A 144,179-nucleotide genomic window follows, 5' to 3' on the forward strand; every position below is an offset into this window, starting at 1 on the left:
CACCTTAAACCTATGCCCTCTAGTTTTAGACTTCCCCACCTTTGGGAAAAGATGTTGCCTATCTAGTTGATCTATGCCCCTCATTATTTTATAGACCTCCATAAGGTCACGCCTAAGCCTTCTACACACCAGGGAAAAATCATAGAAATCATAGAAACCCTACAGTGCAGAAAGAGGCCATTTGGCCCATCAAGTCTGCACCGACCACGATCCCACCCAGGCCCTATCCCCATATATTTACCCGTTAATCCCTCTAACCTACGCATCCCGGGACACTACGGAGCAATTTAGCATGGCCAATTAACCTAACCCGCACATTTTTGGACTGTGGGAGGAAACCGGAGCACCCGGAGGAAACCCACGCAGACACAGGAAGAATGTGCAAACTCCACACAGACAGTGACCCAAGCTGGGAATCGAACCCAGGTCCCTGGAGCTGTGAAGCAGCAGTGCAAACCACTGTGTTACCGTGCCGCCCGTATGTCCCAGTCTATCCAGCCTCTCCTTATAACTCAAACCATCAAGTCCCAGTAGCATCCTAGAAAATCTTTTCTGCACTCTTTCTAGTTTACTAATATCCTTTCTATAATAGGGTGACCAGAACTCTACACAGTATTCCAAGTCTGGCCTTACCAATGTCTTGCACAACTTCAACAAGATGTCCCAACTCTTGTAATCAATGTTCTGACCAATGAAACTAAGCATGCCAAATGCCTTCTTCACCATCCTGTCCACCTGTGACTCCACTTACAAGGAGCTATAAACCTGTACTCCTAGATCTTTGTTCTAAAGCTCTCCCCAATGCCCTACCATTAACGAAGTCTTGCCCCGATTTGACCTACCAAAATGCATCAGCTTACAATTATCTAAATTAAACTCCATCTGCCATTCATTGGCCCACTGATCCAATTGATCAAGATCCTGTTGCAATCCTAAATAACCTTCTTCACTGTCCACTATGCCACCAATCTTGGTGTAATCTGCAAACTTACTAACCATACCTCCTAAATTCTCATCTAAACCCTTAATATGAATAACAAATAACAGTGAACCCAGCACCGATCTCTGAGGCACACCGCTGGCCTCCAGTTTGAAAAATAATCCTCGACAACCACCCTCTGTCATCTGTCATCAAGACAATTTTGTATCCAATTGGCTACCTCACCCATGATCCCGTGAGATTTAACCTTATTCAACAACCATGCGGTACCTTGTCAAAGGCCTTGCTAAAGTCCATGTAGACAACGTCAATTGCACTGCCCATCATCTACCTTCTTTGTTACCCCTTCAAAAAACTCAATCAAATTCATGAGACATGATTTTCCACTCACAAATCCATGCTGACTGTCCCAATCGGTCCTTGCCTCTCTAAATGCTTGTAGATCCTGTCTCTCAGAATACCTTCTAACAACTTACCCACTACAGATGTTAGGCTCATTGGCCTGTATTTCCCAGACTTTTCCCTGCAGCCCTTCTTAACAAAGGCACAACATTTGCTACCCTCCAATCTCCAATTTGAGCAGCACCAGGAGATAAATAATTCATTGATAGATTTACTTATCAGGATATATGTACGTAAGTCATTGAAGATGATAGAAAATGTTGAGAGAGCAGTTAGTAAAGCAGCTTTGACAAAGGGTCATCTGGACTCGACTGTCAGCTCTTTTCTCTCCTCGCAGATGCAGCCAGACCCGCTGAGATTTTCCAACATTTTCTCTTTTGGTGACATATAGCATCTTAGGTTTTATGAACAAGAACGTTGAGTACAAGAATAAGGAGATCATGTTGAACTTGTATAAGACACAAGTTAGACCTCATCTGGAGACTGTGTCCAGTTCTGGGCGCCACACTTGAGGAAGGATGTGAAGACATTGGAGAGAGCACAGAGGAGATTCACAAGAATGATTCCAAGGATAAAGAATCATAGGATCATACAGCGCAGAAGAGGCCCTTCGGCCCATCGAGTCCGCACCGACACATTAGAAACACCTGAACTCCCACCAAATCCCATTTGCCAGCGCTTGGCCCATAGCCCTGAATGTTATGGAGTGCCAAGAATTCATCCATATACTTTTTAAAGGATGGGAGGCAACCCGCCTCTACTACCCTCCCAGGCAGCACATTCCAGACCGTTGCCACCCTTTGGGTATAAAATTTTTCCTCACATCCCCCCTAAACCTCCTGCCCCTCACCTTTATCTTATGTCCCCTTGTGACTGACCCTTCAGCGAAGGGGAACAGCTGCTCCTTATCCATTCTGTCCATGTCCCTCATAATCTTGTACACCTCGATTAGGCCATTCCTCAGTCTTCTCTGCTCCAATGAAAACAACTGAAGCCTACGCAACCTTTCTTCATAACTTAAATTTTCCATCCCAGGCAACATCCTGGTGAATCTCCTCTGCACCCTCTCCAGTGCAGTCACATTCTTCCGATAATGTGGTGACCAGAACTGCACACAGTACTCCAGCTGTGGCCTCACCAAAGCTCTATACAACTCCAACATGACTTCCCTGCTTTTGTTATCTATGCCTCGATTGATAAAGGCAAGTGACCCATTTGTCTTTTCACCACCGTACTCACATGCCCTTCCTCCTTCAGAGATCTGTGGACAAACACGCCAAGGTCCCTTTGTTCCACAGAACTTTCTAGTGTCCTACCATTCATTGAGTACTTTGTCAAATTACTCCTTCCAAAGTGTATCACCTCACATTTTTCAGGGTTAAATTCCATCTGCCACTTATCTGCCCATTTGACCATTCCATCTATATCTTCATGCAACTTAAGACACTCCACCTCACTGTTAACCACGTTTTCAATCTTTGTCTCATCCACAAACTTACTAATCCTACTCCCCACATAATCATCTATGTCATTTATATAAATAATAGGGGGCCCAACACAGGTCCCTGTGGTACGCCACTGGACACTGGCTTCCAGTCATAAAAGCATCTTTTTGTCATCACCCTCTGTCTCCTACAACTGAGCCAATTTTAAATCCACTTTATCAAATTACCCCATATCCCGTGTGAATTTATCTTCTTTACAAGTCTCCCATGTGGGACCTTATCATATAAACTACATCGACAGCACTCCCCTCATCTACACACCTGGTCACCTCCTCAAAAAAGTCAATCAAATTTGTAGGCATGACCTCCCTCTGATGACACCATGCTGACTACCCCTGAGAGAGCTTTGCCTCTCCAAGTGGAGATAGATTCTCTCCTTCAGAAGTTTCTCCAATAGTTCCCCTACCACTGATGTGAGACTCACTGGTCTGTAGTTCCCTGGTTTATCTCTACAACTCTTCTTAAATGTAAGAACCACATTAGCTGTTCTCCAGTCGTCAGGCACCTCGGTCGTGGCCAGAGAGGAATTGAAAATTTGGGTCAGAGCCCCTGCAATCTCCTCCTTTGCCTCCCACAGCAACTTAGGGCACAATTCACCTGGAACTGGAGATTTATCTACTTTTAAGGCTGCCAAAACCTTCAATACCTTGTCCTTCCCTATGTTGATTTGCTCAAGAATTTCACAGTTTCTCCCCCTGAATTCCATACCATTGTCCTCATTCTCTTGGGTGAAGACGAATGTGAAGTATTCATTCAACTCTATCAATATCCATCCATAGATTGCCCCTTTGGTCCCTAATGGGTCCTACACTTTCCCTGGTTATCCTCTTCCCATTGATATACTTATAGAATATCCTGGGATTTTCTCTACTTTTACCAGCCAGAGCTCTCTCATATCCCCTCTTTGCATTTGTAATTGCTTTCTTCAGCTCCAGTCTGCACTTTCTATACTTCACTAATGCCTCCACTGATTTACTTCCCTTGTACTTTTAAAAACCTTTCCTTTCTTTCTCATTGTATCCTGAATATCCCTGGTCATCCATGATTCTCTGGGCTTGTTATTCCTACCTATCACCCTAGAGGGAACATGCTGGGCTTGCACCCTCCCCATTTCCTTTTTGAATGCCCCCTACTGCTCTTCTATAGATTTTCCCGTTAGTAGCTGTTACCAGTCTACTTTGGCCAGATCCTGTCTTATTTTACTAAAATCTGCTCTCCCCCAATCCAAAACTTTTTTTTTGCAGCTTGTCTATTTCCTTGTACATAACAAGCTTAAATTGTACCATGTTGTGATTGCTCTCACTAAAATGCTCCCCTGCCACCACCTCAACTACCTGTCTGGCTTCATTCCCCAGAATTAGGTCTAGCATAATACCTTTCCTTGTTGGACCCTCCACATAATGGTTTAGAAAGTTCTGTTGTACACATTTCAAGAAATCTACTCCATCCTAGCCTTTAACACTATGTATATCCCAGTTAATGTTGGGAAAGTTGAAATCTCCTAATACAATAACCCGATTGTTATTGTTTTTACACACCCCTCCAAACTGAGCACATATTTGCTCCTAAGTATCCCTCTGACTACCTGGGGGTCTATAATAAACACCTAACAATGTGGCTGCCTCTTTTTTATTCCTAAACTCTACCCACAAAGCTTCATTTGATGCCCCCTCCAAGATATCATCTCTCCTTACTGCAGTTACTGACTCCTTATCTCATAATGCAATGCCTCCTCTCTTTTACCTCCTCCCCTGTCTCACCTGAAGATTCTACATCCTAAGAACATAAGAACATAAGAAATAGGAGCAGAAGTAGGCCATCGAGCCCCTCGAGCCTGCCCCGCCATTCAATAAGATCATGGCTGATCTGATAGTGGTTTAGTTCCACTTACCCGCCCGCTCCCCATAACCCTTAATTCCCTTATTGATCAGAAATCAATCTACCTGTGACTTGAACATATTTAACGAGGTAGCCTCCACTACTTCAATGGGCAGAGAATTCCAGAGATTCACTACCCTCTGAGAAAAGAAGTTCCTCCTCAACTCTGTCCTAAACTGACTCCCCCTTATTTTGAGGCCGTGTCCTCTAGTTCTTGTTTCCTTTCTAAGTGGAAAGAATCTCTCTGCCTCTACCCTGTCTAGCCCCTTCATTATCTTATATGTCTCTATGAGATCTCCCCTCAGCCTTCTAAACTCCAACGAGTACAGGCCCAATCTACTCAATCTCTCCTCATAAGCTAACCCCCTCATCTCCGGTATCAACCTGGTGAACTTTCTCTGTACTCCCTCCAAGGCCAATACATTCTTCCGTAAATAAGGGGACCAAAATTGCACACAGTACTCCAGTTGTGGCCTCACCAGTACCTTGTACAATTGCAGCAAGACCTCCCTGCTTTTATGCTCCATCCCCATCACGATAAAGACCAACATTCCATTTGCCTTCTTGGTCACCTGCAAACTGAGCTTTTGCGATTCATGCACAAGGACCCCCAGGTCCCTCTGCACAGTAGCATGTTGTAATTTTTCACCATTTAAATAGTAGTCCATTTTACTATTATTACTTCCAAAGTGGATAACCTCACACTTGTCAACGTTATACTCCATCTGCCAGATCCTCGCCCACTCACTTAGCCGATCCAAATCTCTCTGCAGACTTTCCACATCCTCCACGCAATTCGCTTTCCCACTCATCTTTGTATCATCCACAAACTTTGTTACCCTACACTCGATCCCCTCCTCCAGATCATCTATGTATATGGTAAACAGTTGAGGCCCCAGCACCGATCCCTGCGGCATGCCACTAGTCACCACTGCCAACCAGAAAAGCACCCAATTTTCCAACTCTCTGCTTCCTGTTAGATAGCCAATCCCCAATCCACGCTAACACTTTACCCCCAACTCCGTGTACCTTAATCTTCTGCAGCAACCTTTTGTGAGGCACCTTATCGAACGCCTTCTGGAAATCCAAAAACACCACACCACCGGTTCCCCTCTGTCAACCGCACTCGTTACATCTTCATAAAAATCCAGTAAATTCGTCAAACACGACTTTCCCTTCATGAATCCACGCTGCGTCTGCTTGATCGAACCATTTTTTTCCTGGTGTCCTGCTATTTCTTCTTTAATGATGGATTCCAGCAATTTCCCAACTACGGACGTTAAGCTAACCGGCCTATAGTTACCCGCCTTTTGTCTACCTCCTTTTTTAAACAGTGGCGTCACATTAGCTGTTTTCCAATTAGCCGGCACTTCCCCAGAGTCCAGCGAATTTTGATAAATTACAACCAACGCATCCGCTATTACTTCTGCCATTTCTTTCAGTATCCTGGGATGCATTCCATCCGGGCCCGGGGACTTGTCTACCTTTAGTCCCATTAGCCTACCAAGCACTACCTCTTTAGTAATAGTAATCGTTTTAAGGACCTCACTCCCTACAGTCCTGGAATGTTGAGTTGCCAATCGTGTCCTTCCTTCAACCATGTCTGTGATAACTACTATGTCACACTTCCACATGTCAGTCATTGTCCTCAACTCATCTATTTTGCCCGCAATACTCCTGGCGTTAAAGTAGAGGCTATCCAGTCTGGCCTTACTCCCTTGAAACTTAATACAGCTGCACTCCCTCTGACTTGTTTGTTTTGCTGTATGATTCTGTGCCTTTATTCTGCTAACAGTCTGTTTTGCCCCCCCCCCCCCCCCCCCCCCTCCCCACACCCCCCTGCTGAATAGTTTAAACTCCTCCCAACAGCATCAGCAAAATGTCCTGCAAGGATGTTAGTTCCATTCTGGTTCAGATGTAGACTGTCCCGCTTGTACACGTCCTACCTTCCCCAGAAATGGTCCCAGTGATCCAGAAATCTAAAACCCTCCCTCCTGCACCAACTCTTAAGCCATGCATTCATCTGCACCATTCTCCTTTTTCTGTGCTCGCTAGCACGTGGCACTAGGAGTAATCCTGAGATTTTAGTCTACTGCCTAGCTCCCTGAATTCTTGATGCAAGACCTCATCCCTCTTTCTATCTCTGTCATTGGTACCAACATGTACCATGACTTCTGCCGTATCACCCTTCCCCTTCAGAATGTCCGACAACCATCCCGGACCCGAGTACCAGGGGTGCAACATACCACCCTAGAGTCACATTGACGGCCACAATTGCACCTATCTGTACCCCTGACTATAGAATCCCCTATTACTATTGCCCTTCCTCTCTTCCAGCCAACCCCCACCCTCCCCCACACCGCCCCACCCTCCTCTACAGACAGGCTGTTTGTGGTGCCAGAAGCTTGGCTCTGTCTGCACTCCCTGGAGGAACCAGCGCCCTCATCAGACCCCATAATGGAGTACTGAGTTGTGAGCGAGACTTCCAGTGGACCCATGAGCTACCTGCCTGTTTCTCCTGGATTGCCTGGTGGTCACCCATTCCCTTCCTTCCCCAGGTCTCTTCAGCTGTGCTGTGATCACCTCTCTCAACGTGCTATCCACAATGTTCTCAGACTCGTGGATGCTCCACAGTGTTCCCAGCCACCACTCCAGCTCCAAAACTCGAACTTCCAAAAGCTCGACACACTTCCTGCACACGTGCTGGCCCCGGGCACTGGAAATGTACCTGGCTTCCCACAAAGAGCAAGAAGAGCAAACCACAGCTTCGAGCTCTCCTGCCATGACTAAACCGTTTAAGTTTAAAAACCACTCCTTGACATCAGTTCTTCCTCTTCCAACTTTTTAGTAGATGTGACTGCGCTGACTTCTCCCAGAACAGTAGCTATGAGGATAGATTGGAGAAATTGGGACTATTTTCCTTGGAGAAAAGATGATGAAGAGGAGAATTGAGAGAGATATTCAACATCCTGATGGATATGGGCAGGGCAAATAGTGAGAAACTGTTCCCACTCGAGGGCATCTAGAACTAGAGGACACAGACAAAATATTTGGCAAAAGGAGTAAAAGTGAAGTATGGAAAACATTTTTCACCCACAGGGTGGTTGGAGTTTGGAACAAACTTCCTGAGAGGGAGGTGGAGGCATGTTTGATCGAGATTTTCAAAAAGGAATTGGATTGCTATCTGAAAAGAAAAAATGTTCAAGATTATGGAGATAAAACAGGGGATTGGGATTGGGGAAAATGCTCTTTCAGAAAGCCAGTGCAGATTTGATGGGCCAAATGGCCTCCTTCTGCACTGTAAAGGTTCAATGACTCTATGATTAAAATTGAGTTCAATGACACCTTGCAACACAGCATAGAAAGGTTTTGCATTTCTGCCCGGAAATACAATGGCTGGGATTTTCCAGATCCCACAGTGATTTCTGCCGCAGTAAAGGCTGCTCGCCATTAGATCTTCCAGTCCCACTGAAGTCTGTGGCCATATGCATTGCTCAGCAGCCAGGCTGCTGGTCGACTTCAGCAGGACTGGAAAATCCCGTGGGTGGGGGGAGGTGGGGGGTGAGGGGAGAAGGGGTGAATACCACCCATTGAGTTATTTCATTTGAAATCTAAGCTCTGCTGTCCTGCACATCCAGTCATGAATGGTGGTGGACAATTAAACAACTCACTGGAAGAAGAAGCTCCACAAATATCCCCATCCTCAATGATGGGGTAGCCCAGCACATCAGTGCAAAAGATAAGTCTGAACCATTCACAACAATTTTAGCCAGAAACATAGAAACGAGGAGCTGGAGTAGGCCATTAGGCCCTTTGAGTCTCCTCCGCTATTCAATATGATCATGGCTAATTCTCTACCTCAATGCCATATTCCCACTTTCTCCCCATATCCCTTGATGGCATTAAAATTTAAAAATGTATCTATCTCTTTCTTGAATACATTCAGTGACTTGGCCCCCACAGCCTTCTGTGGTAGAGAATTCCACAGGTTCACTACCCTTTGAGTGAAGCAGTTTTTCCTCATCTCAGTCCTAAATGGTCTACCCCATATCCCGTGTCTCCTAGTTCTTGATCCCCCAACCAGGGAAAACATCCTCCCTGCATCTAATCTATCCAGCCCTGTTAGAGTTTTATATGTTTCAATCAGATCTCCTCTCATCCTTCTAACTCCAGTGAATACAGGCCCAGTCGAACTAACCTCTCCTCATAGGACAGTCCCACCAACCCTATCAGCCTAGTGAACCTCTGCTGCACTCTGTCTATGGCAAGTAAATCCTTCTTAGGTAGGGGGATCAAAACTGCACACAATACTCCAGATGTGATCTGACTAAAGCCCTGTATAACTGCAGTAAGACATCTCTACTTCTGAACTCAATTCTTTTTGCACTGAAGGCCAAAGACCATTTACCTTCTGAAATGCCTGTTGCACCAGCCTCTCCACTTTCTTTGATTGGGGTACAAGGACACCAAGATCCCTTTATACATCCATTCTTCCCAACATATTACCATTTAAATTATTTAAATATTACTCCTCCTTTCTGTTTTTCACACCAAAGTGCACAACTTCACATTTAGCCACTTATATTGCATCTGCCATGTGTTTGTCCAATCACTCATCTTGTCTAAATCACCTTGAAGCCTCCTTGCATCCTCCTCATAATTCCAGTCAGTTTTGTGTCATCAGAAAACTTGGAAATGTTGGTTCCCTCATTCAGGTTATTTACATAGAACAGTACAGTATAGGAACAGGCCCTTTGGCCCACAATGTTGTACCGAACATGACGCCAAATAAACTAATCCCTTCTACTTGCCCTTGGTCCATACCCCTCTATTCCTTGCATGTTCACGTAATTATCTAAAACCCCTTTAAAAGCCTCTATCGTATCTGCCTGTACCATCACCATCCCTGGCAGCGCATTCCAGACACCTACCACTCTCTGTGTAAAAAACTTGCCCCTCACATCTCCTTTGAACTTTCCCCCTCTCATCTTAAGTGCATGCTCCCTAGTATTAGACATTTCAACTCTGGGAAAAAGATTCTGACTGTCAACCCTATCTATGCCTCCCAATTTTATAGACTTCGATCAGGTCTCCCCTCAGCCTCTGCTGCTCAGAGAAAACAACCCTAATTTGTTCAGTCTTTCCTTATAGCTCATACTCTCTAATCCAGGCAGTATCCTGATAAACACGGCACGGTAGCACAGTGGTTAGCACTGCTGCTTCACAGCTCCAGGGTCCCGGGTTCGATTCCCGGCTCGGGTCACTGTCTGTGTGGAGTTTGCACATTCTCCTCGTGTCTGCGTGGGTTTCCTCCGGGTGCTCCGGTTTCCTCCCACAGTCCAAAGATGTGCGGGTTAGGTTGATTGGCCAGGTTAAAAATTGCCCCTTAGAGTCCTGAGATGCGTAGGTTAGAGGGATTAGTGGGTAAAATATGTGGGGGTAGGGCCTGGGTGGGATTGTGGTCGGTGCAGACTCGATGGGCCGAATGGCCTCCTTCTGCACTGTAGGGATTCTATGAAACCTCTTCTGCACTCTCCTATAATGTGGCGACCAGAATTGAACTCAATACTCTAAGTGCAGCCTAACCAAAGTTTTATAAAGCTGCAACATGACATCTTGACTCGAACTCAATGCCCCGACCAATAAAGGCAAGCATGCCATATGCCTTCTTTACCACCCTATCCACTTGTGTGGCCACTTTCACGGAGCCATGGACTTGAACTCCAACTTCCCTCTGTATATCAAAGCTGTTCAGGGTCCTGCCATTAACTGTATACTTACCCTTAACATTTGATCTCCCAAAGTGCAGCATCTCACACTTGCCCAGATTGAACTCCATCTGCCATTTTTCCGCCTATATCTGCAGCTTATCTATATCCCAATGTATCCTTTGACAACCTTCTACACTATCCACAACTCCATTCAAACTCCATCCATTGGAGACTCAGTGGATGCGGGTTTATTTAGACTTTCAGAAGCTTTTGACAAGGCCTCACATAACAGACTACTACGTAAAGTTAAAGCACATGGGATTACAGGTAATGTCTTGAGATGGATAGAAAACTGATTAGCAGATAGGAAGCAAAGAGTTGGCATAAACAGGTCATTTTCTGATTGGCAGTCAGTGACTAGTGGGGTTCCACAGGGATCTGTGCTAGGACCCCAACTGTTCAGATTACATATTAATGATTTGGAAGAGGAAACTGAATGTATTATCATCAAATTTGGCCCATATCCCTCTATACCCATCTTATCCATGTAACTGTCTAAATGCTTTTTAAAAGACAAAATTGTACCCGCCTCTACTACTACCTCTGGCAGCTTGTTCCAGACATTCACCACCCTCTGTGTGAAAAAATTGCACCTCTGGATACTTTTGTATCTCTCCCCTCTCACGTTACACCTATGCCCTCTAGTTTTAGACACCCCTACCTTTAGAAAAAGATATTGACTATCTAGCTGATCTATGCCCCTCATTATTTTATAGACCTCTATAAGATCACCCCTCAGCCTTCTACGCTCCAGAGAAAAAAGTCCTAGTCTATGCAGCCTCTCATTATAACTCAAACCATCAAGTCCCGGTAGCATCCTAGTAAATCTTTTCTGCACTCTTTCTAGTTTAATAATATCCTTTCTATAATAGGGTGACCAGAACTGTACAGTACTCTAAGTGTGGCCTTATCAATGTCCTGTACAACTTCAACAAGGCGTCCCAACATTCAATGTTCTGACCAATGAAACCAAGCATGCTGAATGCCTTCTTCACCACTCTGTCCACCTGTGACTCCACTTTCAAGGAGCTATGAACATGTATCCTAGATCTCTTTGTTCTGTAACTCTCTCCATTAACTGAGTAAGTCCTGCCCTGGTTCAATCTACCAAAATGTATCACCTCACATTTATCGAAATTAAACTCCATCTGCCATTCGTCAGCCCACTGGCCCAATTGATCAAGATCCCATTGCAATCCTGATGCGCGTTATCATACACGAGGCTTGATGCTCAGGAAATAAAGGCTTTTATTTGCTGTAACGAAGCAGCCAACAATTATATACACGATCCCAGACTGAGGGGTCCCAGCCAGAGCAGGGACCTTTATACCTCTCCCAGGAGGCGGAGCCCGACTGGGATGTACCACAACACTACAATACAAAGGTGTAACAACCCCACCCTAACCCCAACAGCAACAAGTAGCACAACCCATCCCTAACCCAACAGCAACATATGTATATACTTGTAGTACTGGCCAGACCCTGGTTCAGTACTATCCAGTGGGAACCAACGATGGTTCAACACATTCACCCCTCCTTTGAGAACAAAGGCCGGCGGGGTACAAAAAACAGAATAAAATGTCATCAGTCTATAAGTTCAGACGGTCAGGGGGACCGCACCGTCGTTGTGACTTCCTCAATACCGGCGATGACACCGGAGTAGGCACTTGCGGTGGCGTTCTCCCCAAGGCGACGTCCAGCTGTTCTTCCACGGACTCAGAGGCCGGTTGACCCTGAGGTACGGTAGTCCATGGAGTCCCGACACGCCCTGAAGTGGCAACCAACTTCTCCCTGTTGTAGGTCAGGCTCAGGCGAGATGCAGTGCGTAGGAAATTCAGGAGATTCGTGTCGTGGTCCTGCTGGTCATGGCCACAGATGGTGACATTATCCAGGTACGGGAAGGTAGCCTGCAGCCCGTTCTGGTCCACCATTCGGTCCATAGCACGCTGGAAGACCGAGACCCCATTGGTGACACCAAAGGGAACCCTGAGAAAGTGATACAAGCGACCATCCGCCTCAAAAGCCGTGTACTGTCGGTCCTTTGGGCGAATGGGGAGTTGGTGGTAGGCAGACTTGAGGTCTATGGTGGAGAACACCCGGTACTGTGCAATCTGATTGACCATATCAGATATGCGCGGGAGGGGATACGCATCCAGCTGCGTGTATTGATTAATGGTCTGACTATAGTCAATGACCATCCGGGGTTTGTTCCCGCTCTTGACCACCACGACCTGCGCCCTCCACAGACTAGCGCTGGGTTGTATGATCCTTTCTTTGAGGAGCCGCTGAACCTCAGATCGAATGAAGATCCAATCCTCAGCGCTGTAACGCCTACTTTTAGTCGCAATGGGCTTGCAGCCTGGCACAAGATTCTGGAACAGGGAGGGTGTGGTGATCTTCAGTGTCGAGAGGCTACAGGCGTTGGGCAATTTGGAGGCTGCTGTTCTCCCACTGACAGTGAAGGGAGTGGCCCACCGTACTGTAGGGTTACACTCCTCAAGTGGACCATGAAGTTTAGTCCGAGAAGTATTGGCGCGCAAAGGTACGGCAACACTAGGAGCTTGAAATGCTCGTAAACTGTGCCTTGCACCGTCAAAGTTACCACGCAACTCCCTAGCACGGTGACAGACCGGGACCTCGATGCCATAGAAATTGTCTGTTTGGCAGGTTGAATCCGGAGTCCACACCGCTTCACAGTGTCTGGGTGGATAAAGCTCTCAGTGCTCCCGCTGTCAAACAGACAATAAATCACATGGTCATTTACCTGGATGTTCATCATAGATTTGTCAAGTCTAAGAGGCTTGGCCTGGTCCAGGATGATCGACGCCACCGTTGGTTCATGAGCGCCACTGCAGGCAGCTGAAATCGACGAGGAGGACCCCTGCTGGTCGTTCGCGGTCGGTGCTGACCAACATGGCCGCTCCCATAGGTCGCACGTGGGTGATGGCGCCAAACTCAGCGACCCCTGGTGGTCACACACCTCCGACTCCGTCGACCGTAATGGCGTCGTCCTGGCCTCGCACGTGGACGAACCCCTCGATGATTTCGACGACGAAGAGCCGGGGTCTGAAGAATCGCAGGCCGCACTGCCGTTCCTAGATTTAGATCGGCACACTTTCGAATAGTGCCCCTTCTTACCGCAGGCAGAGCACAACACAGCCTTAGCGGGACACCGTTGCCGAGTATGCTTCGCTCCCCCACAGAAGTAACACCGCGGGCCGCCCTGAGCTGCTGCCGTCGTCTGGCCCGAGTGTGAGCACGCCATTACGCAGCATTTTGAACCCGAGGGACGAAGAGGGATTGGCGACTGCTCCTGCCATGTTGTCTCCACGTAGTCTTCAGGATACAATACTAGACTTTTGGAGGCCGTCTCCAGCATCTCCGCTAGCTCGATTGCCTGGGTAAGGTCAAGGTTACCTTTCTCCAGTAGTTTAAGTCGAATGTACGACGACCCGACTCCCGCCACAAACGCATCTCGGGCGAGGTCGTTCATACTCTGCTCAGCCGACACAGCTTTGCAGTTACAGCCCCTGGCTAGCTGTAGGAGCTCGTTCGCATATTCCTCCATCATTTCGCCAGACTGCCGTCGTCGAGTGGCTAAGAGGTAACGAGCGTGTATTTCATTGGGCGATTTGATATAACGCTTCTTCAGAAGCTCGAGGGCCTTTGTGTAATCGGTGGCCGCACGGATCGCGAGGTAGACAGTATCGCTTACCCTCGCATGGGGGACCCGGAGTCTGTCATCATCTGTGGTGACCGCTGCGGAGGCTGCCAGGTAGTCTTCGAAACACTTCAGCCAGTGGTCGAAGGTGTTAGAGGCGCCCACCGCACGTGGATCTAGGGTAAGGCGTTCCGGCTTCAGTATCTGCTCCATACTCTCTTTTTTGTTCTCCGACGAGAGTTTAACAACAGCAAATAAAATTGATGCGCGTTATCATACACGAGGCTTGATGTTCAGGAAATAAAGGCTTTTATTTGCTGTAACGAAGCAGCCAACAATTATATACATGATCCCAGACTGAGGGGTCCCAGCCAGAGCAGGGACCTTTATACCTCTCCCAGGAGGCGGAGCCCGACTGGGATGTACCACAACACTACAATACAAAGGTGTAACAACCCCACCCTAACCCCAACAGCAACAAGTAGCACAACCCATCCCTAACCCAACAGCAACATATGTACATACTTGTAGTACTGGCCAGACCCTGGCTCAGTACTATCCAGAGGGAACCAACGATGGTTCACCACAAATCTGAGATAATTTTCTTCACTGTCCACGATGCCACCAATCTTGGTGTCATCTGCAAACTTACTGACCATGCCTCCTATATTCTCATCCAAATCATTAAAATAAATGATAAATAACAGTGGACCCAGCATTGATCCCTGAGGCACATGGTTGGTCACAGGCCTCCAGTTTGAAAAACAACCCTCCATAACCACTCTCTGCCTTCTGTCATCAAGTCAATTTTGTATCCATTTAGCTACTTCACCCTGGATCCCATGAGATTTAACCTTATGCAACAACCTACCATGCAGTACCTTGTCAAAGGCCTTGCTAAAGTCCATGTAGACAACATCAACTGCACTGCCCTCATCTACCTTCTTGGTTACCCCTTCAAAAAACTCAATCAAATTTGTGAGACATGATTTTCCATTCACAAAGCCATGCTGACTGTCCCTAATCAGTCCTTGTGTCACTAAATGCCTGTAGATCCTGTCTCTCAAAATACCTTCCAACAACTTACCCACCACAGATGTGAAGCTCACTGGCCTGTAGTTCCCAGGCTTTTCCCTGCAGCCCTTTTTAAACAAAGGCACAGCATTTGCCACCCTCCAATCTTCAGGTACCTCACCCGTGACTATTGATAATTCAAATATCTCTGCCAGGGGACCCACAATTTCCTCCCTAATCTCCCTGTCCTGGGATACACTTCATCAGGTCCCGGGGATTTATCTACCTTGATGCGCTTTAAGACTTCCAGCACCTCTTTCACTGTAATATGTACACTCCTCAAGACATCACTATTTATTTCCCCAAGTTCCCTAACATCCATACTTTTTGCCCCCTTTCTGCCCTTCCGATTTCTCTCTTAACTCTACTCCTATACCCTTATACTCTTCAAGGGATTCACTTGATCCCAGCTGCTTATGCATGTCATATGCCTCCTTTTTCTTCTTAACCAGGGCCTCAAATCCTGAGTCATCCAGGGTTCCCTACTTCTATCAGCCTTGCCTTTCACTCTAAGAGGAATGTGCTTACCCTGAACCCTGGTTAACACACTTTTGAAAGCCTCCCACTTACCAGACGTCCCTTTGCCTTCCCACAGTCTTCCCCAATTAACTTTTGACAGTTCCTGCCTGATTGGCCTTGCCCCAATTTAGAATTTTAACTTTTGGGCCAGACCTATCATTCTCCATAGCTATCTTAAAACTAATGGAATTATGGTCACTGGTCCCAAAGTGATCCCTCACTTTGGTAGAGCAGGCTCGAAGGGCCAAATGGCCTACTCCTACTTCTAGTTTCTAGTTTCCACCTATCTTTGTGCCGTCTGCAAACTTACTAACCCACCCATCTACATTTTCATCCAAGTCCTTTATATATATCACAAACAGCAGAGGTCCCAGTACAGATCATAGAATCCCTACAGTGCAGAAGGAGGCCATTCGGCTCATCAAATCTGCACCGACAACAATCCCACCAAGCACTATCCCTGTAACCCCACGTATTTACCCTGCTAATCCCCCTGACATTAAGGAACAATTTACCATGGCCAATCAACCTAACCCACAGATCTTTGAAGTGTGGGACGAAACCAGAGCACCCGGAGGAAACCCCAATGTACTAAGTCTTGGGCCCTAAGCTCTGGAATTCTCTTCCTATCTCTCCACTTGTGTTTCCTCCGGGTGCTCCAGTTTCCTCCCGCGGTCCAAAGATCTGCGGGTTAGGTGGATTGGCCATGCTAAATTGCCCCTTAATGTCCCAAGATGCTTAGGTTAGATGGATTAGCCAAGGGAAATGCGTGCAGTTATGGGGATGGGGTGGGGCGAAAGCCTTAGTAAGATGCTCTAACAGAGATTCAGATGGGTTGAATGGTCTTTTCTGCACTGTAAGGATTCTATGGTTCTAATGTTGGCCTTTATCTACCGCTTGAAACTTTGACCCAGCTTTTGGTGATCTGCCCTAAAACCTCCCTCATATGAATCAGTGTCAAAGTGCGGCCCTTTAAGGCACAATATCACTGAAAATTGTAATTTTTGGAAGAAATATATTTAAAGAATCATTCACCATATTTGGGTTTTTCCAATGCCGTTTCCTCCAATTCCTCTGATTTTTCAACCACATTAAACTACAATTACCGATATTTATATATTAAAATTCAGCAAAGAAGTTAATGAAACTATTTTGTTATAAACTCGGCAACTTGCAGATGCAGGAATTCATGAGGGAAGCCTGCACTAACTGTACGTTGTACACCATGCAATGAATACTTCCCTCTTCAATAACATAATGTTAGTTAAACAAAACCTGAACTTATCTTGTGTGAGCAAACAATACAGTTAGACTTTAGACAGCTGTGTCAGGTTTTTATGCCACAGACCATCTGTTCGAAAATTCTCGGATCTGATCCTAAGTTAAATTGTGAAAGTCATCGGCGACACTGGAGGACACAATGATGATTATATTCTGGGATGGTTAAACTTGTCTCCTACTTGTCCAGTCACTTAACCTGCCTCTAATATAAACAGAAAAAGTTGGGAAAACTCAGCAGGTCTGGCAGTATCTGTGGAGAGAGAAACAGGGTTCACATTGAGTCCACATGATTGAAGAGTCAAATTAATGTAGAAACGTTTAGGACTGGACGACGGGCATCAGCAAAGATTCTGATCAGCAAATTCTCCTTCATTATTCATGGAGACATGTGTGAAAACATGAATAACATGGTAACAAATAATGTCGCTCAAAGTCCTGTCAGTAATGGACTCATAGAAAGAAATCATAGAAACCCTACAGTATAGAAAGAGGCCATTTGGCCCATCGAGTCTGTACTGACCACAATCCCACCCAGGCCCTACCCCCTATCCCTACATATTTACCCACTAATTCCTCTGAGCTGCACAGCTCAGGACACTAAGGGGCAATTTTTAGCATGGCCAATCAATCTAACCCGCACATCTTTAGACTGTGGGAGGAAACCGGAGCACCCGGAGGAAACCCACGCAGACACGAGGAGAATGTGCAGACTCCGCACAGACAGTGACCCAAGCCGGGAATCGAACCCAGGTCGCTGGAGCTGTGAAGCAGCAGTGCTAACCACTGTGCTACCGTGCCGCCCACTCTGCGAAAAGAATCTGTGATCGATAAAATGCTGCACAGAATGTGAGCTGATCATCCAGACTGCAAGTTGTTAGCTGCCCTGGCAATGGGCAGTTCATCCTATGAGCAGTTGATGGCAACTTGGCTGTTGATTGCTTCTTCACAGATGGATAAAGGCCGATTGAGGATGTGGTTAAAATGCTCTGCCCGTCTTTCTAGAATTCGAGCTTTGCTGTGTAAAATGTTGACCTGTCGGCACTGTGGATTGATGATAAACCAATTATTCAGCCAAATGTCTTCCATCTCTCTGGGTGGCATGGTGGCACAGTGGTTAGCACTGCTGCCTTACAGCTCCAGGGACCCAGGCCCAATTCCAGCCTTGGGTGACTGTGTGGAGTTTGCACTTTCTCCCCGTGTCTGTGTGGGTTTCCTCCGGGTGCTCCTCTTTCCTCCCACAGTCATATAATCATAGAATTCCTACAATGAAGAAGGAGGCCATTTGGCTCATCGAGCCTGCGCCGATAACAATCCCATACAGGGCCTATCCCTGTAATCCCACGTATTTACCCTGCTAATCCTCCTGACACTAAGGGGCAATTTAATATGGCCAATCAACCTAACCCATACATCTTTGCAAGTTAGATGGATTGGCCATGCTAAATTGCCCCTTAGTGTCCCAGGATGTGTAGGAGATAGGGTGGGGTAGAAGGCCTGGGTAGGATTCTCTGCCAGAGAGTCAGTGCAGGCTTGATGGACCACATGATCTCCACTGCACTGTCGGGATTCTATGAAATGCACTGGACAGTCCTGTGGATGTTTTGATGGTAAGAAGTTTAACAACACCAGGTGTGGCTTTTGCTACCAAATAAACCTGTTGGACTTTAACCTGGTGTTGTTAAACTTCTTACTGTGTTTACCCCAGTCCAACGCCGGCATCTCCACATCATGATGTTTTGGTGGGCATCGTGCTTGGACAGTGATGACTTCACATTGAGATTGTTGTTATTTGTAACCTCACATAGGTTAGCACTGCTGCTTCACAGCTCCAGGGTCCTGGGTTCGATTCCTGGCTCGGGTCACTGTCTGTGTGGAGTTTGCACATTCTCCTCGTGTCTGCGTGGGTTTCCTCCCACAGTCCAAAGATGTGCGGGTTAGGTTGATTGGCCAGGTTAAAAATTGCCCCTTAGAGTCCTGAGATGCGTAGGTTAGAGGGATTAGCGGGTAAATATGTTGGGGTAGGGCCTGGGTGGGATTGTGGTCGGTGCAGACTCGATGGGCCGAATGGCCTCCTTCTGCACTGTAGGGTTTCTATGATTCTATGAATTCTAGTCGCCACACAACCAGAAGGGTGTGGATGCTTTGGAGAGGGTACAGATGAGGTTTACCACGATGTTGCCTGGTCTGGAGGGTATTAGTGATGAGGAGAGGTTGGATAAACTTGGTTTGTTCTCACTGGAACAACGGAGGTTGAGGGGCGTCTTGATAGAAGTCTACAAGATTATGAGGGTCATGGACAGAGTGAATAGTCAGAAGCTTTTTTGCAGGGTGGAAGAGTCAATTACGAGGGGCAGAGGTTTCAGGTACGAGGGGCAAGGATTAAAGGAGATGTACGAGGCAAGTTTTTTTACACAGAGGGTGGTGGGTGCCTGGAACTCGCTGCCAAGGAGGTAGTGGAAACAAATACGATAGTGACTTCTAAGAGGCATCTTTAAAAATACACGAACAGGATGGGAATTGAGGGATATGGTCCCCGGAAGAGTAGGGGTTTTAGTTCAGTTGGGCAGCATGGTCAGTGCAGGCTTGGAGGGCTGAAGGGCCTGTTCCTGTGCTGTAACTTTCTTTGTTCTTTGTTCTTCCCAGTGCTGCCACGCTTATACATCGAGCATTACCGTGAAGCCCGGTGTGGGTGCTCATCACTCTGAAACAGCAAATGACAGAAAGAGTGGTCATGTTTTAAACTCCTGCACATCTTTACAACACAGGCCCACATCACCTGCTTGATCCTTTCTCCCAGTTATAAGATAGCAAGAAGTAAAGGATTCATTTGTGGGATGAATAAGTGAGGTTGAATCATAGAATCCTACAGTGTAGAAGGAGGCCATTCGGCCCATCGAGTCTGCACCAACCACAATCCCACTCAGGCTCTATTGCCTTAGCCTCACATATTTACTCTGCTAATCCCCTGACACTAGGGTCAATTTAGCATGGCCAGTCAACCTAACCCGCACATCTTTGGATTGTGGGAGGAAACCGGAGCTCCCAGAGGAAACCCAGGTAGACACAGAGAGAACGTGCAAACTCCACACAGACAGTCACTTGAAGCCAGAATTGAACCTGGGTCCCTGGCGTTGTGAGGCAGCAGTGCTAACCACTGTGTTGAATATTAATGTGAGTGGAACATGTTTGGGCTGTAAAGGTGGGGTTGATCTATATGTGAGAAAATGCAGAAACATGCTTTTTGGGGCTGGAAAAATGGAGATGTCTTATACACCAGGTTGACTTTATAGTAATCAGTCACACTGCTGATGTAATTAAAGTCAGTGGGTGGGATTTTCCATCTGTTTCCACCGGGATTCTGATCCCGCCAAAAGCGACCCACCACTCCGCACCCACTGTGGGTTCCCCGTTGGTGGATGATGCAAACAATGGGAAACCCCGTTGATGGCTGCAGGACTGGAAGATCCTGCCACCGGCCAATGGCAGGCTGCCTTTGCTGCAGCAGAGGATGTGGAAAATGCCACTCAATGTTTTTGCTTTGCTCGGGGACTCCATCTCCATGTGAGAGTCAGATGGTGATGCAGGTTAGCACAGTGCATTGCCAGCCGTGTCCCTTGTAATCAACTCCTCAGGGTCCTTCAGCTCAGCCATTTCTGGGCCAGTAGATCCCTCTCAACAATGGCCTCCTGCATGAATGTCCAGGCCTGGCCATTGCCATGTCTCTGTAGTCCATACATCTGAGCCCTCTTCCTCTGAGGCCCAATGGCCATTTTCCTCCCTCGCCTTCTCCTCTGATGATTTTGGGTCTTCCTGATATTTGGCCTCCTCAAGCCTCCCTCACCTTCATTGTGCGATGCTGTGCTGCATGCAACACACGATGACCATGCAGGAGACCCTCACGGGCGTGTATTTTAGGGCCTCACCAGAGTATTCGAAATCTAATCTTGAGCAGGATGCTGGTCCACTCCATTCAGGGCCCGGCTGTGCAAGGGGGCTTGGGTAGCAACAACACTGAGACTTAGTTTGTGCATTTTGTGGGTCTGTTAGAAGCCACCTCCTCAGAGGGGAGTCTCTTGTCTCCCAGAATCCAACCAAGTACCTGGCGGGGTGGTGAGGGGTCAAAGAGCAGAGGCAGGGTTGATTCTGAGGATAAAGGCACCTTGGCAGCTGTACAGACAGGCAGGAAGTTTCTCATATGGTCACGCATCAGCTGAATATTGGTGGAATAGTCAACCATCCTGTTTATAAAAGGTTTGTCCATGGTTACACGGGAGCACTCGATTCCACCTGGGTAAAGCTGCCTATCGAAGTGAAACCCATTTCTCTCTGTGCTTGGGAGGCAATGTCCATAGTAAGCTGATGAAGTCAGCAACGCTGGTGAAGAGGGCATGTTGATGCAATGGTGAACAGCCCTGGTGTCCCAACGTAGTCAGTAGCTAAGCCCTGGAAAAATCCTGAGGCAAATAAATGCAGAGCTGTGGTCACCGTCAGTCTGAGCAGCAGGGCCTGTCAGTGAATAGTTCCAGTTGAAACAACATCGTTAAAGGGGGGAGCAGATCTCCATTACCATCTTCCCAGAGAGTCACAGTCTCCTGTAGCGGCACATGTCCAGGTAGGTTAGCCCGTTGTGGAGGACCTGGTGCTCTAGATAAACCCAGGACCTTTCCCTTGGGCATTGGCTCCTGCGGTTTGCTCTCTCATTGTCCAGGGACCCTTTCTTATGTTGTAAGCTGCTGGCATTGCGCTGCCTCAATGGCCTGTAACTGTGAGGAACTGAACCCATCATCCAGTGATTCAGTGAGCCTGTTGGCAGCAGAGTTTTGTCCAGCTTGAGTTGTGACGGGGTTCGCCCCTGCCTCTCCCTCTGCAACTCCCTAGCTTCCTTGGTGTTTGCCCGCTCACTTTACTGCAAGGCTTTGTTTACTCACAATCTTTGACAAATTTTTCCACCCCTTTGAATAATCTCCCATGTTGTTCACCACATGGTGCTGTGGTCCAGGAAGCCTTCGGAAATGCGTCCAATCTTCTGAAACTCCTGAATGTCCTGTTCCTGCAATGGGCATAATGGCAGCAATGGTACTGATGCCCACTTCCACTCCCTTTCTTGCATTGGTGAAAATGGTCAGTGCCAGAAATAGGGGCTGAACATCCAAATCTATACCCTGGCTGCCATTTTCTTTTCCTGCTTAACTCTGTTTAATTGTGAATGGGTCCATGAAAATCTGACCCTTTGTGTTGTTTGTCCCATCAACGTCCTCTGCAGTACTTCAAAATGGGCGATTGACTATGCCCTCCTGGAGCCTCCTGGGCTATCCGTGCCCTGCCTCCTGTGCAGTCCTCTCGAGTGTCATATATAGATCCCTTCTATTTCCATACACAATGGAAATGACAGTGTCTCTTCATCTTCATTGTCTTCCTCTCCCTCCTCTGACTGGGAAGTCTCCAGTATCCAAAATAAAGAGGGTCAAGGATTGGGTTGTGATGAGAGGAAATAGTAGAAAAGTGTGCACTGGTACCCTCTGGAGCTTCTCAATCAGGGGAGCTGTGAGATGAGAGAGAAAGTGAGTTGAAAAGAAGAGTTAATGCTGATCTACTCATCATTGACCTCTCCGGCCCAGACAGTGACCACAGCCTAACCCTGGTGAGCACGGTCTCCCCATAGGAGTGACAACATGAAGGAGTGTTTGTGTTCCCCCAGTTTTTTGCTGCCACCTTCTTTGGTAATGGGTGAAGTGGGTGTAAAGAGTTGAGCAGTGGGTGAGTCTAATGGTAGGATCTCTGCTCAAAGATAAACTCCATCACCTTGGCAACACAGTTACATCGGGCAACACCTTCCTGCCTTGATGTCAGAGCAATAGTCCTGGCATTGAGCACCATTGCTGCCTACTGCCTCCTGCCCTCCTACATGGAGAATTGATGGGAAGGGGAGCCAGGATTGGAAGCACATTTGGCGGATGTACATTTTGTCCTCCATAGTCGTCCACTGCAACAGCCCTGACACAAAGCCATTTTGAATGAGGCCAGCTCAGGGTCAGATTAGGTGCCCAATGGGAAGCAGTGATAATCAATTTTGGTTAATTAGCATTAATTAAGGGACCTCAGTAAGGCCACATTCTCATACCAACTATGATTTCCAGTTGGCAATGCAGGAAGGCCACATCCAGGCCACACTGGTGGGCTCAGGGTGGGAATGATGGATTACATGAAGGACACCTCACCCCTTCCCCCAAGAGCAGTAATGGCAGATGTCTCATGGTAAGAAGTCTCACAACACCAGGTTAAAGTCCAACAGGTTTATTTGGCAGCTCAAGCTTTCGGAGTCATGATACAGATGTATCATGGCCAGACAGCTGCAGCTTTATCAAAAGTAAAACAAAATCACTTCCCCGGCCTTCTCCCTCTCTGTCTCCACCTCCACACCATCCACTCCCAACTTGACCAATGGGGCTGCCAGTCATACTGCTGGACAACCTCATTGTCAGGATTCCAAATGCTGTCTCTGATTGGTTGGTGAGCGAGCCCATTCCCTGGGTTTTAATTGGCTGAGGCTATGAAATTGGCAGAGGGGTGTGTCTGAGCATACCATGTGGAGATCGGACCTGGAATGAGTCCCCATGTGGACCGCTTCCTGACTCCTAATGAAAAAGCCACCCAAGGCATCTGCACATCCTTTCACATGTTGTATCCAGACCTCCAGCACATTATTAGGGCTTGCTGCTCTCATCTCTCACATGTACATACATTGTTCTAAGTGGATTCACTCTTCTGACTCCCACCAATTCTTCCATAATGCAGTAATTTAGGCTTCCTATAATGTCACTGGGCTGGTATTCCAGAAGCCCAGATTAATAGCCTGAGGGCATGGGTCCAAATGACAGCTGGTGGAATTTAATATTATCACAGAATCACAGAATCCCACAGTGCAGAGGAGGCCCTTCGGCCCATCGAGTCTGCACCAACACATGAAAGGCCCTTACCTGTCCACCTAATCTCACTTGCCAGCACTTGGCCCATAGCCTTGAATGTTACGGCATGCCAAGTACTCATCCAGGTATTTTTTAAAGGATGTGAGGCATCCCGCCTCCACCACCCTCCCAGGCAGTACATTCCAGACCGTCACCGTCCTCTGAGTAAAAAAGATTTTCCTCAAATCCCCCCTAAACCTTCCACCCCTCACTTTTAACTTGTGACTCATAACTGATCCTTCAACTAAGGGGAACAGCTGTTCCCTATCCACCCTGTCCATGCCCCTCATAATCTTGAACACCATAATCAGGTTGCCCCTCAGTCTTCTCTGCTCCAGAGAAAACAACCCAAGTCTATCCTACCTCTCTTTATAACTTAAATGTTCCATCCCAGGCAACAAACTGGTGAATCTCCTCTGCACCCCCTCTAGTGCATTCACGTCCTTCCTATAATGTGGCACCTGAACTGCACTCAGTACTCCAGCTGTGGCCTCACCAAAGTTCTATACAATTCCATCATGACCTCTCTGCTTTGGTAATCTATACCCCGATTGATAAAGGTGAGTGTGCCATATGCCTTTTTCACCACCCTATTAACCTGCCATTCCGCCTTCAGAGATATATGGATAAACACCCACGGTCCGTTTGTTCTTTGGAACTTCCCAGTGTCAGACTTTTCACAGTATACTTCCTTGTCAAATTACTCCTTCCAAAGTGCATCACCTCACACTTTTCAGGGTTAAATTCCATCTGCCTCCTATCTGCCCATTTGATCATCTCATCTACATCTTCCTGTAATCCAAGACACTCAACCACCCGGCCAATCTTTGTGTCATCGGCAAACTTACTGATCCTATCCCCCACAAAGTCATCTATGTCATTTATATAAATGACGAACAATAGGGGGCCCAGCACGGATCCCTGTGGTACACCACTGGTCATTGGCCTCCAGTCACTAAAGCAGCCATCTGTCACCACCCTGTGTCTCCTACCACTAAGCCAATTATGAATCCACCTTGTCAGATCATCCTGTATCCCATGTGCAATAGCCTTATTAATAAGTCTCCCATATGGGACTTTGTCAAAGACTTTGTTGAACTCTATGTAAACTACATCAACTGCACTACCCTCATCCACACACTTGGTTACATGCTCAAAAAATTCAATCAAATTTGTTAAGCATGACCTCCCTCTGACAAAATCATGCTGCTATCCCTGATCAAACCTTGCCTCTCCAAATGGAGATATATTCTCTCCTTCAGAATCTTCTCCAGTAGTTTCCCAACCACAAACGTGAGACTCACTGGTCTGTCGTTCCCTGGCTTGTCTCTACAACCTTTCTTAAATAGTGGGATCATCACATTATTCACAATATTAGTGAATATATCTGGAATTTAAAAAAAACAATCTTGGCAATGGTGTATACTTCAATCAATGCACAGATGACACCTGTTTCTATGTGTGCAATTGGATTATTTACACAAATTTTAAAATCATTCTTCAATCACAAAATGTCTGCACTCCTGCTCATACCTTAGCTTATAATAACTCCTGTGGTGTCAGTTTACTTTGTTCTGAGTTCGCACCCAGGCTTAACCAATCAAGCACAGTGAGTATAGATTAGTTATCAGACTCTCAAAATCAAACACCGCAGTAACCATAAGTCCACATTGTTTACTAATGCTTTCTGGGGAAAGAAATCTGCCTTCCTTAACTGCTCTAGCCTAGATGTAATCCAAATGCACAGCAATGTTGTTGACTTTGAAATGGCTTTGTAAAGCATTCAGGTAAGTCCAGTATTGTGGGATTCCCTGCAGCAGTTCAAGAAGGCTGCTCACCACTAGCTTCACAATATGGAACTCTGGTTAGTGGCTCTCAGAACCTGTGAATGAATTAAAGAAGTGTTATCCACTTACGTTGTCAGACGTTGCTGATGTATGTAGCTAATGGAAGCGCAGGCTGTAGCGAGCAATGATTTAAACCAGCAAGTAGCACCAATGAAAGAATGAATGAATACACTCAATGGGATCCCACTTCTGGGCCTTATCCAATTGAATCTCCATTGAGTCAGGGTTGTCAAAGAAAGGAAACAGTTTCAGCAGCAGAGAGGATCAGTTATACACACAGGTGGGTAATGTTTTGGATGAAAGTGGTCTTTGTGCTGGTACAAATATGGGTCCAAATTCCTTCTCTTAACCCTGAAAATACCAACAGACACAAGGCAGCGGCCAGGGTTAGGGGTGGACTCAAAAGAAAAATGCAATGGAGTGGCAATATAACTCATTTGCTATCTCTGAGTCACAACCTTGTGGGTTCAAGCCCCACTGAAGAACTTGAGAATGAATTAAGGCTGACACTCCCCAATACAGTACTGACAGAGTGCTACCATGTTGAAGGGTGAGACGTTAAACTGAAGCCCAGTCTAAGCTCATGTGTAAGAGTTTTAACAACACCAGGTTAAAGTCCAACAGGTTTATTTGGTAGCAAATGCCATTAGATTCGCATTCTAATCAGTATTCTGTAACTTGATTTTGTGTCTCTGTGTGCCTTGTTTGAGAGCAGATATCCACTCCATCTGACGAAGGAGCAGCGCTCTGAAAGCTAATGGCATTTGCTACCAAATAAGCCTGTTGGACTTTAACCTGGTGTTGTTAAAACTCTTACTGTGTTTACCCCAGTCCAACACCGGCATCTCCACATCACATCCTCATGTGGGCATAGAAGATCCCACGGAAATATTTTTAAGAAGAGTAGAGAGTTCTCCTTGATGAACAGAACAATATTTATCCTTCAATCAAGGTTAAAAAGCAGCTTATCAGGTCATTGTCATGTTATTGATTGTGGGAGGCATTAATTGGCTCTTGTGTGACCAAAATTACATTTGTAAATCTTCAATTTGATGTGGCATTTATCCAGAGTGACCCTTTGTTAGAAAGGGGCACTGAGCCAGAGTGACCCTTTGTTAGGAGGGGGTATTTATGAGGTAAACCCCTTGTCCTGAGTCCACGTAACTCCTAGGATCTTTGAGGGACCATTCCTCTGCAACCTGGCAGTAGCAGAGGGGTAAATGGCCACTGGACCTATCTCCTCCAGACCTCCTCGGGGCCCAAGGTGCCAGGCCAGGGTGCCGGGGGCAGTGCACTGTTTGCACTACCTAGGCGTATGGCCTGAAGGGAGGCTGAGTAGGAGGTCTGATGTGGAAGGGACCCTGAGTGGGGATCTGAGGAGGGGTTGGGTCAGGTAACCCTCATGCCTGCATGGTTTGGGGAGGGGGTACCTATTATTTGTAGGTGGAGGAGGGAGGGTGTTGCTCTTTGAGGGGTTGGTTGTGCTCCCCATGTCAGTGTTTTTTCATTTTTGCAGGGAGGAGGGTTCTGTTTCCGATTGTGGCGATCAGGGAGCCATTTAAAAATGGCGGCCTGGTCTCGGAACAGCGGGGCTGGCTGGCGGGTTGCTTGAAATGAGCTTGTTAACATCTTTCAGTGATTCCCAGTCAGACGCTGTCAGCACCAGCAGGAAACACTCTGGTTTGCCTGCTGATGTGGGCACTTAGTCCCAAAATGGCAGCCTTTGCCATTTGTTTTTTAGAAAATTCCACCCATTGGATCAATCTTTGGATTGAAATGTGCTTGAGGTGATGTTATAATTCTGAGAACTGTACATTGAAAGCTGACTGCAAGCCTTCCCCTCTCCAATTAGTGAGGTATTTGGAGAGTTTGTCCTTTTTTGTGATTGGCTGCACAGTGACCTTCCTGAGTCTGCATGTCATCGACCTTTGATCAGGCTAGTAACATACAGGCAACAAATAATTCCAGACTTTTCCGTGGATTAACTCATAGCTCCGTCTCCAAAAACTGTTTGGCAGCAGACATAAACTCACGAGATTCCTTTTTAATTGTTTTTTTAAAGATTTTCTCGTTGGAACAGTTATGGTTAACCTGAAGAAGCGAGTTGCTGTGATTACTGCGTTCGCTCTGTGCTGCTTCATTATCTTTCTGATACTGAACGTTAAAGATGTTTTTAACAATATAGTGGAAGACCAAATCAAAGAGGTAAGATTGAGCAGCACTCTCCAAGTTCACACTGCAAAGCAGTCGCTTTCACTGTCTACAATTAAGATGTTTTGCAGATTTATGCAAAGATAGTTCACGTAACGTGATATAAAATTGACAAAACATGTAACACCTCACGTTCCACTAACTTTGACCTGCTTCCTTAAGCAAATGATAATACGGTGGTCATGTCATGTAAACAATGTAGAGGGAGATGGGAGTGAGGTGGGAACATGAGGAGCTAGTATGTAGAAATCCGATGTGCTATCTCTCCCAGCATTGCCAGTGGCTGCTGTGCAGCGATGCCTTCACTGTAGGTGTGCAAAGGTGGCAATGGCATCTACTGTGTCTATCTGCTGTATCATGAACCACTTCCTCCTGAAAGAAAGAAGGGAGTGTGCTGTGAACTGGTTCAAGAATGTGGCGATTGTAGTATAGTGCGGAAGTTGATTAATAGTATGTCTCCAGTCGCAAGTAATAACAAAGGATTAGGAAGACAAATGGACTGGCAAATAGGGTGGCACAGTGGTTAGTACTGCTGGTTCGTGGTGCCAGGGACCAGTTTTGATTCTTGGGTGATTGTCTGTGTGGGTTTCCTCCGGGTGCCCCGGTTTCCTCCCACATTCCAAAGATGTGCAAGTTAGGTGGATTGGCCATGCTAAATCTGCAGAGTTACAGGGATAGGATGAGGAGGGTTGGTCTGAGTAAGATGCTCTTTCGGAGAGTCATAGAAATAGAATCATAGAAACCCTACAGTGCAGAAAGAGGCCATCTGGCCCATCGAGTCTGCACCGAATACAATCCCACCCATGCCCTACCCCCATATCCCTACACATTTACCCGCTAATCCCTCTAGCCTACGCATCTCAGGACATGAAGCAGCAATGTTAGCACGGCCAATCAACCTAACCTGCACATCTTTGGGCTGTGGGAGTGATGCGCTATCAATAAGGCGAAAGACTACTGGTGTGCCAATACAAGTGTAGGCTTTTATTCACAACAGAATCAGGAGCACATCCCAACAAATAATCGACCTGGACTGAACAAAGGGGGAGGAGACAGCCACCTTTATACTAGGTGCCGAGGGGAGGAACCAAACCGGAAGGGGATGTGTCCAGGTATGACAAACACACAACGGTGGTCCATATAGGACAAAGGCACAACTGAGGTCCACCACATTCACCCCGTCCTTTAAAAAAACAACACGGGGGTGAAACGGAAACAATATCACAAGTCCAGACGAACTGGTGGCTTGATCCGCCGTCGCGATCGTCGTAGTGCAGGTCGCAGAGTCGTCCGAGCAGGGAGCGATGTCGGCCCAGGCTCCATACAGTGAGCGTCGCGAGAAGGCGCCAGATGGTGTGAAGCGGACCGATCCGTCGTCCCGTCCAGTCATCGGGTACTGCGTGGCGACGGCTCCGGCGACTCAAGCGAGCTGTACATAGGGGCGAGAGGAGTGAGCAGTGGCCCTGGTGGCGTATGGGGAACAGAGGGAACCGGAGCTGGGGGGTGGGGGGCCGCAACAGGCTCTGGGCGCACTACATTGGAGACTGGGACTGAAGGAGCGAGAGGCGTAGCTGTCTCCGAGTGGACAACACCGGGAACAGTGGGGCGGAAGGACATGGTGGCCTCAGGGGCACCCGTGGGTGCCAAGTCACGGACAGAAACCGTGTCCTCCCGCCCATCAGGGTACGCTACATAAGCTTATTGAGGGTTAGTGTGGAGCAATTGAACCTCCTCGACCAAGGGATCTGCCTTACGGGTCCGGACATGCTTCCAAAGCAGAATGGGCCCCGGGGACATCAGCCAATCCGGGAGCGAAGTACCCGAAGAGGACTTCCTGGGAAACGAGAACATCCGCTCGTGAGGACTCGTATTGGTCGCTGTACACAAAAGTGACCTAATTAAATGTAATGCGTCCGGAAGGACGTCTTGCCAACGGCTGACTGGAAGGCCCCTAGACTGTAGCGCTAATAGAACGGCCTTCCAGACGGTTGCGTTCTCCCGCTCTACTTGACCATTTCCCCTGGGGTTATAGCTAGTGGTGTGGCTGGAGGCAATGCCTTTGGCGAGAAGGTACTGCTTCAGCTCGTCACTCATGAAAGAGGACCCACGGTCGCTATCGACATAGGATGGGAAGCCGAACAGGGTGAAGAGCGTGTTCAGGGTCCGAATCACTGTAGCCGTGGTCATGTCCGAGCAGGGGAAGGCAAAAGGGAAATGTGAGTATTCATCAATGATATTCAGGAAATAAACATTGCGGTTAGAGGAGGGGAGGGGGCCTTTAAAATCAATGCTAAGGCGCTCAAACGCGCGAGTGGCCTTTGCCAGGTGCGCACTACCTGGCCGGTAGAACTGCGGTTTGCACTCAGCGCAGACCCTGCATTGCCTGGTAATCGTCCGGACTTCCTCGAGGGAGAAGGGCAGTTTACGGGCTTTGACAAATTGGAAAAATCTGGTGACACCCGGATGACAGAGGCCGTTATGGAGGGACTGTAGCTGGTCTCGTTGGGCGCTGGCACATGATCCACGGGACAGGGCACCTGGGGGCTCATTGAGCTTCCCGGGCCGGTACATGATGTCATATCTGTAGGTGGGGAGCTCAATCCTCCACCGCAAGATCTTGTCATTCTTAATCTTGCCCTTTTGCCTGGTGTTAAACAGGAAGGCAACTGACCGCTGGTCCGTAATTAAGGTGAATCGTTGGCCCGCAAGATAATGGCGCCAGTGCCGGACGGCTTCCACGATGGCCTGGGCCTCCTTCTCGACCGAGGAGTGTCGAAACTCAGGGCCTTGTAAGGTCCGGGAAAAGAAGGCCACCGGACGGCCCCTCTGGTTAAGGGTGGCGGCTAGGGCAAAGTCAGACGCATCACTTTCCACTTGGAATGGGATGGATTCGTCCACAGCATGCATCGCGGCCTTCGCGATATCTGCTTTGATGTCGTCGAAGGCCCGACGGGCCTCCTCTGCCAGGGGAAAAGAGGTTGATTTTAGAAGCGGACGGGCTTTATCCGCGTAACTGGGAACCCACTGGGCATAATAAGAGAAGAAACCCAGGCATCTTCTCAGTGCTTTGAGAGTAGTAGGGAGGGGAAGCTGCATAAGGGGGCGCATACGTGCTGGGTCGGGACCAAGGACACCATTTTCTATCACGTACCCAAGGATGGCGAGGCGGCGTGTCCGAAAAACACACTTCCCCTCATTATATGTCAGGTTCAGGAGAGTGGCCGTACGAAGGAATTTTTGTAGGTTGGCATCATGGTCCTGCAGGTCATGGCCGCAGATGGTGACGTTATCCAGATACGGGAAAGTGGCCCGTAGCCCGTGCTGGTCCACCATTTGATCCATGGCCCGCTGGAAGACTGAGACCCGATTGGTGACACCAAAGGGGACTCAGAGGCACAGGTAGAGGCGACCGTCCGCCTCAAAGGCAGTATACGGGCGATCCTCCGAGCGGATAGGGAGCTGGTGGTAAGCTGATTTTAAATCGATCGTAGAGAAAACCCTATAGTGCGCGATGCGATTGAATATGTCCGCGATGCGGGGAAGAGGGTACGCATCTAGTTGCGTATACCTGTTTATGGTCTGGCTGTAGTCAATCACCATGCGGTGTTTCTCCCCCGATTTAACTACGACCACTTGCGCCCTCCAGGGGCTGGTGCTGGCCTGGATAATCCCTTCCTTGAGCAAACGTTGTACTTCGGACCGAATGAAGGCCCGGTCTTCCGCACTATAGTGCCTACTTTTGTGGCTATAGGCCTACAATCCGGGGTGAGGTTATCGAATAAAGTGGGGGGGAGATCTTGAGGGTCGAGAGACTGCAGGTGGTGCGCGAGGGGCGCTGCAGTGATGGCGCCTTGCAGACGGAGAGCGGGGGATAAGGGCCATCATACTGCAGGGTGACGCTCCTATGATGGCTGAGGAAGTTTAACCCCAGCAGTACAGCTGCGCAGAGTCGCGGCAGCACGAGGAGCCGAAAACGCTCGTAGACTGTGCCCTGTACCGCCAGCGTCACCAAGCAGCACCCGAGGACCTCCACTGAGTGGGAATTCGAGGCCATGGAGATGGTCTGGCTCCAGGGTCGCACGGGAAGGGCATATTGACGCACTGTGCGAGGGTGTATAAAACTTTCTGTGCTCTCGCAGTCGAACAGGCAGTTTTCTGCATGATCATTTACCTTGATTTCCATTATTGACTTGGAGAGTTGGTGAGGCTGCGACTGGTCCAGGCAAATCGATGCCACTGTCGAATCCAGGAAGAATCCATCTTCGTCCGCGTCTGATGACGTCACGGATCAAGCTTCCTGCTCGGCGCGTTTTGATGACAGTCTCAAAGATGGCGATTCCCACACATCCGGTGACCGCATCAAAGATGGCGATTCCCGCACTTCCGGTGACCACATCAAAGATGGCGATTCGCGCGCAGCCACCGCCTGCATTAAAGATGGCTGCGCCCGCGGAACATACGTGGCACCACAAGGCTTCGGAATCGGCTTCGCCCGGCAGACTTTAACGAAGTGGCCTAGCTTACCGCATCCGGAGCAGATCGCGTCCTTCGCCAGGCAGCGATGCCAAGGGTGCTTGGATGGGCCCCGCTGGAACAGCTGTCGCGTTGGAACCGTCGATGGAACGGGATGCGGGGTAGGACCTGAGATTGTGAGAGGCCGCTTCTAGCGTTTCAGCCATCGTGGCCGTTTTCCGGAGATCCAGGCCATCTTGTTCAAGCAGACGCTGCCGAATGTATATGGACTCAATGCCCACAATGTAGGCGTCGCGGATCAGGTCCTCCGTGTTCTGAGCTGCTGTAACAGCCTTACAGTCGCAAGCTCGAGCTAGGACCCGCAGGGCGCGCAGAAATTGGGCGCACGATTCTCCTGGCTGCTGCTTGCGGGTAGTTAGGAGATGTCTGGTGTAGACCACGTTAGGGCTCTTTCGAAACTGCCCTTTTAGGAGTTCGATAGCGTCCGCGTATGTAGGAAGATAGGAAGATGTAGGAAGTATGTAGGAAGATACCGTAGACTGCTTCGCTTACCCGGGCGCGGAGCACGTGGAGTTTAGTGTCGTCGGTGTCGATGGCCGTAGCGGTGTCGACGAATGCTTCGAAGCAGTCCAGCCAATGGTCAAATTTATCAGAGGCTCCGACTTCTTGAGGGTCTAATGTTAACTTGTCGGGTTTTAGAAACTGCTCCATGCTGGTCAACTGTTGTGAATAAAATTGATGCGCTATCAATAAGGCGAAAGACTACCTGTGTGCCAATACAAGTGTAGGCTTTTATTCACAACAGAATCAGGAGCACATCCCAACAAATAACCAACCTGGACTGAACAAAGACGGAGGAGACAGCCACCTTTATACTAGGTGCCGAGGGGAGGAACCAAACCGCGAGGGGATGTGTCCAGGTATGACAAACACACAACGGTGGTCCATATAGGGCAAAGGCACAACTGAGGTCCACCACAGGGAGGAAACCAGAGCACCCGGAGGAAACCCACGCAGACACGAGGAGAATGTGCAAACTCCACACAGACAGTGACCCAAGCCGGGAATTGAACCCAGGTCCCTGGAGCTGTGAAGCAGCAATGCCAACCACTGTGCTACCATGCCACCCTGAGTCGGTGCAGACTCGATGAGCCAAATGGCCTCCTTCTAAACAGTAGGGATTCTATGGTTCTAATGTTGGCCTTTATTACAGGGCAGGTAGAATACATAGGGAGCTGGACTAGTATCCTGAGACCCAGAGTAATACTCAGGGGTCCTGGATTCCAATCCCACTATGAAAGATGATATTGATTGTTGCAAAAACTCATCTGGTTCACTAATCTCCTGTGCAGCAAAGAAAAAAGCCCTTCGACCCATCATGTCTGCACTGGTCAAAGATAAACCACTCAACTATTCTAATCCCATTTTCCAGCACTTGGCCCCTAGCCTTGTATGCCTTGGTATCACAAGTGCGCATCCAAATACTTCTTCAATGTTAGGAAGGTCATTGCCTCAATCACCCTTTCAGACAGTGAGTTCCAGATTCCAGACTTCCACCACCCTTTGGGTGAAAGAGTTTCCTCACATCCCCTCTAAACCTCCTACCCCTTAAATCTATTCTCCTTAGTCACTGATCCTTCACCAAGGGGAAAAGTTTCTTCCTGTCTACAATCTCTATGCCCTACCGACCGGTGAGTCTAACCTCAGTGGTTGGTAAGTTGATGGAGAGGATCCTGAGAGACAGGATTTATGATCATCTAGAGAAGTTTAGTATGATCAAAAGTAGTCAGCACGGCTTTGTCAAGGGCAGGTCGTGCCTTACGAGCCTGGTTGAGTTCTTTGAAAATGTGACCAAACACATTGACGAAGGAAGAGTGGTGGATGTGGTCTATATGGACTTCAGCAAGGCGTTCGATAAGGTCCCCCATGCAAGACTTCTTGAGAAAGTGAGAGGGCATGGGATCCAAGGGGCTGTTGCCTTGTGGATCCAGAACTGGCTTGCCTGCAGAAGGCAGAGAGTGGCTGTGGAGGGGTCTTTCTCTGCATGGAGGTCAGTGACCAGTGGAGTGCCCCAGGGATCTGTTCTGGGACCCTTGCTGTTTGTCATTTTCATAAATGACCTGGATGAGGAAGTGGAGGGATGGGTTGGTAAGTTTGCTGACGACACCAAGGTAGGTGGTGTTGTGGATAGTTTGGAGGGATGTCAGAAGTTGCAGCGAGACATAGATAGAATGCAAGACTGGGCGGAGAAGTGGCAGATGGACTTCAACCCGGATAAGTGTGTAGTGATCCATTTTGGCAGATCCAATGGGATGAAGCAGCAGTATAATATGAAGGGTACCATTCTTAGCAGTGTAGAGGATCAGAAGGACCTTGGGGTCCGGGTCCATAGGACTCTTAAATCGGCCTCGCAGGTGGAGGATGCGGTCAAGAAGGCGTACGGCGTACTGGCCTTCATTAATCGAGGGATTGAGTTTAGGAGTCGGGAGATAATGCTGCAGCTTTATAGGACCCTGGTTAGACCCCACTTGGAGTACTGCGCGCAGTTCTGGTCACCTCATTACAGGAAAGATGTTGAAGCCATTGAAAGGGTGCAGAGGAGATTTACAAGGATGTTGCCTGGATTGGGGGGCATGCCTTATGAGGATAGGTTGAGGGAGCTTGGTCTCTTCTCCCTGGAGAGACGAAGGATGAGAGGTGACCTGATAGAGGTTTACAAGATGTTGAGAGGTCTGGATAGGGTAGACTCTCAGAGGCTATTTCCAAGGGCTGAAATGGTTGCTACGAGAGGACACAGGTTTAAGGTGCTGGGGGGTAGGTACAGAGGAGATGTCAGGGGTAAGTTTTTCACTCAGAGGGTGGTGGGTGAGTGGAATCGGCTGACGTCGGTGGTGGTGGAGGCAAACTCGTTGGGGTCTTTTAAGAGACTTCTGGATGAGTACATGGGATTTAATGGGATTGAGGGCTATAGATAGGCCTGGAGGTGGGGATGTGATCGGCGCAACTTGTGGGCCGAAGGGCCTGTTTGTGCTGTGGCTTTCTATGTTCTATGTTCATAATTTTGGACATCTCAATCATGTCTCCAACACCATTATTCCTACAAAACTCAGCTCCAAACTCCGTGGCTTGGGGCTTGGCTTGGCTCCTCACTCTGCGACTAGAACCTAGACTTCCTCACCCACAGACTGCAATCAGTAAGGATAGGCGACAACACCTCCTCCACGATCATCCTCGATGACGATGCCCCACAAGGCTGTGTCCTCAGCCTCTTGCTGTACTGCCTCTACACCTATGACTGTGTGGCCAAATTCCCCTCCAACTCGATTTTCATGTTTGCTGATTTATATCCCCATAGTTGGTTGGATCTCAAACAATGATGAAACTGAGTACAGGAAAGAGATGGAGGAGCTGGTGCGAAGACAATTATCTCTCCCTCAATGTCAACAAAACGGAGGAGATAATCATTAACTTCAGGAAGCATAGTGGAGAACATGCCCCTGTCTGCGTTAATGGGGACAAAGTAGAAGTGGTCGAGAGCTTCAATTTTCTAGGTGTCCAGATCACCAACAACCTGTCCTGGTCCCTCCATGCGGAGGCTATAGTTGAGAAAGCCCACTAACCCCTTCGTCATCCAGTACTTCCCCGGAGCAGACAAGCTACGACATCTTCTCCGGAGCCTTCAACATGTCATTGATGAAGATGAACATCTCGCCAAGGCCATCCCCACACCCCCACTTCTTGCCTTCAAACAACCGCACAACTGCAAACAGACCATTGTCCGCAGCAAACTACCCAGCCTATCCAGGGAAGTACTGGACGATGAAGGCAACTGCGAAGGAAGGGTGACGTATTTCCAAGTCAGGATGGTGCATGGCTTGGAGGGGAACTTGCAGATGGTGGTGTTCCCATGTATCTGCTGCCCTTGTCCTTCTAGATGGAAGTGGTCATGTGTTTGGAAGGTGCTGTCTAAGGATCTTTGGTGAATTGTTGCAGTGCATCTTGTAGACAGTACACACTGCTGCTACTTAGCATTGGTGGTGGAGGGAGTGGATGTTTGTAGATGTGTGCCAATCAAGCAAGCTGCTTTGTCCTGGATGGTGTCAAGCCTCTTGACTGTTGTTGGAGCTGCACCCATCCAGGCAAGTGGGGAGCATTCCATCACACTCCTGACTTGTGCCTTGTAGATGGTGAATCGGCTTTGGGGAGTCAGGAGGTGAGTTACTCACCACCGTATTCCTAGCCTCTGATCTGCTCCAATTGAGTTTCTGGTCAATGGTAACCCCGAGGGGGTGGTTAGAGTGTCTCTTATTGGTGATGGTCATTGCCTGGCATTTGTGTGGCATGAATGTTACTTGCCACTTGTCAGCTCAAGCTTGGATATTGTCCAGATCTTGTTGCATTTGAACATGTACTGCTTCAGTATCTGAGGAGTCGCAAATGGTGCTGAACATTGAGCAATCATCGCGAACATCCCCACTTCTGACCTTATGATGAAGGGAAGGTCATTAATGAAGCAGCTGAAGATGGTTGGACCTAGGACACTCCCCTGAGGAACTCCTGCAGTGATTTCCTGGAGCTGAGATGACTGATCCACCACAACCATCTTCCTATACCTAGTGCCATGTATGACTCTAACCAGCAGAGAGTTTGCCCTCTGATACCCATTGATTCCAGTTTTGCTAGGGCTGTTTGGTGCCACACTCAGTCGTATGCGGCCTTGATGTCAAGGGCATCACTCTCACCTCACCTCTAAAATTCAGCTCTTTCATCCATGTTTGAACCAAGGCTGTAATGAGGTCTGAAGCTGAGTGACCCAAACTGGGTGTCATTGAGCAGGTTATTGCTGAGTAGATGCTGCTTGATAGCACTGTTGATTACCCCTTCCATCACTGATGATCGAGAGTAGACTGGGTGGTAATTGGCTGGGTTGGATTTGTCCTGTTTTTTGTGCACAGGACATACCTGGGCAATTTTCCACATTGTCGGTTAGATGCCAGTGTTGTAACTGGCATCTACCTGACTGGAAGAACTTGGCTAGGGGAGCAGCAAGTTCTGGAGTGCAAGTCCAGGGCCTATTGCCTTTAGTCCAGTGCCTCCGACCGTTTCTTGATATCACGTAGAGTGAATCGAATTGGCTGGAGACTAGCATCTGAGATGCTGGGGACCACTGGAGGAGGCCGCGATGGATCATCCACTCAGCACTTCTGGCTGAAGATTGCTGTGAATACTTCAGCATTATCTTTTGTACTGATGTGCTGGGCTCCTCCATCATTGAGGACAGGGATATTTATGGAGCCTCCTCCCCCAGTGAGTTGTTTAATTGTCCACCACCATTCACGACTGGATGTGGCAGGACTGCAGAGCTTAGATCTGATCCGTTGGTTGTGGGATCACTTAGCTCTGTCTATCAATTGCTGTTTATGCTATTTGGCATGCAAGTAGTCCTGTTTGGTAGCTTCACCAAGTTGACACATCATTTCTAGGTATGCCTGGTGCTGCTCCTGGCTCACCTTCCTATACTCTCCATTTGAACCAGGGTTGATCCCCTGGCTTGATGGTAATGGTTGAATGGGGGATATACTGGGCCATAAGGTTGCAGATTATGCTGAAGTACAGTTCCAGAGAAGGTTCAAGATGTAGATTCTTGGGAAGAAAGAGACTTTGAAGAATTAGTTGATCTTATTGAAACATAGAAAATTCATGAGGGAGTTTTAATCAGAGGATGCTGAGACACTGACCAGGATTATACAGATGGTGTGTCTCCTGACTCTGGATGTGATGGACCATTTAAATTCCCATTTTCTTTGAAAGGGATGTAATATCCCACTGAGTGGGAGGGGTGTAAAGTCCTGGCCTATGATTCCCATCATGGGAGAATCTAGAACCAGGGGGCATAGTTTAAAGATATGTTCTATTGAAGGGGAAACATCACCGATACAGGGTCTGTACCTCAATGAGAAGTCATCACTATCCAGACACAATACTTACTGAAACTCCACAGCATTCTGTCCAATGAAAGCTCATTGAGATGGATAACATTTGGCCGAATGATGAAGCTAATGTACTTCAGTGATGCAAGATGCACTGCAGGAACTCAAGGATTTTTGAGTAGCACTTTCCAAACCTGTGACCTCTACCATCTAAAAGGAAAGGGCAGCAGATACCTGAGGACACCACCACCTGCAAGTTTCCCTCCAAGCCACTCACTATCCTGACTTGGAAATATGTTACCATTCAATCACTGTCGCTGGGTCAAAATCCTGGAACTCCCTCCCTTACAGCACTGAGGGTGTTCTACACCTCGGGGACTGTAGCGGTTCAAGAAGGCAGCTCACCACCACCTTCTCAATGGGAAATTAGGAATGGTAACAAATGCTGACCCAGCCAACAACACCCAAATTGCATTATAGAATAATATTTTAAAAATGCACACCAGACTGGAAGAGATTCTCCGATGCTCGGAAAAATGACTATGGGTTGCTGCTTCATCAGCAATCCACGGTGCCAACAGGTCAACACTTTACACAGAACTAGGCAGAGTATTCACTGGAGTTTAGGAGAGTAAGAGGTGACTTGATTGAAACGCACAAGATCCTGAGAGGCCTTAACAGGGTGGATGTGGAAAGAGTGAATGATGATGTGGGAGAATCTAGAAATAGACGGTTACTCATTCAAAATCACCCATTTATGACTGAGATGGAAATAATATATTTTCTGAGGGTTGTGAATCTCTGGAATGCTCTTCCTCAAAAGGCAGTGGGAACAGAGTATTTGAATATTTTTAAGGCAGAGCTAAATAGATTCCTGATTAACAAGGGAGTGAAAGGTTATCGGGAATGGGCAGGAATGTGGGGTTGAGGTTACAATGAGATCTGCCATGGTCTTATTATGATGTGGAGATGCCGGCGTTGGACTGGGGTAAACACAGTAAGAAGTTTCACAACACCAGGTTAAAGTCCAACAGGTTTATTTGGTAGCTACCAAATAAACCTGTTGGACTTTAACCTGGTGTTGTTAAACTTCTTACTATGATCTTATTAAACAGCGGAGCAGGCTCGAGGAGCTGAGGGATCTACTCCTGCTCCTAATTCATATGTTTGTATGTTCATATAAAGATCGAAAAAGCAACAAGGGACTGTACATCTGTTACCATGAAAGTCCATGTTGTAATCAGATTATTGTGTTAATTTGAGGTTGGAAAGTACAGTAACTCATGACACTCCAGTTGAATTGAGTTGATGATATAAATGTTATTTTAAAGTTTCTGATTGCTCTGCAGCACACAAAGCTAAAGTTGAACAGCGAAGCATTTAAAAATTGGAAAGATCCGCCTGTTCCAGTTTATCTGCAATTCTACTTCTTCAATGTGGAAAACCATTTGCAAATATTACAGGGTGAGAGAGCCATCGTGACACAACTTGGGCCGTACACCTACAAGTAAGAGCCAGAGTTACTGCAACTAGATCACTAATCACATCTCACAGATAAATATAAATTCAATCATATACTTCAATGCACCTGAATAATTATATGACAGTTGTAAAAATATAGATTGACGATTTGGAGATTTCTGTTTTTATGAGCGATCATGTTATATTCCATTACAGTCAAACCACATTGCAAAGTCCTTAATGGCTCATTTCATGGTTAATAACATCGAGAGAGTGCTAAGAAGCTTTACCCGAATGTTTCCACAGAGGAGGGATTTTAGCTACAAGGTTAGCGTAGAGAAGCTAGGATCGTTCTTCTTGAAACAAACAAGAATCCATTAGGTGCAGAAAGAGGCTATTTGGCCCAACGAGTCTGCACTGACTCTCTAATGCGCTATCAATAAGGCGAAAGACTACCGGTGTGCCACTACAAGTGTAGGCTTTCATTCACAACAGAATCAGGAGCAGATCCCAATAAATAACCGACCTGGACTGAACAAGGGGAGGAGACAGCCACCTTTATACTAGGTGCCAAGGGGAGGAACCAAACTGGAAGAGGATGTGTCCAGGTATGCCAAACACACACAACAGTGGTCCATATAGGACAAAGGCACAACTGAGGTCCACCACATTCACCCCTTCCTTTAAAAAACAACACGGGGGTGAAGCGGAAACAATATTACAAGTCCAGACGAACTGGTGGCTTGATCCGCCGTCGCGATCGTCGTAGTGCAGGTCGCAGAGTCGTCCGAGCAGGGAGCGATGTCGGCCCAGGCTCCGTACAGTGAGCGTCGAGAGAAGGCGCCAGATGGTGTGAAGCGGACCGATCCGACGTCCCGTTCAGTCGTCGGGTACTGCGTGGCGACGGCTCCGGCGACTCAAGCGAGCTGTACACAGGGGCGAGAGGAGTGAGCAGTGGCCCTGGTGGCGTATGGGGAACAGTGGAAACCGGAGATGGGGGGTGGGGGGCCGCAACAGGCTCTGGGCGCACTACATTGGAGACAGGGACTGAGGGAGGAAGAGGCGCAGCAATCTCCGAGTGGACAACACCAGGGACCGTGGGGCGGAAGGACATGGTGACCTCAGGGGCACCCGCGGGTGCCAAGTCACGGACAGAAACCGTGTCCTCCCGCCCATCAGGGTACGCTACATAAGCGTATTGAGGATTAGCGTGGAGAAATTGGACCTCCTCGACCAAGGGATCTGCCTTATGGGTCCGGACATGCTTCCAAAGCAGAATGGGCCCCGGGGACATCAGCCAATCCGGGAGCGAAGTACCCGAGGAGGACTTCCTGGGAAACGAAAACATCCGCTCGTGAGGGGTCGTATTGGTCGCTGTGCACAAGAGTGACCTATTGGAATGGAATGCGCCCGGAAGGACGTCTTGCCAACAGCTGACTGGAAGGCCCCTAGACTGTAACGCTAATAGAACGGCCTTCCAGACGGTTGTGTTCTCCCACTCGACTTGACCATTTCCCCTGGGGTTATAGCTAGTGGTGTGGCTGGAGGCAATGCCTTTGGCGAGTAGGTACTGCCTCAGCTCGTCACTCATGAAAGAGGACCCACGGTCGCTATGAACATAGGATGGGAAGCCGAACAGGGTGAAGAGCGTGGTCAGGGTCCGAATCACTGTAGCCGTGGTCATGTCCGAGCAGGGGAAGGCAAAAGGGAAAGGTGAGTATTCATCAATGATATTCAAGAAATAAACATTGCGGTTAGAGAAGGGGAGGGGGCCTTTAAAGTCAATGCTAAGATGCTCAAACGCGCGAGTGGCCTTTACCAGGTGCGCCCTACCTGGCCGGTAGAACTGCGGTTTGCACTCAGCGCAGACCCTGCATTGCCTGGTAATCGTCCGAACTTCCTCGAGGGAGTAGGGCAGGTTACGGACTTGACAAAGTGGAAAAATCTGGTGACACCCAGATGACAGAGGTCATTATGGAGGGACTGTAGCTGGTCTAGTTGGGCGCTGGCACATGATCCACGGGACAGGGCACCTGGGGGCTCATTGAGCTTCCCGGGCCGGTACATGATGTCATATCTGTAGGTGGAGAGCTCAATCCTCCACCGCAAGATCTTGTCATTCTTAATCTTGCCCTTTTGCCTGGTGTTAAACAGGAAGGCAACTGACCGCTGGTCCGTAATTAAGGTGAACCGTTGGCCCGCAAGATAATGGCGCCAGTGCCGGACGGCTTCTACGGTGGCCTGGGCCTCCTTCTCAACCGAGGAGTGTCGAAACTCAGGGCCTTGTAAGGTCCGGGAAAAGAAGGCCACCAGACGGCCCCTCTGGTTAAGGGTGGCGGCTAGGGCAAAGTCAGACGCATCACTTTCCACTTGGAATGGGATGGATTCGTCCACAGCATGCATCGCGGCCTTCGCGATGTCCGCCTTGATGTCGTCGAAGGCCCGACGGGCCTCCTCCGCCAGGGGAAAAGAGGTCAATTTTAGGAGCGGACGGGCTTTATCCGCGTAACGGGGAACCCACTGGGCATAGTAGGAGAAGAAGCCCAGGCATCTCCTCAGTGCTTTGAGGGTAGTAGGAAGGGGAAGCTGCATAAGAGGATGCATACGGGCTGTGTCGGGGCCAAGGACACCATTTTCTATCACGTACCCAAGGATGGTGAGGCGGCGTGTCCGGAAACCACACTTTGCCTCATTATCTGTGAGGTTCAGGAGAGTGGCTGTACGAAGGAATTTTTGTAGGTTGGCATCATGATCCTGCAGGTCATGGCCGCAGATGGTGACGTAATCCAGATACGGGAAAGTGGCCCGTAGCCCGTGCTGGTTCACCATTTGATCCATGGCCCGCTGGAAGACTGAGACCCCATTGGTGACACCAAAGGGGACTCGGAGGAACTGGTAGAGGCGGCCATCCGCCTCAAAGGCAGTATATGGGCGATCCGAGCGGATAAGGAGCTGGTGGTAAGCCGATCTCAGATCGATCGTCGAGAAAACCCTATAGTGCGCGATGCGGTTGACTATGTCCGCGATACAGGGAAGAGGGTACGCATCTAGTTGGGTATACCTGTTTATGGTCTGGCTGTAGTCAATCACCATGCGGTGTTTCTCCCCCGATTTAACTACGACCACTTGCGCCCTCCAGGGGCTGGTGCTGGCCTGGATAATCCCTTCCCGGCGCAACCGGACCGAATGAAGGCCCGGTCATCCGCACTATAGCGCCTACTCTTGGTGGCTAGAGGCCTACAATCCGGGGTGAGGTTATCAAATAAGGGGGGGGGGTGATCTTGAGGGTCGAGAGACTGCAGGTGGTGCGCGAGGGGCGCTGCAGTTACGGCGCCTTGCAGACAGAGAGCGGGGGATAAGGGCCATCATATTGCAGGGTGACGCTCCTATGATGGCTGAGGAAATCTAACCCCAGCAGTACAGCTGCGCAGAGTCGCGGCAGCACGAAGAGCCGAAAACGCTCGTAGACTGTGCCCTGTACCGCCAGCGTCACCAAGCAGCACCCGAGGACCTCCACTGAGTGGGAATTCGAGGCCATGGAGATGGTCTGGCTCCAGGGTCGCACGGGAAGGGCATATTGACGCACTGTGCGAGGGTGTATAAAACTTTCTGTGCTCCCACAGTCGAACAGGCAGTTTTCTGCATGGCCATTTACCTTGATCTCCATTATTGACTTGGAGAGTTGGTGAGGTTGCGACTGGTCCAGGCAAATCGATGCCACCGTCGAATCTAAGAAAAATCCGTCTTCGTCCGCGTCTGATGACGTCACGGATAAAGCTTCCTGCTCAGCGCGTCTTGATGACAGTCTCAAAGATGGCGATTCCCGTGCTTCCGGTGACCGCATCAAAGATGGCGATTCCCGCACTTCCGGTGACCGCATCAAAGATGGCGATTCGCGCGCAGCCGCCGCCTGCCTTAAAGATGGCTGCGCCCGCGGGACACACGTGGCGCCACGAGGCTTCGGAAGCGGCTTCGCCCGGCAGACTTTAGCGAAGTGGCCTAGCTTACCGCACCCGGAGCAAATCGCGTCCTTCGCTGGGCAGCGACGCCGAGGGTGCTTGGGAAGGCTGCAAAAGTAACATTTGCGCCCCGCTGGAACAGCCATCGTGGTGGAGCCGTCGATAGAACGGGATGCAGGGTAAGACCCGAGATTGTGAGAGGCCGCTTCTAACGTTTCAGCCATCGTGGCTGTTCTTCGGAGATCTAGGTCATCTTGTTCCAGCAGGCGCTGCCGGATGTATGTAGACTCAATGCCCGCAACGTAGGCGTCGTGGATCAGGTCCTCCGTGTTCTGAGCTGCTGTAACAGCCTTACAGTCACAAGCTCGAGCTAGGACCCGCAGGGCGCGCAGAAATTGGGCTCACGATTCTCCTGGCTGCTGCTTGCGGGTAGTTAGGAGATGTCTGGTGTTAACCACATTAGGGCTCTTTCGGAACTGCCCTTTTAGGAGTTTGATAGCGTCCGCGTATGTAGCAGCGTCCCGGAAGATTCCATAGACAGCTTCGCTTACCCGGGCGCGGAGCACGTGGAGTTTAGCGTGGTCGGTGTCGATGGCCGTAGCGGTGTCGATGAATGCTTCGAAGCAGTCCAGCCAATGATTGAATTTATCAGAGGTCCCAACCTCTTGAGGGTCTAATGCTAACTTGCCGGGTTTTAGAAACTGCTCCATGCTGGTCAACTGTTGTGAATAAAATTGATGCGCTATCAATAAGGCGAAAGACTACCGGTGTGCCAACACAAGTGTAGGCTTTTATTCACAACAGAATCAGGAGCAGATCCCAACAAATAACCGACCTGGACTGAACTGGGAGGAGACAGCCACCTTTATACTAGGTGCCGAGGGGAGGAACCAAACTGGAAGGGGATGTGTCCAGGTATGACAACCACACACAACGGTGGTCCATATAGGACAAAGGCACAACTGAGGGCCACCACACTCTCCAAAACAACGACCCACCCAGGCCCTTGCCTCCGCCCTATCTCTGTGACCCCATGCATTTACCATGTCTAATCCCCCTAACCTGCTCATCTCTGGCCTTTGGGATGATGTGGAGATGCCGGCGTTGGACTGGGGTAAACACAGTAAGAAGTTTAACAACACCAGGTTAAAGTCCAACAGGTTTATTTGGTAGCAAAAGCCACACAAGCTTTCGAGCCTCGAAAGCTTGTGTGGCTTTTGCTACCAAATAAACCTGTTGGACTTTAACCTGGTGTTGTTAAACTTCTTACTTTGGGATGAAACAGGAGCACCCGGAGGAAACCCACGCAGACATGGAGAACATGCAAACTCCACATAGACAGTCACCCAATGCTAAAATTGAACCCAGGTCCCTGGTGCTGTGAGGCAGTAGTGTTAATCACTGTGCCAAGAGAATGATGGGAGATTTTTAAAAATCCCTTCATGAGATGCAGTCATTGTTGACAAGGCCAGCATTTATTGTCCATCCCTAATTGCTCTTCAGAAGGTGATGGTGAGCTGCAGTCCATGTGGTGTAGGCAGCTAGTGATTTAATATAAAACATTTTTTTTAGATGAGGAAAAACCTCCTTGTTAAAATCTTTTCCATTGACTGGCAGGGATTTTTGGACAGGTTGCTGGGTCACCAAGTTTTTCATCCTGGCTGTTACAGGCCCCACCCAAATTCCCAGTCACCTGATTGCTAATTGGACACTTTATCCTCGCAAACCAAAATATGCTATTTCACAGACAAAGCTACATTTCTAAAATGATTCAAGGAGTAATTACTGCAAGTAACAGGAGTATTTATTGTGTGATTGCATAGTATCTTCATAGTAGTTGTCTCTTTTTAACTCTGCCTCCTTCTAATTAGCCACACCTCCATTTTAAGGCTCTCCCTCTTGTTCTCTTGCTGAATAGGCAGCATGTAATTCTCCATTGCTGGAAGACCTCCAACTTCAAGATCCCACCCGTTATCTTTAACTGAACAGCAAACCCACCCTCTGGCCAGTTTGGGGAAGGTCACTGACAGGTGACTGTTCCCCTCACCGTGTAGGATTGTGACCCCCTCATTTGACCCTGACGTCAGGATCCAAACAAGCCCCAAATCCTGCTCCAAGATTCTAGATTTAGGTAATGTTGACTTCAATGGGTTGAGACAGAAACTGTCTATAAATAAAACTGGACAAATCTGTCAATGGCTATACAGAGTCCTGGTTAGACCATACCTGGAGTCAGGGCAAGCAGCTCTGCACACACTACCCAGACTCCTTGGCCGGAATTCTACTGCCCCGCCCGCCATGGAATTGGAGCAGGCAAGGGGTGGACAACAGAAATGTCCGTTGACCTTGGGCTGGAATTTCCAGTCTCGCTCGAGTGAGGCAGTAAAATCCTACCTCCATGAGTTGAGTTACAAGAGGATATTAAACAAACAAGGGTTGTATTCCCTGGAACTGAGAGGTTAAGGGGGGATTTGATTGTGGAGCTTTTAGAATATTAAGGCGAACAAATGGGGTAGCTTGGGGGAAAATCTGTCCTCTCAAATCTAGAGCTAGAGAACATTGTCTAAAAATAGAAGCAAACCATTCAGGAATGACTTCAATGGGATGAGTCTCAGTAAGACTTCTATACAGAAAATATGATTAAAAGTTTTGGAACTCTCTTCCGCAAATAGCAATTGATGCTAAATCAGTTCAATTTAATCAATTAATATGAATACCAAGACTGATGAGGTTTTTGTTAACTAATGGTATTACAGAACAGGAGAAAGACGAGCTTCAGAAGTTAGGTTACAGATCATACATCTCACTGAAAAGTGGAACGGGTTTGAGGGGCTGAATAGCCTCTTCTGGTTCCCATGTTTCTACATGGCAGATTGTAAAAAGGTGGGAATGTGCTGGAAGTCGGTACAGAGAGGGAAGGAGATGGTGCTTTTTGTGGCTTAATGTTACAGGTAGTTCACCTATAACTGAAGCCAAAAGAGAAAACGCTGGAAAATCTCAGCAGGTCTGGCAGCCTCTGTAAGGAGAGAAAAGAGCTGACGTTTCGAGTCCAGGTGATCCTTTGTCAAAGCTAAAAGGCAAAGAAAGTGGAAGATATTTGTACTGCAGGATGAGGGAATGAAAGATGAGTCATAGCCACAGAAACCAGGGGAAAAGGCTGCTAATGGCTGTCCACAGAGAGAATAAAGGGTGTGAATGGCCAACTGGCAGAGAAGCTGTAAGGTGTGACAGATGAAGTTGTTGGGGTGGGGGGAGGGGGGGAGGAGGAGGAGGTGGGACAGAGGTAGAATGTAGAGAAGGGGCGGGGCGGGCGGAGAAAAGGTATGGGAAGGGGGATGAAGTGGGGGGGGAAGGGTCATCTGGACTCAATGTCAGCTCTTTTCTCTCCTTACACATGCTGCCAGACCTGCTGAGATTTTCCAGCGCTTTCTCTCTTGGTTTCAGATTCCAGCATCCGCAGTAATTTGCTTTTATAAATGAAGCCTGTTGGTTAAAAGATTAAGTAATTAAATAAATAAAACAAAGTTCAATAGGGATGGCAGAATGGGTGATAAACCACAACCTGCAACATGTGGGATTTTGTGAAGAGTGTTGCGATCATTGTGGGAAATGTCTCTGGCTGGGATTCTCCAGTCCCACTGCAGAGAATGGAGATTTCGCTGAGTGCTAAATTCTCCGTTAGTGGTGACGGGACATCCGACATCGGGGAATTTTGGCCTCTCGAGGAACGTCAGCGAAGCGAACATGGGAGGATTTCAGAGGGAGCAATTTACCTGGATACTTTGTGATGCGCGATATAACTCACGAGGCTAGAGGTACTCGGGGAAATAAAGGCTTTTATTGACTACAACAATAGAGCTACCATATATAATACACGATCCCAGACTAAAGGGTCCCAGACAGAGCAGTGACCTTTATACCTCTCCCAGGAGGCGGAGCCCGACTGGGATGTACCATAAGAACTATATTACAGGTAGAACAGCCCAACCCTAACCCCAACAGTAACATGTAGAACAGCCCAACCCTAACCCCAACAGTAACATATATACAGACTCATAGTACTGGCCAGACCCTGGCTCAGCACTACCTGGTGGGAACCAACAATGGTTCACCACACTTTGCATTAATTTAGAAAGTATTGCGAGTCTCGTTCATGTTCAGGCACAGGAGGTTGTGACTGTGAGGCAAGTGACTAACAGGACACTGGATACAGTGATAAAGGAGTCTTGGCTCTTGCCCTCATCCAATAGGTACAGGGTATTTGCTGCCCATCTGGATGAGGGCAAAGCCTGAAGATGAATAAGTAAACTGCCCATAGCACTGGCAGAGGTGGCCAGGGTGTGAGGGATTAGTGAAAAGGAATGTGGTAGTGGAAGTGGACAGTATAGTCAGGGGGATAAACCCTGTTCTCCGCAGCTGTAATCGGAAGGTCATGCTGCCAGGTTTGAAGGACTTCTTCAACTTGGAGTGGGAGGGGCTGGATCCAGTTGTCATGGTCCAGATGTAGAGGAGCCATGAATCTTGCCCTTGCCTAAATAGGTACCAATAACACAGGTAAAAGTAGAAATGAGGCTCAGCTGAGGAGTTAGGGTCCAAATACAAGCGTAGAACCTCTAAGGCAATAATCCCATGAGTTGTACTGATTAAAATAGGGCTGACCAGATCAAACCGAGAGGTGAATGTCAGAGAGCTGTGATAAGGTGGAGTTTTGATCCATGCGCCACTGATTACAGACCATGAGAAAGAGGGACAGACTCCACTTAAACTGGGCTGGGATCTGTATCATGGTGAATTTGAAGACCAATGCTGTGAGGTGTGAGATCTTAGGTGACAAGGTCACAGATGTCAGTCGTCATTTGCCGGCGACATTGGTTTCCAGCTCGCTCTGTCCGCCCTTGGCTGTAGATCCTGTGCTGATGGTCTCTGCGTCTTTCCCAATTCCCTTTCCTCTCTCTCATCCTCCCTAATGTCCAGAGTCTGACATTCACATGGACACTGTTGCTCCTCATTACCATTGGGCATGAAGCCCCCATTGGCAGTTGTAGCCATGCCTGTTCTCAGTAGCCCCCATCTATCACACACGCCCTCCCATCACCAACAATAGTATTTGGCAGTCTTGCCCCTTACCCCAGTGCCAGGAGGATGAAAACCCTCTGCGCTGTCCAGATGGTTACTGCCCAATCTCCCCACCACCTGCACAGAGCCAACGCCACCTGTTTCCCAAAGGCTCTGTTCTCCTCTGCGCTGTGCATCCTTTATTTGGGCCTAGTGCACTTGGACAGCAATGAGATGCCCCAGGAGAGAAAATTGTTTCGAATCTGTGGAATGGACTATCTTTGATTTTTTATTGTCACATGTATTAGTATACAGTGTAAAGTATTGTTTCTTGCGCACTATACAGACAAAGCATACCGTTCATAGACAAGGAAATGAGAGAGTGCAGAATATAGTGTTACAGTCATAGCTAGAAAGATCAGCTTAATGAGAGGTCGATTCAAACGTCTGATGGCAGCAGGGAAGAAGCTGTTCTTGAGTCGGTTGGTACGTGACCTCAGACTTTTGTACCTTTTTCCCGAAGGAAGAAGGTGGAAGAGAGAATGTCTGGGGTACACGGGGTCCTTAATTATGCTGGCTGCTTTGCCGAGGCAGCGGGAAGTGTAGACAGAGTCAATGGATGGGAGGCTGGTTTGCGTGATGGATTGGGCTACATTCACGACATTTTGTAGTTTCTTGTGGTCTTGGACAGAGCAGGAGCCATACCAAGCTGTGATACAACCAGAAAGAATGCTTTCTATGGTGCATCTGTAAAAGTTGGTGAGAGTCGTAGCTGGCATGCCAAATTTCCTTAGTCTTCGAGAAAGTGGAGGTGTTGGTTGGCTTTCTTAACTATAATGGGGGACCAGGATAGGTTGTTGGTGATCTGGACACTTAAAAACTTGAAGCTTTTGATAATTTCTACTTCGTCCCCGTTGATGTAGACAGGGGCATGTTCTCCACTACGCTTCCTGAAGTCAATGACAATCTCCTTCGTTTTGTTGACATTGAGGGAGAAATTATTGTTGCCGCACCAGTTCACCAGAACCTCTATCTCATTCCTGTACTCTGTCTCATCATTGTTTGAGATCCAACGCAATACGGTGATCTCATCAGCAAACTTGAAAATCGAGTAGGAGGGGAATTTGACCACACAGTCATAGGTGTATAAGGAGTATAGTAAGGGGCTGAGAACACAGCTTTGTGGAGCACTGGTGTTGAGAATGATTGTGGAGGAGGTGTTGTTGCCTATCCTTACTGATTGTGGTCTGTGGGTTAGGAAGTTCAGGATCCAGTCATTGAGAGAGGAGCTGGGGCCCAGGCCATGGAGTTTTGAGATGAGTTTCATCGGAATAATGCTGTTCAAGGCTGAGTTGTAGTCAATAAATAGGAGTCTTTATTATCTGGATGTTCCAGCGTTGAGTGCAGGGCCAGGGAGATGGCATCTGCTGTGGACCTATTGATGCGGTAAGCACACTGTAGTGGATCCAGGCAATCCGGAAGGCTGGAATTGATTTGTGCCATGACTAACCTTTTAAGCACTTCATAATGATGTATGTCAGAGCCACCGGATGATCATGGAATCATAGAAACCCTACAGTGCAGAAAGAGGCCATTTGGCCCATCGAGTCTGCACCGACCACACTCCCACCCAGGCCCTACCCCCATATCCCTACATATTTACCTGCTAATCCCTCTAACCTACGCATCTCAGGACACTAAGGGGCAATTTTTTTAGCATGGCCAATCAACCTAACCCGCACATCTTTGGTAGCTAGACTAAGCTGGGAATTTAAAGAGGAGATAGACAGATTTTTTAATTAGTAATGGGTTGAAGGGTTACATAGAATGGGTAGGGAAGTGGAGTTGATGCCGAGATGAGATCAGCCATGATTGTATTGAATGGTGGAGCAGGCTCAAAAGTGCTGAATGCCCTACACCTGCTCCTTGTTCTTGTGTTCTAATATCAGCAAAGAGGGACCAGCAGGGGAAGCTGGATGTCAGCAGTTTAGGGTAAATCGGATGGAGCACACAGGAGACCAGATGAGCTGAGAGGGTTTGAGGAGAAAGTTGAGAGTCCAGGGCTCAGGCATGGGGGTATGCTGCAGAGGACATTTGGCTCTGTAGGCTAGTAGAAGAGAGTAATGTGGCAGAGAAACCTGATTTGGATAGTTTCAGTCTTTGTGACAAAGAAATCCATGGGAGGCACGGCGCCTCACAGCGCCAGGGACCCGGGTTCAATTCCAGCCTTTGGTGATTGTATGTGGAGTTTGCACATTCTTCCCGTGTCTGTATGGGTTTCCTCTGGATGCTCCGGTTTCCTTCCACATTCCAAAGATGTGCAGGTTAGGTGGATTGGCCATGCTAAATGTGCAGGAGAATGGGTTTGGGGTAGAGGGAGGCTTGTCTGTCAGGCTGCCCACCAATAAATGGCGAGGATTTGAAGGGACCTTGTAGCTGTTAACATTCAGTCCGAGCTCTAAGGCAGCCATTGCTGACTCACAGTTCACAGCATCAAAATCTCAACTCGGGGTCCCAATGGGGTCATAATGTCAGCACGCAGCTGAGGTGAGCAAGGATGTCCATTTTGATATCTCGAATCACACTTTGTGGTCTTAAATCCTGCTGCTTCCTTTAGTTTAAAATCAGTGGTGCTTCTTATTTTCTCCTTATTTCCTTATATCAGAATACTTAACATTCCACTGTGATGCAACTATTGCCTAACAGCCCCTAATCAATCTCATTTTAAACAGGCAGCTCAGACACAGAACCAACGTGTCAGTATACAGCAATGCTAGTGTATCAGCTACTACTCACAGAAGCTTCGTATTTGAACCAACAATGTCTGTCGGTGACCCGAGAAATGACCTTGTAACAACAATCAACATTCCACTTGTTGTAAGTAATTTATTTATTGTTATGATCCCAGTAGAGAGCAGGAATGTTTTTTAAAATACACATATTTACTGAAAGAATTAAGCCACCAGTTTTTACAGCTTAAAACAAATGTATTTTGCTATACAGGAATCAATTACAACAAACACTGCTAATGGCACAGGCTTGGGAATTTACATTATATTGCAAAACCTAATAAAACACAGTAATGGAATTCCTACAGTGCAGAAGGAGACCATTCTGCCCACCAAGCCTGCACAAGCCCTATCCCTGTAACCTCGTGTATTTACCCTGCTCGTCCTCCTGATACTAAGGCTCAAGTTAGCATGGCCAATCAACCTAACTTGACCTGCAAATCTTTGGACTGTGGGAAGAAACTAGAGCATCCGGAAGAAACACATGCAGACACGGGGAGAACATACAAATTCCACATGGTCACCCAAGGCAGGAATTGAACCTGGGTCCCTGGCAAGTGTAACCTTCCCTTTGCCACAATGACTCCCGCCAGAAAGTCTTAGCTCCTTATTAGGTTCTCAAAGGTGATCCACTTTCTTGGGACCAACTTCAATGTTTTCTAAGGCTGCTTTGTAAGGTCTGTCACTTTCCATCTCTCAATTCCTGCTCAGTGACTTCAACAGAAAATTATTACCAGCTCCCCCCTTTCTAATGGCTCAATTCTCTTGCTCCCCAATATCATGACAATTCCTTTACTCTGCTTTCTGAATTCGGGGCTTCCAAATCTCTGACTCTGAAATGTTTTGGCACAATCCCACGGATAACCCCCTCCCCCAGAATTCCAACCAAAGCTCCACTCTGAATCATTTATCTCCACGGTAATAGAGGTGGTTGGGATGTTCGGTAGTTGTTGTTTTAGCGCTGAGGTCTGCATGGATAACTCGCCCCTCTAACAAAGACAGGAGAATGCAGTCCAGGCACACCATCTCCAGATTACCAACTATACAAACCCATCTGCCATGTTAAAGCTCTATCTCCTAATGCTACAATTAAATAAACACTAGTCACTTTTAAAATTGTCATTACTTTAGGGGCCTGATGGTCCAGAATTTTAATTTGCTTATACTTGCAAATTGAATTACCCCTCCTCTCTTAAATATTAATATAAACCATGAAAGTAGTGTTTGAGTGCAACTCCAACAACACTAAAGAAGCTCAATATCGTCCAGGACAAAGTAGCCCGCTTGTTTGTCACCCCATCTACTGTCTTCAACATTCACTCCCTCCACCACTGACGCTCAGTAGCAGCAGTGTGTACTATATACAAGATGCACTGCAGCAACTCACCAAGATTCCTTTGACAGCACCTTCCGAATCTAGGACAAGAACAGCAGATACCTGGGAACACCACCACCTGTAAGTTTCCCTTCAAGTCACTCACCATCCTGACTTGAAACTATATTGCCATTTCTTCATTGTCGCTGGGTCAAAATCCTAGAGCTCCCTCCCTAACAGCACCTTGGGTGTACCTACACCACATGGACTGCAGTGGTTAAAGAAGGCAGCTCACCATTACCTTCTGAAGGGCAACTAGTGATGGGTACTAAATGTTGACCTGGCCAGAGATGCCCACATTCCATGCAAGATTTTTTAAAAGTATATGTTTAAAGGGTACACCCATCCTGAACAACATAAGAAATAGAAGCAAGATGGACCATTTGGCCTCACCTTTCAACAAGATGATGATCCATCCTCAACCTCCTATTCCAAGTTCAACCGCCTATCTCCCCTATCCCTCCGGTCCCTTATTGTTTAAAAATCTACCAATCTCAGTCTTGAATATTCTCAATGATGGAGCATCCACAACCCCATGGGGTAGAGAATTCCAAAGACATTTCTCCTCACCTCAGCCCTCAAAGTCTGTCCCCCTATCCTGGGAGTGTGGCACCTTGTTCTAGATTCTTAAGCCTAGAGAAGCCATTGTTGACAGAAAGACCCCTCTCTATTGACCATCTATCGGCGACTTTTAGTTTCCCAGAAACCTGCACCATTGGGAATTGGAGCCAGCACATTTTCTCAGACTGACATTTTCTCACGTTTATTTGGATCACACTGTTTGAGGGGAGTTAAATGCAAGTAGTAACATTTTCAAGAGATCCTGATTTAATGGATCCACTAGTAAGAATAGTTATAGAGTACTGAGATAGCCCAGTAATAGATAGTGCAAATTTGCTTTGACATTTTCTTTCCATTACTCAGGAAGGTTCCTTCATTGTGATAAAGCCTCGCTGCATTAACACTCACGTTTCCATATGGTAACTGCCAATGATTTTATGGTCAATGTTGAAATACTTTCTTTTTCAGACATTAGTGATAGTTGGTTGCTCATAGGGGCTTTGTTTGTGAGAAGGAGATTGATATTTCTCATTTCATTTCCTTTTCCAGACTCTGCTACAGATGCTAAAGCACAGCGGGATGGTGAAGAAAACCATTGTGTCAACATTGTTTACCCTGAGGAGAAGCACACTCTTCCAGACTCACAGTGTGAATGAGTGGCTGTGGGGTTATGAGGATGCTGTGCTGAAACTTGGTCATCAACTGTTGCCAAGCATTTTCCCAAGTAGCCAATTTGGATTTTTCTACGGAGTGAGTAATTGGAACAGGTTTCAAACAGCTCGAGATTAATACTTCTAAGAAGCAAATTGCCATGCTTGCCCTTAGAGGGAATTTAACCATCACTCGTCAAACTTCCATGGCATTGGTCCTGTGTATCGTAGGATGTGGAGTGTGGGATCTTGCTGCAGTCTGGATAGAGCCATGGTGATCAATCGCCATTCCACAGCACATTTAATGAAAGAGTATCTTGTTCTGGGTGTTTAGAATTCTGGAAGTTTCTGCATCTTGCCTTTGCATAAAGTCCATCTTTGACAGGCGGGGAGGTGATGGCCTAGTGATATTATCTTGAGGTGGAGATATTAATCCAGTGATGCGTGATTGATTCACACGGGAGACAAGGTCGTACCCGGGAATAAAGGCTTTTATTCACAACAAGAATAGAGCACACTGCTTAACAATACTATCCCAGACTAAGGGCGACTAGGAAGTAGCAGTGACCTTTATACCCCTGTAAGAAGGCGGAGCCAAACCGAGTGTACCACAGAACAATGTTAACAGGTGGAACACCCCAACCCTAACCCCAACAGTAACAAGAGTAACATATGTACAAGTACCCATAGTGGTAACCATCTATGGTTCACCACATTCACCCCTCCTTTAAAAACAAAGGCCGGCGAGGTAAGGAGACAATACGAGCTGTCCATATGTTCACAAGTTCAGCCGTATCGGCGGTCCGTACCGTCTCTGCGACCTCCGCAGTACTGGCTCCAGTGTTGGTTCTGGTGACCGTGGTGACGACCCTCTCTCCGAGGTGGTGTCCAGTGACTTCTCCAGTTCCTCACACACCTGTGGACCTCGAGGTGGCGACAATCTCCTGGACTCAGGCAAGCTGTACACGGGAGTAAGAAGATTAAGTTGAGGTCCCGATGCTGGCCGCGCCGAGTCAGGAGGGGAGAGAATGGGCAAAGGAATCCTAACCAGGGGTGCGGGAGTGACTGGGATTTCCAGGACCCCTGCAGGCGCCAGATCTCTGATAGAGACCGTGTCCTCTCGCCCGTCAGGATATGCCACATAGGCATATTGAGAGTTGGCGTGGAGGAGGTGGACCTGTTCAACCAAAGGGTCGGACTTGCGGGCCCTAACATGCCGCCGCAGGAGGACAGGTCCTAAGTACGTCAACCAAGACGGCAGTGAGGTCCCAGAGGAAGACTTCCTCGGGAAGGTAAACATCCGCTCATGTGGGGTAGCGTTGGTTGCCGTACACAGGAGGGACCGGATTGAATGGAGCGCATCAGAAAGTACCTCTTGCCAACGGGAGACTGGAAGACCCCTAGACCTCAATGCCAGTAAAACAGCCTTCCAGACTGTAGCATTTTCTCTCTCGACCTGTCCGTTACCCCTGGGGTTGTAACTCGTAGTCCTACTCAGGGCAATTCCCTTGGAGGGCAGGTATTGCCTCACATCGTCGCTCATAAACGACGAACCCCTATCACTGTGGATATAACTGGGGTAACCGAACAGGGTAAAGAGACCCCGCAGGGCTTTGATGACCGTGGCAGAGGACATATCAGAACAGGGGATGGCAAAAGGGAATCGGGAGTACTCGTCAACCACGTTGAGGAAATACACGTTCCGATCTGTCAAAGGAAGGGGCCCCTTGAAGTCGACACTCAGTCGTTCAAAAGGGCGAGTGGCCTTAATGAGGTGTGCCCTGTCAGGCCGGTAGAAGTGCAGCTTGCACTCTGCACAAACCTGGCAACTTCGAGTTATCGACCTGACATCCTCTATGGAACAGGGCAGATTCCGAGCCTTTACAAAATGGAAAAACCGAGTGATCCCCGGATGGCAGAGATCATTGTGGAGGGCCTGTAACCGGTCCTCCTGCACACTGGCACATGTTCCACGCAACAGGGCATCTGAGGGCTCATTAAGCTTCCCCGGATGGTACATGATATCATAGTTGTAGGTGGAGAGTTCGATTCTCCACCTCAAGATTTTATCATTCTTGATTTTCCCCTTTAACGTGTTGTTGAACATAAAGGCCACGGACCTCTGGTCCGTGAGCAGGGTAAATCGTTTACCAGCCAAATAATGACGCCAATGCAGTACGGCCTCCACAATGGCCTGGGCCTCTTTTTCCACAGAGGAGTGCCGAATTTCAGGGCCTTGGAGGGTGCGGGAGAAAAAGGCGACGGGCCTGCCCGCCTGGTTAAGTGTGGCGGCCAGGGCGAAATCAGATGCATCACTCTCCACCTGAAAGGGGATGGACTCATCGACAGCGTGCATCGTGGCTTTCGCGATGTCGGCTTTCATCCCTTCAAAGGCCAGGCGAGCCTCTGTTGCCAGGGGAAAAGAGGTAGATTTTATGAGCGGACGGGCTTTGTCCGCATAATTGGGGACCCACTGTGCATAGTACGAGAAGAAGTCTAAGCATCTTCTCAGTGCTTTGATGCTAGTGAGTAGGGGAAGTTCAAGGAGGGGGCGCATACGGTCTGGATCGGGGCCGATGACCCCGTTTTCCACCACGTATCCGAGGATTGCTAGGCGGTGCTTGCTGAATATGCACTTCTCCTTGTTATAGGTCAGGTTCAGGAGAGTCGCAGTGCGTAGAAACTTCTGGAGGTTGGCGTCGTGGTCCTGCTGGTCATGGCCGCAGATAGTGACGTTGTCCAGGTATGGGAAGGTAGCCCGTAGCCCGTTTTGGTCCACCATTCGGTCCATCTCACGCCGGAAGACCGAGACCCCATTAGTGACGCCGAAAGGGACTCTCAAAAAGTGGTAGAGACGGCCATCCGCCTCAAAGGCTGTGTATTTGCGGTCCTCTGGGCGAATGGGGAGCTGGTGGTAGGCTGACTTCAAGTCGATGGTGGAGAACACCCGGTACTGCGCCATTCTGGTTGACCAAGTCAGATATGCGCGAGAGAGGGTACGCGTCCAGCTGCGTGTACCTATTAATGGTCTGACTATAGTCTATGACCAACCGGGGCTTGTCTCCAGTCTTGACCACCACGACTTGTGCTCTCCATGGGCTAGTGCTAGGTTGGATGATCCCTTCCCTGAGGAGCCGCTGAACCTCAGATCGAATAAAGATCCGATCCTCAACGCTGTAACGCCTGCTCTTAGTCGCGATGGGCTTGCAGCCTGGCACGAGATTTTCAAATAGGGAAGGCGGGGTAATTTTGAGTGTCGAGAGACTGCATGTGGAGCGCGCTGGACAATTTGGAGGCTGCTGTGCTCCCACTGAAAGTGGAGGGAGTGGCCCATCGTACTGCAGGGTCACACTCCTCAGGTGGACCATAAAGTCTAGCCCCAGGAGTACCGGAGCGCAAAGGTGCGGTAACATGAGGAGCCTGAAGTTCTCGTAAACTGTGCCCCGCACCGTTAAGGTTCCCACACAGCTCCCAAGAACGACTATAGACCGGGACCTCGACGCCATGGAGATTGTCTGCCTGACAGTTTGCACACGGAGAGCGCACCGTTTCACTGTATCCGGATGGATAAAGCTCTCCGTGCTCCCGCTGTCAAACAGGCAATGTGCCAGACGCCCGTTTACCTCTATGTCCGTCATGGACTTGTCGAGTCTGTGAGGCTTGGCCTGGTCCAGGATGATTGACGCCACTGTTGGATCCCGAGTGTAACTGCAGGCAGCTGAGATAGCCGACGACGAGGACCCCTGCTGGTCTTCTGTGGCCGGTGTCGACCAAAATGGCTGCGCCCACGAATCGCACGTGGTCGATGATGTTGAAAATGGCAGCACCCGCAGGTCGCATGTGGCTTGCGTCGTCGTCATAGGAAATGGCGGCGTCCGTGGATCGCACGTAGCTGAAGACATCGACGAGGCCGGAGACGAGGAGATGGATCCTGGGGAGTCACACGCAGCACTGCTGGGCTTGGAAGGGGTCTTTGCTCGGCACACTTTTGCGTAGTGCCCTTTCTTTCCAGAGGCGGAGCAAAACACCGTCCTGGCTGGACATCTCTGACGAGGATGCTTCGCCAATCCGCAGAAATAGTACCGTGGGCCTCCAGGAGCTGCCGCAGCCGTCAGGTCTGAAGTTGAGAGTATTATCGTGCAGTTCCGAGGAGCCGCCGAGTACAGTTGAGGCGGTGGCTGTGCTTGCCATGCTGTTCCCACGTGGTCGGTGGGGTAGGTTACGAGACTTCTGGAGGCCGTTTCCATTGCATCGGCCAATTCTACCGTCTTAGCCAGGTCCAAGTTACCATGCTCCAGCAGGCGAATATAGGATGAGCCGATTCCCGCCACGAACGCGTCTCGGATAAGATCGTTGGTGTATTGAGTAGCGGACACCTCCTTGCAGTTGCACGCTCTGGCTAGCTGTTGAAGTTCGCGCTGGTACTGTCCCGTAGTTTCGCCGGGGCTGCCGCCGTCGAGTGGCTAGTAGGTGACGAGCATGAATTTCGTTCGGCTGTTTATGGTACAGCTTCTTGAGTAATTCGATGGCCTCTTTATAATTTTGGGAATCACGGATTGTTGCATACACAGTGTCGCTCACCCTGGTGTGGAGGACCCGCAATCTGTCGGCGTCGGACTGGACTGCTGTTGAGGCGTCGATGTAATCCTCAAAACACTTCAACCAATGGTCGAAGGTATTCGACGCTCCCGCGGCACGCGGATCCAAGATTAGCCGATCGGGTTTCAGCATCTGCTCCATTTTTCTTCGAACAAAATATTCGGTATTTTGTTGTGAATAAAATTGATGCGCGATTGATTCACACGGGAGACAAGGTCGTACCCGGGAATAAAGGCTTTTATTCACAACAAGAATAGAGCACACTGCTTAACAATACTATCCCAGACTAAGGGCTACTAGGAAGTAGCAGTGACCTTTATACCCCTGTAAGAAGGCAGAGCCAAACGGAGTGTACCACAGAACAATGCTAACAGGTGGAACTCCCCAACCCTAACCCCAACAGCAACAAGAGTAACATATGTACAAGTACCCATAGTGGTAACCATCTATGGTTCACCATATCCAGAAACTCAGCTAATGTTCTGGGGACCAGGATTTGAATCCTGCCACGGCAGTTGATGGAATTTGAATTCAATTTTTTTTTAAAGTATCAGGAATTAAGAGTCTACTGATAACTGTGAAACCATTGTTGATTGTCGGAAAAACCCATGTTGTTCACTCACGTCCTGTAGGGAGAGAAATCTGCTGCCCTTACCTGTTCTGGCCTACATGTGACTCCAAAACCACAGCAATATGGTTGACTCTCCACTGCCATTGGGCAACTAGGGATGGGCAATGAATGCTGGCCAGCCAGTGACACCCATGTCCCACAAATGAATGTAAAAAGACCATATACTAAGTAGTTCCTGTTTGAGTTTCATTTTTAATGCTTACTTTTTGTAATTTTTATCAACAATTTCCATTTATCTAGCACTTACTGACTAATGTCCCAAGGTGAAACACAGATCAAATGTCTTTGATCAACCTGCTCCACAGGAACACCAGAAATAGGAGCAGGAGTACACCATTCGGCCCATCGAGTGAAGTCTGCCATTCAGTGCAATTATGGCTTCAACTCCATTTTCTCACACACTCCCCACATCTCTTAATTCTCTGAAAGGCCAAAATTCTGTCAATCTCAGTCTTAAAGTATAGAATCATAGAATTCCTACAGTGCAGAAAGAGGCCATTTGGCCCATCGAGCTTGCATTGGCAACAATCCCACCCAGGCCCTATCACCATAATCTCACATTTATGCTGCTAGTCCCCCTGACAATAAGGGGCAATTCACCATGGCCAATCCACCTAACCCGCACATCTTTCTATTCAACAATAAAACTTCCACAACCCTCTGCGGTAGAGAAGTTCAAAGATTTCAACTCTTTGAGTGAAGAAATTTCTCCTCACTTCAGTCCTAAATGATCATCCCCTTATCCTGAGACTGTGCATCTATATTTTAGACTATGTGTCCCCTCAGAATCATATATGTTTCAATGAGATCACCTCACAGTCTAAACTACAGAGAATACAAGCCCAAATTACTACACCATTGCTGAAGGCAACATCCACCCAGAGTTGGAAACTAGACAACAACAACAACACTGCAATAATCAAAGAGTTGAGAGAGGTCGTGATGAGGTAGAGCTGTGTGAGCTTGGTGTCCATGTGGAACCTGAGCCCGTCTCTAGAGACAATGTTCCCTAAGGGCGGGATATAGATGAGGACGAAGAGATGGATCAAGGGTAGATTCTGGGAGAACTCCAAATGGTGCAGCTGTGGGGTAGGAAAAGAAGCCATTTCGGGAGGTGAATCATAGAATAGAATCATAGAATACCTACTGTGCAGAAGGAGGCCACTTGGCCCATCGAGTCTGCACTGACAACAATCTTACCCAGGCCCTATCCTTGGAACTCTGGTATTTATCCTACTTCTCCCCCTGACACTAAAGGGCAATTTAGCATGGCTAATCCACCTAACCTACACATCTTTGGACTGTGGGAGGAAACCGAAGCACCTGGAGGAAACCCACGCAGACAGAGGGAGAATGTGCAAACTCCACACAGTGACCCGAGGCCGGAATTGAGCCTGGGTCCCTGGCGCTGTGAGGCAGTAGTGCTAACCACTGTGCCAACCATCAGATAGCTCTTGATGGAACTAGCAAGGGCACTCCCACTGAGCCGGACATGAGAGTTAATGGAGGAAGATGGTGTAGTCAACATATTAAAGACTGCAGACGTTTCAAAAAATGATGAGGGATGATAGTTTACCATGGTCAGCTATTATTATCAGGGAGCACAGAGTCGATTTACTAGAATGATACCTGGACTCCAAGGGTTAAGCTAGAAGGAGATAATAACTGAACTAGTTCTTTCAACCTTGGTAGTTAATGAGTGACCCAGGTGAAGCTTTCATGATCGGAAGGGGAACAGGATAGAGAGAAAGTATTTCTACTGGCTGGGGAGTCTAGATCTTGAGGCCCAGAATTCAAGTCAGACATATTTCTACACAAAGACTGGTAGATTCAATTATGCATTTTAAGGCCGAACTTGAGAAATGCTGCTGTCCACAGTATTAAGGAATATGGGGTAAGGGCAAATATATGGAGTCAGGTTACACACCAGCTTTGAGCTTATTGAATGGGGATCAGGCTTGAGGGGCTGTATGGCCTTCTCCTGGTCATAGTCAGAAAATTATGACGAATTTACAGTTCCAGGAATAGGCCATTCAGCTGAAATGATCATCTGCAGGTTTTTATAACCTCCTTTAAATCTACTTCCAAATACCACGCTTCTCATCATTCCTCATGTTTGCACCAACCCTGCCTTTCAGTGCTGTCCATGCTTCAAGAACTCAATGTAAAAATTTTTATTTGATCGTCAGGGGGTATCTCTTGTTGTGAACTCACCTGCAATTGGAAATAGTCTACCCTATCGATCCTCTTCATTATCTTAAAGACCTCCATCAGGTCTCACAGAATTAACCATAGAATTATAGCACTGTAGTTGGGGTATAATTAACCATTGTCAGCCATGAAAAAGATCATTTAAAAATAGCTGAATTTATTATCGTGTACCTAATATCCACTTTAAATACAGGCATGTTAGATCGGTCACAGAGGAGAGATATCAATAGTGAGGTTCAGCTAAATGCACTTTCTATAACAGCATTTAATACAATTTCAGACGAATGGAACAGGTGATGGAGAATATTTATTCAACACTGGTGAAAATGACTACATGAAACTTAATGAAATAATAACGTGGAATGGACAGAAGTGAGTAACTGCTCATTATTACAAGCGTCAGTTAAAATCTTGTCGATGATCGATATGAATGAACTTCGGGTGGATTTGTCTATGAAAATCCGATTATTTATTTTGCATACCAGAGATTCTTGTATTTGCCTCAAGATATTTTACTGCTGTTAATGAATTGCAAGCCCTACTAACTTGCAGACCTGTATTTATATAACACCTTTCACATATTTCTCAAAGTGCTTTAAAGCCAGTTGATGTTTTTTGTAAGGTTTGCCTGCAGTAAATATGATGGACATCTTGGGCACAGCAAGCTCCCATTAATGGTGTAAATGGCCAGGTGATCAAATAGAAAATCAAAACACTGTGGATCTAAATTCAAAAACAGAAAATGCTGGGAATATTCAGCAGGTCTGTCAGCTTCTGTCGAGAGAGAGAGAGAAATTAATTCTAATGGGCAGAATTTAATGTTCTTCCCGAAGGTGAGTTTGGAAGCAAAAAGGCCTTTTCTTTGGACTAGAAGATGCGGGATGGGAACCCCATCAACTTTGTGCTCTATCCTAATGAAGTCTGGGCTGAGAAGGTTTGTGGGCAGCCTTCCCACCTCTGATGCCATTTGAGACCTTTAATTGAGAAATTGATGCCCACTTAATGGTCTTGTTTCCCATTATGGGCAGTACAGTGGCACACTGGTTAGCATTGCTGCTTCACAGCGCCAGGGACCCAGGTTCAATTCCGGCTTCGGGTGACTGTGTGAAGTTTGCACATTCTCTCTGTGTCTGAGATGGGTTTCCTCCGGATGCTCCGGTTTGCTCCCACAGTCGGGTTAGGTTGATTGGCCATGCTAAATTGCCCTTTAGTGTCAGGGGGATTAGCAGAGTAAATATGTGGGGTTACAGGAATGGGACCTGGGTGGGATTATTGTTGGTAAAGACCCGATGGGCCAAATGGCCTCCACAGTAGGGATTCTATGATTCTATCTCTGTCATATTTGCTTGTGGGGAGAAGGGGGCAGGGGCTGCTGGTGTGGGGGCTCTTGTCAGACACTCAGTGGCTGATCAAGGTGCCTATGTTTAAACATCCTTGTGGCTGATGCCACCAAAGTGGTTGTTATTGTTTAACTTTAGATATCCTGATGGCACCTGCAGTCAGTATGGGTGGGTTAGTCTACCTGAAGGACATTAGTGAGAAGAGTTGAGTGATACGGTAACATTTATGGGCATCTTCTTAGGATGCTACAAATTGCCAGTATTTCAATTTTGGAATGATCAGAGTGGGATTTGACATGTAGTCAGTCTTAGGTCCAATACCGACCAGGTAATGTTCAAAGGATTCAAGTAGCATCTTAAAACTAATAGTCTGAGTTTTAGCTGATGTGTGATTGGGTGAACCTTTTAAGGAGGGATTACCTTCATCAAAAGTTGTTGTGAGGAGGGGAAGAAGCCGTTGATTATTCATCAATGTGTCACAGAGAATGGTTCAGTGGCTTGACATTGTGTTCTGATTTTGTAAATGAATGAAGTAAAATCCAGCGAGGCATTTGCACACAAGCAGGGCAAAAGAAAAATTGGGATTAGCTCAAGTAACTACCTAGCAATTGTACCAAGGGAGTGAGGGGATTTCTGTGAGTCACCCCCTACCACCCACCTAGCATCCCACACTGGGGTCCTTGATCCTATAGAAGGCCCACAGCTGACCACTCATATGCTGACTGGTGCTTAATACAACAGGCCTTCCCCAGACAACGTGACCCAGAGCTCTTGCCAGCTCCCCCACCAGCAGCTGAGATGCCCCATTCCACCCAATGTTGGGTCTGATTTTAACCATTCACAGAGTTGAAATCGGGCCTCCCAACATCCTGAAACCCCAAAACATTGTTCCCATTTTACTTTTTAATAAGTGATGCTAAGAGCATTTTGCCCATTCTTATGATCCAAATGGAGATGGACTTTGGAGCGTTTCTGTGCAGAGGATCCTGGTATGCAGGTGCAGCAGGTAATAAGGAAGGCTAATTGAATTTTGGCATTTATACCTAAAGGAATAGAGGATAAAAGTAAGGAAGTGTTGCTGTAAATATACAAGACATTGGTGAGATTGCACCTGGTGAGATTGCGCTTGTGCACAGTTTCGGTTCCCATATTTGAGGAAAGTTATAGTAGCATTAGAGGCAGTTCGGAGGGGATTCACTAGACTGACTCCAGAGATGAAGGATTTGCCTAATGTAGAGGGATTGGGCAGTTTAGGCCTATTCTCTCTTAGTTTAGAAGAATGAGAGGAGATCTAATTGAGGTGTATAAGATGATAAAAGGTATTGACAAGTAGATGTAGAGAGGATGCTTCCTCTCTACATCTCGGACAAGAGGTTATAGTTTTAGGACAAGGGGTAGCAGATTTAAAATATAGGTGAGAAGAAACTAACCCTCTCAAAGGGTTGTGAATCTGTGGAATTCACTATGCCAGAGTGTTTTTTTAAAAATTCATTTATGGGACATGGGCGCTGCTGGCTGGCCAGCATTTAATGTCCATCCCTAGTTGCCCTTGACAAGGTGGTGGTGAGCTGCCGCCTTGAATTGCTGCAATCCACGCGCTGTGGGTTGACCCACAATGTCTTTGGGGAGGGAATTCCAGGATTTTGATCCAGTGACTGCGAAGGAATGGCGATATATTTCCAAGTCAGGACGGTGAGTGGCTGGAGGTGAACTTGCAGGTGATGGTCTTCCCATGTATCTGCTGCCCTTGTCCTTCTAGATGGAAGTGGTTTTGGAAGGTGCTGTCTAAGGATCTTTGGTGAATTGCTGTGGTGCATCTTGTACATTGGGGTTCTTCTGTACAGAGGGATCCTGGTATGCAGGTGCAGCAGGTAATAAGGAAGGAAAATTGAATTTTGGCATTTATACCTAAAGGAATAGAGTATAAAAGTAAGGAAGTGTTGCTGTAACTATACAAGGCATTGGTGAGATTGCACCTGTGTACACTGCTGCTGTAAGAGTTTTAACAACACCAGGTTAAAGTCCAACAGGTTTATTTGGTAGCAAATGCCATTAGCTTTCGGAGCACTGCTCCTTCATCAGATGGAATGGATATCTGCTCATAAACAAGGCATACAGAGACACAAACTCAAGTTACAGAATACTGATTAGAATGCGAATCTTTACAGCTAATCAAGTCTTAAAGGTACAGACAATGTGAGTGGAGAGAGCATTAGGCACAGGTTAAAGAAATGTGAATTGTCTCCAGACAGCCAGTGAGATTCTGCAGGTCCAGACAAGCTGTGGGGGTTACCGATAGTGTGACATGAACCCAAGATCCCGGTTCAGGCTCTACACTGCTGCTGTCAGTGGTGAAAGGATTGAATGTTTGTAGATGTGATGCAATCAAGCAGGATGCTTTGTCCTGGATGGTGCCAAGCCTCTTGAGTGTTGTTGAAGCTGCACCCATCCAGGCAAGTGGAGAGTATTCCATCGCACTCCTGACTTGTGCCTTGTAGATGGTGGATAGGCACTGGGGAGTCAGGAGGTGAGTTACTCACTGCAGTATTCCTAGCCTCTGACCTGCCCTTGTAGCCACTGTGTTTATGTGGTGAGTCCAGTTGAGTTTCTGGTCAATGGTAACCCCAAGGATGTTGGCAGCGGGGGATTCAGTGATGGTTACATCATTGAATGTCAAAGGGCGGTGGTTAGAGTGAATCTTATTGATGATTTGATTTGATTTATTATTGTCACATGTATTAACATACAGTGAAAAGTATTGTTTCTTGCGCGCTATACAGACAAAACATACCGTTCATAGAGAAGGAAATGAGAGAGAGAGCAGAATGTAGTGTTACAGTCATAGCTAGGGTGTAGAGAAAGATCAATTTAATGCAAGGTAAGTCCATTCAAAAGTCTGACAGCAGCATGAAAGAAGTTGTTCTTGAGTCGGTTGGTACGTGATCTCAGACTTTTGCATCTTTTTCCCGACAGAAGAAGGTGGAAGAGAGTATGTCCGGGGTGCGTGGGGTCCTTAATTATGTTGGCTGCTTTGCCGAGACAGCAGGAAGTATAGACAGAGTCAGTTTGCATGATGGATTAGGCTGCATTCACGACTTTTTGTAGTTCCTTGTGGTCTTGGGCAGAGCAGGAGCCATACCAAGCTGTGATACAACCAGAAAGGATGCTTTCTATGGTGCATCTGTAAAAGTTGGTGAGAGTCGTAGCTGACATGCCAAATTTCCTTAGACTTCTGAGAAAGTCGAGGCATCCTTAACTATAGTGTAGACATGGGGGGACCAAGACAGGTTGTTGGTGATCTGGACACTTAAAAACTTGAAGCTCTCGACCCTTTCTACTTCGTCCCTGTTGATGTAGACAGGGGCATGTTCACCTTTATGCTTCCTGAAGTCGATGACAATCTCCTTCGTTTTGTTGACATTGAGAGAGAGATTATTGTTGCTGCACCAGTTCACCAGATTCTCTATCTCATTCCTGTACTCTCTCATCATTGTTTGAGATCTGACCCACTACTCATCAGCAAACTTGAAAATCGAATTGGAGGGGAATTTGGCCGCACAGTCATAGGAGTATAGTAGGGGGGCTGGGAACACAACCTTGTGGGGCACCGGTGATGGTCATTGCCTGGCACTTGTGTGGCACGAATGTTACTTGTCATTTATCAGCCCAAGCCTGGATATTGACCAGATTTTGTTGCATTTGATCACGGACTGCTTCAGTATCTGAGGAGTTGCACATTGTGCAATCGTTAGCCCTCATCCCCACTTCTGACCTTATGACGGAGGGAAGGACATTGAAGCAGCTGAAGATTGTTGGGTCTAGGATACTACCTTGAGGGACTCCTGCAGAGATGTCCTGGAGCTGACATGAACGATCCTCCACAATCACATCCATCTTCCTATATACCAGGTATGACTCCAACCAGTGGAATGTTTGCTCCCGATACCCATTGATTCCAGTTTGTGGTGGATGCCAGAACATTGAGTAAATTTAAGGAGGAGATTAGACAGATTTTTAATTAGTAATGGGTTGAGGGGTTATGAAAAATGGGCTGGAAAGTGGAGTTGAGGCATAGGTGAAGTCAGCCATGATGATATTAAATGGTGAAGCAGGTTGGAGGGGCTGAATTGCCTATTCCTGCTCCTAATTCTTATGTATATCATGTAGTGATAGTACTGATTATTCAGGGAGTGGATTGCTGCCCTCTGAATGCTCGCTGAGGTTTATCTAAGTTATTGTTAGGCTTAGATTATAGAATATTAAGTGGAAGTCAACAGGAACTGGTACCAGAAACTAGAACCAGAATACCGGTTACCATAAGGTTCAACTTCTACTTTTTTTCCTTTATTCTTTCACGGCAAAGTCAGCATTTATAGCCCATCCCTAATTGTTCTTGAACTGAGTGTCTTTCTTGGCCATTTCAGAAAGTAGTTAAGAGTCACCAACATTGCTGCAGATCTGAAGTCACATGTTGACCAGATAAGGACAGCAGATTTCCTTGCCGAAAGGGCATTAACGAACCAAATGCATTTTTACAACAATTGACAATGGTTTCATGGTCACCATGACTGACACTAGCCAGTTGAATTTAAATGCCACCAGCTGCCGTGGTGGGGTTTGAACCCATGTACCCAGGCCATTGGACTGGCCTCTCGATTACTAGTCCAGTGACATTACCACTACACCACCTTAAAAGCTGCTGAAGGAACCACTGTAGCAAGATCGGGGCAAGAGCAAGCACACTGTAGAGGCAGCTTTGGAGGGTCTGCGTGATATTGAGAAAGGAAGTTGTTTTTGGACATCACTGTCTGATCAGTAACAACGAGACAGCCTGGATGGAGGTAGAGAGACTGAATGTGATCTTGCCTGTTACCAGAGCAAGGGAGATATAAATGTATTTGAATATTGCCTTACAATCAAACTGACTACATCAAGCTTAAAGTAAAATACAATATCACCAGGAAGGATATGAAGTTTTAAAGAGGGCGTAGAAAATATTTATGGTTCCATAAGGAGCTTCAATGATGAGGATAGATTGGAGAGTTTGGGCTTGTTTTGAGGCAGGGTAGATAGAGAGAAACTGCTCTCCTAGCAGAGGGACTCAATCTTGACTCTCTCTCTCTCTCCACACACAGACGCTGCCAGACCTGCTGAGTTTTTCCAGCATTTTCTGTTTTAATCAACCCGAGCACAAGGATTGGGAAGCTGTGGGCACTGCGATAGGAGGTATTTGGCAAAGAGGCCAAATGCAGCATGAGATAACATATTTTTGTGCAGAGTGAGCAGTTATGTTCTGGAATGCTCCGCCTGAGAGTGGTGGAGGCAGAGAGCCAGTGCAGACAAGATGGGCTAAACAGCCTTCTTCTGTACGGTAACCATTTTATGAATCATAGTGCGGCCCATCGAGTCTGCATCAACAACCATCTCACCCAGTCCCTATCCCCATAACCCCACATATTAACCCTGCTAATCCCTCTAACCTACGCATCCCAGGACACTAAGGGGCAATTTATCATGGCAAATCAACCTAACCTGCACATCTTTGGACTGTGGGAAGAAACTGGAGCATCCAGAGGAAACATACGCTAACATGGGGAGAATGTGCAAACTCCACACAGGCAGTGACCCAAGCCAGGAGTCAAACCCAGGTCCCTGGCGCTGTGAGGCAGCAGTGCTAACCACTGTGCCATGGTGCCGTCCTGATCACAAAGAGAAAATGAACAACATTCTGCCATGTGTGCACCGAGGATGCAAAGCATCTTTTCATGATTTCCAAATGCCCTAAAGATCTTTACCAGTTGAAACATTCTCTTAGAATGTTGTGAGGGGCCCCTCATTTCTCACAAATGGCCAGTAGGTGCCTTCCTATTTTTAAGTGGAGCACTGTCCCAGCATGTATTTATAATGCCCCTCGCCTTTACCCAGAGAGAACCAGGCAAATCACTGAATGATTGATGTATGTTGGATATTTTCTCTTGAACAGGTCTCTAAATTGGTGGCCATCCAATTTCTGCAACATGATAAATGGAACCGATGGAGCGAGCTTCCACTCTTTAGTCAAAAAGAACGAAAAACTTTACGTTTTTGCAGCTGATATTTGCAGGTAATTACACAAAGGAAGGTGAGGAATGTACAAGTCAGGTTTCTACAGGAGGAGGAGTGTGTATGAGTCGGGTTTCTATAGGATGAGGAGTGCGTATGAGTCGGGTTTCTGTAGGGGGAGGAGTGCGCACGAGTCGGGTTTCTATAGGATGAGGAGTGCGTAGGAGCCGGGTTTCTATAGGACAAGGAGTGTGTACGAGTCGGGTTTCTATAGGATGAGGATTGCATATGAGTCGGGATTCTATAGGACGAGGAGTGTGTACAAGTCAGGTTTCTGTAGGGGGAGGAGTGTGTACGAGTCGGGTTTCTATAGGATGAGGAGTGCGTACGAGTCGGGTTTCTGTCAGGGGAGGAGTGCGCACGAGTCGGGTTTCTGTAGGGGGAAGAGTGCGTACAAGCCGGGTTTCTATAGGATGAGGATTGCATACGCATCAGGTTTCTATAGGATGAGGAGTGCATATGAGTTGGGATTCTGTAGGGGGAGGACTGCGTACGAGTCGGGTTTCTGTAGGGGGAGGAGTGTGTACGAGTCGGGTTTCTATAGGATGAGGAGTGCGTACGAGCCGGGTTTCTATAGGATGAGGAGTGCATACACATCAGGTTTCTATAGGATGAGGAGTGCATACGAGTCGGGATTCTATAGGATGAGGAGTGTGTACGAGTCAGGTTTTTGTAGGGGGAGGAGTGTGTACGAGTCGGGTTTCTATAGGATGAGGAGTGCGTATGAGTCGGGTTTCTGTAGGGGGAGGTGTGCGTACGAGGCGGGTTTCTATAGAGAGAGGAATGGGTTCGAGTCGGGTTTCTGTAGGGGGAGGAGTGCGTACGAGGCGGGATTCTGTAGGAGGAGGAGTGCGTACAAGCCGGGTTTCTGTAGGATGAGGATTGCGTACGAGTCGGGTTTCTATAGGATGAGGATTGCATACGCATCAGGTTTCTATAGGTCGAGGAGTCCGTACGAGTCGGGTTTCTCGGATGAGGAGTGCGTACGAGTCGGGTTTCTATAGGATGAGGAGTGCGTATGAGTCGGGTTTCTGTAGGGGGAGGAGTGCGTAGGAGGTGGGTTTCTGTCAGGGGAGGAGTGCGTACGAGTCGGGTTTCTGTAGGGGGAAGAGTGCGTACAAGCCGGGTTTCTGTAGGATGAGGATTGCATACGCATCAGGTTTCTATAGGATGAGGAGTGCATATGAGTCGGGTTTCTGTAGGGGGAGGAGTGCGTATGAGTCGGGTTTCTGTAGGGGGAGGAGTGCGTAGGAGGTGGGTTTCTATAGAGAGAGGAATGGGTACGAGGCGGGATTCTGAAGGGGGAGGAGTGCGTACGACTCAGGTTTCTATAGGATGAGGAGTGCGTACAAGTTGGGTTTCTGTAGGGTGAGGAGTGCATACGAGCCGGGTTTCTGTAGGGTTAGAAGTGCGTACGAGTCGGGTTTCTGTAGGGGGAGGAGTGCGTACGAGTCGAGATACTGTAGGGGGAGGAGTGCGTACGAGTCGGGTTTCTGTAGGGGAAGGAGTGTGTACAAGTCGGGTTTCTGTATGGTTAGAAGTGCGTACGAGTCGGGTTACTGTAGGGGGAGGAGTGCATACGAGTCGGGTTTCTATAGGATGAGGAGTGCGTATGAGTCGGGTTTCTGTAGGGGGAGGAGTGCGTAGGAGGTGGGTTTCTATAGAGAGAGGAATGGGTACGAGGCGGGATTCTGAAGGGGGAGGAGTGCGTACGACTCAGGTTTCTATAGGATGAGGAGTGCGTACAAGTTGGGTTTCTGTAGGGTGAGGAGTGCATACGAGCCGGGTTTCTGTAGGGTTAGAAGTGCGTACGAGTCGGGTTTCTGTAGGGGGAGGAGTGCGTACGAGTCGGGATACTGTAGGGGGAGGAGTGCGTACGAGTCGGGTTTCTGTAGGGGAAGGAGTGTGTACAAGTCGGGTTTCTGTAGGGTTAGAAGTGCGTACGAGTCGGGTTACTGTAGGGGGAGGAGTGCATACGAGTCGGGTTTCTATAGGATGAGGAGTGCGTATGAGTCGGGTTTCTGTAGGGGGAGGAGTGCGTAGGAGGTGGGTTTCTATAGAGAGAGGAATGGGTACGAGGCGGGATTCTGAAGGGGGAGGAGTGCATACGAGTCAGGTTTCTATAGGATGAGGAGTGCGTACGAGCCGGGTTTCTATAGGATGGGGATTGCATACGCATCAGGTTTCTATAGGATGAGGAGTGCATATGAGTCGGGATTCTGTAGGGGGAGGAGTGCGTATGAGTCAGGTTTCTGTAGGGGGAGGAGTGCGTACAAGCCGGGTTTCTGTAGGATGAGGATTGCGTATGAGTCGGGTTTCTATAGGATGAGGAGTGCGTACGAGTCGGGTTTCTGTCGGGGAAGGAGTGTGTACGAGTCGGGTTTCTGTAGGATGAGGAGTGCGTACGAACCGGGTTTCTGTAGGATGAGGAGTGCATACGAGTCGGGATTCTACAGGATGAGGAGTGCATACGAGTCGGGATTCTATAGGATGAGGAGTGCGTACGAGTCGGGTTTCTGTAGGGGGAGGAGTGCGTACGAGTCGGGTTTCTATAGGATAAGGAGTGCGTACGATCGGGTTTCTATAGGATGAGGAGTGCGTACGAGTCGGGTTTCTGTCGGGGGAGGAGTGCGTACGAACCGGGTTTCTGTAGGATGAGGAGTGCATACGAGTTGGGATTCTATAGGATGAGGAGTGTGTACGAGTCGGGTTTCTATAGGATGAGGAGTGCGCATGAGTCGGGTTTCTGTAGGGGGAGGAGTGCGTACGAGTCGGGTTTCTATAGGATGAGGATTGCATACGCATCAGGTTTCTATAGGAAGAGGAGTGCGTACGAGTCGGGGTTCTGTAGGAGAAGGAGTGCGTACAAGGCGGGTTTCTATAGAGAGAGGAATGGGTACGAGCCGGGTTTCTGTAGAGAGAGGAATGGGTACGAGTCGGGTTTCTATAGGGGGAGGAGTGCGTACGAGGCGGGTTTCTGTAGAGAGAGGAATGGGTACGAGTCGGGTTTCTGAAGGGGGAGGAGTGCGCACGAGTCAGGTTTCTATAGGATGAGGAGAGCGTACGAGCCGGGTTTCTGTAGGGGGAGGAGTGCATATGAGTCGGGTTTCTACAGGGGGAGGAGTGCGTATGAGTCAAGTTTCTATAGGATGAGGATTGCTTACGCATCAGGTTTCTGTGGGGGGAGGAGTGCGTACAAGCCGGGTTTCTGTAGGGGGAGGAGTGTGTACGAGTCTGGTTTCTATAGGATGAGGAGTGCGTATGAGCCGGGTTTCTATAGGATGAGGAGTGCATATGCATCAGGTTTCTTTAGGATGAGGAGTGCATATGCATCAGGTTTCTTTAGGATGAGGAGTGCATATGAGTCGGGATCCTATAGGACGAGGAGTGTGTAAAGTCGGGTTTCTATAGGATGAGGAGTGCGTATGAGTCGGGTTTCTGTAGGGGGAGGAGTGCGTACGAGTCGGGTTTCTCTAGGATGAGGAGTGCGTACGAGCCGGGTTTCTATAGGATGAGGAGTGCGTACGAGTCGGGTTTCTGTAAGGGGAGGAGTGCGTACGAGGCGGGTTTCTATAGAGAGAGGAATGGGTACGAGTCGGGTTTCTATAGAGAGAGGAATGGGTATGAGTCGGGTTTCTATAGGGAGAGGAGTGCGTATGAGGCGGGATTCTGAAGGGGGAGGAGTGCGCACGAGTCGGGTTTCTATAGGATGAGGAGTGCGTACGAGCCGGGTTTCTATAGGATGGGAATTGCATACGCATCAGGTTTCTATAGGATGAGGAGTGCGTACGAGCCGGGTTTCTACAGGATGAGGAGTGCGTACAAGTCGAGTTTCTGTAGGGTGAGGAGTGCGTACGAGCCGGGTTTCTGTCGGGTTAGAAGTGCGTACGAGTCGGGTTACTGTAGGGGGAGGAGTGCGTACGAGTCGGGATTCTGTAGGGGGGAGTGCATATGAGTCGGGTTTCTCGGATGAGGAGTGCGTACGAGTCGGGTTTCTGTAGGGGGAGAAGTGCGTAGGAGGTGGGTTCCTATAGAGAGAGGAATGGGTACGAGGCGGGATTCTGAAGGGGGAGGAGTGCATACGAGTCAGGTTTCTATAGGATGAGGAGTGCGTACGAGCCGGGTTTCTATAGGATGAGGATTGCATACGCATCAGGTTTCTATAGGATGAGGAGTGCGTACGAGTCGGGATTCTGTAGGGGGAGGAGTGCGTATGAGTCAGGTTTCTATAGGTCGAGGAGTCCGTACGAGTTGGGTTTCTGTAGGATGAGGAGTGCGTACGAGTCGGGTTTCTGTAGGGGGAGGAGTGCGTACGAGTCGGGTTTCTATAGGATAAGGAGTGCGTACGTGTCGGGTTTCTATAGGATGAGGAGTGCGTACGAGTCGGGTTTCTGTCGGGGGAGGAGTGCGTACGAACCGGGTTTCTGTAGGATGAGGAGTGCATACGAGTTGGGATTCTATAGGATGAGGAGTGTGTACGAGTCGGGTTTCTATAGGATGAGGAGTGCGCATGAGTCGGGTTTCTGTAGGGGGAGGAGTGCGTACGAGTCGGGTTTCTATAGGATGAGGATTGCATACGCATCAGGTTTCTATAGGAAGAGGAGTGCGTACGAGTCGGGGTTCTGTAGGAGAAGGAGTGCGTACAAGGCGGGTTTCTATAGAGAGAGGAATGGGTACGAGCCGGGTTTCTGTAGAGAGAGGAATGGGTACGAGTCGGGTTTCTGTAGGGGGAGGAGTGCGTACGAGGCGGGTTTCTGTAGGGGGAGGAGTGCGTACGAGGCGGGTTTCTGTAGAGAGAGGAATGGGTACGAGTCGGGTTTCTGAAGGGGGAGGAGTGCGCACGAGTCAGGTTTCTATAGGATGAGGAGAGCGTACGAGCCGGGTTTCTGTAGGGGGAGGAGTGCATATGAGTCGGGTTTCTACAGGGGGAGGAGTGCGTATGAGTCAAGTTTCTATAGGATGAGGATTGCTTACGCATCAGGTTTCTGTGGGGGGAGGAGTGCGTACAAGCCGGGTTTCTGTAGGGGGAGGAGTGTGTACGAGTCGGGTTTCTATAGGATGAGGAGTGCGTATGAGCCGGGTTTCTATAGGATGAGGAGTGCATATGCATCAGGTTTCTTTAGGATGAGGAGTGCATATGAGTCGGGATCCTATAGGACGAGGAGTGTGTACAAGTCGGGTTTCTATAGGATGAGGAGTGCGTATGAGTCGGGTTTCTGTAGGGGGAGGAGTGTGTACGAGTCGGGTTTCTCTAGGATGAGGAGTGCGTACGAGCCGGGTTTCTATAGGATGAGGAGTGCGTACGAGTCGGGTTTCTGTAAGGGGAGGAGTGCGTACGAGGCGGGTTTCTATAGAGAGAGGAATGGGTACGAGTCGGGTTTCTATAGAGAGAGGAATGGGTATGAGTCGGGTTTCTGTAGGGGGAGGAGTGCGTATGAGTCAAGTTTCTATAGGATGAGGATTGCTTACGCGTCAGGTTTCTGTGGGGGGAGGAGTGCGTACGAGTCGGGTTTCTCGGATGAGGAGTGCGTACGAGTCGGGTTTCTATAGGATGAGGAGTGCGTACGAGTCGGGTTTCTGTAGGGGGAGGAGTGCGTAGGAGGTGGGTTTCTATAGAGAGAGGAATGGGTACGAGGCGGGATTCTGAAGGGGGAGGAGTGCATACGAGTCAGGTTTCTATAGGATGAGGAGTGCGTACGAGCCGGGTTTCTATAGGATGAGGATTGCACACGCATCAGGTTTCTATAGGATGAGGAGTGCGTACGAGCCGGGTTTCTGTAGGGGGAGGAGTGCGTATGAGTCGGGTTTCTATAGGGAGAGGAGTGCGTACGAGTCGGGTTTCTGTCGGGGGAGGAGTGCGTACAAGCCGGGTTTCTATAGGATGAGGAGTGCATATGAGTCGGGATTCTATAGGACAAGGAGTGTGTACGAGTCGGGTTTCTATAGGATGAGGATTGCATACGAGTCGGGATTCTGTAGGGGGAGGAGTGCGTATGAGTCAGGTTTCTGTAGGGGGAGGAGTGCGTACAAGCCGGGTTTCTGTAGGATGAGGATTGCGTACGAGTCGGGTTTCTGTAGGATGAGGAGTGCGTACGAGTCGGGTTTCTGTAGGATGAGGATTGCGTACGAGTCGGGTTTCTGTAGGATGAGGATTGCATACGCATCAGGTTTCTATAGGATGAGGAGTGTGTACGAGTCGGGTTTCTGTAGGGGGAGGAGTGCGTACGAGTCGGGTTTCTGTAGGGGGAGGAGTGCGCACGAGTCGGGTTTCTATAGGATAAGGAGTGCATACGAGTCGGGTTTCTGTAGGGGGAGGAGTGCGTACGAGTCGGGTTTCTGTAGGGGGAGGAGTGCGTACGAGCCGGGTTTCTGTAGGATGAGGAGTGCATACGAGTCGGGGTTCTACAGGATGAGGAGTGCATACGAGTCGGGATTCTATAGGATGAGGAGTGCGTACGAACCGGGTTTCTGTAGGATGAGGAGTGCATACGAGTCGGGATTCTATAGGATGAGGAGTGTGTACGAGTCGGGTTTCTATAGGATGAGGAGTGCACATGAGTTGGGTTTCTGTAGGGGGAGGAGTGCGTACAAGTCGGGTTTCTATAGGATGAGGATTGCATACGCATCAGGTATCTATAGGATGTGGAGTGCGTACGAGTCGGGGTTCTGTAGGAGAAAGAGTGCGTACAAGGCGGGTTTCTATAGAGAGAGGAATGGGTTCGAGCCGGGTTTCTGTAGGGGGAGGAGTGCGTACGAGTCGGGTTTCTATAGGATGAGGATTGCATACGCATCAGGTATCTATAGGATGAGGAGTGCGTATGAGTCGGGTTTCTGTAGGGGGAGGAGTGCGTACGAGTCGGGTTTCTATAGGATGAGGATTGCATACGCATCAGGTTTCTATCGGATGAGGAGTGCGTACGAGTCGGGGTTCTGTAGGAGAAAGAGTGCGTACAAGGCGGGTTTCTATAGAGAGAGGAATGGGTACGAGCCGGGTTTCTGTAGGGGGAGGAGTGCGTACGAGCCGTGTTTCTGTCGGGGGAGGAGTGCGTACGAGCCGGGTTTCTGTAGAGAGAGGAATGGGTACGAGTCGGGTTTCTGTAGGGGGAGGAGTGCGCACGAGTCAGGTTTCTGTAGGGGGAGGAGTGTGTACGAGCCGGGTTTCTATAGGACGAGGAGTGTGTACAAGTCGGGTTTCTATAGGATGAGGAGTGTGTACGAGTCGGGTTTCTATAGGATGAGGAGTGCACATGAGTTGGGTTTCTGTAGGGGGAGGAGTGCGTACAAGTCGGGTTTCTATAGGATGAGGATTGCATACGCATCAGGTATCTATAGGATGAGGAGTGCGTACGAGTCGGGGTTCTGTAGGAGAAAGAGTGCGTACAAGGCGGGTTTCTATAGAGAGAGGAATGGGTTCGAGCCGGGTTTCTGTAGGGGGAGGAGTGCGTACGAGTCGGGTTTCTATAGGATGAGGATTGCATACGCATCAGGTATCTATAGGATGAGGAGTGCGTATGAGTCGGGTTTCTGTAGGGGGAGGAGTGCGTACGAGTCGGGTTTCTATAGGATGAGGATTGCATACGCATCAGGTTTCTATCGGATGAGGAGTGCGTACGAGTCGGGGTTCTGTAGGAGAAAGAGTGCGTACAAGGCGGGTTTCTATAGAGAGAGGAATGGGTACGAGCCGGGTTTCTGTAGGGGGAGGAGTGCGTACGAGCCGTGTTTCTGTCGGGGGAGGAGTGCGTACGAGCCGGGTTTCTGTAGAGAGAGGAATGGGTACGAGTCGGGTTTCTGTAGGGGGAGGAGTGCGCACGAGTCAGGTTTCTGTAGGGGGAGGAGTGTGTACGAGCCGGGTTTCTATAGGACGAGGAGTGTGTACAAGTCGGGTTTCTATAGGATGAGGAGTGCGTATGAGTCGGGTTTCTGTAGGGGGAGGAGTGTGTACGAGCCGGGTTTCTATGGGATGAGGAGTGCGTACGAGCCGGGTTTCTATAGGATGAGGAGTGCACACGCATCCGGTTTCTATAGGATGAGGAGTGCATACGAGTCGGGTTTCTATAGGATGAGGAGTGCGTACGAGTCGGGTTTCTGTAGGGGGAGGAGGGCATACGAGTTGGGTTTCTGTAGAGAGAGGAATGGGTACGAGTCGGGTTTCTGTAGGGGGAGGAGTGCGTACGAGGCGGGTTTCTGTAGGGGGAGGAGCGCGTACGAGGCAGGATTCTGAAGGGGGAGGAGTGCGCACGAGTCAGTTTTCTATAGGATGAGGAGTGCGTACGAGCCGGGTTTCTATAGGATGAGGATTGCATACGCATCAGGTTTCTATAGGATGAGGAGTGCGTACGAGCCGGGTTTCTGTAGTGGGAGGAGTGCGTACGAGCCGGGTTTCTGTAGTGGGAGGAGTGCGTATGAGTCGGGTTTCTATAGGGGGAGGAGTGCGTATGAGGCAAGTTTCTATAGGATGAGGATTGCTTACATAAGAACATAAGAACATAAGAACATACGAAATAGGAGCAGGTGTAGGCCATCTAGCCCCTCGAGCCTGCCCCGCCATTCAATAAGATCATGGCTGATCTGACGTGGATCAGTACCACTTACCCGCCTGATCCCCATAACCCTTAATTCCCTTACCGATCAGGAATCCATCCATCCGCGCTTTAAACATATTCAGCGAGGTAGCCTCCACCACCTCAGTGGGCAGAGAATTCCAGAGATTCACCACCCTCTGGGAGAAGAAGTTCCTCCTCAACTCTGTCTTAAACCGACCCCCCTTTATTTTGAGGCTGTGTCCTCTAGTTTTAACTTCCTTACTAAGTGGAAAGAATCTCTCCGCCTCCACCTTATCCAGCCCCCGCATTATCTTATAAGTCTCCATAAGATCCCCCCTCATCCTTCTAAACTCCAACGAGTACAAACCCAATCTCCTCAGCCTCTCCTCATAATCCAAACCCCTCATCTCCGGTATCAACCTGGTGAACCTTCTCTGCACTCCCTCCAATGCCAATATATCCTTCCTCATATAAGGGGACCAATACTGCACACAGTATTCCAGCTGCGGCCTCACCAATGCCCTGTACAGGTGCATCAAGACATCCCTGCTTTTATATTCTATCCCCCTCGCAATATAGGCCAACATCCCATTTGCCTTCTTGATCACCTGTTGTACCTGCAGACTGGGCTTTTGCGTCTCATGCACAAGGACACCCAGGTCCCTTTGCACGGTAGCATGTTTTAATTTGTTTCCATTGAGATAGTAATCCCATTTGTTATTATTTCCTCCAAAGTGTATAACCTCGCATTTCTCAACGTTATACTCCATTTGCCATATCCTCGCCCACTCACTCAGCCTGTCCAAATCTCTCTGCAGATCTTCTCCGTCCTCCACACGATTCACTTTTCCACTTATCTTTGTGTCGTCTGCAAACTTCGTTACCCTACACTCCGTCCCCTCCTCCAGATCATCTATATAAATGGTAAACAGTTGCGGCCCGAGTACCGATCCCTGCGGCACGCCACTAGTTACCTTCCTCCAACCGGAAAAACACCCATTTATTCCGACTCTTTGCTTCCTGTCGGATAGCCAGTCCCCAATCCACTTTAACACACTACCCCCAACTCCGTGTGCCCTAATCTTCTTCAGCAGCCTTTTATGGGGCACCTTATCAAACGCCTTTTGGAAATCCAAAAACACCGCATCCACCGGTTCTCCTCCATCAACCGCCCTAGTCACATCTTCATAAAAATCCAACATGTTCGTCAAGCACGACTTTCCCCTCATGAATCCATGCTGCGTCTGATTGATCGAACCATTTCTATCCAGATGCCCTGCTATCTCCTCTTTAATAATGGATTCCAGCATTTTCCCTACTACAGACGTTAAGCTGACCGGCCTATAGTTACCCGCCTTTTGTCTCCTTCCTTTTTTAAACAGCGGCGTAACATTAGCCGTTTTCCAATCAACCGGCACTACCCCAGAATGCAACGAGTTTTGATAAATAATCACTAACGCATCCACTATTACCTCTGACATTTCTTTCAATACCCTGGGATGCATTCCATCCGGACCCGGGGACTTGTCCACCTTCAGTCCCATTAGTCTACCCAGCACTGCCTCTCTGGTAACATTAATCGTATTAAGTATTTCTCCTGCTGCCAACCCTCTATTGTTAATATTTGGCATACTATTTGTGTCCTCCACCGTGAAGACCGACACAAAAAACTTATTTAAAGACTCAGCCATATCCTCATTTCCCACTATTAACTCCCCCCTCTCGTCCTCCAAGGGTCCAACATTCACTCTCGCCACTCTATTCCTTTTTATATATTTATAAAAACTTTTACTATCATTTTTTATATTAATTGCTAGCCTAGCTTCATAGTCTATCCTTCCTTTCTTTATCGCTTTCTTAGTCTCTCTTTGTTGTTTCTTAAATTTTTCCCAATCACTTGTTTCTCCACTATTTTTGGCCACTCTGTACGCAGCTGTTTTTATTTTAATACTCTCCTTTATTTCCTTCGTTATCCACGGCTGGTTCTCCCTTTTCTTACAATCCTTGTTTTTTGCTGGAATATATTTTTGCTGAGAACTGAAAAGGATCTCCTTAAAAATCCTCCACTGTTCCTCAGCTATCCTACCTGCCAGCCTGCTCTCCCAGTCTACCTTAGCCAATTCATCCCTCATCCTATCATATTTCCCTCTGTTCAAACAGAGGACACTGGTTTGAGACCAAACTTTCTCCTCTTCCATCTGAATCAGAAATTCGACCATATTGTGGTCACTAGACCCAAGAGGGTCCTTCACAATAAGATCCTTAATTCTACCTACCTCGTTACACAATACCAGATCCAAAATAGCTCGTTCCCTCGTCGGTTCCGTAACATGCTGTTCAAGGAAACTATCCCGACAGCATTCTAAGAACTCTTCCTCCATTCCACCCTTACCGACTTGAGTCTGCCAGTCAATGTGCATGTTGAAGTCCCCCATGATTATTGCCGTTCCGTTTTTACACGCATCCCTTATCTGCTTGTTTATAGCCCTCCCCACCTCAACATTATTATTTGGGGGCCTATATACCACACCTACTAGTGTCTTTCTCCCTCTACTATTCCTCATCTCTACCCATAACGATTCCACGTTTTGTTCCTCAGAGCCTATGTCATCCCTCAGTACTACCCTGATATTATCTCTTATTAATAGCGCGACCCCACCACCTTTTCCTTCCTGTCTATTCTTCCTAAACGCCTGATACCCCTGGATATTCATCTCCCAGTCCTGGTCACCTTTCAGCCACGTTTCTGTAATGGCCACTAGATCGTACCCACTTGTGCTGATTTGCACCATCAACTCATTCACCTTGTTCCGAATGCTTCGTGCATTCAGGCAAAGTGTCCTTATTCCAGCTTTTATCTGGACCCGCTTTGATGAGTCGCGAACACCCTCTCCCTCTACTCCCTTATCTAAATTACCGCCTTCATTCACTTGCACCCTCTCCTCTACCATTAATTTTGTAATTCCTATTACCCCTGCATCCTCCCCCCCATCAATTAGTTCCTTGATCCTAGTCAACTCTTCTAGCTCCCCTCCCCCCAACCTACGCATATGAGTCGGGATTCTGTAGGGGGAGGAGTGCGTGTGAGTCAGGTTTCTGTAGGGGGAGGAGTGCGTACAGGCCGGGTTTCTGTAGGATGAGGAGTGCGTACGCGTCAGGTTTCTGTGGGGGGAGGAGTGTGTACGAATCGGGTTTCTATAGGATGATGAGAACGTACGAGTCGGGTTTCTATAGGATGAGGAGAGCATACGCATCAGGTTTCTATAGGATGAGGAGTGCATACGAGTCGGGATTCTATAGGACGAGGAGTGTGTACGAGTCGGGTTTCAATAGGATGAGGAGTGCGTACGAGTCGGGTTTCTGTAGGGGGAGGAGTGTGTACGAGTCGGGTTTCTGTCGGGGGAGGAGTGCGTACGAGCCGGGTTTCTATAGGATGAGGATTGCATACGCATCAGGTTTCTATAGGATGAGGAGTGCATATGAGTCGGGATTCTGTAGGGGGAGGAGTGCGTGTGAGTCAGGTTTCTGTAGGGGGAGGAGTGCGTACAGGCCGGGTTTCTGAAGGATGAGGAGTGCGTACGAGTCGGATTTCTGTAGGGGGAGGAGTGCGTACGAGTCGGGTTTCTATAGGATGAGGAGTGCGTACCAGTCGGGTTTCTATAGGATGAGGAGTGCGTACGAGTCGGCTTTCTGTCGGATGAGGAGTGCGAACGAGTCGGGTTTCTATAGGATGAGGAGTGCGTACGAGTCGGGTTTCTATAGGATGAGGAGTGCGTACGAGTCGGCTTTCTGTTGGATGAGGAGTGCGTACGAGTCGGGTTTCTGTAGGGGGAGGAGTGCATACGAGTCGGGTTTCTATAGGATGAGGAGTGCGTACGAGCCGGCTTTCTGTTGGATGAGGAGTGCGTACGAGTCGGCTTTCTGTTGGATGAGGAGTGCGTACGAGTCGGCTTTCTGTTGGATGAGGAGTGCGTACGAGTCGGGTTTCTGTAGGGGGAGGAGTGCATACGAGTCGGGTTTCAATAGGATGAGAAGTGCGTACGAGTCGGGTTTCTGTAGGATGAGGAGTGCGAACGAGTCGGGTTTCTATAGGATGAGGAGTGCGTACGAGTCGTGTTTCTATAGGATGAGGAGTGCGTACGAGTCTGGTTTCTATAGGATGAGGAGTGCGTACGTGCCGGGTTTCTGTAGGATGAGGGGTGCATACGAGTCTGGATTCTATAGGATGAGGAGTGTGTACGAGTCGGGTTTCTATAGGATGAGGAGTGCGCATGCGTCAGGTTTCTGTAGGGGGAGGAGTGTGTACGAGTCGGGTTTCTATAGGATGAGGATTGCATACGCATCAGGTTTCTATAGGATGAGGAGTGCGTACGAGTCGGGTTTCTGTAGGATGAGGATTGCGTACGAGTCGGGTTTCTGTAGGTTGAGGATTGCATACGTATCAGGTTTCTATAGGTCGAGGAGTGCGTACGAGTCGGGTTTCTATAGTATGAGGAGTGCGTACGAGCCGGGTTTCTACAGGATGAGGAGTGCGTACAAGTCGGGTTTCTGTAGGATGAGGAGTGCGTACGAGTCGGCTTTTTGTAGGGGGAGGAGTGCATAGGAGGTGGGTTTCTATAGAGAGAGGAATGGGTACGAGTCAGGTTTCTGTAGGGGGAGGAGTGCGTACGAGCCGCGTTTCTGTAGAGAGAGGAATGGGTACGAGGCGGGATTCTGAAGGGGGAGGAGTGCGTACGAGTCAGGTTTCTATAGGATGAGGAATGCATACGAGCCGGGTTTCTATAGGATGAGGAGTGCGTACGAGCCGGGTTTCTGTAGGGGGAGGAGTGCGTACGAGCCGGGTTTCTGTAGGGGGAGGAGTGCGTATGAGTCGGGTTTCTATAGGGAGAGGAGTGCGTACGAGTCGGGTTTCTGTCGGGGGAGGAGTGCGTACAAGCCGGGTTTCTATAGGATGAGGATTGCATGCGCATCAGGCTTCTATAGGATGAGGAGTGCATATGAGTCGGGATGCTGTAGGGGGAGGAGTGCGTATGAGTCAGGTTTCTATAGGGGGAGGAGTGCGTACAAGCCGGGTTTCTGTAGGATGAGGATTGCGTACGAGTCGGGTGTCTGTAGGATGAGGAGTGCGTACGAGTCGGGTTTCTGTAGGGGGAGGAGTGCGTTCGAGTCGGGTTTCTATAGGATGAGGAGTGCGTATGAGTCGGGTTTCTATAGGATGAGGAGTGCGTACGAGTCGGGTTTCTGTCGGGGAAGGAGTGTGTACGAGTCGGGTTTCTGTAGGATGAGGAGTGCGTATGAGTCGGGTTTCTGTCGGGGAAGGAGTGTGTACGAGTCGGGTTTCTGTAGGATGAGGAGTGCGTACGAGTCGGGTTTCTGTAGGGGGAGGAGTGCGTACGAGTCGGGTTTCTGTAGGATGAGGAGTGCGTACGAGTCGGGTTTCTGTAGGGGGAGGAGTGCATACGAGTCGGGTTTCTGTAGGATGAGGAGTGCGTACGAGTCGGGTTTCTGTAGGATGAGGAGTGCGTACGAGTCGGGTTTCTGTAGGGGGAGGAGTGCGTTCGAGTCGGGTTTCTATAGGATGAGGAGTGCGTATGAGTCGGGTTTCTATAGGATGAGGAGTGCGTACGAGTCGGGTTTCTGTAGGGGGAGGAGTGCATACGAGCCGGGTTTCTGTAGGATGAGGAGTGCATACGAGTCAGGATTCTATAGGATGAGGAGTGTGTACGAGTCGGGTTTCTATAGGATCAAGAGTGCGTATGAGCCGGGTTTCTAAAGGATGAGGAGTGCATACGAGTCGGGTTTCTCGGATGAGGAGTGCGTACGAGGCGGGTTTCTATAGGATGAGGAGTGCGTACGAGTCGGGTTTCTGTAGGATGAGGAGTGCGTACGAGTCGGGTTTCTGTAGGGGGAGGAGTGCATACGAGTCGGGTTTCTGTAGGATGAGGAGTGCGTACGAGTCGGGTTTCTGTAGGATGAGGAGTGCGTACGAGTCGGGTTTCTGTAGAGGGAGGAGTGCGTTCGAGTCGGGTTTCTATAGGATGAGGAGTGCGTATGAGTCGGGTTTCTATAGGATGAGGAGTGCGTACGAGTCCGGTTTCTGTAGGGGGAGGAGTGCATACGAGCCGGGTTTCTGTAGGATGAGGAGTGCATACGAGTCAGGATTCTATAGGATGAGGAGTGCATACGAGTCAGGAGTCTATAGGATGAGGAGTGTGTACGAGTCGGGTTTCTATAGGATCAAGAGTGCGTATGAGCCGGGTTTCTAAAGGATGAGGAGTGCGTACGAGGCGGGTTTCTATAGGATGAGGAGTGCGTACGAGTCGGGTTTCTGTAGGTGGAGGAGTGCGTACGAGACGGGTTTCTGTAGGGGGAGGAGTGCGTACGAGACGGGTTTCTGTAGGGGGAGGAGTGCGTACGAGACGGGTTTCTGTAGGGGGAGGAGTGCGTATGAGGCGGGATTCTGAAGGGGGAGGAGTGCGCACGAGTCAGGTTTCTATAGGATGAGGAGTGCGTACGAGCCGGGTTTCTATAGGATGAGGATTGCATACGCATAAGGTTTCTATAGGATGAGGAGTGCGTACGAGCCGGGTTTCTGTCGGGGGAGGAGTGCGTACGAGTCGGGTTTCTGTCGGGGGAGGAGTGCATACAAGCCGGTTTTCTATAGGATGAGGATTGCATACGGATCAGGTTTCTATAGGATGAGGAGTGCATATGAGTCGGGATTCTGTCGGGGGAGGAGTGCGTATGAGTCAGGTTTCTGTGGGATGAGGATTGCATACGCATCAGGTTTCTATAGGTCGAGGAGTGCGTATGAGTCGGGTTTCTATAGTATGAGGAGTGCGTACGAGCCGGGTTTCTACAGGATGAGGAGTGCGTACAAGTCGGGTTTCTGTAGGATGAGGAGTGCGTACGAGTCGGCTTTTTGTAGGGGGAGGAGTGCATAGGAGGTGGGTTTCTATAGAGAGAGGAATGGGTACGAGTCAGGTTTCTGTAGGGGGAGGAGTGCGTACGAGCCGCGTTTCTGTAGAGAGAGGAATGGGTACGAGGCGGGATTCTGAAGGGGGAGGAGTGCGTACGAGTCAGGTTTCTATAGGATGAGGAATGCATACGAGCCGGGTTTCTATAGGATGAGGAGTGCGTACGAGCCGGGTTTCTATAGGATGAGGAGTGCGTACGAGCCGGGTTTCTGTAGGGGGAGGAGTGCGTACGAGCCGGGTTTCTGTAGGGGGAGGAGTGCGTATGAGTCGGGTTTCTATAGGGAGAGGAGTGCGTACGAGTCGGGTTTCTGTCGGGGGAGGAGTGCGTACAAGCCGGGTTTCTATAGGATGAGGATTGCATGCGCATCAGGCTTCTATAGGATGAGGAGTGCATATGAGTCGGGATGCTGTAGGGGGAGGAGTGCGTATGAGTCAGGTTTCTGTAGGGGGAGGAGTGCGTACAAGCCGGGTTTCTGTAGGATGAGGATTGCGTTCGAGTCGGGTGTCTGTAGGGGGAGGAGTGCGTTCGAGTCGGGTTTCTGTAGGGGGAGGAGTGCGTTCGAGTCGGGTTTCTATAGGATGAGGAGTGCGTATGAGTCGGGTTTCTATAGGATGAGGAGTGCGTACGAGTCGGGTTTCTGTCGGGGAAGGAGTGTGTACGAGTCGGGTTTCTGTAGGATGAGGAGTGCGTATGAGTCGGGTTTCTGTCGGGGAAGGAGTGTGTACGAGTCGGGTTTCTGTAGGATGAGGAGTGCGTACGAGTCGGGTTTCTGTAGGGGGAGGAGTGCGTACGAGTCGGGTTTCTGTAGGATGAGGAGTGCGTACGAGTCGGGTTTCTGTAGGGGGAGGAGTGCATACGAGTCGGGTTTCTGTAGGATGAGGAGTGCGTACGAGTCGGGTTTCTGTAGGATGAGGAGTGCGTACGAGTCGGGTTTCTGTAGGGGGAGGAGTGCGTTCGAGTCGGGTTTCTATAGGATGAGGAGTGCGTATGAGTCGGGTTTCTATAGGATGAGGAGTGCGTACGAGTCGGGTTTCTGTAGGGGGAGGAGTGCGTACGAGCCGGGTTTCTGTAGGATGAGGAGTGCATACGAGTCAGGATTCTATAGGATGAGGAGTGCATACGAGTCGGGATTCTATAGGATGAGGAGTGTGTACGAGTCGGGTTTCTATAGGATCAAGAGTGCGTATGAGCCGGGTTTCTAAAGGATGAGGAGTGCATACGAGTCGGGTTTCTGTAGGGGGAGGAGTGCGTTCGAGTCGGGTTTCTATAGGATGAGGAGTGCGTATGAGTCGGGTTTCTATAGGATGAGGAGTGCGTACGAGTCGGGTTTCTGTCGGGGCAGGAGTGTGTACGAGTCGGGTTTTTGTAGGATGAGGAGTGCGTATGAGTCGGGTTTCTGTCGGGGAAGGAGTGTGTACGAGTCGGGTTTCTGTAGGATGAGGAGTGCGTACGAGTCGGGTTTCTGTAGGGGGAGGAGTGCGTACGAGTCGGGTTTCTGTAGGATGAGGAGTGCGTACGAGTCGGGTTTCTGTAGGGGGAGGAGTGCGTACGAGTCGGGTTTCTGTAGGATGAGGAGTGCGTACGAGTCGGGTTTCTGTAGGGGGAGGAGTGCATACGAGTCGGGTTTCTGTAGGATGAGGAGTGCGTACGAGTCGGGTTTCTGTAGGATGAGGAGTGCGTACGAGTTGGGTTTCTGTAGGGGGAGGAGTGCGTTCGAGTCGGGTTTCTATAGGATGAGGAGTGCGTATGAGTCGGGTTTCTATAGGATGAGGAGTGCGTACGAGTCGGGTTTCTGTAGGGGGAGGAGTGCGTGCGAGCCGGGTTTCTGTAGGATGAGGAGTGCATACGAGTCAGGATTCTATAGGATGAGGAGTGCATACGAGTCAGGATTCTATAGGATGAGGAGTGTGTACGAGTCGGGTTTCTATAGGATCAAGAGTGCGTATGAGCCGGGTTTCTAAAGGATGAGGAGTGCATACGAGTCGGGTTTCTCGGATGAGGAGTGCGTACGAGGCGGGTTTCTATAGGATGAGGAGTGCGTACGAGTCGGGTTTCTGTAGGTGGAGGAGTGCGTACGAGACGGGTTTCTGTAGGGGGAGGAGTGCGTACGAGACGGGTTTCTGTAGGGGGAGGAGTGCGTACGAGACGGGTTTCTGTAGGGGGAGGAGTGCGTATGAGGCGGGATTCTGAAGGGGGAGGAGTGCGCACGAGTCAGGTTTCTATAGGATGAGGAGTGCGTACGAGCCGGGTTTCTATAGGATGAGGATTGCATACGCATCAGGTTTCTATAGGATGAGGAGTGCGTACGAGCCGGGTTTCTGTAGGATGAGGATTGCATACGCATCAGGTATCTATAGGATGAGGAGTGCGTACGAGCCGGGTTTCTATAGGATGAGGATTGCATATGCATCAGGTATCTATAGGATGAGGAGTGCTTACGAGTCGGGGTTCTGTAGGAGAAAGAGTGCGTACAAGGCGGGTTTCTATAGAGAGAGGAATGGGTACGAGCCGGGTTTCTGTCGGGGGAGGAGTGCATACAAGCCGGGTTTCTATAGGATGAGGATTGCATACGGATCAGGTTTCTATAGGATGAGGAGTGCATATGAGTCGGGATTCTGTCGGGGGAGGAGTGCGTATGAGTCAGGTTTCTGTGGGATGAGGATTGCATACGCATCAGGTTTCTATAGGATGAGGAGTGCGTATGAGTCGGGTTTCTGTAGGATGAGGATTGCATACGCATCAGGTTTCTATAGGATGAGGAGTGCGTATGAGTCGGGTTTCTGTAGGATGAGGAGTGCGTACGAGTCGGGTTACTGTAGGGGGAGGAGTGCGTACAAGCCGGGTTTCTGTGGGATGAGGATTGCGTACGAGTCGGGTTTCTATAGGATGAGGATTGCATACGCATCAGGTTTCTATAGGATGAGGAGTGCGTACGAGTCGGGTTTCTGTAGGGGGAGGAGTGCGTACGAGTCGGGTTTCTGTAGGGGGAGCAGTGCGTACGAGGCGGGATTCTGAAGGGGGAGGAGTGCGTACGAGCCGTGTTTGTGTAGGGGGAGGAGTGCGTATGAGGCAGGTTTCTATAGGGAGAGGGGTGCGTATGAGTCGGGTTTCTGTAGGGGAAGAGTGCGTATGAGTCGGGTTTCTATAGGGGGAGGAGTGCGTATGAGTCAGGTTTCTATAGGATGAGGATTGCTTACGCGTCAGGTTTCTGTGGGGGGAGAAGTGCGTACGTGTCGGGTTTTTGTCGGGGCGGAAGAGGGGGGTGATATATCTGGTTTTGATGAAGCTGACGAGCAGATGGAAAGGAGAGTGAAGCACTCCCTCGAACTCTACACAAAGAATGAGAGCTTTTTCATTGGCAACAGTGCCATTCTAGACTTTCCTGTCATGGAGGAACTGGAGAGCAGACCCACAATAATGGAGTTCAACAAGCCATTGACCATTGTGCCAATGATAAAGCCTCGGGAAACAATGGCATTCCACCTGAAATAATCTACAGTAGAAATGCAGCATCTCCATGAATCTTGTGTCTCTGCTGGGGGGAAAGATTTGTGTTTCAATACAGACCTGATACTTCAAGATCAGCCGCCAGAAAAACAAAGGAGATGGCACTGATTGTAACAAATACCAAGACAATTCCCTGGTAGGTGTTGAGGGGAAGGTTTTTGCTCAACTTGCTCTGACCAGATTGCTGACCCTGCTATCACACATCCACCCTGAGGCTCAGAGCGGGCTCAGGCAGATCAGCAGTTGACATGAGTCCAATAGTTACAACTATGAACAACACAGGCCATTCTATATTAAAGACGGTCTGTAAAGACAATCTCATTAGCACAGGCAGAGTGGAAAATAAGCCGCCCTTAGACGCCATGTTTTCTTTCGAGAACACGCATAGTTTCAGCGGTTACAGTGGAGCATCATCGGAGGCTTTCCAGATTAGCAGCGGGTAAAGCAGGGCTGTGTCACGATGCCAACTCTCTTTGGCATTTTGTTCCTGTGCTGCTGCTGTACACTCCGGCGACTGAGGGTGTCTACCTGCCTGCCCAAGCTGATGGGAATCTGTTCAACATGGCAAGAGCAAAGTGTGTAATATCCTAGTCTTTGAGTTGCTGTTTGCTGATGACACTGAGCTGCTATCCCACACTGAAACTCACTTTCAGCAGCTTGTAGATTGGTTTTCCTGGGCCTGCGAGGAGTTTGGACTGACAATCAGTGTCAGGAAGACCAAAGTTACGGGCCAGGACACAGAGACTCCACCTTCCATCAGCTTTGGCTCTGGAAATTGTCGACAGCTTCATATACCTTAGATCAACAATTCCCAGCATCCTGCCCCTTGTTGCCGAAATCAGTACCAGGATTGGCAAGGTTGCAGTTGCTGGGTCAAAGTTGAAAGATCGGGAGTGGATTAACAGCAAAATAACTGAAAATATAAAGCTCTGTGTGTACCAGGCTTGTGTTCTCAGCACCCTCCTTTCCAGTAGCGAAGCACTGGCAACTTACACAAGCCAAAAAAAATGACTGAACTGCTCCATTGCCTGAAATGAATATTGGGAAATCTCCCAGAAAGACAGAGTGCTGAATATGAGAGTACACCGGTGTATATCGTGCAGAGATATCCAGCATGTTTGCCACCTCAAGTCATTGGCAACTCTGGGTCATGAGCTGAATGAATGACGGTCGCATCCCCAAAGACATGCTCTACAGCAAGCTTGCTATCAGCACGGGATCAACAGGTCACCCATGTCTACAGTACAAGGATGTCTGTGAGTGAGACCTCAAAATACCCTGCATGGGAAGTCCTCACTGCTAGGGAGTGTCAGGAGACAGGCAATCAGGAAGGGTGTGGAAAAGGAAGATGCCAAAAGAAGATGATCAGAGAGTCCACCTGGAGGACAAAACATCAGTCAATCCTAGGCCAACACTATTTATCTCTGCCACTCGTTAATCGTCTCTCGCCCCAGCTGACAATGTTAAACCCAGAAGTGTTAAACACTTTGGGGGCAGTCCATCATCTCGTGTGATGGAAGGATACCAAAATAAAAGACACCTGAGGGAGTCCAAAGTCCTCATGGTCACAAATAGCAAATACTCTCTAATAAATCCAATCGGGAATTCAGTAGCAACTTCTTTACCTCCAGAGCAGTGAGAATGTGCAACTCTTGAGACGAATGGTATGGAAACATTGGAGAAGAAACTGGGCCTCAAGGATCCAAGATTATTTTGATAGGCTTAGATAAAGAGAGATGTGAAGATCCTCAATGAATATTGACAGTGTTGAGGTTCAAATGGAGTACTTTGGCAACATCCTTGCTCAGGTCAGCATGGGCAGCACAGTGGTTAGCACTGCTGCCTCTCAGCTCCAGGGACCCGGGTTCAATTTCAGCCTCGGGTGACTGTCTGTCTGTGTGGAGTATGCATGTTCTCCCCATGTCTCCGTGCGTTTCCTCCGGTTTTCTCCCACAGTCCAAAAATATGCAGGTTAAGTGGTTTGGCCATGCACCTTAGGTCAAGGTTAGATTGATTAGCCATTGTAAATGTATAGGGTTACGGGATAGGGTGGGGGAAAGGGCCTGGGTAAGTTTCTCTGTCAGAGTGTCGATGCAGACTCAATGGGCTGAATGGCTTCCTTCTGCACTGTAGGAATTCTATGATTCTGTTTCATACAGCCCTGCCTCTATTGCTGTTGTCGCCATAGAGATTCATAGAGATATGCAGCATGGGTTGTGTCTTTAAGACATGAAAGAGATCATAGACTGTTGAAATCAAACACCTATTTTCTGTTTATTTAAAAATGGAATTTGTTGGGCCAGAAACATGGCTGCTGCAGGTCACACGATTTGCAAGTCAGCTACAATTCTGGAAGTTTCCTTAAGCAGTTACAGGACAAAAGCTCAACCTTCATCCTTAAAGAATCGCACACCTATCTTTGTGTGGATCTATTACAATCAATAAACGAGAGCAGGATATAACAAAGAGAGAGAACTCTTTGTTATATCCTGTCTCCCCAGGATATAACAAAGAGAGAGAACTCTTTGTTATATCCTGTCTCCCCAGGATATAACAAAGAGAGAGAACTATTGTTAATCTGCAGTGGTGCTAATAGCCACCATCTATCTTCTAAGGTAAATAGTGGAGCTAGAAAATGATTGTTATCCCTAGACTCATTAATGGGCAACAGCATATGACCTAAGCTCCCCTAGCCTTTGAAAAGTTTTAATGTTACATTCCTGGACTTTCAGGGCAGTCCGCTATTGAGCATCCAGGCTATTAACAAAGCCAGCCCTATGTCTAATCCTCATCGAAGCCTGATTCTACTGAAGATTCCTGCCACTGCCTGCCCAGTAGACTAAGTCTCTGGATGCTAACCCCAATTTGCTGCATCATCACAAATTTTAAAGGAATTCTGCAATTCCTGCTTTTTGCTAGCTGAACCTACCTGAATTTCAACTCTGGTATGAATCAGTCCAAAATGCTGATTCTGTCATTCACATGAATTAATATCCATTTCTTTCATCCTTTTGTTTTGAGTTATTCATAGTTGTAAAATTCCTCTTCCTATCTCCTCCTTGTGTGCTTGCTTGTGCCTGGGTTTGAATGTATGAATAAACTATACTTCTGATTTAATCCTAAAGAGTTTGCTGCAAGTGTCTTTAAAATTGACTTCATAAACAAAGTTGGGGAGACATGCCACAGCCTATTCAAACATATCCAGTTATGGACAGATGGTGAGAAAACAAAGGAGTTCAGCTTCCCCTCTCCCTATCCATAACACTGTCAATAATACCAGCGACTGCAGTGCCTCCTCTCCTATGCCCTGCTGCTTCCTAGAGCGCACATGCCACAGTCAACATGTTTATATCTGCTTGCTCCTTCCTCTCTTTCTTTCTATTCCAGATACGTGAAAGATATAACTGGAACCAATCTTTACACACTTGTTTATTTATTTACAGGTTGTGCGGGGGTAGTGACATTGTCACTGGACTATTAATCCACAGAGCCAGGGTCATGCTCTGGAGACCCAGGTTCAAATCCCACTCTGGCGGATGGGGAAATTTTAATTCAATAACAAAAATCTGGAATTAAATATCTAATGATGACAATTGTCATACAAATTCATCTGGTTCACTTAACGAAGGAAAAATGCCGTACATGTGACTCCAGACCCACAGCAATGTGGTTGACTCTTAAAATACCCTCTGAATTTCAAGGGCAATGAGGGATGGGCAATAAATGGTGGTCCAACCAGTAATGGCCATCTCTCATGAATGATTAAAAGAAAACTACAAGCACATATCTCCTAACCAAACAGCCACAGTTTCAGTCAGTCCCTATTTATATGAGCTCAAGTGAAGCCGTTACCTACAATTAAACGCACTTACTATTTAATGAACAGATTCCCTTCTATTTATCTAACAATGAAAGTTAATATGCAAACCAAATTCAATCGAACACCTCCATATTCTGAATGACGTATTCCATTGTGTAAAGTATCTTAATAAGAATCTCTAACAGCTTCTCTTCATACATGTGTTTCTTTTTATAAAGTTGATAACTTGCAACCACTCATTTAATTTTAGAGAAGTCATTTGTCCTTTTTTCATGGAAGGTTTACTCAACAACCTAAGTATATCACTAGAGATTACACCTGTACTTCCAAAATGACTGAAACCAGTTATTCAACATAGAATTGCAACACTCCTTGGTGACCTCAATGGGTTTTAATCACAAAACCTAAAACAAGTAGAACTTTATTATGTAACCTTACATCTATTCTGACTACTTTGTGAATCAAGGCAGCATTTTAAACAATCTCTTCTGCATATTGCTGAAGTGTAAGCAATTGGTAGTACTGCACAGTTAAGCAAGTCTGCAGCTAACACAGAACTAAAGCTTCTTGTGACCAGTAGTTAGACGTCATTTAGAATATTGTGTACAATCCTAGTCACCACACTATCAGAAGGATGTGGATATTTTGGAGAGGGTACAGAAGAAGTTTACCAGGATATTGCCTGGTCTGGCGAGTATTAGGTATGAGGAGAGGTTGGATAAACTCAGTTTGTTCTCACTGGAACGACGGAGGTTAAGGGGTGACCTGATAGAGGTTTACAAGATTGAGTGGCAAGGACAGAGTGGACTTTCAGATGCTCTTTCCTTTTTTACACAGAATGTTTAGAATGCGCTGCCCGGGGAGGTGGTTGGAGCAGGTACGGTAGTGGCACTTAAGAGGCAGCTAGACAAATACATGAATAGATAGGAATGGAAGGATACGGATTTCATAAGTGCATACAGTTTTAGTTTAGGCAGGCATCATAATTGGTGCAGGCTTGGAGGGCCCTCTGTGCTCTACTTTTTTTGTTCTTTGTTCTAATATCACTTCTCAGATTCATCACTATCTTCATCCCCTTCCTTGAAATTCTCTGTCACAGCCCTCTCCACTTTGGGCAATGCATCACAATGTTTTAAAGTTTAAAGTTTTTGAGTAACAGGAGAAGTAGACTAGTCCTGATTAAAAAGTGACGCTGGCCGAGTATAGGAATAGATTTCTTTATTAGAAAGGCAGAACAATCTAGCCAATGATGATTTGAACAGAACGATTTTTCTGATTGGGCTGTGCTGGTCAGAAAGGTGCAAAGCTTCAGAGCCATACTCTGAAATCTTCAGGTACTATGCATCAGAGCCTGGGGAGGGGAGGGGAGGGGAGGTGTGGAGGCGGAGAAGCGAGGGTGAAATGGAGGGGGTTTTGCAAAGAGAAAGAGGTGGATGGGAGAGCAGAGAGCGTGGAGGTGGGAGAGGCAAAGGGAGAGGAGTGGAGAAAGGGGAGGGGAGGATGGAGAGGGGTAGGCAATTTAACAACTCTGAGTAAAGAAAATGTCTTTGAACTGTCCCTGTTTCATACAGGTCGTTTTACCTGACGTTTGAAAAGGAATTGGATGTTCAAGGAATCAACGCTTATCGATTTGTTCTTCCAAAAGAGGCTTTTGCAAATGACCATCCAAGTAATAAAGGATGTTGTCCAGATGGAATCTGCCCTTTGTCAGGAGTTTTAAACATCAGCGTCTGCAGACAAGGTGAAGCATTCCAATTCTCTCCTTCTGCAGAGTAGCAGCAGTTATTTACATGTCCTAGAGATTGAATCATTCAGGAATTCCCACTAGCACATTACTGTTTTCTTAGCATTGACAGAACATTACACAGATATGGCCATTCAGCCCGTTTGGTTAAGGATCAATCAGGGAAACTGTCAGCTGTGCCTACTGAGTCGCATACCCCTGGGCTAAACAACTGTGGGTTCAAGTCCCACTCTAGAATGTTGGGCAGAAACATCAAGGCTAGCACTCTGTGCAGCTCTGACAGAGTGCTGCACTGCCAGAGGTCCTACCTCTCACATGAGACGTAAACTTTGCCTGCTTTCTCAGGTAGATGTAAAAGATTCCATGGCCTTACTTTGAAGGTGAGCAGGTGAGTTAACTCCACTACCCTAATGATATATATCCTTCAACAAACATTACTAAAATGGACAATCAGGTCATCATAATATTGCTGTTTATGGGATCTTGCTGTGTGCCAATGGGCTCATGTGTTTTCTATAATGGAAAGATGTAGGTTATGAGGTTGTTAAAAAAGAGGAAGGAGTTTTCTTTAGCTGTGCATGTAGACAATTACTATGAGGGGAGAATCACTGGGGAGCTACAGTGGAGGATATCCGGTTGAAGAGGTACTTCTTCAGAATGTGTCATGAAGGGCTAATGGGAGAAAGAGGATGAGGATCATGCTGATGGTCAATTGAGAGGGAGGGGGGCAGGGAAGAAATGGGAGGGATAAGCGGTGAGCCATGAGCAGTGTGCTGTATTGCTAAGGATGTGGAGCTTCCTCCATTAGCTCAGATCATCAGTTGTGTGTGTTGGATAAGGTATATAGAATTGTCAGGCTGTCAAGTTATTTAAATGTCCTGCCCTTTAAAATTTGAAAAAGTTGCCTGCCCCACGAGAGGTTGAAAAGAAAGCTCTTTTCCAACAATTTCAATAGCTGGTTGTTGGCATAGCTATAAGTGTTATCATTCAGTTATAGAGATACACAGCACGAAACAGGCCCTTCGGCCCAACTCGTCCATGTCAACTATGTTTCCTAACCTGAACTTCTACTATTTGCCGGCATTTGGCCCATATCCCCCGAACCTTTCCCATCCATGTACCTATCCAAATGTATTTTAAATGTTGTAATTGTACCTGCCTCCACCACCTCCTCTGGCAGCTCATTCCATATATTCCCTCTGTATGAAATTGTTCCCCCTCACCTTAAACCTATGCCCTCTAGTTTTGGATTCCCCTACCCTGAGTAAAAGACCTTGGCTATTCACCCTATCTAAGCCCGTCATGATTTTATAAATCTCCATAAGGTCACACCCTCATCAACCTACACTCCAGGGAAAAAAAGTCCCAACCTGTCCAGCCTCTCTTTACAATTCAAACCTTCTAGTCCTGATAACTTCCTTGTAAATCTTTTTGAACACTTATATCATTATAGCATTGGGGGATGTAAATTCACAGTTTGATTGACAGTTCAAAGAGATTATTAAAGAATTAGCTGCCTTTGATGTGGGCTTATGGATACAAATGTTGGCTTTTTTATGAGATTATATACCTGAGGAAATTTAAATGTATTGAATGGGTTAGAATGAGAGTTATTTTAAGCAACTCTGACTTCTCTCACCACCCATTGATAAACACAAAGATGACACTAAGATGAGTGGCAGAGCAAAATGTGCAGAGGACACAGAGTCTGCAAAGGGATATAGATAGTCTAAGTGAGTGGGCAAGGGTCTGGCAGATGGAGTATAATGTGAGGTTACCCATTTTGGTAGGAATAACAGCAAAATGGACTATTATTTAAATGGTAAAAAATTGCAGAGGAACCTGGGTGTCCTTGTGCATGAATCACAAGGAGTTGGTTTGCAGATGCAGCAAGTAATTAAGAGGGCAAATGGAATTTTGTCCTTCATTGCTAGAGGAATGGAGTTTAAAAACAGCGAGGTTATGTTGCAGCCTAATAAGGTGCTGGTGAGGCCACACCTGGAGTACTGTGTAAAGTTTTGGTCTCCTTACTGGAGAAAGATTATACTGGCACTGGAGGGGGTGCAGAGGAGATTCCGGAGTTGAAAGGGTTGGCTTATAAGGAGAGACTGAGTAGACTGGGGCTATACTCATTGGAATTCAGAAGAATGAGGGGAGATCTTATAGAAACATATAAGATTATGAAGGGAATAGATAAGATAGAAGCAGGGAGATTGTTTCCACTGGCAGGTGAAACTAGAACTAGGGGGCATGGCATCAAAATAATTCAACCCTTTATAAGTGGTGGTGTATTTCCCAGCACCTCTGTTTTGGTGTGATCCAATTCATAACCCGATAGCAAACTCAAGATGGGATGAACTCAGAGGTTTAGTTTATTTGTGCACACTCAATCTGCAAGAGAAGGGTCACAACATTGCCTTTTTTGCATTCATAGAAGAAGAGAGATATAGAGAAAAGAAATTTTTACAGTGCAGAGACCACAGAGTCATGGGGTTTTACAGCATGGAAACGGGCTCTTCGGCCCAACTTGTCCATGCTGCCCTTTATTTTAAACCCCTAAGCTAGTCCCAATTGCCCACATTTGGCCCATATCCTTCTCAACCCCTCTTACCCACGTAACTGTCTAAATGCTTTTTAAAAGACAAAATTGTACCCGCCTCTACTACTACCTCTGGCAGCTTGTTCCAGACACTCACCACCCTCTGTGTGAAAAAATTGCCCCTCTGGACACTTTTGTATCTCCCCTACCTTTGGGAAAAGATATTGACTATCAAGCTGATCTATGCCCCTCATTATTTGATAGACCTCTATAAGATCACCCCTCAGTCTTCTATGCTCCAGAGAAAAAAGTTGCAGTCTATCCAGCCTCTCCTTATAACTCAAACCATCAAGTCCCGGTAGCATTCTAGTAAATCTTTTCTGCACTCTTTCTAGTTTAATAATATCCTCTCTATAATAGGGTGACCAGAACTGTACACAGTATTCCAAGTGTGGCCTCACCAACATCTCGTACAACTTCAACAAGACTTCCCAACTCCTGTATTCAATGTTCTAACCAATGGAACCAAGCATGCTAAATGCCTTCTTCACCACTCTGTCCACCTGTGACTCCACTTTCAAGGAGCTATGAACTTGTACCCTGTACCACAGAGTAAAGAAATATTGTTTCAGGTGGGTTCCAGAGTCCAGGATCAAAGACCAATGAGTATCCTTCACAGATGTCAACAGGTTGAAATCCAATGCTTTTCCAGTGACTTCGTATGATGACATAGGCATCCAGAGATAAATCAGTTGTATAGGCACAGAGGTTCTAGCAAAAACAGCATAGATGTGGCGCTCAATCTGGGCAGAGCCTCTTTATTGTGAGGCTACTTATAGACAGTAAAATGGCAGACTGAGCTTTGTGGTACAGCAAGGCAATATAACTGGTTCCACCAGCTCGAGGTTCACCTCACATGACTCCCACCTCTCTGCATTGCCTTTGATAAAGGGTGAGTATCTCTTGTCTGGTCCCTGAGATGGTTAAATGATCCAACTAGTAAGACATGAAATGAAAGTTGTCCTCTCAAATAGCTTCTGGTTGGCCAGCCTGGCTTAGGAAATGCAGATAGCCTTTGTATTTGGTCTCTGCAGTCCAAATGGGTTATTTAGTGTATCTTCAGAGATGACAAGTGGAATTTGTCATCCACTTGTACTGCATGCTAACTCCTTTTGAAGGGTCACAGACTGACATAATAAAAGGTTTTTGTCCATTTTTAAAATTTTACAATGAACCATAAGAATATCTATATGTGTTTTACAAAAGATATACAGGGTGAATGAGGTATTAGTCCCCTTGCACTGAGAATCAGCAGTAAAGCTAGTGATCCAATATTGCCGCTTTGTATGTCTGTTCCCCTACCTGTTGATGCACAATGGTTTCCTGGTAGTACAGCTGGTGTTCCATCCAGACTGCCACATTAGATATACAGCTGAACAGCCCCAGGAAACTTGGGTGGAATCTTCCCTTCTGAAGCTCAAATCAGTGTTGGCCGTGGAAGTAAGAGTGATTTCCGCCGTGGGGGCCGATACAGCTGCCCACCCGTGATCTTCCTCTGTTCAACTCATTAAATAAGTGTCTGCTGATTCTCGCGGTGGGTGCAGGCAGGAAATCACCAACCCTCCCATTACCTCAAGAGGTTGAAGGTCCGTGTGCCCATCCACCTTTGCACCACCCTTCCTGGCTAACCATTCCTTGGTCATCTTCCATGTCACAGCCCAGTCTTGAACATGGGGGCATCTGTAAATGCCAGCCTCTCAGAGAACGATGCAACAGCAACTAACCATTAATCGTGCCAGAAGGCAAGCTGACCAGGTGCATGCCACTTGCGTACAGTCATAGGGGAGGGGACGAGCTTAGTTCCATCAAGGTGCTTTTTAAGCAGCATACATGACATGCTAATACACACTAAAGGACTTCCTGACATTTTTCATTGGGAAGTTTGGCCAGCCTTTACAGAACAGAATGTCGACAGTTCCACCATCTCGGGAAACTGGTTTCTGATCTCGTGCCAAATTAAGATCCCCCACCCCGCTGCCTGTCATAATTCCCACTAGGGGCAAGATCGGAAGATTTCCCTCTGTGCGTGTGTGTGTAATTCTCTCTAGAGGCCACAATGGGCAGAGTTTATTGCACAATAATCCTTTACCTTATGCTTCTTGTATACGATATGATGCTCCATCTAGTGTTCACAGAAAATAAACACATTGATCTCTCTGCAAAATAAACTTTCTTTATTCTGAAATTCCAGGAGCCCCCATTTTAATATCGTCTCCTCATTTTTACAATGGGGATAAGAGGTTAGTGAGTGACATTGGTGGAATGGAACCTAATATGGAAGCTCATCAAACATTCCTTGATATAGAACCGGTAAGTGGAATTAATTATATGAACAATATATGTTTTACATCTTTCCAAAACTACATTGAAGCTATTGACTAGGCCGACACGGTGGTACGGCGGTTAACACTGCTGCCTCACAGCGCCAGGGACCCGGGTCCAATTCTGGCCTTGGGCGACTGTCTGTGTGAAGATTGCATGTTCTCCCCTTGTCTGCGTAGGTTTCCACTGGGTGCTCCGGTTTACTCTCTCAGTCCAAAGATGTACTAGGGGGCTAAGTTGCCCCCTAGTGTCCAAGGTGCGTCGGTTAAATGGATTAGCCACGGTCAATGTGTGGGGTTACAGAGATAGGACAGGAGGCATGGGTAGGATGCTCTTTTGGAGAGTCAATGCAGTTTCGATGGGTCAAATGGTTTCCTTTGCACTGTATGGTTCTGTGGACTAGGTCCATGTCAGTTGAAGTTGAAACTAAGCTTTCTTGGCTGCAGAGAGTTTATTGACTTAGTTCACAGTTCACAGTTAGGGAGAGAAATGGTATGTTGGTCTTCATAGTGAGAGGATTTGTGTATAGGAATAGGATGTTTTACTGCAATTGTACAAGGCATTGGTGAGGCCACATCTGGAGTATTATGTGCAGTTTTGGTATCCTTATCTGAGGAAGGATGCCTTGCTATAGAGGGAGTACAGCGAGGGTTTACCAGGCTGATTCCTGGGATGGCAGATCTGTCATATGAGGAGAGACTAAATCGGTTAGGATTACATTCATTGGAGTTTAGAAGAGTGAGCGGGATCTCATAGAAACTTATAAAATTCTAACAGAGTTAGAATGTTCCCGATGGTGGGGGAGTCCAGAACTAGGGGTCATAGTTTGAGGATAAGGGGTAAAGCTTTTAGGACTAAGGTGAGGTGAAATATCTTCACCCAGAGGGTGGTGAATCTGTGGAATTCATTACCACAGAAAGTAGTTGAGGCCAAAACATTGTCTGATTTCAAGAAGAAATTAGATAGGGCTCTTGGGGCTAAAGGGATCAAGGAATATGGGGGGAAGGGGGGGATCAGGAAATTGAATTTGATGATCAGCCATGATCATGATGAATGGCGGAGCCGGCTTGAAGGGGTGAATGGCCTACCCTGCTGCTATTTTCTATGTATGTTTCTATGTAAAAACACTCCACCCACCAGTATCTTAGCGATCCCCATTTTTGGTGTACAACTACCCATCCTACTCCTAACAACAACTTAACTCCAACTGAAGCCCTCCAGCTGCAGAACTGCTCATCTTTGCTTCTGATTGGCTCAGATTTGAGCGTTCCATTGGCTCCAACCTGGTCACGTGACCTGCGAAGGATCATCCCTTTAAAGGAGACATGCTATCACAAAACTGATCTAGCTGCAAAGTAACTTTGTGCTTCCGTTATTTACAGATGACTGGTATACCTGTCAGAGCAGCTAAGAGAATGCAAATCAATCTTCATGTTGAGTCGGTGAAGTACATTGCGTAAGTGGCATACTTTACTCTCTAGGATAACTGGCAGTTCATAATGCGTATTTTAGGGTGAATGTAAATGTTTTCCAAATATACAGCTTACCCACTGACAGTGAGAATGGCTGCCACTTTGAATTTCAAGACTCAATTACAAGAGCTTAGTGGGAAGTAACTGGTACTTCACCAGCTGAAAATTCAACTCTGTTTCTCTCTCCACAGATGCTGCCTGACCAGCTGAGTATTTCCGGCACTTTCTGTTTTTATTTCCGATTTCAAGCACCTGCAATATTTGACTTTTGTTTGATTTATAATATTCAGCCAGTATTTAGTGTGTGTGGTATAATTCACTTGGGGAGTCTGAGTTACTATGGCAACATATGCTTTTACATGCATGCTGTAGTCTGGAGTTACGGATGATGATGGTAGAGACTTAAATATTCTTTTCCAGGAGTCTCTCCTCCTCTTACCTCTTGCAGTTGTCATCCATTAGAAGGATTTTCCAATTTGCCGCTCAGCCTGTTTGGCCGCGTTATGAATGCACTTTCCTTGGCCGTCAAGTCCTGGGCTTTGAACCTCAGTTCAAGCTGACCTTGTGGCGCAGAGGCAGGGACATTGCACCACAAGTCATAGAGGTTTACTGCCCTTTGGCCCAACTTGTCCACACTGCCCTTTTTTTTAAAAACCCCAAGATGAGTATTTTGAATCTGAGTTCAATTCCAAATGATGGAATAATCTAGTTCAATTAACTATGAAAGCTATTTATGTGATGAGCAAGAGCAGTTACAAATGAGTGAGCTTACAAAGAATATTCAGCAGAGATACAAGCTATTAAGCCTAGCTGGCTAGGCCCCACTCAGGCCTCCTCTCTCCCTGTCTCTTCTAACTCTGATGTGGAGATGCCGGCGTTGGACTGGGGTAAACACAGTAAGAACTCTAACAACACCAGGTTAAAGTCCAACCAGGTTGGACTTTAACCTGGTGTTGTTAGACTTCTTACTGTATTTACCCCAGTCCAACGCCGGCATCTCCACATCATGACTACCATCGACACCGCAAACTGCCGGCTCCAAGTGGAGAGGATCTGCAAGAAGATCGCGCATATCGACACAGACATCAAGTTTCTATAAAGATGCAAGAAAGCAGACAAGATACCGAAAGGACTGGTTGGACTTTAACCTGGTGTTGTTAGACTTCTGACTGTCTTCTAACTCTAGCAGCCTAACCCTTTAACCCCTTTGCCCTGATACACTTATCTAGCCTCCCCTTAAATATATCTGTACTAATTGCTTCAGATTGTGTGCAAACCATGACTTGGTTAGTGGCGCATTCACCTCTGAATCACAACAGCTCCAATTTCCAGGGTTTGAGTAGAAAAATCAAGGCTAATACTCTTGTGCATTACTGGGGGAGCACTGCACAGTCAGAGGTACTGTCTTTTAGACAAGTTTTTAAATTGAAGCCCTCTCTGCCTGCTCAGGTGGATATAAAAGATCCTGTGGCACTACTTCAGAGAAGTGGAGGGCTGTGTGTCCCCTGTCTGTCCTGGCCAAGATTTATATCTTAGTCAGCATCACAAAGAAATCTGGTTCATGGTCACGTTACTCTTTGTGGGACTTTGCTGAGCTCACACCAAGTTTGCTACATTACAGCAGTGACTACACTTCAAGCTACACTCGTTGGTTGTAAAGTATTCTGAAACATCCAATGGTTGTGAGAAGTGCTACAGAAACATCTTTCTCCTTCCAGTCATTCCCTGTAGTACTAGTTCCAAATTCACTGGGTATAGACATTACCTCAGAAATCTCTCATTGATTTCTGATATTGATGGTTGCTACTTTTCATCTCCCCCCACACCTGGAGCATTCCTTCTGTGTCTACTCAATCAGAACATTCCATCATTTTGAAGACTTCACCAAAGTCATGCTTGCAAAGACCCAGCCTGTCTGTACTTTACTGATTGAGAGAACCTCTCGCATGTTCTGCTATCTTTGGGCCGGATTTTACCATGTACACATACATACACACACACACACACACAATATATATACATACATACAATATATATACACACACACATACACACAATATATACATCTGGGCCATAACATTCTGCCATTGTTGTAGATCCATTTTCACCTTCACCATGATCTCCGTTTCCTCTTTATAAAATGATGACAAAAACTGTACCCAATTGTCCAGGTGTGAACTATAGGGGAGATGATGGCCTAATGGTATTATTGCTAGACTATTAATACGGAAACTCAGCTAATGTTCTGGGGACCCAAATTGGATTCCTGCCACAGCAGATGGTGGAATTTGAATTCAGTAAAAGATAAATCTGGAATTAAGAATCTACTGATGACCATGAAACCATTGTTGAAAAACCTATCTGGTTCACTAATGCCCTTTAGGGAAGGAAATCACCGTCCTTACCTAGTCTGGCCTGCATGTGACTCCAGAGCTACATTAATGTCATTGACTCTCAACTGCCTTGGGTAACTATGGATGGGCAATAAATGCAGGCCAGCCAGAGACGCCGATGTCTCATGAATGAATTTCAAAAACTACCAATTTGGAATAACAACTCTACATTTCAATTCTATCACTGTCAGGCTTTGTTTGTTTTTATGGCCTTATCTGCATTTCAACTTTTTATGACTTGTGTATGGATACTTGTATTGTTCTGTTCTCTACCTCATCTAGATTCTTATTTTCTAAGCAGTTAGCTTGTTTCATTATTTCCCTTCCTAAAATATATTAAGTAGGCTGTGACTTTTAAGCTGTGTCACATTGAGAGGGGTGGGAGGAATTCCGCAAAGATGCGCTGGGGAATCCCCCTCAGACCTTCACAGTGAGTATTTGCACAGCAATTGCCCAGAAGCTCAAACTTCCTCTGGGCAATTGTCTGGTGCTGCGAGCCATCGGAAAGAAGCGATTTAAATCACAAATGTCAGATGTTCTGACAGGTCTTCAAAGTTTCGGTAGAGGAACATGTGGCAAATAGTGACCACAATACTGTTAGCTTTAGGATAGTGATGGAAAAGGATGAGTGGTGTCCCAAGGGTGAGGTGTTGGATTGGGGGAAGGCTAACTTTAGTGGGATTAGGTAGAAATTGGCAGCTGTTGATTGGGAGAGGCTGTTTGAGGGTAAATCCACATCTGGCATGTGGGAGTCTTTTAAGGAACCGTTGTTAGGGCTGCAGGATAGGCATGTCCCTGTAAAAAAGGATAGGAGGAGTAGGATTCGAGAACTGTGGATAACCAGGGAAATTGAGGGATTTGTCAAAAAGAAAAGAGAGGTGTACGTTAGGTCCAGGCAGCTAAAAACGGAGGGAGCTCTGGAAGAATATAAAGAAAGTAGGAAAGAACTCAAACGAGGAATTAGAAGGGCAAAAAGGGGTCACGAAATGTCCTTGGCAGACAGAATTAAGGAGAATCCCAAGGTATTTTATTCATACGTTAGGAACAAAAGGGTTGTCAGGGAAAAAATCGGACCTCTCAGGGACAAAAGTGGGGAATTATGCTTAGAGCCCAAAGAAGTAGGGGAGATCCTAAATTAATACTTTGCGTCGGTATTCACAAAGGAGAGGGATGTGTTGACTGGGAGTGTCTCGGAGGGGAGTGTTGACCCGTTAGCGAAAATCTCCAATACAAGGGAGGAAGTGTTAGGTTTTTTAGGGAATATAAAGACTGACAAATCCCCAGGGCCTGATGGAATTTATCCAAGGCTGCTCAGGGAGACGAGAGATGAAATCGCTGGGCCTCTGACGCAAACCTTTGTCTCGTCACTGGACACAGGTGAGGTCCCAGAGGATTGGAGGATAGCTAATGTGATCCCATTATTTAAGAAGGGTAGGAAGGATAACCCGGGTAATTATAGGCTGGTGAGCTTGACGTCCGTGGTAGGGATGTATGCGCATTTAGAAAGGAATAAACTCATTAACGATAGTCAGCATGGTTTTGTGAGAGGGAGCTCATGCCTCACTAACCTGGTGCAGTTTTTTGAAGAAGTGACTCGAATGGTTGACAAGGGAAGGGCCGTGGATGTCGTCAATATGGACTTTAGTAAAGCACTTGACAAAGTCCCTCATGGTAGGTTGGTGCAAAAGGTTGGATCTCATGGGATAAAGGGGGAGGTGGCTAGATGGGTGGAGAACTGGCTTGGTCACAGAAGACAGAGGGTGGGTGGAAGGGTCTTTTTCCGGCTGGATGCCTGTGACTAGTGGTGTTCCGCAGGGCTCTGTATTGGGACCTCTGCTGTTTGTGATTTATATAAACGATCTGGAAGAAGGTGTAACTGGGGTGATCAGTAAGTTTGTGGACGACACGAAAATGGCTGGACTTGCAGATAGTGAGGAACATTGTCAGAGGCTACAGAAGGATATAGATAGGCTGGAAATTTGGGCAAAGAAATGGCAGATGGCGTTCAATCCAAATAAATGCGAAGTGATGCATTTTGGTAGAACTAACGTAGGGGGGAGCTATATGATAAATGGCAGAACCATAAAGGGTGTAGATACGCAGAGGGACCTGGGTGTGCAAGTCCACAGATCCTTGAAGGTGACGTCACAGGTGGAGAAGGTAGTGAATAAGGCATATGGCATGCTTGCCTTTATAGGACGGGGCATAGAGTATAAAAGTTGGGGTCTGATGTTGCAGTTGTATAGAACGTTGGTTCGGCCATATTTGGAATACTGCGCCCAGTTCTGGTCGCCACACTACCAGAAGGACGTGGAGGCTTTAGAAAGAGTGCAGAGGAGGTTTACCAGGATGTTGCCTGGTATGGAAGGGCTTAGTTATGAGGAGAGATTGGGTCAACTGGGGTTGTTCTCACTGGAAAGACGGAGGATGAGGGGTGACCTAATAGAGATGTATAAAATTATGAAAGGCATAGATAGGGTGAACGTTGGGAAGCTTTTTCCCAGGTCGGTGGTGACGTTCACGAGGGGTCATAGGTTCAAGGTGAAGGGGGGGAGGTTTAACACGCATATCAGAAGGACGTATTTTACACAGAGGGTGGTGGGGGCCTCGAATGCGCTGCCAGGCAAGGTGGTGGAGGCGGACACACTGGGAACGTTTAAGACTAATCTACATAGCCACATGAATGGAGTAGGAATGGAGGGGTACAAAAGAATGGTCTAGTTTGGACCAGGGAGCGGCGTGGGCTTGGAGGGCCGAAGGGCCTGTTCCTGTGCTGTATTGTTCTTTGTTCTTTGTTCTATTTACACCAATAGCTGCCCAGAAAAAGTTGAGATTAAAATCCCTTCTCGCTTCCGCATAATTATTGTAACAGTCAGACTAATCTGCACTCCACTCCCCCCACCGCTCAACTAACCAATCCCCCATGGTATTCCCCATCCTCAAACCCACTGGGATTTCTCCCATCCACATGTGAACTCCTCCCCTGGAGACCCAACCTCACCAAAACTCCAACCTTCTGACCACTCCCTGCTGAGGTCTGAAACCCTCTGAAACTGACCTCCGAACCCCCCCCCCCTCACCAACCTCCGACCCCACCCCCCCTTCACTGACCTCCAACTCCTACCACCCCCCCTACACCAAAGAATTTCCCCCCCACGGCCTCCAATTTCACCCCCCCCACGACCTCTGATCCTGCCTGACCACGAATCCTTCCCCCCCCCCCCCCCCCCACCCCCGACCTTGGGTCCAGCTTGCCAACTTATAATTGCTTATGCCCCAAATCCTATCCACTTACCTTGTCCCTGGCCCATCAGTTTCTCTCGGACGTATAATTTACCTGATTTGCAGCAGCTAGTGCTGTAAAGCAGGGGGCATGTCCTTCATCACTGGAGCTGGACTGTGACGCTGGGCCCGGGGACACACTGTGCTGCCCGGATCATGCCCAGCCGGAGTCAGAATGTTGGGTGAGGCAGGCACAGAAGAAAAACCACAAAGGTAAGTGGCTGCAGAATGGCAATTGATGCTGGTTGCTACTGCAGGAAATTATAGCCCAATAACTCATGTTTATCAATATTCATATTCACTTGCCAAACATATGCCTATTCAGCAAGTTCTTGTGTTTTGTTACAGTTCCCTTCAGTATGAACTATCCCTCATTGGCAAATTTAGAAAATGTGTTGTTGATTCCCAATTTGTAAATTAATATAAAACTTCTTACATGCAACAGACTGTCATAAAAATCTAACAACAAGTATTCTAACACATTTTTCAATATATTTATTTTTACAGCCAAACTGGTCAAATGAGGACAATGGTTTTACCAGTTCTCTTTTTAAATGAGGTATGTACATGGTTTTTTTTCATATTCAGCATATTATTATTGCACAAATGTGACATCTTTGATTTCTAATTCCCATGTTAACTATTCTATTCAATTCTCTCTGAGTGTGGGTGTCAACTTGATTATCGTTTGTGAGCAGTTTTATTAAATCAGAACGAGTGTAATGGAATATTCTCCACTTGCCTGGATCAATGCAGTTCCGACAACACTCAGGAAGCTTGACACCATCCAGGACAAAGCAGCCCCGCTTGATTGCCACCTCTTCCACAAACCTTCAATTCCTCCACCACCAACAAACAGTAGCAGCCATGTGTACCATCTACAAGATGCACTGCAGGAACTCACCGGTTCCTTAGGCAACACCTTCCAACAACAACTACCATCTCGAAGGACAAGAGCAGCACATTCATGGGAACACCACCACCTGGAGGTTCCCCCTCCAAGTCACTCACCATCTTAACTTGGAAATATAATGACTTTGCTGTCACTGGGTCACAATTGTGGCACTCCCTCCCTAACAGCACTGTGGGTGTACCTACACTCCAGGGACTGCAGCGGCTCAAGAAGGCAGCTCACCACCACCTTTTCAAAGGCAACTAGGGATGGGCACTAAATGCTGACCTAGCCATTAACACCCACATCCCAGGAATGAATTTTTAAAAATCGACCTAAGGTCCCGGTGCTGTGACGTATCACCTATGTTGTGCACAATGAAAGGCAAAATGTCTCCAGCAATTAGGGCATTTAAATACATAAGTGGACCATTTGGCTCCTGAGTCTGCTCCACTATGCAATTACGTCATGGCCAACCTTTGACCTCAGCTACATCTTTCAACACCATTCCCCAATCGCTGCCTTGAATATACTCAGAGACACAGCTCTCTGGAGTAGAGAACTCCAAAGATTCACAATAACAACAATGTATATTTTTTAGGGTAGCACAGTGGTTAGCACTGCTGTCTCAGTGTGAGGGACCCAGGTTCAATTTCGGCCTTGGGTGACTGTGTGGAGTTTGCACGTTCTCCCTGTGTCTGCATGGGTTTCCTCTGGGTGCTCCGGTTTCCTCCCACTGTCCAAAGATGTGCAGGTTAGGAATATTAGCCATGCTAAATTGCCCCTTAGTGTCCCAAGATGTGTAGGTTAGAGAGATTAGCCGGGCAAATGCACAGGAATAGGGCGGAGAGCTGGATCTGGGTGAGATGCTCTGTCGGAGAGTTGGTGCAGACTCAATGAGCCAATGGCCTCCTTCTGCAGGGATTCTATTCTATACTTACCACATCAGAATAAAATATCTTGGGGTATTTCGGAGGAGCCTCTTGAGACAAAGTATATCACCGAGCCAACACCCTCTGAGTGAAAAAAACCTTTCTCCTCTCAGTCGGAAATGGCTGACCTCATTCGCGTTCATGTAAAGAGCATACGGGGGTGACTTCATATTGGACAGTCCATAATCGCAATGGATTGTGGTATTTCAAATAAGAAGGTCAAGATTTTAGATCCAGCCAGGCACTGATGGAGAACTTGAAGTATAAACTGGAAATTATGGTAAGCCAGGCTGATGTTTGCTATAAGGGATAATGTGCAAGAAAGTCTTGAGTGATCTTGTGTTATATTTTTCTCCCATTTATCTAACAGAACGCTGTAATAGATGACAAATCAGCAGCCAAGCTGAAAGCGGCACTTTATACAATGAATGTGGTGACTTACATTCCTTATGTCTTCCTGTGGATTGGGATCTTGCTTTGCCTGATTTCACTTATCCTAGCCTGTGTTGGGTGGAGACGCATGGAGAATAAGGTGCATTTCTGTTTATTGCTGACATTTTAGCGTCACACCATTGAAGGTTTAATTCTCACAATTGAAAAGCTTATTTAGTCCTAACTCTGAGATGGAGCTAATTCACAATTTCAGTTTATTGACAGATTGACAATGAAAAGCAAACCGCACTTCCCTTGAGATTTCAGTATCACGTTATATTTTCAAAGCACTTATTTGAAGGTCAATAAGATTTTAAATATTGCAACTTTTACAGTTTTGTTGAGTGAAAAGACTGAATGTTTAATCTGTTCCTTTGTTACTTTTAGGATTTTGCACCTGGAATTTAAAAATGGCACAGGTTGAGAGACATTGAAGGAAAGAAGGAGGTTGCAGACACGGGCACTGCTGCAGTCAGAAATTCGGTCTATCTTTTTGACAGCTGCAGTAACTTCACCGTTTAACAGATAAAACTGAAGCCTTCAAACTATATCATAATAGGACTCCGTTACCAATAAATTTGAACTGTGGTCCCTTTAAGTTTTTCAGACACTTATTATTGTGACAGAGGGCACATTGTAGTAACTTTGCTTTTTAAATTACACAAGTTTAAAAACACCACCAATTATTCTGAAACTGTTAAATTGCGGTTTTCTCACGTCGTCAAGAGATTTCAAACTTTGTTTGGAACAAAAGGTTGATAAGTGAAAGTCTGTATGGGAATTTGCAGCTCTAGGCTGCCCTGCAGCAGAGCTCCAGTACTTCCCTGCTTACTACATGGCTTCTCGATGATTCTGCGTGAGAAAGGACTCCACCCTCTGGGGTGATCACTCCCTCTCAGTTTCCATTGGTCCCTCAAGTCGGGTCACTCACTTCTGCTCTACTGTCTTAAAGAGACAGAAACCACATACACAACAGAAACAATGATTATGTCAAGAATCAATTACTTTAAACACTGATATGTATTTTTAATTTTTCCTTTTGCACACTGTCCATTGTTTGCATAACTATTGCTGTTGGTTTTAAGCCTGTATGTTTTGCTCTGTATGGTAGCAATCAACTTTGTCAGGTTTTAGCATGGAAACCATTGTCTTGGTGCTTTGTTTATTTATTCAGTCACTGCCTATATCATCTCTCTAACGGGCCAACATGCCCCTAGACCAACAATCTCTCTAAATGTTTACAGAGTGCACGGGTGATTTACTCAAGTGCATGGGCCCTTTAAATTGTTGGCACACGTGCAGTAATTTAAAGGGGCTGACTTGTCCATGGCTGAGCAGGAATACTGAGAGGATATAGTGCTCCTGACCAAGAAGGAGGCTCGAGCAGAATCTTAATGCATGGTACGTGAAAAATCCTTTTTGGGATGATGTACACTTTTTAAAAATTTACAATCAATTCAAGAACAGTTGAGCTTCTGACAGGAACAGAGTTACTGGATACAATGGCGGCACAGTGGTTAGCAGTGTTGTCTCAAAGCGCCTGGGACCCCGGTTCAATTCCAGCCTTGGGTGGAATTGCACATTCTGTGGAATTTGCACATTCTCTCTGTGTCTGTGTGGGTTTCCTCCGGGTGCTCTGGCTTCCTCCCTCAGTCCAAAGATGTGTAGATTAGGTGGATTAGCTATTTGCATCGACTCAGCATCTTACCCAGGCCCACACACTCCCTGCCCAATCCCCCAAACCCACCTTACCTACACAACTTGGGATACTAAGGGCCAATTTAGTACAGCCAATCCACCTAGCCCGTGTGACAGTGTGAGAGGAAACTGGAGCACCCGGAGGAAACCCACACAGACATGGGGAGAACGTGCAAACTCCACAAAGTCAGTCACCCAAGGCTGGAATTGAACCTGGGTCCCTGGTGCTGTGGGGCAGCAGTGCTAACTACTGTGCCACCCAATGTTAGTTTCACATTCATGTGGTCAAGTGAATAACAGGGAAAGTTAAGGGATTTGGGAAATGATAACTTAATTAGGATTAGAATATTGCTTGTGTGGAAGATAAACCCTAGCACAGTCGGGCTAGCTGGTGGGATGTTTGTTTGGAAAGTCGGTGAAGACTCAATGGGCTGAATGACCTCCTTCTACACTATAGTGATTCGACGATTCGAACCGAATGCCCTATCAGAACTGAGCTTTTAACTTAGCCATTGTAACAGCAACTATCATTGGGGTTTCCCAGCCAACTGAAGTGCGTGGGTTGATTTAATAGAATCATAGAAATCATAGAAACCCTTCAGTACAGAAAGAGGCCATTCGGCCCATCGAGTCTGCACCGACCACAATCCTACCCAGGCCCTACCCCCACATCCCTACATATTTACCCACTAATCCCTCTAACCTACGCATCTCAGGACACTAAGGGCAATTTTGAGCATGGCCAATCAACCTAACCCGCACATCTTTGGAATTTCAGTGGAACTATTTCATGGACAGCTGCTATGTGGGTTTTGAAGCACGGTGCAGATTTTCAAACAGGCTGCAGCAATGAACTCTTAATGTTGCAAGGCAGCACTTTAGTTCAATGGTACCTCCCAATAGTTGATGTTGCAGTGAATACGGATCTCCAGAGGGATTCAGTTCCCTGCTAACAGCAGGAAGAAGCCTGCCAAAGCATAGTTAGAAACTGCGGAGGAGGTCGGGAACAGGAATGTGGGATGATGTGCCTGGATGCAGCGTTGGAAGAAGGTCAATGACCTCGTGAGGGCAAGAAAGGTAAGCGACATAACACATTCATAGAATAGTTAGAGCACAGGAGACCATTCGCTCATTGTGTCTGCGTCGGCACTCTGCAAAAACAGTTTACCCAGTGTGTATGTGGTACCTTTCCCCTCTAGTCTTGCAAGTCTTTCCTCTTCACATAATGTTCTAATTCACTTTTGAAAGGTATGACTGACTGTGCCTTCCACACATGCACATTCAGTGCATTCCACATTTAAAATATTCACAAGCTTTTCCCAGTGTCTCTATTTCTTTATTTACCAATCACTTTATTCTGTGTCCTCTACCCTTCCACCAAAGGGAACAATTTCTCCCTTTTCTGCTCTGTCCGGTCCCCTCATGATTTTGAACACTTTTATCAAATCTCCTTTCAACCATCTCATCTCCAAGGAGAAAAATCCCAACTTCTCTAATCCATTCAGATAACTGAGGCTCCTCATCCCTGGAACCATTCTCGTGAGTTTTTACCACACTCTCTCCAATGCCTTCACATCCTTCCTAAAGTGTGATGCCCAGAACTGGACACAATACTCTATTTGAGAAAGAATCAGTGTTTTATACAGTTTTAACATCATTTCATTTATTTTGTAATCTATGCCCCTATTAATAAAGCCTAGGATACTTTTTGCTTTATGAATCACTCTCTCTCAATCTTCCATGCCACCTTCAATCACTGTGCCTCAGTGATTGGTCCATCTTCTCCTGCAACCCCTTTTGGAATTGTAACCTACGGTAAATACCTGGAAACATCACACCCGGAGGTTCACTCCAAGCCTCACACCATCCTGACTTGGAACTATATTGGCTGTTCCTTCACTATCATTTGGTCAAAATTCTGGAACTCCCTCCCTAACAGCACTGTGGGTGTATCTACACCACATAGACTGCAGCAGTTCAAGAAGGCAGCTCACCAACACCTTCTCCAGGGATGGGCAATAAATGCTAGTCTAGCCAGCGACGCCCACATTCCATGAAATATTTTTTTAAAAATTATATTGTCTGTATTCTTTCTACAAAATGAATCATGTCTCATATCCAAATTAAATTCAATCTGTCCCTGTCCGCCCAATCCACCAACCTTTTTCTGTCCTTTTGAAGGAATCCTCCTCACAGTTCACAATAGTTCCCAGTATTGTGTCATCGGCAAGGTTGAAACTGTGTACACTGAGGTCTAGGTTATCATTATCTACAGCAGGAAAAACATGGATCCTAATACCAACCCCTGGAGAACTCCACTATAAACCTTTCTGCAGTTTGAAAAACTGCCGCTCACTATCACTGTTTCTGTCATTCAGTTAATTTTCTAATCATGTTGCTATTATAGAGTCATTATCATACAGCGTAGTCTGTCCTTCAAGTCTGCACCAACAATATTTAATAGGGTTTCTATGATTCTATGATCACACTGTAATCATCACCACAACTCCAACACCACCCGACATTAACCCACTCTAAATGTGACAGAAACCCTAAATATTACACTGGCTTCACACCCCAAAACTGCACCAACACCTATCAGCACCATCCCCATCGTAAACCTCACCCCACCCCACTACCATCATCACACTAACACCTCCCCCCCACCGTACCCCCCCAGTCTCAGACCCAACTGCCCTCTCCCATCCTCACCCCCACCAGCACACCTAACTTTTCGTCCACCCTCACTGCCAACTACACCCCACCTCCACCCTCACACTGCATCCTCAACATCTAAATCTCTGTGTACCTGAAACAGTAAGTTTCTGAATGTCTAGTGATGAGCAAACTAAACAGACAAGGCTGGACCTTTAAAGAAAATCCAACAAGATCTGGAATGAGAATGCATTGGACAAAGCCTCTTCAGCAGCCTATCTTTTACATGTTCATTTATGACTTCACATGCATCAACTCACCAGTTGTGTTTTTGGCAGCATTTCCTGGTGTTAAGTCATTGATGAGGTTGGTGCTGGTGTGTCCTGGCTGTTCTCTCCCATGCCAATGAACATTGTTGTGAGAAGATATCTCACACTGTACCAGCCGTACATCTCACAGTTTAAATCACACAAACTGCATTGATAGGAACTCGGCGACAGCATTTTCATGTGGGCTGGAATCTAAAGGATCCACATAAAAATTTAGAAAAATCAATGGGTTGAAAAGCACAGAGGATAAAGCATGGAAGGAGTGTAGAAGATCTAAATAAATGATTAAATAAATGATTATCCTGTGAAAACCAACCCAATTCCAATAAATGATTCAGGAGGTTCATCTGGACCAGGGCAAGAGACAATCACATTGTGTTACATGATTGCTGAGAACTGATAGAATATCGCTGTGAATGAAAAGAAGCAACTGCCCCACAAAATGCCATCAAATGTGGCAGTGATAACAGACAGGGAGTGACCTTTTGTCCCACAATGACCCTAAGATTCTAAGGACAAAGGACTAATTTACAAGGTGCAGCAGCACCACTCATACAACCCCAATGGCCTAATGGATAAGGCACTGGCTCCCTAAGCCAACGACTGTGGGTTCAAGTCCCTTCTTGGGTGGGGCCAATTTTAACACCTCTGAGTCCAACACTGGAAAATACATTTCCTGCCAACTCATCAATGAATCCTGACTGTTTCTAGGCAGATACATTTTCTGCCCCTTGTTTTTCATTGAAAAAATCCAAAACAACTGTGTCTAATATCCCACATTCAGGCAGTAATGAAATACACACACACATTCTTCCTCCAAACTGGAAGAAGCAACCTGTTCCTTCTCCTGATATCCTTTTCAGCTCCTGACTCTGACTGAACTTCACAAACAGGGCACATAAAGAGGGCATATCTCCACATCATGAACTTCACAAGGACAGAGACAATGTGGTGGAGTGGGCAAATAGACAGCAGATGAGAAGAAGCGTAAGGTGTTGCATTTTAGTAGCAAGAACATGGAGACACTGTATAAAATAAGGAGTATAATTCTTAAGCGGGTGCAGGAGCACAGGGACGATCAGTGACTAGTGGTGTGCCTCAGGGATCAGTGTTCGGACTGCAATTGTCTACGATTTACATAGATGATTTGGAGTTCGGGACCAAGTGCAGTGTGTCAAAATTCGCAGATGACACTAAGATGAGTGGCAGAGCAAAGTGTACAGAGGATGCTGAAAGTCTGCAAAGGGAAATAGATAGTCTAAGTGAGTAGGCGAGTGTCTAGCAGATGGAGCTCAATGTTGGTAAATGTGAGGTCATCCATTTTGATAGGAATAACAGCAAAATGGTATATTATTTAAATGCTAAAAAAATTGCAGCATGCTGCTGTGCTGTGGGACCTTGTGCAAGAATCACAAGGAGTTGGTTTGCAGGTGCAGCAGGTAATTAGGAAGGCAAATGGAATTTTGTCCTTCATTGCTGGAGGGATGGAGTTTAAAAACAATGAGGTTATGTTGCAGCTGTATAGGGTGCTGGTGAGGCCACACCTGGAGTACTGTGTACAGTTTTGGTCTCCTTACTTGAGAAAGGATATACTGGCACTGGAGGGGGTGCAGAGGAGATTCACTAGGTTGATTCTGGAGTTGAGTGGGTTGGTTTATGAGGAGAGACTGAGTAGACTGGAGCTATACTCATTGGAATTCAGAAGATTGAGGGGAGATCTTACAGAAACATATAAGATTATGAAGGGAATAGATAAGATAGAAGCAGGGAAGTTGTTTCCACTGGCAGGTGAAACTAGAACTAGGGGGCATGGCCTCAAAATAAGGGGAAGCAGATTTAGGACTGAGTTGAGGAGGAACTTCTTCACACAAAGGGTTGTGAATCTGTGGAATTCCCTGCCCAGTGAAGCAGTTGAGGCTACCTCATTAAATGCTTTTAAGGCAGCAATAGATAAATTTTTGAACAGTAAAGGAATTAAGGGTTATGGTGCACTGGCGGGTAAGTGGAGCTGAGTCCACGAAAAGATCAGCAATGATCTTATTGAATGGCGGAGCAGGCTTGAGGGGCCAGATGCCTACTCCTGCTCCGAGTTCTTATGCTCTTATGACCTGGGTGTATAGATCATTGAAGGTGACAGGAGAGGCGGAGAGAGCAATTAATAGCGAGGGCAGCACGATGGCACAGTGGTTAGCACTGCTGCCTCACAGCGCCAGGGACCAGGGTTCTATTCTGGGCTGTCTTGTGTGGAGTTTGCATGTTCTCCCTGTGTCTGCGTGGGTTTCCTCCGGGTTCGTTGGTTTCCTCCAGTCCAAAGATAGGTTAGGTGGATTGACCATGTTAATTGGAACCTTAATGTCAGGGGGATTAGTAGGGTAAATGCAGGGGGGTTGTGGGGATGGGGCCTGGGTGGGATTGTTGTCAGTGCAGACTTGCTGGGTCAAATGGCCTCCTTCTGCACTGTAGGAATTCTATGAATAAAGCATACAGTATCATGGACTTTATTCATACAACAAGAACAAGTGTAGGAGAAGAAAACTGAGTGCAGCAGGAGGTCGACCACATGTCAGGAAAATTATCAGCACTCTCACTGTAGGCTGCCTGTCTTTGGATATACATGAAATAGACAGCGCAGACAAACGTTGGATGTTTTGCTATATCTATCAACAGAACACAGCTGAATGTCCTTGGTAACAGCACCAAAACTGTAATTAAGACATGATTAAGTGACCATTGTCTGAACGGACATTCCATACGTCCACTACTAAAGATTATGACATTACCGATGGTACGCGATTAAACAGCTTTTGTCTTGGATTACCTCTTTGTATCATAAGTAAATAATTTACCGGTGTGCATGACTAGAAACAATTATCTTTATTAGAAATTTAAATGCCCTATAAAAAGGGCACAATTGACTGTACACAATTGAGCAGAGCAAACTGAAGAAGCAGTAGGAATTTTTCAGATCTCTCCTTATCGATAAGAAGGCAACAAAGGATCCATCACTCACAATCGCTGTGTCTGAATATTGATGTGTTAAAATTAAAAGGAGCCGAACTGCAGTGAATAGGAAGGGCCAGTTTCCCTGAGCAGAGACGTTAACTACCAGTGGATAAAGATTAAAATTATTTTTAATGTTTGTTTCAAGCCCAAAGAATCCATCAGCCCAGATGGAGCTTGAACCCACAATCCCTGGCTCCGGAAACAAATGCCTTATCCATTAGGCCACTGGGGCTCTGCAAGGTGAAAATTTGGAGCTTGCAATTCGCTACTTTATCTCCAGGGGATCAGTGGAAGATTTGATGTATTTGTGAATCAGCCCATTCTTTTCATACAGAAATAAGTCTCACAACGTCAGGTTAAAGTCCAACAGGTTTATTTGGTAGCATGTGCTTTCAGAGCACTGCCCTTCATCAGGTGAGTGGAGAGTTGGGTTCACAAACAGCATATTTAGACACAGACTATATTACAAGATAATGGTTGGAATGCGAGTCTTAACAGGTAATCAAGTCTTTACAGGTGCAGACAATGCGAGTGGAGAGAGGGTTAAACACAGGTTAAAGAGGTGTGAATTGTTTCAAGCCAGGACAGTTAGTGAGATTTTGCAAGTCCAGGCAAATCGTGGGGGTTACAGATAGTGTGACATGAACCCATGGTCGAGGCCATCCTCATGTGTGCGGAACTTGGCTATCAGTTTCTGCTTGGCAATTTTGCGTTGTCGTGTGTTTTGAAGGCCGCCTTGGGGAACGCTTATCCGAATGCGGACAGAGTACCCTTCGTTGTCCAGTACTTTCCCGGAGCGGAGAAGACACGACATCTTCTTTGGAGCCCTCAACACGTCATTGATGAAGACGAACATCTCGCCAACACCATCCCTACACCCCCACTTCTTGCCTTCAAACAACCGCGCAACCTCAACCAGACTATTGTTCACAGCAAACTACCCAGCCTTCAGGAGAACAGTGGCCACGACACCACACAACCCTGCCAAAGCAACCTCTGCAAGACGTACCAGATCATCGACACGGATGCCACCATGTCACGTGAGAACACCATCCACCAGGTACACGGTACATACTCTTGCGACGAGGCCAACATTACCTACCTCATTCGCTGCAGGAAAGGATGTCCCGAGGCATTGTGCATCGGTGAGACCATGCAGACACTACAACAGTATATGAATGGACACCGCTCGACAATCACCAGGCAGGCGTGTCCTGTCAGGGAACACTTCAGCAGTCAAGGGCATTCAGCCTCTGACCTTCAGGTAAGCATTCTCCAAGGCGGCCTTCAAAACACACAACACAGAATTGCCGAACAGAAACTGATAGCCAAGTTCCGCACACATGAGGACGGCCTCAACAGGGATCTTGGGTTCATGTCACACTATCTGTAAGCCCCACGACTTGCCTGCGCTTGCAAAATCTCGCTAACTGTCCTGGCTGGAGACAATACACACCTCTTTAACCTGTGCTTAACCCTTTCTCCACTCGCATTGTCTGCACCTGTAAAGACTTGATTATCTGACAAGACTCACATTCCAACCATTATCTTGTAATTGAGTCTGTGTCTATATATGCCTGTTTGTGAACCGAACTCTCCACTCACCTGATGAAGGGGCAGTGCTCCGAAAGCTCGTGCTACCAAATAAACCTGTTGGACTTTAACCTGGTATTGTGAGACTTTGTCTGTGCCAACCCCAGTCCAACACAGGCACCTCCACATCATTTCATACAGAACCTCATTGCATCAAATCCAAAGGTCCCAGTAATGTTTGTATGATACTGTGAAAAAGGTGTAAACACTACCACACCTCACTGAACTCAATGGATTTCAATTTGAAGTTCAGCTCTCGCTAAATCTTTGAGACTAGCTTTTGGTACTGGCAGGATCAACCAGGTAAGTTTCAGCTCCAGCCTTGTTCCTAAATCTGCTCTGAGGAACATTTTCAAATGTCTTTTACAAATCCATGTGCACCACAGCAATTCTCCTCAACACTCCCTGCATGCTTTCAAATCCACAATTAAGTTATTTAAAAAGGAATTCCAGTACTCCAATCCATGTTGATTTTCCTGAACAAACTTGCACTTACCCAAGTGACTGTTCGTTTTGTACCGAATTACAATTGCTGGAAACTTTCCTACTGACAGCCCGCGGAAAATAAACGACTCAGGAGGTTCATCTGGACCAGGACAAGGTTCGATTTTGATTTGATTGACTATTGTCACACGTATTAGTAAAGAGTGAAAAGTATTCTTTCTTGCTTGCAATCCAGACAAACCATACCGTACATAGGGTAGGAAAGGAGAGAGTGCAGAATGTAGTTTTACACTCATAGCTAGGGTGTAGAGAAAAATGAACTTAATGAAATAAGTTCGAACAAAGTTTTAGAAGCGTAGAATGAGAGAAAAAGATGGAATTAGAAGGTATGCTGGGCATAGCATGCAAGAAGCCGCCTCACTCCAGCACCATCTTGGGAGTGGGAGGCAATCATCACATTGTGTTACATGTTTGATGGGAGCTTTGGAATTGATAGAATATCGCTGTGAATGAAAAGAAAGAACTGGCTCACAAAATACCTCCAAATGTGGCAGTGAATAAAGTAAGAGTTTTAACAACACCAGGTTAAAGTCCAACAGGTTTATTTGGTAGCAAATGCCATTAACCATTAGCACATCATGACGCAGTGAATAAAGACAGGAAGTGACCTTTTATCCCACACTGACCCTAAGATTCTAAGGACAAAGTGCTAAATTACAAGTTGCAGCAGCACCACTCATACTGCCCAGTGGCCTAATGGATAAGGCACTGGCCTCCTCAGCCAGGGATTGTGGGTTTGGTCCCATCTGGGGTGGGACAACATTTAAAACCTTTTTGTCCAACATTGGTAAATACATTTCCTGACAACTCATTAACTGATTGTGGCTGTTTCTGGGCAGATACATTTTCTGCCCCTTGTTCTTCAATACAGTCCAATACAATGTTCCTACTAAACTGTGTCTAATACCCCACATTCAGGCAGTAATGACACACAGGCACACTCTTCCTCCTAACTGGAGAATGCTACTTGCTCCTTCTCCTGATATCCTTTTCAGCTCCTGACTCAGACTGAACCTCAAAAGGGTTTCATCTTGGGTTCATGTCACACTATCTGTAACTCCCACGACTTGCCTGGGCTTGCAAAATCTCACTAACTGTCCTGGCTGGAGACGATACACATCTCTTTAGCCTGTGCTTAACCCTCTCTCCACTCACATTGTCTGTACCTTTCAGACTTGATTACCTGTAAAGACTCGCATTCCAACCATTATTTTGTAAATTGAGTTTGCGTCTTTATATGCCCTCTTTGTGAACAGAACTCCCACTCACCTGATGAAGGGGCAGCGCTCTGAAAGCTAGTGGCTTGTGCTACCAAATAAACCTGTTGGACTTTAACCTGGTGTTGTGAGACTTCTTACTGAACTTCAACAGGACAGAGACAATGTGCTGGGATGGGCAGATAGGCAGCAGATGAAAAGAAGCATGAGGTGTTGGATTTTGGTAGGAAGAACATGGAGATACTATACAAAATAAAGAGTACAATTCTTAAGGGTGTGCAGGAGCACAGGAACCTGGGTGTATACATGCATAGATCATTGACAGTGACAGGAGAGGCAGAGTAGTTAATAAAACATATAGTATCATGGACTTCATTCATACGGCAAGAACAAGTGTGGGAGAGGAGAACTGAGTTCATCAGGGGGTCGGTCAGGGGGCCAGGGAAATTATCAGCACCCTCACTGTAGACTGGCTGTCTCTGCACATATATGAAATAGATAGCGCAAACAAAAGGGAGATGTTATACTATATCTATCATAGAATCTCTACAGTGCAGAATCTGCACCCAATCCCACCTTGGCCCTATTCCCGTAACCCCACATGTTTACCCTGTTAATCCCCCGGTGATGGATTTGTTAGGTGGAATTCCTATTTACATAACTTGGTTGTGGTTTGAAAAGGTGCAAAGAGTGTTGTGGAGGGCTGGTGTGGATTTGTAAAAGACGTTTGAAAAATTTCCTCACAGCAGATTTGGGGCCAAAGCTGGAGCTGAAATTTACCTGCAGCAGCAGCACTCATACGATCACAGTGGCCTAATTTATAAGGCACTGGTCTCCTAAGACTGGGATTGTGGGTTCAAGTCCAATCTGGGTTGTGGCTAATTTTAATACTGTTAAAGAACAAATCCATTATGATTTTCCTGAACAAACCTGCATTTTCCCAAGTGACTGTCGTTTTGTACCGAATTTTAATTGCTGGAAACTTTCCTACTAACAACCAGCGGAAAATAAATGATTCAGGAGGTTCACCTAGACCAGGACAAAATTTGATTTTGATTTGACCTATTGTTGTCACATGTATTAATATACAGTAAAAAGTATTGTTCTTGTGTGCTATATAGACAAAGCATTCCGTAGATAGGGAAGGAAAGATTCATGAAGGGAAGGTCATGTTTGACTAATTTGGTGGAATTCTTTGAGAACATTACATGTGTAGTGGACAATGGAGAATGTGTGGATGTGGTGTATCTGGATTTACAGAAGGTATTTGACAAGGTGCCGCACCAAAGACTGCTACATAAGATAAAGGTGCATGGTGTTACGGGTAATGTATCAGCATGGATAGAGGATTGGTTAACTAACAGAAAGCAAAGAGTGGGGGTAAATGGGTGTTTTTCTGGTTGGCGATCAGTGACGAGTGGTGTGCCTCAGGGATCAGTGTTCGGACTGCAATTGTCTACGATTTACATAGATGATTTGGAGTTGGGGACCAAGTATAGTGTGTCAAAATTCGCAGATGACACTAAGATGAGTGGCAGAGCAAAGTGTGCAGAGGACACTGAAAGTCTGCAAAGGGATATAGATAGTCTAAGTGAGTGGGCGAGTGTCTAGCAGATGGAGTACAATGTTGGTAAAAGTGAGGTCATCCATTTTGGTAGGAATAACAGCAAAATGGTATATTTAAATGCTAAAGAAATTGCAGCATGCTGCTGTGCAGAGGGACCTGGGTGTCCTTGTGCAAGAATCTCAAGGAGTTGGTTTGCAGGTGCAGCAGGTAATTAAGAAGGCAAATGGAATTTTGTCCTTCATTGCTGGAGGGATGGAGTTTAAAAACAGCGAGGTTATGTTGCAGCTGTATAAGGTGCTGGTGAGGCTACACCCGGAGTACTGTGTACAGTTTTGGTCTCCTTACTTGAGAAAGGATATACTGGCACTGGAGGGGGTGCAGAGGAGATTCACCAGGTTGATTCCGGAGTTGAGAGAGTTGGCTTATGAGGAGAGACTGAGTAGACTGGAGCTATACTCATTGGAATTCAAAAGAATGAGGGGAGATCTTATAGAAACATATAAGATTATGAAGGGAATAGATAAGATAGAAGCAGGGAAGTTGTTTCCACTGGTGGGTGAAACTAGAACTAGGGGGCATGGCCTCAAAATAAGGGGAAGCAGATTTAGGACTGAGTTGAGGAGGAACGTCTTCACACAAAGGGTTGTGAATCTGTGGAATTCCCTGCCCAGTGAAGCATTTGAGGCTACCTCGTTGAATGTTTTAAAGACAAAGATAGATAAATTTTTGAACAGTAAAGGAATTAAGGGTTATGGTGAGCGGGCGGGTAAGTGGCGCTGAGTCCACGAAAAGATCAGCCATGATCTTATTGAATGGCGGAGCAGGCTCGAGGGGCCAGATGGCCTTCTCCTGCTCCGAGTTCTTCTGTTCTCATGAAAGGAGAGTGCTGAATGTAGTCGTAGAGTCATAGCTAGGGTGTAGAGAAAGATCAACTTAATGAAATGAGTTGAAACAAAGTTTCAGAAGTGTAGAACGATAGTAAAAGATAGAATTAGAAAGTATGCTGGGCATAGCTTGCAAGAAATCGCCTCACTCCAGCGCCCTCTTGCAAGTGTTACATAATTGATGGGAACTTTGGAATTGATAGAATATAGCTGCAAATGAAAAGAAAGAGCTGGCCCACAGAATGCCTTCAAATATGGCAGTGATTATAGATAGAAAATGACCTCTTGTCCCACAATGATCCTAAGGTTCTAAGGACAAAGGACTAATTTACAAGTTGCAACAGCAGCACTCATACAGCCCCAGTGACTTAATGGATAAGGCACTGGCTTCTTAAGCCAGGGATTGTGGGTTTGAATCCCATCTGGGGTTGGGACAATTTTAACACCTGTGTCCAACAATGGCAAATACATTCCTATCCAACTCAACAACCAATCCCAGCTGTTTCTGGGCAGATACTTTTTCTGTGCTATGTTTTCCATTGACACAATCCAACACAATGTTTCGACTAAACTGTGTCTCATTCCCACATTCAGGCAGTAATGTCACCTACACTTTCCAGACAAAAACTGTCCCTTTAATTCCTCTCTTCAGTTCACACAACACCTCAGGCACACTTGCTAATTTGCGATGTTGACACACAATTACAACACACCATAGAACCATAGAACCATAGAAAATTACAGCTCAGAAACAGGCCTTTTGGCCCTTCTTGTCTGTGCCGAACCATTTTTTGCCTAGTCCCACTGACCTGTACTTGGACCATATCCCTCCACACCCCTCTCATCCATGAACCCGTCCAAGTTTTTCTTAAATGTTAAAAGTGCCATTTAATGTTTAAAGCATTTACCACTTTATCCGGCAGCTCATTCCACACTCCCACCACTCTCTGCATGAAGAAGCCCCCCATAATATTCCCTTTAAACTTTTCTCCTTTCACCCTTAACCCATGCCCTCTGGTTTTTTTCTCCCCTAGCCTCAGCGGAAAAAGCCTGCTTGCATTCACTCTATCTATACCCATCAAAATCTTATGCACCTCTATCAAATCTCCCCTCAATCTTCTACGCTCCAGGGAATAAAGTCCCAACCTATTCAATCTCTCTCTGTAACTCAGCTTCTCAAGTCCCGGCAACATCCTTGTGAACCTTCTCTGCACTCTTTCAACCTTATTTACATCCTTCCTGTAACTAGGTGACCAAAACTGTACACAATACTCCAAATTCGGCCTCACCAATGCCTTATATAACCTTACCATAGCACTCCAACTTTTATACTCGATACTCTGATTTATAAAGGCCAATGTACCAAAGGCACTCTTTACGACCCTATCCACCTGTGACATCACTTTTAGGGAATTCTGTACCTGTATTCCCAGATCCCTCTGTTCAACTGCATTCTTCAGAGTCCTACCATTTATCCTGTACGTTCTACTTTGGTTTGTCCTTCCAATGTGCAATACCTCACACTTGTCTGCGTTAAATTCCACTTGCCATTTTTCAGCCCATTTTTCTAGTTGGTCCAAATCCCTCTGCAAGCTTTGAAAACCTTCCTCACTGTCCACTACACCTCCAATCTTTGTATCATCAGCAAACCTGCTGATCCAATTTACCACATTATCATCCAGATCATTGATATAGATGACAAACAACAATGGACCCAACACCGATCCCTGCGGCACACCACTAGTCACAGGCCTCCACTCAGAGAAGCAATCCTCCACAACCACTCTCTGGCTCCTTCCATTGAGCCAGTGTCTAATCCAATTTACTACCTCCTCATGTATACCCAGCGACTGAACCTTCCTAACTAACCTCCCATGAGGGACCTTGTCAAAGGCCTTGCTAAAATCCAGGTAGACAACATCCACCGCCTTCCCTTCATCCACTTTCCTGGTAACCTCCTCGAAAAACTCTAATAGATTGGTCAAATATGACCTACCACGCACAAAGCCATGTTGACTCTCCCTAATAAGTCCCTGTCTATCCAAATATTTGTAGATCCTATCCCTTATCACACCTTCCAATAACTTGCCCACCACCGACGTCAAACTTACTGGCCTATAATTTCCCGGATTTCTTTTGGAACCTTTTTTAAACAACGGAACAACATGAGCCACCCTCCAATCATCCGGCATCTACCCCGTGAATACTGACATTTTAAATATGTCTGCCAGGGCCCCTGCAAGTTCAACACTGGCTTCCCTCAAGGTCCGTGGGAATACCCTGTCTGGTCCTGGGGATTTATCCACTCTGATTTGCCTCAAGACAGCAAGCACCTCCCCCCTTTGATCTGTAAAGGTTCCATGACCTCCCTACCTGTTTGCCCTATTTCCGTAGACTCCATGCCCGTTTCCTCAGTAAATACGGATGCAAAAAAACCATTTAGTATCTCCCCCATCTCTTTTGGTTCCATACACAGTCTACCACTCTGGTCTTCAAGAGGACCAATTTTATCCCTCACTATCCTTTTGCTCCTAACATACCTATAGAAGCTCTTTGGATTTTCCTTCACTCTGTCTGCCAAAGCAACCTCATGTCTTCTTTTAGCCCTCCTGATTTCCCTCTTGAGTAGATTCTTGCACTTTTTATGCTCCTCAAGCATCTGATCTGTTCCTTGCTGCCTGTACATTTCATACAACTCTCTCTTCCTCTTAATCAGTGTTACAATCTCCCTCAAGAACCAAGGTTCCTTATTCCTATTTACTTTGCCTTTAATCCTGACAGGAACATACAAACTCTGCACTCTCAAAATTTCTCCTTTGAAGGCCTCCCACTTTCAATTTACATCCTTACCAGAGAACAGCCTGTGCCAATCCACACTTCCCAGATCCCTTCTCATTTAATCAAATTTGGCCTTTTTCCAGTTCAGAACTTCAACCCGAGGACCAGATCTATCCTTATCCATGATCAGGTTGAAACTAATGGCATTATGATCACTGGATCCAAAGTGTTCCCTCACACTCACATCCATCACCTGCCCTAACTCATTTCCCAATAGGAGATCCAATATCGCATCCTCTCTAGTTGGCACCTCTATATACTGATGTAGAAAATTCTCCTGAAGACATTTTATAAACTCTACCCCGTCTAAACCTTTAACAGTATGCGAGTCCCAATTTATATGTGGAAAATTAAAATCCCCTACTATCACAACTTTGTGTTTCACGTATGATTTATGCTCTCAGATTCCGGGATGAAATGCATACAAACACTTCGTCCAATCAGGAAGATGCTCCCTACTCCTAACTCTGACTGAACTTCAAAAGGTCAGAGACAATGTGGTAGAGTGGGCAGATAGGCGGCAGATGAGAAGGAGTGTGAGGTGTTGCATTTTGGTTGGAAGAACATAGAGAGACAATATAAAATAAGGAATACAGTTCTTAAGGGGTTGCAGGAGCAGAGGGACCTGGGTGTATACAGGCATAGATCATTGAGGTAAACACAAGAGGTGGAGAGAGCAGTTAATAGAGTATACAGTATCATGGACTTTATTTATACAGGCAAGAGAAAGGAGGTTTAATTGATGTATTAAAATTGTGAGGAGACTAACTGGAGTGAATAGGAAGGGCCCGCTTCCCAAAGCAGAGAGGTGTGTCTCGATTTAAACTATTTGATTAAAGGATGAGAGGGGAGCTGAGGTGAATTTATTTCCACCCAGAAAGTGCTGGGTGTCCAATAGTTGGGGAGAATTAGAGATTGATGACTTTTCACTGTCAAAACCACAGAACAATAAACGAACAGCTAGATGGTGCGATTCAGGGATGCTGAGTATTGCATCATCTTGTGTAGGATTTGATGCCATTAGAGAACTCAACACATTTCTAAAGACTCTACTTCAATTACAGTACCTACAAATGTAATAAATTTGATCAATACTCTCTATTGTCGCTATATATCTCCTCTTCTTGTGGCTTTCTTAAATTTCTTAAATCTTTAAATCTTTTTTCAACTCTCACAATCATCCTGCTTGGTTGGGAATACTAAAACACGACCAGCTTTGCATGGAAGTTGCTCCCTTCTTTCTGTCTCTCAAACAACAGCAGTTCTTTCCCTGTGAAATACAGTGAAAAGGTGTTAACACCGCCACACCTCACTGACATCAATCGATTTCTATTTGAAGGTCAGCTCTCACTAAATCTTTGAGACTCGCATTTGGTACTGGCAGGATCAACCAGGTAAGTTTCAGCTCCAGCCTTGTTCCCAAGTCTGCTCTGAGGAAATTTTTCAAATGTCTTTTACAAATCCGTGTGCACCACAGCAACTCTCCTCAATATTCTCTGCACCTTTTCAAAACCACAACCAAGTTATTTAAACAGGAATTCTGCTGAACAAATCCATATTGATTTTCCTGAACAAACCTGCATTTGCCCAAGTAACTGTTAATTTTGCACCAAATTATAATTGCCGTAAATTTTCCCACTATCAGCCCACCGACAATAAATGATTCAGGAGGTTCATCTGGACCGGACAAGAGACAATCACATTGTGTTACGTGATCGATAGGAGCTTTGGAATTGATAGAATATCACTGTGAATGTAAAGAAAGAGCTGGCTCACAAAATGCCTTCAAATGTGGCAGTGAATAAAGACAGAAAGTGACTTTTTGTCCCACAATGACCCTAAGGTTCTAAGGACAAAGGACTAATTTACAAGCTGCAGCACCTGCACTCATACAGCCCCAGCGGCCTAATGGATAAGGCATTACTAATTTCCTAAAGCAGGGATTGTGGGTTCGAGTTCCATTTGAGATGGGACAACATCTAACACCTCTGTGTCCAACACTGAGCTTTGGTAAAAAGCTCGGAGCAGTGGATACCTAAAGTGAAGATTGAGAAGGATGCTGCCATGACAGGAGAATTTTAGCCATGATGAGAGATTGGATAATCTAGGAATGTTTTCTGTGGAACAGATGTGGTTATGGGAGATTTATTTAGGGACTACAGCCACAGGAAAAAGCCCAAACTGTTCCTGCTGGAATTTAATTGATGTGTTAAAAATGTGAGGAGGCTAGCCGGAGTGAATAGGAAGGAGCTGCTTCCCTAAGCAGAGAAGTTAAATACCAGTGGATATAGATTTCAACTATTTGATAATAGGATGAGAGGGAGCTGAAGGGTATTTATTTCCACCCAGAGAGGGCTAGGGGTCTGAAAGTGTGGGAGTGTTCGAAACTCTAATCACATTTTCACTGTCAAAATCACAGAGAAGTGGACTGAGAGCTGGATGGTGGGATTGAGCTGGAGAGCTTCTTTTAAAATCAACACAGACTAACAGTGACATCAATTGCTTGATTTAATAAACACTATTCTGCTAGCCACGTAACATCAAAATTCCTTTAATACTCCTTTAAATTCCAAAGAATACTTCACTTCTGAACCCACTATTACTGACTATAGAAACCAGTGCCTTCTCCATTAGGCCACTGGGGCTAATTGGGAATTGGGATCTTGTAATTTGCTCCTTTGTCTCCAGTGGAAGATTTGATGGGGCAGATGGGACCTGTATGATGCGCTATCAATAAGGCGAAAGACTACCTGTGTGCCAATACAAGTGTAGGCTTTTATTCACAACAGAATCAGGAGCAGATCCCAACAAATAACCGACCTGGACTGAACAAGGGGAGGAGACAGGCACCTTTATACTGGGTGCCGAGGGGAGGAACCAAACCGGAAGGGGATGTGTACAGGTATGACAAACACACACAACGGTGGTCCATATAGGACAAAGGCACAACTGAGGTCCACCACATTCACACCTTCCTTTAAAAAAACAAGACGGGGGTGAAGCGGAAACAATATTACAAGTCCAGATGAACCGGTGGCTTGATCCGCCGTCGCGATCGTCGTAGTCCAGGTCGCAGAGTCGTCCGAGCAGGGAGCGATGTCGGCCCAGGCTCCGTACAGTGAGCGTCGAGAGAAGGCGCCAGGTGGTGTGAAGCAGACCGATCCGTCATCCCGTCCAGTCGTCGGGTACTGCGTGGCGACGGCTCCGGCGACTCAAGCGAGCTGTACATAGGGGCGAGAGGAGTGAGCAGTGGCCCTGGTGGCGTATGGAGAACAGTGGGAACTGGAGCTGGGGGGTGGGGGGCTGCAACAGGCTCTGGGCGCACTACATTGGAGACAGGGACTGAAGGGGAAAAAGGCGTAGCAGTCTCCGACTGGACAACACCGGGAACCGTGGGGCGGAAGGACGTGGTGGCCTCAGGGCCACCCGCGGGTGCCAAGTCACGGACAGAAACCGTGTCCTCCCGCCCATCAGGGTACGCTACATAAGCTTATTGAGGATTAGCGTGGAGAAATTGGACCTCCTCGGCCAAGGGATCTGCCTTATGGGTCCGGACATGCTTCCGAAGCAGAACGCGCCCCGGGGACATCAGCCAACCTGGAAGTGAAGTACCCGAAGAGGACTTCCTGGGAAACGAAAACATCCGCTCGTGAGGGGTCGTATTGGTCGCTGTGCACAAGAATGACCTAATTGAATGTAATGCGTCCGGAAGGACGTCTTGCCAACGGCTGACTGGAAGGCCCCTAGACCGTAACGCTAATAGAACGGCCTTCCAGACGGTTGCGTTCTCCTGCTCTACTTGACCATTTCCCCTGGGGTTATAGCTAGTGGTGCGGCTGGAGGCAACGCCTTTGGCGAGCAGGTACTGCCTCAGCTCGTCACTCATGAAAGAGGACCCACGGTCACTATGAATATAGGCTGGGAAGCCGAACAGGGTGAAGAGCGTGGTCAGGGTCCGAATCACTGTAGCCTTGGTCATGTCCGCGCAGGGGAAGGCAAAAGGGAAACGTGAGTATTCATCAATGATATTCAGGAAATAAACATTGCGGTTAGAGGAGGGGAGGGGGCCTTTAAAATCAATGCTAAGGTGCTCAAACGTGCGAGTGGCCTTCACCAGGTGCGCCCTACCTGGCCGGTAGAACTGCGGTTTGCACTCAGCGCAGACCCTGCATTGCCTGGTAATCGTCCGGACTTCCTCGAGGGAGTAGGGCAGGTTACGGGACTTGACAAGGTGGAAAAATCTGGTGACACCCGGATGACAGAGGTCGTTATGGAGGGACTGTAGCTGGTCTCGTTGGGCGCTGGCACATGATCCACGGGACAGGGCATCTGGGGGCTCATTGAGCTTCCCGGGCCGGTACATGATGTCATATCTGTAGGTGGAGAGCTCAATCCTCCACCGCAAGATCTTGTCATTCTTAATCTTGCCCTTTTGCCTGGTGTTAAACAGGAAGGCAACTGACCGCTGGTCCGTAATTAAGGTGAATCGTTGGCCCGCAAGATAATGGCGCCAGTGCCGGACGGCTTCCACGATGGCCTGGGCCTCCTTCTCGACCGAGGAGTGTCGAAACTCAGGGCCTTGTAAGGTCCGGGAAAAGAAGGCCACCGGACAGCCCCTCTGGTTAAGGGTGGCGGCTAGGGCAAAGTCAGACGCATCACTTTCCACTTGGAATGGGATGGATTCGTCCACAGCATGCATCGCGGCCTTCGCGATGTCCGCTTTGATGTCATTGAAGGCCCAACGGGCCTCCTCTGCCATGGGAAAAGAGGTCGATTTTAGAAGCGGATGGGCTTTATCCGCGTAACGGGGAACCCACTGGGCATAATAGGAGAAGAAGCCCAGGCAGCTCCTCAGTGCTTTGAGGGTAGTAAGGAGGGGAAGCTGCATAAGAGGACGCATACGTGCTGGGTTGGGACCAAGGATACCATTTTCTATCACGTACCCAAGGATGGCGAGGCGGCGTGTCCGGAAAACACACTTCGCCTCATTATATATCAGGTTCAGGAGAGTGGCCGTACGAAGGAATTTTTGTAGATTGGCATCATGGTCCTGCAGGTCATGGCCGCAGATGGTGACGTTATCCGGATACGGGAAAGTGGCCCGTAGCCCGTGCTGGTCTACCATTTGATCCATGGCCCGCTGGAAGACTGAGACCCCATTGGTGACACCAAAGGGGACTCGGAGGAACTGGTAGAGGCGACCGCCCGCCTCAAAGGCCGTATATGGGCGGTCGTCCGAGCGGATAAGGAGCTGGTGGTAAGCCGATTTCAAATCGATCGTTGAGAAAACCCTATAGTGCGCGATGCGGTTGACTATGTCCGCGATGCGGGGAAGAGGGTACGCATCTAGTTGCATATACCTGTTTATGGTCTGGCTGTAGTCAATCACCATGCGGTGTTTCTCCCCCGATTTAACTACGACCACTTGCGCCCTCCAGGGGCTGGTGCTGGCCTGGATAATCCCTTCCCTGAGCAAACGTTGTACTTCGGACCGAATGAAGGCCCGGTCATCCGCACTATAGCGCCTACTCTTGGTAGCTATAGGCCTACAATCCGGGGTGAGGTTATCAAATAAGGGGGGGGGGGTGATCTTGAAGGTCGAGAGACTGCAGGTGGTGCGCGAGGGGCGCTGCAATGACGGCGCCTTGCAGACGGAGAGCGGGGGATAAGGGCCATCTTACTGCAGGGTGACGCTCCTATGATGGCTGAGGAAATCTAACCCCAGCAGTACAGCTGCGCAGAGCCGCGGTAGCACGAGGAGCCGAAAACGCTCGTAGACTGTGCCCTGTACCATCAGCTTCACCAAACAGCACCCGAGGACCTCCACTGAGTGGGAATTCGAGGCCATGGAGATGGTCTGGCTCCAGGGTCGCACGGGAAGGGCATATTGACGCACTGTGCGAGGGTGTATAAAACTCTCTGTGCTCCCACAGTCGAACAGGCAGTTTTCTGCATGGCCATTTACCTTGATCTCCATTATTGACTTGGAGAGTTGATGAGGCTGCGACTGGTCCAGGCAAATCGATGCCACCGTCGAATCCAGGAAGAATCCATCTTCGTCCCCGTCTGATGATGTCACAGATAACGCTTCCTGTTCGGCACATCTTGATGCTAGTCTCAAAGATGGCGATTCCCGTGCATCCGGTGACCGCATCAAAGATGGCGATTCCCGCACTTCCGGTGACTGCATTAAAGATGGCGATTCGCGCGCAGCCGCCGCCTGCCTTAAAGATGGCTGCGCCCACGGAACACACGTGGCGCCACGAGGCTTCGGAAGTGGCTTCGCCCGGCAGACTTTAACGAAGTGGCCTAGCTTACCGCACCCGGAGCAAATCGCATCCTTCGCCGGGCAGGAACGCTTGGATAGGCCACAAAAGTAACATTTGGGCCCTGCCGGAACAGCCGTCGCGGTGGAGCCATCGATAGAACAGGATGCAGGGTAGGACCCAAGGTTGTGAGAGGCCGCTTCTAACGTTTCAGCCACCGTGGCTGTTCTTTGGAGATCCAGGCCATCTTGTTCAAGCAGGTGCTGCCGAATGTATGTTGACTCAATGCCCGCAACGTAGGCGTCGCAGATCAGGTCCTCCGTGTTCTGAACTGCTGTAACAGCCTTACAGTCACAAGCTCGAGCTAGGACCCGCAGGGCGCGCAGAAATTGGGCGCACGAATCTCCTGGCTGCTGCTTGCGGGTAGTTAGGAGATGTCTGGCGTAGACCACATTAAGGCTCTTTCGGAACTGCCTTTTTCAGAGCTCGATAGCGTCCGCGTATGTAGCAGCGTCCCGGAAGATACCGTAGACAGCTTCGCTTACCCGGGCGCGGAGCACGTGGAGTTTAGTGTCGTCGGTGTCGATGGCCGTAGCAGTGTCGACGAATGCTTCGAAGCAGTCCAGCCAATGATCAAATTTATCAGAGGCTCCGACCTCTTGAGGGTCTAATGCTAACTTGTCGGGTTTTAGAAACTGCTTTTAGTCAACTGTTGTGAATAAAATTGATGCGCTATCAATAAGGCGAAAGACTACCTGTGTGCCAATACAAGTGTAGGCTTTTATTCACAACAGAATCAGGAGCAGATCCCAACAAATAACCGACCTGGACTGAACAAGGGGGAGGAGACAGGCACCATTATACTAGGTGCCGAGGGGAGGAACCAAACCGGAAGGGGATGTGTCCAGGTATGACAAACACACACAACGGTGGTCCAAATAGGACAAAGGCACAACTGAGGTCCACCACACTGTACAAGAAGGACATCTAAACTGGAAGGGCACAAATATTCTGGCCGGGAGGTTTGCTAGTGTCACACGGGAGGATTTAAACTAGTTTGGCAGGGGGGTGGGAACCAAAGCAAAGGTGAATTAACTGAAGGGGAACCAGAGAGTAGGGCCAGTAAGACTCAGAGAAACAGCAGGCAGGGTGGGATTGCTAATCAAAGAGGGTCTGGTGGACTGAAGTGCATTTGTTTCAATGCGAGAAATGTAACAGGTAAGGCAGATGAACTTAGAGCTTGGATTAGTACCAGGAACTACGACGTTGTTGTCATTACAGAGACTTGGTTAAGGGAAAGACAGGATTGGCAGCTTAACATTCCAGGATACAGATGTTTCAGGCGGGATAGAGGGGGATGTAAAAGAGGTGGGGGAGTTGCACTACTGGTTAAGGAGAATATCACAGCTGTACTCCGGGAGGACACCTTGGAGGGCTCAGACAGCAAGGCAATATGGGTAGAGCTCAGGAATAGGAAGGGTGTAGTCACAATGTTGGGGGTTTACTATAGGCCACCCAACTGCCAGCGGGAGATTGAGGAACAGATGTGTAGGCAGATTTTGGCAAGGTGTAAAAGTAACAGGGTTGTTGTGGTGGGAGATTTTAATTTCCTCTATATTGACTGGGACTCACTGCTAGGGGCGTGGATGGGGCAGAGTTTGTAAGGAGCATCCAGAAGGGCTTCCTGAAACAGTATGTAGATATTCGAACTCGGGAAGGGGCCATACTGGACCTGGTATTGGGGAATGAGCCCAGCCAGGTGGTCGATGTTTCAGTAGGGGAGCAGTTCGGGAACAGTGACCACAGTTCAGTAACCTTTGAGGTACTGATGGATAAAGATAAGTGTAGTCCTCAAGTTGAGGTGCTAAATTGGGGGAAGGCTAATTACAACAATATTAGGCAGGAACTGAAGAATGTAGATTGGGGGCAGATGTTTGAGGGCAAATCAACATCTGGCATGTGGGAGGCTTTCAAGTGTAAGTTGATAGGGATTCAGGACCGGCACATTCCTGTAAGGATGAAGGATAAGTATGGCAAGTTTTGGGAACCCTGGATAACGAGAGATATTGTGAGCCTAGTCAAAGAGAAAAAGGAAACATTTGTCAAAGCTAGGAGGCTGGGAACACACGAGGCAAGTGTGGAATACAAGGAAAGTAGAAAGAAACTTAAGCAAGGAGTAAGGAGGGTTAAAAGGGGTCATGAAAAAGCATTGGCCAGCAGGATTAAGGAAAATCCCAAGGCTTTTTAGACATACATAAAGAGTAAGAGGGTAACCAAGGAGAGGGTTGACCCACTCAAGGACAAGGGAGGGAATCTATGCATGGAGCCAGAGGAAATGGGCGAGGTATTAAATGAGTACTTTGCATCAGTATTCACCAAAGAGAAGGACTTGGTGGATGATGAGTCTGAGAAAGGATGTGTAGATAGTTTGAGTCATGTTGAGATCAAAAAGGAGGAGGTATTGGGGTTCTTGAGAAACATTAAGGTAGACAAGTCCCCAGGGCCTGATGGGACATGCCCCAGAAAACTGAGAGAGGCAAGAGAGGAAATTGCTGGGGCCTTGAGAGAAATCTTTGTATCCTCACTGGCTACAGGGGAGGTCATGATGTGGAGATGCCGGCGTTGGACTGGGGTAAACACAGTAAGAGATTTAACAACACCAGATTAAAGTCCAACAAGTTTATTTGGTAGCAAATGCCATTAGCTTTCTGAGTGCTGCCCCTTCATCAGATGGAGTGGATATCTGCTCTCAAACAGGGCATGCAGAGACACAAAATTAAGTTACAGAATACTGATTAGAATGCGAATCTCTACAACCAACCAGGTCTTAAAGATACAGACAATGTGAGTGGAGGGAGCATTAAGCACAGGTTCAAGAAATATGTATGGTCTCCAGACAGGACAGCCAGTGAGATTCTGCAAGTCCAGGAGGCAAGCTGTGGGGGTTACTGAAAGTGTGCCATAAACCCAAGATCCCGGTTTAGGCCGTCCTCATGTGTGCGGAACTTGTCTTGCCTGCTGATTGTCGAGTGACCATGACACCACACAACCCTGCCACAGCAACCTCTGCAAGACGTGCCGGATCATCAACACGGATGCCATCATCTCACGTGAGAACACCATCTACCAGGTACACGGTACCTACTCTTGCAACACGGCCAACGTTGTCTATCTGATACGCTGCAGGAAAGGATGTCCCGAGGCATGGTACATTGGGGAAACCATGCAGACGCTAAGACAACGGATGAATGAATACCGCTCGACAATCACCAGGCAAGACTGTTCTCTTCCTGTGGGGGAGCACTTCAGCGGTCACGAGCATTCAGCCTCTGATATTCGGGTAAGCGTTCTCCAAGGCGGCCTTCACAACACACGACAGTGCAGAGTCTCTGAGCAGAAACTGATAGCCAAGTTCCGCACACATGAGGACGGCCTAAACCAGGATCTTGGGTTTATGGCACACTATCAGTAACCCCCACAGCTTGCCTCCTGGACTTGCAGAATCTCACTGGCTGTCCTGTCTGGAGACAATACACATCTCTTGAACCTGTGCTTAATGCTCCCTCCACTCACATTGTCTGTATCTTTAAGACCTGGTTGGCTGTAGATATTCGCATTCTAATCAGTGTTCTGTAACTTGATTTTGTGTCTCTGTGCCCTGTTTGGGAACAGATATCCACTTCATCTGACGAAGGGGCAGCGCTCCGAAAGCTAATGGCATTTGCTACCAAATAAACCTGTTGGACTTTAATCTGGTGTTGTTAAAACTCTTACAGGGGAGGTCCCAGAGGATTGGAGAATAGCCAATGTTGTTCCTTTGTTTAAGAAGGGTAGCAAGAATAATCCAGGTAATTATAGGCCGGTGAGCCTTACATCAGTGGTAGGGAAATTATTGGAGGGGATTCTTCGAGACAGGATTTATTCCCACTTGGAAATAAGTGGACGTATTAGTGAGAGGCAACATGGTTTTGTAAAGGGGAGGTCGTGTCTCACGAACTTGATCGAGTTTTTCGAGGAAGTGACGAAGATGATTGATGAGGGTAGGGCAGTAGATGTTGTCTACATGGACTTCAGTAAGGCCTTTGACAAGATCCCTCATGGCAGACTGGTGCAGAAGGTGAAGTCGCATGAGATCAAAGGTGAGCTCGCAAGGTGGATACAAAACTGGCTCGATCAAAGAAGACAGAGGGTAGCAGTGGAAGGGTGTGTTTCTGAATGGAGGGCTGTGACAAGTGGTATTCCTCAGGATCAGTGCTGGGACCATTGCTGTTTGTAATACATATAAATGATTTGGAGGAAAATGTAATTGGATTGATTAGTAAGTTTGTGGACGACACAAAGGTTGGTGGATTTGCGGATAGTGATGAGGACCATCAGAGGATACAGCAGGATATAGATCAGTTGGAGGCTTGGGTGGAGAGATGCAGTTGGAGTTTAATCCGGACAAATGTGGGGTAATTTATTTTGGAAGGTCTAATACAGATAGGAAATATACAGTAAATGGTAGAACCCTTAGGAGTATTGATAGGCAAAGGGATCTGGGTGTACAGGTACACAGGTCACTGAAAGTGGCAATACAGGTGGAGAAGGTAGTCAAGAAGGCATACGGCATGCTTGCCTTCATCGGCCGGGGTATTGAGTTTAAAAATTGGCAAGTCATGTTGCAGCTTTATAGAATCTTAGTTAGGCCGCACTTGGAATATAGTGTTCAATTCTGGTCGCCACACTACCAGAAGGATGTGGAGGCTTTGGAGAGGGTACAGAAAAGATTTACCAGGATGGTGCCTGGTATGGAAGGCATTAGCTATGAGGAGAGGTTGGAGAAACTTGGTTTGTCCTCACTGGAGCGACGGAGGTTGAGGGGAGACCTGATAGAAGTCTACAAGATTATGAGAGGCATGGACAGAGTGGATAGTCAAAAGCTTTTTCCCAGGGTGGAAGAGTCAATTACTCGGGGGCATAGGTTTAAGGTGTGAGGGGCAAGGTTTAAAGGAGATGTACGAGGCAGATTTTTTACACAGAGAGCAGTGGGTGCCTGGAACTCATTGCTGGGGTGGGGGGGTGGGGGGGGAGGGGGGGGGGGTGGTGCGGAGGGGGGGTAGTGGAAGTGGAGACGGTAGTGACTTTTAAGGGGCGTCTTGACAAGTACATGAATAGGATGGGAATAGAGGGATATGGTCCCCGGAAGGGTAGAGGGTTTTAGTTAATTCAGGCAGCATGGTTGGTGCAGGCTTGGAGGGCCGAAGGGCCTGTTCCTGTGCTGTAATTTTCTTTGTTCTTTGTTCTTTTGATGTGTTTGTGAGTCAGCCCATGTTTACACACACAACCTCAATGTATCAAATCCAAAGCTCGCAGTAATGATCGTGTGATTGGATCTGACTCACTCCTTTATAATGTAAAGTGAAAATGCTGGAAATACTAAATAGTTCTCGCAGCATCTGTGGCGAAAGAGGTAGTTACCGTGTGATTGGATCTGACGGGCTCATATGCAGAAACAACTGATACAGTTGATTACTTGTAAAAAACAAGTTTCTATACAGAGGTTTCCGTGCTCTAACTTGCACTGATTTTAGAAGCAAATTAAACTCTGTGCATTTCAGCAATGAGGATTAAAGATGATGTTTGACAAACCAAAAGGTACTGAATCATCTTATGTAGGATTTCATGCCACAAGAGCAATCAACACATTCTCAATTACTCTACCTGAACTACAGATAACTACAAATGTGATTAATGTTTTCAATAATTTCTACTGTCACTAAATGTCTCCTCTCCTTTTGGTTTTCTTAAATTCCTTAAATCTTTACATCTTGTTTGAACTTTCACAATCATCCTGCTTCGTTGTTGATACCAAAACACTTTACTAGCTTTGCACGGAAGTTCCTCCCTTCTTTCTGCCTCTCAAACAGCAGCAATTCTTTCCCTGTGTGATACTTTAAAAAGGTGTTAACAGCGCCACACCTCAGTGGCATCAATCGATTTCTATTTGAAGTTCAGCTCTCGCTAAATCTTTGAGACAAGCATCTAGTATTGGCAGGATCAACCAGGTAAGTTTCAGCTCCAGCCTTGTTCCCAAATCTGCTCTGAGGAAATTTTTCAAATATCTTTTACTAATCCATGTACACCACAACAACTCTCCTCAACACTCCCTGCACCTTTTCAAAACCACAACCAAGTTATTAAAACAGGACTTCCACTGAACAAATCCATGTTGATTTTCCTGAACAAAGTTGCATTTACCCAAGTGACTGTTCATTTTGTACCGAATTATAATTGCTGGAAACTTTCCTACTAACAGCCCGCAGAAAATAAACGATTCAGGAGGCTCATCTGGACCAGGACAAGATTCAATTTTGATTTGATTGATTATTGTCACGTGTATTAGTATACAGTGAAAAGTATTGTTTTGTGCGTGCTGTACAGACAAAGTATGCCGTACATAGGGAAGGAAAGGAGAGAGCGCAGAATGCAGTGTTACATTCATAACTAGGGTACAGAGAAAGATCAACTTCATGAAATGAGTTAGAACAAGTTTTCAGAAGCATAGAACGAGAGTAAGAGATAGAATTAGAAGGTATGCTGGGTATAGCTTGCAAGAAGTCGCCTCGCTCCAGCACCATCTCGGAGTGGGAGGCAATCATCACATTGTGTTACATGATTGATGGGAGCTTTGGAATTGATAGAATATCGCTATGAATGAAAAGAAAGAACTGGCTCACAAAATGCCTTCAAATGTGGCAGTGAATAAAGACAGCAAGTGACCTTTTACCCAACAATGATCTTAAGGTTCTAAGGACAAAGGTCTAATTTACAAGCTGCAACAGTAGCACTCATACAGCCCCAGTGGCCTAATGGATAAGGCACTGGCCTCCTAAGCCAGTGATTGTGTGTTTGTGTCCCATCTGGGGCACCATTTGACACCTTTGTGTCCAATACTGGCAAATGCACTTCTTGCAAACTCATTAACTGATCCTGGCTATTTCTGGGCAGATACATTTTCTGCCCCTTGTTTTTCATTGACACAATCCAATACAATCTTTCTGCCAAACTGTGTCTAAGATCCCACATTCAGGCTGTAGTGACACACAGGCACACTCTTCCTCCAAACTGAAAGATGCGACCTACTCCTTCTCCTGATGTCCTTTTCAGCTCATGACTGACTGAAATTCAAAAGGACAGAAACAATGTCGTGGAGTGGGTGGATAGGTGGCATATGAAAAGGATTGTTGGCTGGTCCATTTTGGCAGGAAGAACATGGAGTGACAATAGAAAATAAGGAGTACAATTCTGAAAGAGTGCAGGAACATGGGGTCTTGGGTGTAGAGATGCATAGATCATTGAAGGTGACAGGAGAGGTGGAGAGTGCAGTTAATAAAGCACACAGTATCATGGACTTTGTACATAAGGCAAGAACAAGTGTGGGAGAGGAGAACTGAGCTCAGCAGGGGGTCATCCATGGGGCCAGGAAAATTATCAGCACCCTCACTGTAGACTGCCTGTCTTTGCATTTACATGAAATAGATAGCGCAGACAAAAGGTAGATGTTTTGCTATATCTATCAACAGAACACAGCTGAATATCCTTGCTAACAGCACCAAAACTATACTTAAGATATGATTAAGTGACCATTGTTTGAACGGACGTTCCATCCGTCCACCACTAAAGATAATGACATTACTGAAGAGATGTGATTAAGCAGCTATTGTCTCAGGTTACCTCTTTGTATCAGGTGGAAATAATTTACTGGTGTGTGTGACTAGAAGCAATTATGTTTACTGGAAATTGTAAATGCCCTATAAAAAGGCTGACTGTACACAATTAAGCAGAGCAAACTGAAGAAGCCTTAGGAATTCTTCAGTCCTTATCAATAAGAAGGCAACAAAGGATCCATCACAAGGAGGTTTAATTGATATCTTAAAATTGTAAGTAGCCTAACCGCAGTGAATAAACGGTTGGTTTCCCTGAGTAGAACAATTAAACACCAGTGGATATAGATTTAAACTACTTTTAGTTTTGCGTCAAGCCCAAAGAATCCATCACCCCAGATGGGACTTGAACCCACAATTCCTGGCTCCAGAAGCCAGTGTCTTATTCATTAGGCCACTGGGGCTGTACAAGGGGCAAATCTGGAGCTTCCAATCTGCTCCTTCGTCTCCAGGTGATCAGTGGAAGATAGAAACCATAGAAACCCTACAGTACAGAAAGAGGCCATTCGGCCCATCGAGTCTGCACCGACCACAATCCCACCCAGGCTCTAACCCCATCCCTACATATTTTACCCACTAATCCCTCTAACCAACCTCAGAACACTAAGGGGCAATTTTAACATGGCCAATCAACCTAACCCGCACATCTTTGGACTGTGGGAGGAAACCGGAGCACCCGGAGGAAACCCACGCAGACACGAGGAGAATGTGCAAACTCCACACAGACAGTGACCTAAGCCGGGAATCGAATCCAGATCCCTGGAGCTGTGAAGCAGCAGTGCTAACCACTGTGCTACCGTGCCGCCCCATTTGATGTGTTGTTGAGTCAGCCCATTCTTTTCATACAGAACCTCATTGTATCAAATTCAAAGGTTCCGGTAATGATTGTGTGATACTGTGAAAAAAGTGTTACCACTACCACACCTCACTGACATCAATCTATTTCTATTTGAAATTCAGCCCTCGCTAAATCTTTGAGACTAGCATTTGGTACTGGCAGGATCCACCAGGTAAGTTTCAGCTCCAGCCTTGTTCCCAAATCTGCTCTGAGGAACTTTTTCAAATGTCTTTTACAAATCCATGTGCACCACAGCAACTCTCCTCAACACTCCCTGCACCTTTTCAAAACCACAACCAAGTTATTTAAACAGGAATTCCACTGAACAAATCCATGTTGATTTTCCTGAACAAAGTTGCATTTACCCAAGTGACTGTTCATTTTGTACCGAATTATAATCGCTGGAAACTTTCCTACTGACAGCCCACGGAAAATAAACGATTCAGAAGGTTCATCTGGACCAGGACAAGATTCGAATTTGATTTGATTGATTATTGTCACGTGTATTAGTATACAGTGAAAAGTAGTGTTTTGTGCGTGCTATACAGACAAAGCATGCCATTCATAGGGAAAGAAAGAAGAGAGTGCAGTGTTACACTCATAGCCAGGGTATAGAGAAAGATCAACTAAATGAAATGAGTTAGAACAAGTTTTCAGAAGCATAGAACGAGAGTAAGAGATAGAATTAGAAGGTATGCTGGGTATAGCTTGCAAGAAGCCGCCTCGCTCCGGCGCCATCTTGGAGTGGGAGGCAATCATCACATTGTGTTACATGATTGATGGGAGCTTTGGAATTGATAGAATATCGCTGTGAATGGAAAGAAAGAGCTGGCTCACAAAATGCCTTCAAATGTGGCAGTGAATAAAGACAGGAAGTGACCTTTTGTCCCACAATGACCCTAAGGTTCTAAGGCCAAAGGGCTAATTTACAAGCTGCAGCACCTGCACTCATACAACCCTAGTGGTCTAATGGATAAGGCACTGGCCTCCTAAGTCAGGGATTGTGGGTTCAAGTTCCTTCTGGGGTGGGGCAACATTTAACACCTCTGTAACAAATACATTTCCTTCCAACTCATCAACCAATTCTAGCTGTTCTGGGCAGATACAATTTCTGCCCCTTGTTTTTCATTGGCACAATCAAATACAATGTTTCTACTAAACTGCGTCTAATATCCCACATTCAGTCAGCAACGAAATAGATACACGCTCTTCCTCCCTGGAAGATGCTACCTGTTCCCTCTCCTGATATCCTTTTCTGCTCCTGACTGACTGAACTGCAAAAGGACAGAGACAATTTGGTGGATTGGGCAGCTCGGCGGCAGATGAGAAGAATTGTGAGGTGTTGCATTTTGGTAGGAAGAACATGGAGAGATAATAGAAAATAAGGAGTAAGATTCTTAAAGAAGTGGAGGAGCAGATGGACCTGAGTGTATACATGCATAGATCATTGAAGGAGACAGGAGAGGTGCAGAAAGCAGTGAATAGAACTTACAGTATCAAGGGCTTGATTAATAAGGGCAAGAGAAAGGAGCAACTTAGACACAACATTATTCAGACTTCAGCTGGAGTACTGTGTACAGTTCTGGCCACCACACTATAGGAAGGATGTGTACACATTGAAGAGAGTGCAGAAGAGCTTTCCAAGAATGGTTCCAGGGACGAGAAACTTCAGTTTTGAGGGTAGGTTAGCTAAGTTGAGACTATTTTACTTGAAGAGAAGTCTGAGAGCAGATTTGATGGAGTTGTTCAAAATCAGGAGGTAGCTGGATAGAGTAGATAGGGACAAACTATTCCCGCTCGTAAAAGGATCAAGAACGGGAGAGCACAGATTTAAAGTGATTCCTTGGTGCATTCTCCATGGGAATACCTTGACTAATCAGAGCCAAGTTGCAATCCGATCAGCTCTCTTTTCATCAATTGTTAATCCCTTTGAAATTTGGCATTCTTGCATCTGTCCGGGTTGATCTGGGTATTTTCAAATTGGTAAAAAGCTGGTGGCAGTGGATACATAAAGTGAAGTTTGAAAGGATGCTGTCAGGAAAGGAGAACTTTAACCATGATCAGAGATTCGATAATCTTGGGATGTTTTCTGTGGAACTGACGTGACTATGGACATTTATTTAGGGACTGTAGGCACAGGACAAAGCTCAAGATGTTCCTGCTGGAATTTAATTGATTTTAATTAATTAAAAATGTGAGGAGCCTAACCGGAGTGAATAGGAAGGACCTGCTTCCCTAAGCAGTGAAGTTAAATACCAGTGGATATAGATTTCAACTATTTGACTAAAGGATGAGAGCGGAGATGAGGAGAATTTACTTCCACCCAGAGGGATCTGGGGTCTGAAAGTGTGGGAGAGTTAGAAACTCTGATCACATTTTCACTGTCAAAACCACAGAGCAGTGACTGAGAGCTGGATGCTGCAATTCAGCTGGAGAGCTTGTTTTAAAATCAGCACAGACTAACAGTGACTTCAATTGGCTAAATACTGTTCCTCTGAGAGGAGTTGCTGCTGACCACGCAATATAGAAATTATTTTCATGTTCATTTCAAGCATGAGGGATATCTCACTCCCACATGAAACTAAAACCCAGAATCCCTGGCTCCGGAGGCCAGTGCCTTATCCATAATGCCACTGGGGCTGTATATGATAAAAACCTGGAGCATGCAATTTGCTCCTTTTTCTCCAGTGGAAGATTTGATGTGTTTATGAGTCAGCCCATTGTTTGCACACAAAACCTCATAGTATCAATTCCAAAGCTCGCAGTAATGACCGTGTGATTGGAACTGACTTATTCCTTTATAATAATAAGTGAAAATGTTGGAAATGCTCAGTAGCTCTGGCAGCATCTGTGGAGAAAGGAATAGAGTTAACTTGTGATTGGATCTGAAGGACTCGTGTGCAAAAACAATTGAAGTGGTTGATTTATTATAAAAGACAAGTCCCTACAGAGGTTTCCTTGCTCTAAGTTGCGCTGATTTTAGAAGGCAGCTCCCTGACTGAAGCTAATTGATCTCTGGGTATTTCAGCAATGAAAATTAAAGATGATGGTTGTCAAAACAAAAAGTATTAAAAGTAAAGTTTATTTATTAGTCACAAGTAGTTTTACATTCACACTGCAATGAAGTTACAGTGAAAATCCCTGAGTCGCCACACTCCAGCACCTGTTCAGGTACACTGAGGGAAAATTTAGCATAGCCAATGCACCTAACTAGCGCATCTTTGGACTATGGGAGGAAACCCACAAAGACAAAGGGAGAATGTGCAAACTGCCCACACAGTAAGAGGTTTAACAACACCAGGTTAAAGTCCAACAGGTTTATTTGGTAGCAAAAGCCACTAGCTTTCGGAACGCTGCCCCTTTATCAGGTGAGTGGGAGTTCTGTTCACAAACAGGGCATATAAAGACACAAACTCAATTTACAAAATAATGGTTGGAATGCGAGTTTTTACAGGTAATCAAATCTTAAAGGTACAGACAATGTGATTGGAGAGAGGGTTAAGCACAGGTTAAAGAGATGTGTATTGTCTCCAGCCAGGACAGTTAGTGATATTTTGCAAGCCCAGGCAAGTCATGGGGGTTACAGATAGTGTGACATGAACCCAAGATCCTGGTTTAGGCCGTCCTCATGTGTGTGGAACTTGGCTATCAGTCTCTGCTCAGCGACTCTGCGTTGTCATGTGTCGTGAAGGCCGCCTTGGAGAATGCTTGGAGTTCCACATCTAACTGCATCTCCACATCAAACTGCACACAGACAGTGACCCAAGCCAGGAACCCCGAACCCACATCCCTCACACTGTGAAGCAGCAGTGCTAACCACTGTGTCACCATGCCACCCATGTCAGATTTGATGCCACAAGAGCAATCAACACATTCTCAATTACTCTACCTGAATGACAGACACCTACAAATATGATATATTTGATTAATACTTTTTATTGTCACTAAATACCTCCTCTCCTTGTGGCTTTCTTAATTCCTTGAATCTTTAAATCTCTATTTAACCAGTCTCAATCATCCTGCTTCGTTGTTGATACAAAAAACTTTACCAGCTTTGTACGGAAGTTCCTCTCTTTTTTCTGCCTGTCAAACAGCAGCAGTTCTTTCCCTTTGAGATACTGTGAAAATGTGTTAACACCGCCACACCTCACTGACATCAATCGATTTCTATTTGAAGTTCAGCTCTCGCTAAATCTTTGAGACAAGCATCTGGGGCTGGCAGGATCAACCAGGTAAGTTTCAGCTCCAGCTTTGTTTCCAAATCTGCTCTGAGGAAATTTTTCAAATGTCTTTTTCAAATCCACGTTCACCACACCAACTCTCCTCAATGCTCCCTGCACCTTTTCAAAACCTCAAACAAGGAATTCCACTGAAGAAATCCACATTGATTTTCTTGAACAAACCTGCATTTACCCACTTCTGTGTCCAACACTGGCAAGTGCATTTCCTGCCAACTGATCAACTGATCCTGGCTGTTTCTGGGCAGTTGCATTTTCTGCCTCTTGTTTTTCATTGACACAATTCAATACAATGTTTCTACTAAACTGTGTCTCATCCCCACATTCAAGCAGTAATGTCACCTACACTTTCCAGACAAAAGCTGTTCCTTTAATTCCTCTCTTCAGTTCACCCAACACCTCAGGCACACTTGCTAACTTGAGATGTCGACACACAATTACAACACACAAATGATTCATGTTCTCAGATTCATAAGATATAAGAGCAGAATTAGGTCATTTGCCCATCTCGTCCGCTCTGTCATTCGATCACACCTGATATGCTCCTCATCCCCATTTTCCTGCCTTCTCCCCAATAAGCCTTTAACCCATTACCAATTAAAAATCTGTCCAATACCTCCTTAAATTTACTCCCTGTCCCAGCATCCACCGCACTTTGGGGTAGCGAATTCCACAGATTCACAACCCTTTGGGAGAAGCAGTTTCTTCTCCTCAGCTCTATTTTAAATTTGCTACCC

At 47.1% G+C, this 144,179-nt stretch overlaps 1 protein-coding gene across 2 annotated transcripts; it reads left to right on the forward strand.

Moving 5' to 3' along the window:
- The first annotated feature begins 27,781 nt into the window (after nt 1-27,781).
- On the forward strand, nt 27,782-108,704 carry LOC144506133 (lysosome membrane protein 2-like). 2 transcript variants are annotated; one of them, XM_078231962.1, is made up of 12 exons: nt 27,782-28,048; nt 39,807-39,964; nt 51,665-51,809; nt 54,207-54,407; nt 62,029-62,120; nt 69,072-69,191; nt 93,610-93,779; nt 98,573-98,691; nt 100,086-100,159; nt 106,358-106,409; nt 108,045-108,206; nt 108,494-108,704. In XM_078231962.1, exons 1-12 carry the CDS (start codon nt 27,926-27,928, stop codon nt 108,512-108,514), a joined length of 1,437 nt encoding a protein of 478 aa, XP_078088088.1. In that variant the 5' UTR covers nt 27,782-27,925; the 3' UTR covers nt 108,515-108,704. The 2 variants fall into 2 exon arrangements, with proteins under 2 accessions (XP_078088088.1, XP_078088087.1); XM_078231961.1 differs by lacking the exon at nt 108,494-108,704 and adding an exon at nt 108,321-108,394.
- Nucleotides 108,705-144,179: the final 35,475 nt, after the last annotated feature.

Source organism: Mustelus asterias, chromosome 17, assembly GCF_964213995.1.
Source record: "Mustelus asterias chromosome 17, sMusAst1.hap1.1, whole genome shotgun sequence".
Taxonomy (NCBI): Eukaryota; Metazoa; Chordata; class Chondrichthyes; order Carcharhiniformes; family Triakidae; genus Mustelus; species Mustelus asterias.

What these genes read in the sequence shown, in the direction of transcription:
- LOC144506133 (XM_078231961.1), top strand. Translation starts at nt 27,926, where the DNA reads ATGGTTAACCTGAAGAAGCGAGTTGCTGTGATTACTGCGTTCGCTCTG. An exon ending in TTTGCAGCTGATATTTGCAG is followed by an intron (nt 69,192 to 93,609) that starts GTAATTACACAA and finishes TGTTTCATACAG; the next exon opens with GTCGTTTTACCTGACGTTTG. An exon ending in CAGTTCTCTTTTTAAATGAG is followed by an intron (nt 106,410 to 108,044) that starts GTATGTACATGG and finishes TTTATCTAACAG; the next exon opens with AACGCTGTAATAGATGACAA.